Source organism: Aquarana catesbeiana, linkage group LG07, assembly GCF_042186555.1.
Source record: "Aquarana catesbeiana isolate 2022-GZ linkage group LG07, ASM4218655v1, whole genome shotgun sequence".
NCBI classification, from domain to species: domain Eukaryota; kingdom Metazoa; phylum Chordata; class Amphibia; order Anura; family Ranidae; genus Aquarana; species Aquarana catesbeiana.
The window spans coordinates 7,386,405-7,525,075 of NC_133330.1; the positions used below are offsets into that span (position 1 = coordinate 7,386,405).

The following is a 138,671-nucleotide window of genomic DNA, read 5'->3' on the forward strand; positions in this document are numbered from 1 at the left end:
GGCGCTATTGCGCACGCGCGAACGCTGGATGGCGCTTCTGAGCACAGGCACTCTTTTGAACTTCAGTCTGCTGGAATGTTTGCAAGAAGGCCTTTCCTGACACAGGGTTGGGAGATGTCATTTGGTGCAAGTAGGTGACAGGAGTGGATTGTGTCAGCATTTTTCTTTCAGTGGGTTGGAAGCCATTGTTCATTGTAATTAAAGTGTATCTGCATCTCTGGATGACAAGATTGACAATAAATTTACATAGTGGGATTTTTTTTTGAGGGGGGGGAGTTATTATCCAACTCCAGACTGTGATGGGAGGGCCTGTGGAACCCAGAATCCCTTGGAAAGGTTGGGAAACCCTTGTTTCAGCTCCCCATGCACCTCCTATGTCTAAGTCAGTTAAAATGGGACAGTAATATTTATCCACAATATCTCCCAGGATATATATAAAGACTATTGTTGGTTGGTTTGCTTGATTCTGAACTCAACATGTTAATTGAAAGAGCTGATCACATTGGCCTCTGTACGATGTAGGAGACGGGCTCCTACTGGAGCTCCTGATATAGTGAGAAGGTGTCCTGTGTTTATACCTATGATAATGTATAATGTACTGTGTGAAGCTCGGTGACAACAAGTCTGACCTGTAGTGAAATCCTGATTAATCACAACAATAGCCAGATGGGCACGAAATCACATCGGCTGCTTTAAGGGATTAGTTAATTAGCTCATGTTAATTTATGCTTCTGGTTACAGGTGTATTGTTAGAGTAATATGAGCAGGAGGGGGGAACCTCCTCTTCAAGTGTATATAAGACTGTATCCTTGTTCTAATAAACAGTTCATGGTGAGCAACCAAATGAGTATTGCCTTGGTTGTGGTTGTCAGCGGTTGGAATATCTGATATCTATATTCAGACTGGAAGGAAGCGGTATATGACAGAAGCACTCAAGCGGAGTGTGGGACCTTTCGTTTCTCATGTAACAATCAGCATTTTTTGTTAGAAAATTACTTAAAACCCCCAAACATTATATATATATATATATATATATATATATATATATATATATATATATATATATATATATATATATATATATATATATATAATATATATAAATATATATATATATTTTTTTTTTTAAAAGCAGAGGATAAATTGGGGGGTTTTGCCATTTTTTTCTATCACAGCGTTTTTTCAAATGCATTTTTTATTTTAATGCAAAAAAAAATATTACATAACCCGATTTTTTTTTTTTTAATAAAAGATGATGTTACGGCGAGGAGATAGATACCAAACATGTCACGCTTTAAAATGCAACCGGGACAAACGATGTAAATTTTACTATCCATAGGTGACGCTTTAAAAGCCTTTAACAGATGACGACTTTAAATAGACTTTAAACTACTTTAAAAGAATTACGGCTCTTGATCTGATGTTCATGGTGATAACTCACATGTGTGGGAGAATCATTGTTTGTATGTGTGCGGGACCGACGTGTGCGTTCACCTTTGCACACAAACACAGGAGGACGGGGGGCACTTTAATTTTTTTTAATTATACTTTTATTTTATTGTTGCCCTTAGGTCATTAATAAAATATCTGCTTCCTGCTAAACATAATATTTATTTATTTTGTTTTGGTAGATGTTCCCCAGGGCAATGCCCATTCCCCCCCCTTCCCCGTGCCATTTGTTTGACAATCCCTTGCCTTGCCTAGACCAGCGGTCTCCGAACTGTGGCCTGCAGGCCAGGTGTGGTTCTTTGCTTGCCCTTGGGGCACTATTCCTCCCAATGATACAAGGCGTTATTTCACCTACTAACACCAATATTTAGGCACCATTCTTTCCACTGACACCAACAGTGGCACATAATTCCTCCCACTTCCATTGACACCAAAAATGGGGCATAATTTCTCCCATTGACACCAATGATGGGGTACAGTTTTCCCCACTGATACCAACGATGAGGCAATAGTCCTCCAGTATATTACCAATGATGGGGCATTATTACTCACATTGACACCAATGATGGGGCACTATTGCTCCTACAGACACCATCAATATGGCTCTATTCCTTCAACTAATATCAATGATGGGGTACTATTCCTCCCATTGACACCAATGATGGAACAACAGCCCTCTAATTTATCATCAATGATGGAACATTATTTCTCCCATTGACATCAATGATGGGGCAATAGTTCTCCAACTTTTCACCAATGATGGGCAACTAATCCTCCCAATGACACCAATGATGGGGCATTATTCCTCCTATTGACACCAATGATGGGGCACTATTCCTCCGACAGACACCATCGATAGGGCACTATTCCTTCAACTAATATCAGTGATGGGATACTATTCCTCTCATTGACACCAGTGATGGGGCAATAGTCATCTAATTTATCATCAATGATGGGGCATTATTCATCCCACAGACACAATTGATAGGACACTATTCCTTCAACTTATTTTAATGATGGGGTACTATTCCTCCCCCTACTGACTACTGCTGTGTAATTTTCTTATTAACAAAAACAATTATGGGGCAATAGACCTCCAATTTATCACTAGGGATTAGGTGTTATTCCTCCTTTTTATCACCAATGATGGGGCACTATTCTTCCCATTGATACCAATGATGGGGCACTATTCTTCCCATTGATACCAATGATGTGGCACTATTCCTTCCACAGACACCAATGATGGGGCAATAATCCTCCCACAGACACCATTGATAGGACGCTATTCCTTCAACTTATTTTAATCATGGGGTACTATTCCTCCCCCTACTGACTACTGCTATGCAATTTTCTTACCTGAAGTATTGTTGCTCCCAGTGATTTTGGGGTATTTTATACTACCACTAGCCACAGTCTGACCCCCCCCTTCCTAAGTCTGAAGGACAATAAACTGTCCCTTTGTTTAAAGTTTGGAGACCCCTGGCCTAGACAATGGCTATGACTATTTGGCTTACATTGACTTCAATCTAATGCATGAATAATGTGTTACATAAATAGTTCTGGGTATGTCCGCCCTTTCTCTGGTTATTTAGTACAAAACAGATGTAGTCCCAAAGTATTTTTTGTTTCTGAATTGGTTGCTGTAAGTCGGGGGTAGGCAGGTGGATTGTGAGCACGGCTCTGCCTCCCCCAACCTCTGCCGCTCTCCTGTTAGCTGCAGAGTGGAGAGTGGGAGGCGAGAGCTGAATGGAGGGTGGGGGGTGGGAGCTGTTCAGTGATTGGTTGCTAAGCGGTCTTAGCAACCAATCACCAGCTTGCTATTATGAACGTCGTCAGCTCTCACCTTTCACCCAGCACTATGCTACCTACTGATCTCTGCCCAGATGAACACACACTGGCAGATACGTTTTACCTACACAGCGTTGTGTGTATGGGGGAGGGTACACTGTTGGAGGAGAACAGAGCACACAATGGGGGGCTTGATTTGAAGGGGATCAGATGACATTGTTTTTGAGGGGTACAGACACTACTGGGGGGTGAAAGGGGGGCAGAGGACACTACAGTGGGGGGTAATGTGAAGGGGGCAGAGGACACAGTATTAGGTGGTATAGGACACTACTGTGGGGGGCAGAGGACACTACGGGGGATGATGTGAAGGGGGCAGAGGACACAGTATTTGGTATTAGGTGGTATAGAACACTACTGTGGGGGGCAGAGGACACTACGGGGGGATGATGTGAAGGGGACAGAGGACACTGCATTGGGGGGGTTACAGAACACTAGTGTGGGCGGAGGGGGGCAGAGGACACTAAAATGAGGGGGTGATGTGAAGGGGCAGAGGACACAGCATTGGGGGGTACAGAACACTACTATGGGGGGAGGGGCAGAGGATACTACAGTAGAGGGGGTGATGTGAAGGGGCAGGGGACACTGCGTTGGGGAGTACAGAATACTACTGTAGTCAGAGGAGGGCAGAGGACACAGCATTGGGGGTACAGAACACTACTATGGGGGGAGGGGGCAGAGGACACTACAGTAGGGGGGTGATGTGAAGGGGGCAGGGGACACCGCGTTGGGGAGTACAGAATACTATTATGGGGGAGGGGGGCAGAGTACACTACAGTGGGGGGCGCTTGATGTGACGGGTGCAGAGGACAAAGCATTGGGGGGAGGGTGGGCATGGGACACTATAGTGGGGGGGGGAGATGATTTGAAGGGGCAAATGACACAGCCTTGGGGGGTACAAAACACTACCATGGGGGGAGGGGGGCAGAGAACACTACAGTAGGGGGGGTGATGTGAAGGGGCAGGGGACACTGTGTTGGGGATTACAGAATACTACTGTGGTTGAAGGGGGGCAGAGGATACAGCATTGGGGGTACAGAACACCACTATGGGGGGAGGGGGGCAGAGTACACTACAGTGGGGGGATGCTTGATGTGAAGGGGGCATAGGACAAAGCATTGGGTGGTACAGAACACTGCTATAGGGGTAGAGGGCAGGGGACACTACAGTGGGGGGGAGGGAGATGATTTGAAGGGACAAATGACAGCATTAGGGGGTACAGAACACTACTATGGGGGGAGGGGGGCAGAGGACACTACAGTGGGGGGCACTTGATGTGAAGGGGCAAATGACAGCATTGGGGGGTACAGAAAACTACTATGGGGGAGGGCGGCAGAGGACACTACAGTGGGGGGTGATTTTAAGGGGGCAGAGGACACTGAGTTGGGTGGGTACAGAGCACTACTGCGGGGGGAGGGGGGCAGAGGACACTAGAGTGATGCTGTCTTTTTATTGGTAGTTTTTTTAAAGCGTTGCTTAGTGGACATCCCCCCCTCCCCCGCTGTTTTCCAGGTAGATCTCAACTTCTGAAAGGTTGCCTCCCCCTGCTGTAAGTCATGTTAGGAGAGAGAGGGAGATATAATGGGAAAAGATCGAGATAGACAGAGAGAGAAATGATTTCTCAGAATGGTGAAATCCCGATATGTACATCACGCACACCTCATGTGCTAAAAGATGTTATTTATCTCCAAAAATAATTTTTATTTGCCCGTTCAACGTTCAAGGGGACAAGGGGAGTCCAAGCAAACAAATCTCTTTTACAAAGTTGACTTTGGCAAAGTCACAGCTTTTTGGAAAAGAACTGAAGAAGATCGAAACTGATCGAAACTGATCTTGACCAATCAGAAGTATTTTGTAGCAACTTTTATTAGATGTATTTTTGCCAAGAACATCTTATCAGCTGCACCAAAACCAACAACCTCTCTGATGAGGACAGAGACAGCGGAAAAAGCATTTGTGTGTAGTAGAGTGGGGAAGGGTTGGAACATCTGGAACATTTTATTGCCCTCTCTATGATCCTGTCCCGGTGACACCTGTGCCTTCTCATTTTGTACGTTAATGTCATTGAGACAGGAAACAAGGGAACATCTAAAAAAAAAAAAAAAAAACTTTTGCAGTGAATATTCGCTATTGTCACACTGATTCTCCTCCCGGCAAATCAGGAAGCGGGTCCTGAGACTAGATTGGCCTAGAGGAGAAGCGACCGTATTGGCCAACACCGGGGAGGATGTATGGGGAGATCCGGGAGATGGCCGTCCTCATCGGAGCGATCTCTCTGCTCTGCATCGCCACCAACACAGCCAGCTGACAACAAGCCAGAGCCCGACCGCGAGTACCACCCACCGACCGACCCACATGGAAAGCATGATAGGGGTCTGATCATCGGCAGGCCGACTGAAAGGGAAATATTTTCCTATAAATATTTGACCTATATTTGCACCATACGGAGCAGTCAGAAGAAGGAGTTGGCAGATGGTGGAGGAGGCCATGGTTGCGGAGCTCTTCCTACAGCTTATGGTGGATTGTATTCCACCCATGGAAAGGGCAAAAAAGCAATCCGTCAACAGAAATTCAGTTTGCACTCGTTGTGTCAGAAACCCTCTTTTTTTGTTTTTTTAGGCCATTCCTTCCAATATAGATCCATCATCATCTCTGAGGTCATTCAAGCTCACTGAAGTCTGTGGGAGCCAAGTGTTGCTTGCTGACTTTTTTCAAGACTTATGCCGCGTACACACGAGCGCACTTTACGGCAGACTTTGCCCGGCGGACTTTTCGACGGACTTTACGACGGACTTTCTGAATGAACGGACTTGCCTACACACAATCAACCAAAGTCCATCGAATTCGTACGTGATGACGTACGACCGGACTAAAATAAGAAAGTTCATAGCCAGTAGCCAATAGCTGCCCTAGCGTGGCTTTTTGTTCGTCGAACTAGCATACAGACGAGCGGACTTTTCGACCGGACTCGAGTCCGTCTGATAGATTTATATATACATATATATACACACACATATATATATATATATATATATATATATATATATATATATTTTTAGCAGAGAATCTAGAGAATAAAATGGCGATCGGCGCAATATTTTATGTCACACTGTATCTGGGCAGCGGTCTTTCACGCAATTTTTTTTTAGGAAAAAAGACACTTTCATGAATTAAAAAAAAACTAAACAGTAAACTTAGCCCAATTTTTTTTGTATAATGTTAAAGATTATTTTACACCGAGTAAATAGATACCTAACATGTCACGTTTTGCAATTGCGCACACTCGTGGAATGGTGGCAAACTACAGTACTTAAAAATCTCCATAGGCGGCACTTTAAAAGGTTAGCATTACAGAGGAGGTCTAGTCAGGGCTGGTGCAAGGATTTGTGACACCCTAGGCAAAACCTCATTTTGCCACCCCAGTCGCTCCACCCCTAACCCCACCCCCTTTGCCCTGCCCAGGTATACCCCAGCTTTTTAATGAAGCGCACAGCAAATGTAGCCTCACCATAAAAAAAAGGAGCATCCAGATCCCTCCCCCTGCAAGTCAGATTTTGGGCATCCCTTGCAACAAAAATGTCATCTTGTTTAAGGGGATGCAGACCCCGCCACTTTCCTCATTAGAGTCCTGCAAATGCAGCAGCTGATTGATAATTATAAAACCACTCCCACACACATTCACTTTGCACATGGACACTGAGAAACAAGCAGCTATTTCTTCAGAATTACAAAAGGTAGAAATACCTGATACAAAGTTTGTTACAATCCTTACAATGTACAGTGATCACCCAGAGGGGGAGAGGGTATTTCTTAACAAATGTAAGTTACTTTTTAAATATCAATTTCAAAATGTCAAAAATGTCCATATGGTTACGTTCTTCTTAGGAATCTGCAACAAAAATAAGACCAGTACAATGTCTCTAAATGTATCACTTTATTTTATTTACATTTATAATCAGACATTTGACTGTATTTAGTATCAGTATGATACGGGTTCATATGCAACAATCACAAAAGAATCAGCTTACAAAACAAAGCATATTACTTCCGTCACCAACTGTGTGAATGAACAAACTGAAATGCTTAATACAAAAGACCACTCAGATTGTCCATATCCTGACATGCCGGTGATGAACGTGGGACGTGGAAGTCAAGCTTCATGTATTATGACGGACAGCTAGGACATTAACCTTGGACTTTCACGGATATATTTGCTCTTACTTTACAACGACATTTCCATACAAAGTGTACTTAATAGATTTCCAGTTAATGATGTTCCCCAAAGACTTTGACTTTCCTTCATAGACCTCTTTGATGGCTTGGGGAAGTAAAACATAACTCCACAGTTGGACATCTGAAATTTCACCCACAAGACTTTGTTTGGCATCAAAACCGGATCCAAATTTGTCTTGATCTTGGCCCAGGATCACCCTTCCACCTGGAAGAACCTGATGACCTTTCCGGTAAGTTTTACTTGCAGAGCGCTTGCCATCAAACCAAAAGGCCGTCAAGCCTGATGAAGACTCCCAAGTCACGCAGATATGTGTCCCAAAGGTGCTGAGGCTGGGTAAAGAGAATTTTGCTGCAAGTTCACTGCTGCCAAGATACAGGGAAAGCTGACCGTCTACTTCTCTCCAAACGTTTAACTCATCTCGGTCATTGTAATAGGAGAATAAGATGATCTCCCGACGGCCGGACAACTCAGTGGAGACACGGAGACAAAGGGTGAATTCAGTTAAGTCTATTGGTACTCTTGGGTGTAAGATTGTGTAATCTTGAACACCTTCTTCCAGAAATACCAATGATTTTCTACTAAGACCTAAAAAAAAAATATACAAATTATAAAACAGCTCAACAAAATGTGGTGCCTATGGTGAACATGGAATACAAAGATTTAATACTTAGATGTAGAGCACACCAAGGAGGACCTGGTTGACCGCTAAAGGAATGCACCTAGGAGCACACCAAAAAGGCCTAGGCAGTCATCAAGAAGGTATGACTTTGTGCCTTGTTTTAAAGGAAACCTATACTGGGAGAAATGCAAAGAAGGTCATCACAGATCTCCTGAAAATTCAAGTTGTCTATCTGGCTTTGGTACTGTGACATCACCAATGTCAGAGGGAGGAGTCAGAAATGCAATGCTGTCTCAGTGAAAAATTGAACTGCTCAGCAGGTGGGCTCTGCTCCCTGTATGCATCTCCTTGTTTCATTTTCAATCATAACAGGAGAATACCTTTAACCCCTTCGCACCGACCGTGAACATATATGGGGCCTCCCAGAAGTGGGCTTTTTTCCGTGGGGCCGCATATATGCCTATCTCCCTTTGTGCTGGGAGCATTGTATCTTTTTCTTCTTGCAGGAGAGGAAATGTAAACAAACCAAAGCATGTAATAAAAAAAAATTAAATAAAAAAATAAAGAAAGGGTTAGTGTTAGGGTCAAGGTCTGGGTCAAAGGTCACAGTGTGCATTAGACCTGTGCACTGCCCAAAAACTTGTTTGTTTTGGCTTAATTCGTTTGTGTTTTTTTCTGTTTTTCGGTCATTCGTTATGATCGCAATTCGTAAATTAGTAAATTTGTAAATTCAAAAATTCGTAAATCAGTAAATTCAAAAATTCGAAAATTCGAAACTCCAAAAATAAGAAAGAAAATCCGAAAATTCGAAAGAGTAACTAAGTATTAAATTATAGGTATTGGAATTTCCTTTCAAATTTGGCTGTTAGTGAACGTAACCAATACGAATTTATCCGAAGTTACAAATGATCAAAAATAACGAATGTTGCATCTAAACAAATGGAACGGAACAAATTAATAATAAATAATAATAATACGTTTTTATTATTATTATTTATTATTATTAATTCGTTTAGATACGGCATTCCTTATTTCGGATAATTCGTAACTTCGGATAAATTCGTATTCATTACGTTCACTAACAGCCAAATTTTGAAAGGAAATTCCAATACCTATAATTTATTGATTAGTAACAGTTAAGTCATTATTAGTTAGTTATTATTTTACGTTTTCGAATTTTCGGGTTTTCAGATTTTCAAATTTCGAATTTAAAAGCTTACAAATTTAGGAGTTTTCGAATATTCAAATTTACAAATATTCAGAAAAAAAAGTTAAAAACGTGTTTTCTGTAAAGCGGATATTTTCAAATTTGTCGAAATTCCTTAAAAAACGAGTTCGGAACGAAACTAATTGTACATGTCTAGTCTGCATAACAACAACTAGCATACATAGCATACACATATGTGGTATCACTGCAATGGTCAGAAGGAGGAGAATTTATTTTGGGTTGTTCTTTGGTAGTAAATTATGATAATAGCAAGAAATATACAGCTAAATTAAAAAAAAAAGATTTTTCTTACTATTCTGGGCCAATTTCCTTTGATAATAAAAAAAATAAAAAATCAGAAGATATCCATAACCATTTACCACCAAAAGAAAGCCCAATTTGTCCTGAAAAGAACGCGGTATAATCCACAAGTAATTGTGATGATATGTACGGTTTTACGGACACATGTCAAAGTTACAAAATTGTGCAAAGGCATTTCGATTTGTTTTACCCTTAAAGGCGTAAAGGGGTTAAAATTTGAAATAATTTCACATTTATATTCACATACAGGGAACACAGGTGACAAGCAGTTGACTAAAATAAGTCCTGAATGCCGTGATTTACCTTCTCTTGTCACAACCTTCTCAATTATACCTGACGGGGGACTTTCTGAAAGCGAAAAAAAAAATAAATACAATAAGCATTTCTAAATATATAAACAAAATGGTTACACTTTTCTTAAAAATACTTCTACATAAATCGATTTTTTTTTTTCATCATAAAAATGTTCTGAAGAGAAATTAAGATTTTTTTAAAATTAGTAATTCAGCAATCAATTTACTTTTCAGGGAGTGCTCAAATGTTGTCCAATTGATTTCTCTTCTTTTGCCAATTATGTGACCCGAGACAAAGGCTACCCTGGTTAAAATATAATTAGAAAAGTCTAAAGCCCCGTACACACGATCGGACTTTCCGACAACAAAACCGTGGAATTTTGTTCGAAGGGTGTTGGCTCCAACTTGTCTTGCGTACACACGGTCACACAAATGTTGGCCAATAATTACTAACGTAGTGACGTACTAGGCGTACGTGATATCTCCATTATGAACGCTAGTTTTACAGGACCGAGCTCTTCCGGCTCATCCTCGATTCCGAGCATGCGTGTTTGTACTTTGGACTTTTGTCCGACGGACTTGTGTACACACGCTCGGGAAATCCGACAACACACATTTGTTGGCGGAAAATTTGAGAGCATGCTAGCCAGTTGGTGGAAAGTCCAACAAATGTCCGATGGAGCATACACACGGTCGGACTTACCGCCAACAAGCTCACATCCAACTTTTCCCCTCGGAAAATCCGATCGTGTGTACGTGGCATAAGGCTGTGTTAACACTGATCGGACACGAAAGTCGTACAACTTCCGATCCTGCCCTGTGACTTCATGTCCGACTTCCATGAAAAATTCAATGAAAGGGATCCGACTATACCAATACTTTTGAGTCTGGTATGAATCTTGAGGGAAGAACCCCACTCCAAAATAAAAAAAAATGGTGTGCACCCCCCTTCGGTCTGGTGTGGATTTTCAGGTGAAACTCCACAGCAGAAAAGAAACCGATTTGGGGTCCCCCCCAAAATCCATACAAGACCCTAATCCAAGTATGTAGCCTGGCAGGTTAGTAAAGGGGGGGAGGTGGCAAGCGAGTGCTTTTTTAAAATAATTACACTGTAATGTTGACCTCTTCATCACAAAGAGTACAATGTGTCTCCTTTTCACAATGTGGCCTAGTAAAAGTGCTTAAATACTGTGTATAGAGTCATTACAATATTTTTCTGGTTTATTTCTGTGAAATAATACACTCTAATATTGATTTCCTGATTTCAAGCTGCCTAATGTCTACCAGTAAATCTGCAGCCTAGTAAAAACTACATAGGAAGTAGAGACACTGATTCAATAAGATACATGGAGTACTGCTACTTTAACCACTGGCCCTCCGGAAGATATATCCCCCTTCCTGACCAGGCAATTTTTTTTTTTGCTATATGGCAATGCCTACGGCACGCCAAAGTTTAAAAAAAAAAACGGCGTGGGGTCCCCCCTCCAAAATCCATACCAGACCCTTATCTGAGCATGCAGGCAAGGGGGGGGCGAGCGAACGTCCCCTCCCCCCCTTCCTGAACTATACCAGGCCACATGTCCTCAACATGGAGAGGTGCTTTGGGGCGGGGGTCTCCCTCACTCCAATGCCCCTTGTCCCCAGGTTGATCATCATTAACCACTTCAGCCCCAGGAGGATTTACCCCTTAATGATGAGGCCATTTTTTGTGATACGGCACTGCGTCACTTTAACTGACAATTGCGCGGCCGTGCGACGTTGTACCCCAACAGAATTTATGTCCTTTTTTCCCCCCAAATAGAGCTTTCTTTTGGTGGTAATTGATCACCTCTGCATTTTTTTTTTGCTTTAAACAAAATAAGTCCGGCGTTGGAAAAAAAAATATATATATATTTTTTACTTTCTGCTATAAAACAGATCCAATAAAAAAATTGAAAAAAATCGAATTTATTCATAAATTTCAATATGTATTCTACTACAAATATTTGATAAAAAAATCCCAATAAACGTATATTGATTGGTATAGCGTCTACAAATGATGGGATATTTTTATTTATTTTTTACTAGTAATGGCGGTGACGAGCGACTCATAGCGGGGCTGTGATAATGCGGCGGACATTCTGACACTAACTGACACTTTTTTGGGGACCGGTAAAACTAATACAGTGGTCAGTGCTAAAAAAATGCACTGTCACTGTACTAATGACACTGACTGGGAAGGGGTTAACATCAGGGGCATTCAAAGGGTTAAATGTGTGCCCAGCCAGTGTTTTACTATACTGTGTGAGGTACTCTTACTAGGGGAAGAGATGGAATTTATTCCCTGCTTTGCAGAGACACAAACTCCATCCCTCCCCCCGCCCCGTCGGAACAGAGATCCGCCTTGTTTGCATAGGCAGATCGCAGTTCTGTCTCTTTGCTCAATGATCAGCGGGTATTGACAGACATTGACTATCCGGCACCTGCCAATCGGCTTCGGCTGTGTGTAATGACAGTGGAGGCAAGCCGCTGGCGGCGCACATCCGCGCCCCTACCTGGAAGTGTCGGATCATGCATATATCTACGTGAGCCGGTGTACAGCCGCTGCCCTGTAGCAGTAAAACTTCTATAGGGTGGTTGGCAAGCGGTTAATACCATTATTTATTGTATAATGTGAGAACTCACACCAAAAGGTAGAGTTTTAAGGACTCAGCCACTCACTTTCTTCTTCCTTTTAAGGGCTCTCCTTGCCCAATTTTATTAAAACAAGTTCAGAAAAAACACCAAAACATGAGTTTCGCTCGCAGAGGTGTTCAGCATTTGTCTTCCAACCAAAACAAACATTCAGCCCTTCTGCATTGCACTTACAGCACTGCCGCTTTGGCCGTACACTCCAGGCCCTTGTCTGTTTTCTATAGACTGTTTGCTTACCAACGTTTGGACCTACACTTAGCAGCCCCTTGGCTGCTCTGACTCCCACCTCTCTCTTAAGTGGCGCTCTCCTGACTCCTGGGCCAGACCTCCTGTCTGCCAGGGTGGAGCCCAGAACTATGGTCAGATCACTACTAAAAGACCCGCACACACCTGTGCAATCAGTGTGCTGGCTGCTCACAAAACCAGGATTGGAGAGTCCATCACACCCGGGTCACTTTGAAATCTCCAGGCTCCAGGTCCCAAAATGGAGGTTACCGAAACACTGAGGAAACAGAAAAGCCAGTTTTCTCTCTATTACACAAGCTCCCTGGAGCCCCTCAACCTGCCTGGTTGAGAATTCTGGGTCATTACCTCTTTCTAGACCCTGGCAGGGCAACACTCTGCCACAATAGGAAGAATAATTCTGTCTAGAAAAGAATGCTAATACAAGTCAGAACGTTAATGCCGTAAGAAGCTGTAGACATCTTACCTTTGGAGGGTAGACCAAACACTTGGACTTCACAGAGTGAAAGCTTCTCTTCCCGGTCTGGTATGATTACTGTCACATATTTCCCCTTCATTCCTTTACAGTTGAACATGGCGGTCTCCCCAGGGCCCAACGAATAGATGATTGCACACCTGTCCAAATGTAAAGAATCAAATTCTCAGGACATTTAATTATTGAGTCTGCTTTTTTTTTAGAACAATTGCAGCCAAATGTGGGCTTCGAGACCTGTTAGTTTATTATACGGCTAAATATTTGTGCACCCCAACCATCATATGTACAGTATATGACCTTGTTGGACATCCTATTCTAATACTATGGGAATTAACAGAGAGTTGGCCCCCCTTTGTGGTAATACCCCCCCCCACTGTGTTCTGGGAAGTCATTCTAGAAGATTTAGGAGTGTGTCTGTGGACATTTGTGAGGTTGGGTTCTGATGTTGGATGAAAAGATCTGTCTCACAAATCGGCCTTCAAAATCATCCCAGAAGTTTTTGAGTTAATTGAGGTCATGGCTCAGTGCAGGCCCAAAAGATGTAAAAAATAGCTTTTGTTTATTAACATAGCAGTTTGGAAAGCATTTTGATTATTTATTTCATACCAACCTGGGATTGTTCCCCCATTCTCTGGAGTCTCCTATCCTGATCTCAGCCTCGTTGATCCGCTCCCAACAACAATCCTCCCTGTTGGTTACAGCCACAGAGAAGACCGCATGGACTTCCTTCAGATCTACTGTCCACCAAGGACGTAATTCCCATATAGTTTGGCTGCACTGAATCTTGGAATAGTCGCTAGAAAGAGAGCCATCAATTGAGTTCCTAGAATCCCCAAAATTGTTGTAGAGGCTGGACTGGGATGATGCTCCTTTTAAGGCCACATTAGGTGCTGAAAAGGTAAAAAAAAATATTATAGTTATTAGGGCTGTTGAAATTAATCGTCGAATCGATGCATCGGGATTTGGCCGTCCACGATGCGGCATCGATTCTATAGCTTTAAATAATCGATTATTGAGGATGACGTCATCCTCGCGCCGTGCCGCCGCACCATGACCTGCCTCTGAGTGAAGCCGAAAGCAGCCGAAGCTTTTGCGCCGTTTTCTCCCGCCTCCCGCTGACGTCATCCTCCTGTGTCGCGGCTTAGAAAGAGGAGACACAGACAGCAGAGCAACACGTGTCCGACCTCCTCCAGCCTCCTCCGTGTCCCGGACTACCAGTCCCCCCAGAGCTTTCCTCCCAGTGGGCTCCCGCTAGCACTGTGTGCACTGCAGTGAGTGAACAACACAGCAGGCTGTCACAGGGGGAGAGGGAGAAGGTCCATCAGTGCCGTCACCCGACTCAGGGCACGGACGGAGAGACCCGAGCTAGGCTGCACTTGGTTGTCCTCAGACTCCAGTCCTCACCAGGGTGAGTGTCCTGTCAGTGTGTCCACTGAGTGCCCTCACTCCGAGTCCATCCACTCCCAGTCCTCACAGGCAGCAGCAGGAGAGGAGACCCGCTCCAGACCAGCAGCAGCAGTGAGTGACAGGCAGCCAGTCATCTCGTCAATGCCAGCCACTCTACCACTGCAGTGCTCAGCTCAGTACCACTACCACCACCACCATCATCTTAATCAGGTAGGTGACTGACTGTGTGTGTGTCACATCATCATGTTAGTGTCACCATATCACACAGACACACACACACAGTATGAATGAAGAAGTGACACTCAGTAAACTTGTCATTCTGTCCTGTCCTCAGACTCCAATCCTCATCCTCACTCACAGGCAGGCAGCAGCAGGAGAGGAGGAGAGACCTGCTCCACCAGCAGTGCCACTGCCCAGCTCAGCTGTAACACGTCACCGACTCGTCATCATCATCATCACAGGTAGGTAACTCACTGTCTGTGTCACACACAATAGTAGTAGTAGTAGTAGTACTAGACAAATAGTAGAGGACGGTGTTACACTTAAACTAAGATAATATATTATAAATAAAATATCATATATAATCTGTATCTCTGATGCATTATGGATGGAGTGGACTGTGTCTGTCATTGTAAAATGCAAATGCCAAATGTATTATTGTAAATAATAAATATTAATAATGATGATGGTGCTTGCCATGCCATTCTGAATCTGTATTCCTATTCCTAAACATTGACCCCTTTGCGCCGAGTGGACGCATTTGCGGCCTCGGCTTAGGGGGGTTATACCAGGATGATGCCCGCAGCTGCACTGCTGCAGGCATCATCCCGGTACCGTTTATTACAGCGGGCACCGGGGTTGTTATCCCGGAGGAGCGGACTGGACATCCCCTGCCTTCCGCCGCTCTAGCCTCTCTAAAGACATAAGAAAAAAAAAAATAATTATAAAAGCGGCCCGTAGCAAAGAAAACGCATATGGAAGTTGGCTCGGCAAGTCGCACCTGACCCGCATAGTGTTCAAATCTCATGTGAGGTATCACCGGGATCGTCAGAGCAAGAGCAATAATTATAATTCTAGCACTAGACCTCCTCTGTAACTCTAACCTGTGGTATCCGTTATTTTTTTTGGTCACCTTTGGAGATTTTTAGGTACCGTAGTTTTGTCACCATTCTACGTGTGCGCAATTTTAAAGCATGACATGTTTGGTATTTATTTACTCGGCGTAACACATCATATTTCATATTATACCAAAAAATTTAGGCTAACTAACTTTGCTGTTTCGGTTTTTTAAAGTTCATGAAAGTATTTTTTTTTTTTTTCCCCAAAAAGTTGCATTTAAAAGACCGCTGCACAATAAATTAAATACAATGAGACATAAAATATTGCAACAATCAATATATATAATGTATGTTTGGGGGTTTTCTAAGTAATGTTCTATCAAAAAAATATGGATTTTAACTTGTAAAAAACACCAAATGTCAATAGGCTCAGTCATGAAAGGGTTAAAGTGAGTTTAAGTGACCATGCCATTGCCATTTAATTAATTACGGTTTAGGTCAGTCTATTCTCTAATCTATTGAATGTCCAATGTTTGTCTTAGTGATTGATCACAACTTCATTGATACCTTTGTATGATTTATGGTTTTGCTCATCACTGCCCCACACGTGCTGCTGCGGTGAGTGCAGTGCATGTGTGGGGCAGTGATGAGCAAAACCATAATAATATCATACACAAACAAGATAACTATGAAGTTGTGATGTGAATCAATCACTAAGACATTGACAATGACAATGAATACATAAAAATATAAACAATGAAATGGCATATGTTGTCATTTGGGGGGGGGGGGGGCGGGAGGATGTTGTTGGCGCGACAGGGACCTGGAACAGGGACATATGATGTTGTTTGTAGCTGTTTGTGACGTGTTCAATGCCAGTGTTCCACGAAGATTGGAGAAGGAGAGATAGAGAGATCACGTGACCGTCTGTCGCTGAGTGACCAATGACCCCAGTGCAGTTGATGACCCACGGTGGCTAGCAGTAGCACAGATCACAGATAAGATGAGGGCACATTTTTAACACATAGCAACTAAGTGCGACTGCGAGTAGCTAGCGACGGCGTGTGGGGTAGAATAAGGATTTTGTGACAACTATTTGTTTAACATATCATACATACAATCATACTACACTTACACTAGTAGAGGAAACTTGTTACTTTTGTTTTCTGGTGATCTCGTGGCAGGCTTTAGGTTTAAACACTTAATTTTTTTTTTTCTTCTTTTTTTAATACTGACAGAGTTTGTAGACGACAACATTGTCATCATCACCCCTGTCACAATTACATGGCATGCTACACTAGTAAAAATGGCAGAAGGAGACCAAAAAGAACGAGAGATAAAAAAATGCACCTAGCTTTTTAAAAGCAAACATCTGGGCACATTTTGGCTTTCATGAACATGAACAAAGTGGGAAGCACGAATTGGACAAGTCATACGCTGTGTGTAAAGCCTGTCACACAAAAATTAAATATCTAGGGAATACTACTAATATGAGAAACCACGCTAGCCGTTTCCACTCAGAGATGCTAACACCTGCCACCACCACCACCAGTGCCGCCAAGTCAATAGACCCAGCTCAGCCAAGAATTGATGCAATACTCTCAACTTTGCCGCCCAACTCTGAAAAGGGGAAGAGAATAACAAAAGCTGTGGCAGCTTTCATAGCTAAGGACCTGCGCCCTTACTCTGTTTATCATAATAAATTTTGTCATTTTCATACTCTTGTTATTTTTCTGTGATCACCATGGACACTTCATTTAAAGTCCCACGGGCGAATTTTTGTATGTTTGCGCAATATAGGGATGGAGGTGTCTCATGTTAGGGAGCAGCTCTCAGACTTTTCCGTTTTCTTACTCTGTTGTGGAGAACACTGGGTTTCGCTACCTGTTGAAGACGATAGAGCCGCGTTACAAGATCCCATCACAGTCACTTTACAGAAAACGCTATAACTGCACTCTACCACAAAACCAAAGCTCAGATAATTGCGTCAATGAGCCAAGCAAGTCGAGTCGCAATAACGTGTGATTCATGGACTTCAGTCACGACGGAGTCTTATGTTACAATAACAGCACATTACGTTAGTAAGGAGTGGCAGATCTTGTCGCATGTGCTGCAAACGAGAGCCATTTATGAGTCTCACACAGGTGCTCATCTGGCAGAGCTACTGTCTCATGTGGAAGAATGGTAACTGTCCGATAAATCTGTAGTGCTTGTGACCGACAACGAGTCAAACATGATAGTTGCAGCTCAAGTTGGGAAATTCCCCCATGTGACATGCTTCGCCCGTACACTGAACCTTGCATCCCAGCGAGCGCTGAAAGTGGCCACACTCTCCAGGCTTCTTGGCAGAGTGCGACGGATATCCACATTCTTTCACCGCAGCACTAGAGCAAGCCACTGTCTAAAAGAGAAACAGAAATGTCTTGGCCTGAAGAATCATAAGCTGATAACTGATGTGCCAACAAGATGGAACAGCGCATATGACATGGTCGAGAGGTCCTTTTCCCTTTTCCCCCATCCCCTTTCCCTCCCCTACCAAATACCAATGCCATACCTCTCTCTTCCCCCCTCACCCCCCTTCTACAACCATCCCCCTCCGCAGTCCCTACCATTCCCCTTCATCTCTACATCCCACTTTCTTTTTTTTTCCCTCCCGAGTCCCTTCTATCTATTGCCTATGTCATTGTCAACAAGACCTTATAACGCCAGTTATGCCACTCTAGTCTAGCGTCAACTCAACGCAGTCACAGTCACACTGTTTTTGACTGACTGGTGGCAGCAAGCCTGCAGGTGGCCTTGGCACTGGCAATTGCAAACAATCAATGATCATCACAGTGAACTGAACCTGGAGTATATGTATGTCATATAAATATTATATTTGTTATAACTTTTCTAGCACTGAGGAGATGGAGAATGGTTTTCTATTGTTGTGTCCAACTGTCCATTTAGAATTTTTATACTAGTGTTGTCATGTCGTGTGACTGTGGCGTGTTCAATGTCACAGTGTGTCTGTCATGCTCTGTGACTGCCTGTCTGTTTCTAGGGGTTTAACCTTCAACAAAATCAATTCTGTATTTAATTCCAGACAACTGACGCCCGCCAAGCCACCAGAGGAAGGCAAATCCTTGAAAGAATAAATTGAATCTTAAAACTTGGAGTAAATCTTTATTGGATCACACAAATATAACATCACAAAAGAAAAATCACACACCGACCGGCGACCTGATGAGTGGCTGACTGTGCCACTTGCCTGCGTTGTTCACACAGTGGCCTGTCCTTTCTCATGATTCACAACTGACGTGACGTCACGTGTGTGTTTTTTGTTGGTATTGTGTGTGCATATTTCTGATCCCATAACGGCTAAACCCAAGGTTTTAAGCTTCAATTGATAATTTATTCTGTCAAGGATTTTTGGGCTTCCTCTAATGGTGACTTGGCTTGGCTTCAGTTACAGGTGTATCGTGGTAGAGTGCAGGTAACGTTTTCTGTAAAGTGACTGAGTGACGACTTGAGTGACAACAAGCTTTGCTAGCACTGGGGGGAGATGGAGAATAGTTTATTTTTGAAGATTGTGTCGGACACAATCTTCAAAAATGTGTCCATTGAATTTTCACACTTGATGTTATATTGTCAAATGTCATGTTTGGGGGGGGGGGGGTCAACTTAACCCTCAGCCAAATAAAATTCTAAAATTGTATTTAATTCCAGACAACTGACGCCCGCCAAGCCACCAGAGGAAGGCAAATCTTTGAAAGAATAAATTAAATCTTAAAAACTTGAAGTAAATCTTTATTGGATCACACAAATACACACACACAAACAAAAACACACACGTCACACACACCTGACCTCATGTCTGACTGTGACTGTGCCATTGCCCGGCGCCTGACCTATGGCCTGCCCTTTACCATTATGATTCAGTGATGTGTGTGTGTGTGTGTGTGTGTTTTTTTTGGTATTGTGGTGTGTAACTGTATATTTGTGATCCCATAAAGATTTGTCCAAGGTTTTTAGATTTAGTTGACAATTTATTCTGTCAAGGATTTTCAGACTTCCTCTAATGGTGGCTTGGCTTGGCTTCAGTTACAGGTGTATTGTGGTAGAGTGCAGGTAACGTTTTCTGTAAAGTGACTGGGTGACACAACTCCGAGAGCTTATAACGCCGATCTAGCCATCCATCTGTGTTGACTCACTGGCGCTGGTGGTGGTGGTGGTGGTGGTGGTATTGGCAAACAATCATCACTGTGAACCAGGAAGTTCTGCAACACACTGTGTGACTGTGCTACAGGTTCACTGTGATGTTTGCCAGTCAATAACTGGAAGTGCTCTGTTTTATATAGATGTAGGTGTTACTGTTTACAAGTTATATTTCATAAAAGAAAATATTAAAATGTAAACTACTGCACCAGGCCAGCACTGTATGTATGTATTATACACAACAGTTTGATGTCACAGTACTCTTTTAAATAAATACTGTTGTTTAAATAGCAGATACAAATAAATATATTTAATATTTCTTCAATTTCTGACTGCTTGAATTAATTTTTTGAGGAAAAGTTGAAAACCATGGGCACTTGGGTATTAATCGTGATGCATCGCAGAATCGAATCGAATCGTGGATGGGATAATCGTAATCGAATCGAATCGTGAGGTGAGTGAAGATGCGCAGCCCTAATAGTTATAAATGAAGTTATAAATGTTCTTGGCGGGACCTTAACCCCCAATGGTATGTCTATGGGTCTCAAATTTATACTCTCTTCTAAGATAAAGAAAAGTGACTTGTTCTGCTGAAGGGTGGCACTGAGTAGAAGCTTCTGCCCTTTACATGTGGTCCATATGGTATACAGAAGATATCCATTAGCACTTGTTACCTTTATTGTATTTAAAATAAGTAGAATTTAGTCCTAATGTGGCCAACAGTGGAGATAAGGCTTGGTTTGAAATAAATAGGCAACGATATTGCTCAACATAACGCCAAGTAAGAGATATTATGACCACAGAAAGTGACTAGAGCCTCAGTTCCCCTTAGAATTCAGAAAGTGTTAAGACTCCTGAAGTCTGAAACCAGCTGTTAATATTCTTTAAAGCAGAGGTCTCTAAACTTTTTAAACAAAGGGCCAGTTTACTGACCTTCAGGCTCTGGGAGGGTCAGTGGCCCACTATGTCAAGTTGGAGCAGAAAAAGCCTCAGGCTTGGTGGTCAGTGGGAGAAAAAAGCTACGTAGCAGCTGTGGTCAGTAGAAGGAGGAATAGTGCCCCTTCATTGGTATTAGTGGGAGGAATAGTGCCTCATCATTGGTGTCAGTAGGAGGAATAGTGCCCAATCATTGGTATCAGTGGGAGGAATAGTGTCCCATCATTGGTGTCAGTGGGAGGAATAGTGCCCCATCATTGGCATCAGTGGAAGAAATAATGCCCCATCATTGGTGTCGGTGGAAGGAATAGTGCCCCATCATTGGTGTCCGTGGAAGGAATAGTGCCCCGTCATTGGTGTCGGTGGAAAGAATAGGGACCCACTGTTGTCAATAAGAGGAATTTTTCCCCACTGTTGGTGTCGGTGGAAAGAATGGTGTGTTATCATTGGTGTCAGTAGGAGGAAATAATACCTTGAATTAATGAGAGGAATAGTGCCCCAGGGGCTGCATAAAGGTAAGCAAAGGGCTTCATTCTGCCCTTGGGCCACAGTTTGGAGACCACTGATGTAAAGGAATGTTACCTCCATTCGGAACTTCTGGTAGGTTTGCATCCATACTGATTACTTTTCCTGGAAAACAAAAGTGATGGGAAATAAGTTTCATATATAATGTAGTTCTAGTCTTCACTGCCATAAAAGTAGAACACTTTAATTTGGTAAAAGCTACATGCCGTGAGAACTGAAAAAATAGCTTCAGTGTAATATATATATTATTGTTTTTGTATTGCATGCTAATTTCTATTTTTCTCTACATTGGTGTTTCAATTTTGTGAAAGGTGTACCTATGTAATAATAAAAAAAAAAAAAAAAAAAAGAAGGGGGCATGTCCCTCGAAACACGTCAGCATGTATATTGACATTCTTTTGAACCAGAAGAATTTCAGTTCCTTGGTTTATGTACAACTCTGTTACTACTTTTACCTTTGTGAGTATGTACTCATTTTATCCTTCTGTAGCACTACCCCCCCATAGGAGTTGCAGGTGTCAAGGTTCCCCACTGCTATACAGCCAGTCACACAAAGCGTTTCCTTCTTGCATACAGACACAGAAAGCAATCCTGTAGCTTGTTTTTATTGTTTTTATTAAGGAGATAATAACTTGGATGGGCTTGGTGATTATAGGATCCCTAACTTGAAAGCCGACAAACAAAACCAGGGACAACTTCCTCCCTATATACAGCTTCCACTTCTTCCTCCCACACAAATTTGATCCTTTGCACAGCTCCGCCGGGTTCCCTCCTTTGGAACTAACAGTCTCTTTGGTTAGTTCAGCAACAGCCCATTACAGGCAGGAACTCTCAGTCCCTTGGCAAAGTAGCACATTTGGAGCGAACTGCTTCCTTCAACACCATCTGCTTTCCTGTAGACCCTGATCCCAGCTCTACTTCCTGCAGAAATGCTAGCCCACCTGGCTGCCACTACACCAGCCCACATGGCTGCTTCTTCTTCCCAGTCTACCCGACTGACACACACTGGAGACTTCCCAGGGCAAGGTTGGATGAAGACTTAAGCACACTGTGGTCTTCAAGAGAGACTTGCTACAGCTGGCAGTCTCTTCCCTTGTCTGTCCCTGCACCGTGCTGATCTGCTCACTCTGTCTCTGTTTGCTCTCTTCGCTGCCTCTCCGGAATGCTTTTCTCCAACTGCCTCCTGTGGTAGGATCCTTCCAGGCCAGCCTCCTGAGCTCTAGCCCAAGGTAAAACCCCTCCCCTGCAGGGGTCCCTCAAGGGCCACCGGCAGACTCCCTCAGCACTGCCTCTCCATCTTCCACCTGACTCCCTGGCTGGCATGGCTCATTTGTATTTAAGGGCTCCTTAGTACCCTGCCAGGCTCATTTCCTGGAAATTGGCTGAGGGCCCCTAAATATGCAAGTAAACTCTCCTGGCTTCCACCCACTAACTTCTAGAATATTCTCCAACATTCTAGAACCAGGGGGAGGCACCAGAGAGCTGCCAGGATGAGTCATCTAATAACCCTGACCTAGATTCCAAGAGTTAGGTTTATCCCTGGGCCAGAGTAAATTTGCCTGTACTATCAGTATCAGCACACTAGAGGGTGCTACAATACAATAAAACAATGTTGATAATGCACTAGGTGCTCTCTTTGTTTTATTTTGTTTGTACATTGTAAATGCCAAATGAATGAGAAATGGCTTCAGCTAGCTCCTCAACACATAGAAGAACCCCCTCAACACATTTTATCCATGTGGGGCCAATGTGACCTCTACGATTGAGCCAAACATGAGCAAAATGCATTGGGGGAGGTTCATCTATGGGGGAGAACCTAGCTGAGGTAATTTCTCATTTATTTTACATTCACAATGTGCTGAGTCGGTGTGCGGTCGGTCGCCATTTTTCTGTAGCTTTAGTAGTTTGACCGACAAATACCAAATCTTACCATTAGATGTTTCAGGCAATCCAAAGACCTGAACTTCACACAGGATGAGATGTTCGGTCCGCCCCGGGATTGTCACCGTCACATAACGGCCAACCATTCCTTTACAGGAGAAGAAGACTGACTCTCCGGATTCCATTGAAGTAATCACCCCACACCTGATGAACACCAGGGCAAAAAATAAAGTAACACAATTTATACAAAAAATATTTCTTAATGCTACACAAACCATTAATGTCATTAAAATAGAAACATAGAAACATGACTAAGTGGTCCATCCAGTCTTTGTACATTTTTTTCTTGCTTTTTGTTTTGGGTTGTATAGATCAGCCTTTTTGATCCTTTTTAACATGGAAGAATCCTTGAAATACATTTCTGGTTCCAGGGAAATCCTTCTAATAAATAATATATCTATGGTTCACAATACATTGGAGTATTGGTCACTGGGAAAAATCCTTCTTACACTTTTGGCTATTGGGGAGAACTCCATCTTTATTTATAACGATTGTTGTCAGTGGTTACCTATCTGAGAGGCAGAAATTGCTATCTGCTCAAGAAATAAAAAGTAAGACATTTCTAATTCTTTTGTCTTTTGAAAAACTGTTGCTTTCAAAGTAAACCTGACCTTGGATTTAACACTCCTCCATTTTCTTCAGAGCTCCCAATACGAATTTCTGCTCCAATAATTCTGTCTTTGCAACATTCCAGCACCCGATTGGTGATGACTACAGAGAAGATCTGGTAGGGTGACTCCAGGTCCACCATCCACCAAGGCGACAGCTCTCTTTGGGTAATTGAACATTGCCCCATGATGTGATTATTGGCCAGGGAACCGTCATTGGCATTACCAGCTTCTCCAGAAGAAGAAAATGTGCTGGACTGGGAGGCCGTGCCATTCAGGGCTACATTTCGAACTGGAGAAACAAAGTTGAGATATTGATTTGTAAAAGTTAACATGAATAACCAAAACTTTCGACAAAGATCATACAAGAACCAAAGACACAAATGTATCATCTGCAAACAGTAACTGGGATAAAACATTTAGTCTATTTGAAGGTTTCCAATATTTATTTTCAAGGATCATACATTATTATATTTAGCCTGCTAATGACTCAAAGTATTTCACTTGCATATCAAAAAAGCTTCAAAATCTATGTCAATACTCCTCTGACATCTCCCAGAGTCTGCGATCACAACACCCCCCCCCCCCCCTCCCGGCATTGTTTGAGAAACGTAAAATTGTTAACAGTTGAGGGAAGACTTTTATACATAGTATACAGATCTGGATATTGGATAGGAGAGGGATTTTAAAGGTGCTACATCAATTAGCCAGTAGAGTTGGGTGAACATTTTGGGCCGAGCAAAAGTTCAACCTGACTAATTTTCTTGTTCAGCAAACACCCAAATTTGCAGGGCGCTGCACAGTGCATTCTAAGCCCTGATTGGGCAAAGCTTTGCCCAATCACGGCACAGTGAATAGCTTGTTGTTAAGGAGTGGGGCTGGGAAGCGACCCGTTGCTTCCTTAACCACTTGCCGCCCGCCCTATTACCAAATGACGGCGGCAAAGTGGTTTGATATTCCTGACTGGACGTCATATGACGTGATCAGAATATCGAGCCGCTACGCGCCCCCGGGGGCGCGCATCGCGGTGATCGTTGTTGCGGGTGTCGGTCTGACACCCCGCAACACTGATCTAGGTAAAGAGTCTCTGACGAGTGTCCAATCACGGCTGATCACGATGTAAATAGGAAGAGCCTGTGATCGGCTTTTCCTCACTCGCGTCTGACAGACGCGAGTAGAGGAGAGCCGATCGGCTGCTCTCCTGACAGGGGGGTCTGTGCTGATTGTTTATCAGCACAGCCCCCCTCGGATCCCACCCAGGACCACCAGGGAAGCTGCCCAGGACCACCAGGGAAGCCATCCACACTGGACCACCAGGTATGCCCCTAGACCCCCAGGGAAATACCACTATGTGCCCAGGCAGCTGCCAATCAGTGCCCACTCCAATGCCTACCACTGCCAGTGCCACCAGGGATGCCTATCAGTGCCTCATATCAGTGCCACGTATCAGTGCCCATCAGTGCCCAGCAGTGCTGCCCATCAGTGCTGCCTATCAGTGCCCATCAGTGCCCAGCAGTGCCGCCTATCAGTGCCCAGCAGTGCCCAGCAGTGCCGCCTTTCAGTGCCCATCAGTGTCACCTATCAGTGCCATCAGTGCCAACCAGTACCACCCAGTGCCACCCATGAGTGCCCATCAGTGCCGCCTATCAATGCCCATCAGTGCTGCATATCAGTGCCACCCATCAGTGCCGCCTACCAGTGCCCATCAGTGCTGCATATCAGTGCCCATCGTCAGTGCCCGCTCATTGGTGCCACCTCATCGGTGCCACGTATCAGTGCCTGTCAGTGCCGCCTTATCAGTGCCCATCAGTGAAAGAGAAAACTTACTTATTTACAAATTTTTTTAACAGAAACAAAAACAAAACTTTTATTTTTTTCAAAATTTTCGGTCTTTTTTTATTTGTTTAGCAAAAAATAAAAACTGCAGAGGTGATCAAATAACACCAAAAGAAAGCTCTATTTGTGGGAACAAAATGATAAAAATTTAGTTTGGGTACAGTGTAGCATGTCCGCTGAATTGTCATTCAAACTGCGACAGCACTGAAAGCTGGGCAGGAAGGTGTCTAAGTGCCCTGTATCGAAGTGGTTAACAATGGATGAGTCATCAGCTGTCAATGGGCTTCCCCGCTGACAGCTGAATGAAAAAAACAAAACATTGCCGGCAATTGAAAAAGGTGAAAAAAAAACACGCCACAATTGAAAAAAAAACACATGGCTTGGGGTGCCCAACAAAATCCATACCAGACCCTTATCTAAGCACACAGCCTGGCAGGCCAGTAAAAGGAGGGGGGGACGAGCGAGTGCCCCCTTCCCCCTCCTGAACCATACCAGGCCACATGCCCTCAACATGGGGGGGGTGTAAGAGTCCAGGGCTTACTACGCATGCACCAATGGCGCGTTGCCGCAAGAGGAAAACCATGCCAATTGAGCATGAGCCAAAGACGCCTTAGTGCGCTAACCCGCAACTGCGCAGAAGACTTGATGGAAAAAGGCAGGAAAATGCCCAGGACGCACACAGGAAGTGACTTCAACCTGATGGAAAAAGGCGGGAAAACGCCCAGGAGGCACACAGGAAGTGACCTCAAGCTTCCCTACATAAGCCCAGCCCAGACACTGCCAAATTGCTGGATTATCTTTGGTCCCGCCTTGTTCCTGTGCTAGAGTGCGATCTGTCTGAACTTGTTGTGACCTGGAAACCTATTTGACTACTCTTGATTGCTGCTTGCCATTGACCTCAAATTTGTACGTTGACTATTCTATTTCTTTGCCCCTTTTGTACTCAGCTGCCAGATTGGAACCGACCCCAGCTTGGATCTTGACCACTCTTCTGATTAACCCTTTGATAGTTTGTTGCCCAACTGGACTTGACCTCAGCTCGGATCTCTGAATAAGGCTTGCATGGTGCTCCGCACCCCTGGCATCCGTGCCACTCGGTGTCCTCCAAGTCTCTGTCTCCATCTCAGAGGCTTCAAGGACCCGAGGTGCAAGGGAGGCCTCCCCACTACTTCGGTCTCACAATAGATACATGGCCCTCATGACAGGGGTTGCTTTGGGGCCGGGGGTCTCTGCCCCCTCACCCAAATGCACCTTGTCCCCATGTTGATCATCATTAAAATCACTGCTCCTTTAAAAATCATTGTTTTTGATGAAAAATTTTGTATTGCTACATGTCCCCCAGGGAAGTACTTGTGCCTCCATACCCTTTTTATGGCCAAACACTTGCATATAAGCCTTCAAAATGGGGACTTTTGATTTTTCATGTTTGGGTCCCATAGACTTTAATGGAGTTTGCGGCTCGGGGCCAAACTTTCTCTCTGTTCGGGAGCTCTGGTGCAAACTAAACAGGAGGTGTTCGGCCCATCTCTTTTAGCCAGACATATCAGTGAAAATTCAGTAAAATTTATTACAAATCCATAATGAGTTTTACAAAACTATTTGATAACATCCTCTATAATTATTATGATGGCATTAACAAGGTCATCTATGCATTCTCTTCTACATGTTTCGCCACATGGCCTCTTCAAGCAGTATGCATACAGGATATTACCTTCCTGAAAAAGCCATGCGTCAAAACATGTAGAAGAGAATGCATAGAATACCTTTTTTTACCACTTAGCGCAAATCGCCATCATTGCACGTTGGTACTTTGACACTAAATACCGTTGTTATGGCAGCAGATAGTTGCTATAACCTCGGTATTTTCAACAGCAGCGAGTGGCTGGCTTTCTGATAAAAGTGGTCTCTGCGGCGGACTCGCCACAAGATAACTTTTATCGGGGGCGGGTGAGGGGCCCTCCCGCCACATTACGGTCATCTCCACCACTTACCGGAGCCATCGGTAGCGGCGGAGACAATCGTGTCCTTCCCCTTGACAGGCCTGGAGCCGACTGAGGAAAAGATGGCCCCCGCTCAGCTCCATAACATTAAATGGAAGGAAGTGACGTCAAACGTTACTTCTGCCCAATGGTCTTAAAGGGAACTTTTTTTTTTTAATTACATTTCATTTTTTTTTTTTTATTGCATTTTAGTGTAAATGTTAGATGTGAGGACTTTTTGACCCCAGATCTCACATTTAAGAGGTCCTGTCATGCTTTTTTTCTATTACAAGGGATGTTTACATTCCTTTTAATAGGAAAAAAGTGATCCAAAAATTTAAAAGGACAGTGCAAAAATAAAAAGTAAAATAAATAAGAAAAAAAATAAAAATACTTTTAAAGTGCCCCCCGTCCCGCCGAGGTCGTGCGCAGAACCGAACGCATACGTAAGTCATGCCCGCATATGAAAACGATGTTCAAATCACACATGTGACGTATCGCCGTGATCATTAGAGCGAGAGCAATAATTCTAGTACTAGACCTTCTCTGAAACTCTAAACATGTAACCTGTAGAAATTTTTAAACGTCGTCTATGGAGATTTTTAAGGGTCAAAGTTTGTCGCCATTCCATGAGCGGTGCAGTTTTTTAGCGTAAAATGTTGGGTTACAATTTACTCAACGTAACATTATCTTTCACAATATAAAAAAAAAAATTGGGCTAACTTTACTGTTGTCTTATTTTTTAAGTCAAAAAATGTATTTTTTCCCAAAAAAATGCTCTTGTAAGACCGCTGCGCAAATACGGTGTGACATAAAGTATTGCAACAACCACAATTTTATTCTCTAGGGTGTCTGAAAAAATATATATAATGATTGGGGGTTCTAGCAGAAAAAACCCTGATTTTAACTTGTAAACAAGTGTCAAAAAGAGGCTCGGTCCTTAAGTGGTTAATGCCATCATAATAATTACAGAGGATGTTATCAAATACAGTTTTGTGAAAATCAATATGGATTTTGATATGGATTTGTTATAAATGTTATTGAATTTTTAACGGTTAAGTCTGGCTAATTGATGTAGCACCTTTAAAATTTGTCTCCTATCCAATATCTACTTTTGTATCACTTTAGAGGATGTGGTGCTGTTAAAAATCTTTTTCCTTTCATCCGCATAAATCTTGAACATTTTATACATAGTATACATAGTAGCCAACATTTTTTTTTTATCTAGAAGATACCCCACCTCGTGCTCATGTTCATGTGCCAGCACACAGATGGATGATGACAAGTAACTAGCATGCACTAACATGTTGGTGCATCCATGTGCACCAGTGCGCATGTCCATGCACGACCAGTCCTGGGAATGGTGCCAAGCTGCCTTGATGTGTGCCAATAGCTGGATGTTCTTCAGCTACCCGTGACCCGTGTTTCTGTGTTTTTGCTGTTGTTATCTGACCTCTCATTGCTGACCCGGCCTACTCTGAGCTTGTTTTGTGGATTCTAGACTTTGACCCTGGCTTGCCCCTGACCACACTCTGCTGTCTTCTGGGTAACAACCTTGGCCTGCTACCTGACTATGCTTCCCCTTCTCTTCGTGTATGACTCTGGCTTGGCTACTAACATCCTTGCTGCTCATCTGTGCTGACCCTGGCTCGCCATCTGACCATGTTCTTGATCCCATTGAGTACCTTCGTCTACCTCTGACTGTGTGTCCTCACAGTCTCTCTACCAAGCTTCCAAGGTCCAGTTCCCAAGTGCCTTCCTGTGGGTCGCCATCCTTGGTCCTCCTCTGGTGCGCCTGCACTGCTGCTGACTGCAGTCCTGAAACAACCGCTACCTGCTACCTGGTTCACGGCATCCATGATTCTTTGTGTCCTGTGTCCCTGATCCCGTATTCAGGGGTACTCGGACCAAAGCCACAAGGGGAAGCCTTCTTGTCACTTCGGCCTCCAGCCCAAGTACGTGACACCATGACTCCCAGCAAAAAAAACCTTTTCGTTTTCCTCTTATATAAATCTTTTTAATCTTTTTTAAATAAATAATAATTCATTTTAATAATTAGTATTAGGAAGGCATCTTTATCTGCTCATATAGAGTTGGAGATATTTCTGTCTCTAAAGCCAATAAATGGAGAGCCCTGGCTAACACATACAGTAAGCTAGAGTCTAAGACACAATCCCTACTTTACATACACATTTCTTCTCTTCGCTCTTCAACTTGCTCAGCAAACACTTGAACTTCACAAAAATTCAAATTTTCTTTTTTTTTGGGTATAACAATAGTGACAAAACGTCCTTCCATCCCATTACAGTCATAGATGAAGGTCTGTCCATTGGGGATGGAGACAATTTTAGCACACCTGGAAAAGAAAAGAACATTGTACCGTGCATCATGAGGGATTAGCATCAGTAGTAAGGGGTACAGAAAAAAAATAATGCCAATACAATACATGTACTACAATAACGGACTTTCTGATCACAAACACTTATGAGAGCATCTCAGAATGGGGAAAGAAATTGTAATTTTTTTCATTCTTAAGCACAGATTTCTGCTTTACAAACACAATGTTGTCTAGTCCCAGATGAATGGACTTCTACATGGCACCAGAAATGTGTAAGCCACTAATTTTCTTTTTGGATCCATTCATTAATTGAAGAATTTAGTTTTGGATATATTCGTTAATTGATCCGATTCATTTTTGGAATTTGCTTTGTATCTTCGGCATGCCTTTAGTTTAGTTCGGAATAGTTGGTTGTTAAGGAGCAGGCAGCCACCGGGTCCTTAACAACCATGACTTATCTGCAGCTGTGGCGGCTGGTGCTGGAGGATATTTGGCGGGGGGGGGTGGCTGCGGGTGGGCCCTCCAGGTCCGCTCTTACCTTACGGGCGGAGCCCTCAATTGGTCACGGTTTGCCTGGTCCCCTGGTGCCATTGCTTCTTTGTTGCCTTGGTCTTCTTTCCGGGCTCTAAGTCTTTGGCCTTCTGTCCTGATTGGCCGGGGCAGGAAGCAGGAAGCCGAGTGTTGATTCGCTGGTATCGCAGGGTGGGAGGGTTTGGGGCGCAGACCACAGAGGACATCATGAAACAGGCCAATTGGGGCCTCAGGCTCTGGTCACGTGCTTGTGAGGGGGTGATGGACCTGGTAGAGACCTGTTGGTCCAGCACCCCACACAGTGCATGGCCACAGACATGTTGTTTGATTCTGCAGGCTAGGGAGGCGATTGTGACGGCTGAGGGAGGGGGGGGGTTGGCACCCCTGCGCTCCTTGTGGACCGGCTGCCACTGATCTGCATGTAGCGCTGGTAGATTTTCAATCTACCACTGATAGGCAAATCTTGTGGGCAGGGGCAGACTGACCATTGAGCCACTCAGGCACTGCCAGAGGGCCCTGGGCCACTAGGGGGCCCCATCAGGGTTGCCAGCCTCAGTAAAACCAGGGACAATATGTAAAAATCTGTGTTTTTTTTACATCTGTCTCTGAAATGTCCCTTATCGACATCCTTTTGGTCTAAAAATCCTGAGATTATAGCTGCCCCACCTCTCCAATACCTTCTCAGCCAATAGAAACATGTCTGTGTATACTGTGTGTACATGTATGTGTATACTGTGTGATTGTATACTGTGTGTGTGTATACTGTGTGGCCCCATAATCTCTGATTGCCTGGGGGGCCCATAATCTCCTATTGCCCGGGAGCCCCATGAGTTGTCAGTCCGCACCTGCTTGTGGGTTACTTGTTAGAGGAAGTTAGATTTGCCTCTGTTCCAGCTTGACTGAGTTGCGGGTAGTTCCACACTGTGCCGGTGGGTGTCGTTGTCACCATCGGCTGGTGTTGGGAAGGCAACGTGTTGAAGCGTATGAGTGCTCCTCTGTCCCGGAGACAACTCCCTGGAGGTGGTCCTCCGAGTTGCATTCTGGGAGAGGGTATTTATGGGACAGACGCCATGTTTAGGGGTTCGTTTTCAGCCACCTGCTGGCCCTCCTGGCTGACAGGCATGCGTTAAGAGTACCACCTCGTGGTCCTCCGTTCCGGAGGCCCACGTCGCTGCGGCGTGTGGGTGGGCCCAGAAGCCTGTCTGGGGCCTACCACAGCAGCAGAGGAATGGTCCTGAGCTGTCTACCCTGAGTGAAGAAGCTGGACAACTGAGGAGATCCCAGGGGAGGATCATGCAGAGTGCTGGTCTGGAGAGGGGCCTGGTGACTCGGTTGGAGGACGTATCCTGAAGTAGTCTTACTGCATAGTACTGCCGGGTTGGCTTAAAGGTTCAAGTACTGTGTCTGACATTCATCTCAAACCAATACATCCTGTGGCAGAGGATCGTACGGGTTTTGTTCCAAACAAGTCTGTGGCAGAGACTTTTGTTCGTGCTACATACTGGCTGCTAGGCAAGTGAGAGAGGCCTATCCAGGCGGGCAAAGATTGAATCCCACAAGGGGAGTGCATTCAATTACAAGTGTTCAATTCCAAAGAATGTTCTAAAGAATACTAGGGAAAGGGATTTGAGCTTCCCTGCACCTTTCCTTCTGCCTCTTTCCTGCTACTTCCTTTATTACTTGTTCATTAAAGCATTGGAAAATATACTCAAGTGTTTGGTGTCTACATCGTCCAGAGGTAAACTCAACAGGACCCTAGACCCGGTTCCGGTGAAACAGAGGTATCGAGAGTGAAGGTAACAGCCCGCTTTAAACCAGCAGCTAGACCGAGAGTTATTGCTACAGGCAGTTAGTGTGATTTCCCCGCTGAAAGCAGAATGTAAACAAACAAGTGTCAGCATTAAAAAATAAAGAAAAAAAAACTGCGTGGAGGTCCCCCCTCCATCAATACCAGGCCCTTTGCGTCAGGCATAGATTTTAGGAGGACATAAATGAAAGACTCATGTAGCTAGGTGTGTAATTGCCATCATCCCTTGATTATAAGAAATTGTTAGACCTTTAAATTAGGATTTTTAAGGCAATCTAAAGAAAAAATTGATTTTTAATTTATTAAAAAAGTTTATTTAACAATATCAATCGATTAAAGACTTATAGAAAATATTCAACATATATACAAATACCACAATAATTAAAAACATTGCATGATATAGTATGGATTGATGGTCCTGAAGTGGTATTTCCCAACTACTAGCTGTTCTGCCATCGGTATGTAATGCAGATGGTAATAGGTAGAGGGGATATCCGAAATAATTAAGCATGCGCAAAATCTTCTTCAGGGATTTATACCACTTCTGAAATATAAAATATTTTTTTATTTTAGAATCCATACATATGAATTCATGAACGCTTACATTCTATATATCATTGGTAGAGGGCGGCATTCCTTCAACCAAAACATAAATTATCTGCATATCTCGCCCTTCACATTGTACAGGACCGCCGGATACTATCCAAAAGGTATGGCACCAAAGAAAAGGAATTAGAGGTATTCAGACTGCAAAAATAAAACAAAAAAGAGGTGATAAATCCACTGGATGATATACATATCAACCCAGTTGAATACTTGATCCATGCAGATAGCCTTTATCCAGATGGAAAACAAGCAGCCCAAAATATTTGCACATGAAATGGGAAAAAATACTTTCTGAAAAGAACCTCCCAAAACATGCTGTCCAAGTGCAGAACAATCCTCATAGACGTCTGACCTCCTGCCGCCTACAGAGAGCGCGGCTCCGCTGACATTCATCCACCAGAACTGTGTGGAAGAAAGGAATGGCGCCAGCTGCCATCCCCGGCGTCTCCCTATATTGCGCATGCGCGCCGTACTGACGCCACGTGTGACGCACCGTACTGGCGTCATGCGTTGCCACGTCATATCCGGTCTGTTTTACCTGAATTGAAACCATCCAGAAAGGGTCTGAAGCTCTCAGCCTCATTGAGACCTGGAGGGGTTGTGGCATTAAGATCCTATCTGCATGGATCAAGTATTCAACTGGGTTGATATGTATATCACCCAGTGGATTCAACGCCTCTTTTTTTTGTTTTATTTTTGCAGTCTGAATACCTCTAATTCCTTGGGTGTCATACCTTTTGAATAGTATCCAGCGGTCCTGTACAATGTGAAGGGCAAGTTATGCAGATAATTTATGTTTTGGTTGAAGGAATGCCTCTATCAATGAGATATATATATATATATATAGAATGTAAGTGTTCATGCAATGTCATTTCAATATACTGGATATATGTGTTATATATGGAATTCATATGTATGGATTCTAAAGTGAAAATATTTTATATTTCAGAAGTGGTATAAATCCCTGAAGAAGATTTTGCGTATGCTTAATTATTTTGGATATCCCCTCTACCGATTACCATCTGCATTACATACCGATGGCAGAACAGCTAGTAGTTGGGAAATAACACTTCAGGACCATCAATCCATACTATATCATGCAATGTTTTTAATTATTGTGGTATTTGTATATATGTTGAATATTTTCTATAATTCTTCAATCAATTGATATTGTTAAATAAACTTTTTTATTAAATTAAAAATACATTTTTTCTTCAAATTGCCTTAAAAATCTAAATTTAGAGTTCTAACAATTTCTTATGCCGCGTACACACGGTCTGACTTTTCGTCTACAAAAGTCCGACGGACGCCGACGGACTAAAGCCGGCTGACAATCCGATCATGTGTGGGCTTCCCCGGACTTTTCCAGCCTCAAATCTGACGGACTTTAGATTTGAAACATGCTTCAAATCTTTACGTCGTAACTACGCCGGACCCAGAAATCTGCTTGTCTGTGTGCTAGTCCGACGGACAAAAACCCATGCTAGGGCAGCTATTGGCTACCGGCTATCAACTTCCTTATTTTAGTCCAGTGTACATCATCACGTACGAATCCGTCAGACTTTTGTGTGATCGTATGTAGGCAAGTCCGTTCGTAAGAAAGTCTGCCGCAAGTCCGCCGCAAATCCGCCAAAAGTCCGTCAAAAGTCTGTTGGACAGGCTGTCAGACTTTTGTAGACGAAAAGTCCGACCGTGTGTAAGCGGCATGAAATTTTAAGAGGAACCTCACACCAAAATAAAAAAAAAATGGTGTGGGGTCCCCCCCAAAATCCATATCAGGCCCTTATGTCTGCATGCAGCCTGGGAGGCCAGGGAACGGTGGGGGGGGGGGATCCTGAGGACCACAACCTGTTACTAACAGACAGCAAAACCCATTTCCACCATGAGGAGCTCTGGTGAATACTATTTAGTGTTTAGACCCGCACCTCAAGTGTGCCCCCACCAGGGGTGACCTGCTTGTGTACTTATCCTGCTGGCAGGGCTGCATTTAGAAATCATGGGGCCCCCCTAGCCCCGGCTACACCCCACTCAACCCCTAGGGTGCAGCAAAACTGACTTTATCCACCTACAGCGCAAAAATGAAAATGAAAGTCCTCCTCTGCTCCTACCTCCTGGGCCTCTATTTTGCCTTGACGGGGCTGACGGAAATTTAATTTAAGCCCTGGTAAGCAAGTAGGAACGGAGATTTGGTCTAGTAAAATCCATTTATAGATTTACATAAAAATGAACAATAAAGCTGCCCCGGGCCCCCCCTGCTTAACTGATGAGGCCCTGGGGCCAATACAACAGGACTAGTTATACTGCCTTATCAGTGGCCCTGCCTGCTGGTCAGTGGGAGTCTCTCTACCGCTATAGCTACTGGTTTCTGAGTCTGACCCTTGACCGTGACAGAACCATAAACAGCCTAATGCAATGTCACGCTCATTACAGGTATAGGGAATTAACTTAGTAGACAGTATTAAAATACTACAAATGTCAATGCCTCCATCTTACATGGGGTTCTTTACACCACCTCGCTCTTCAGAATCTCCGATAAGGATCTCAGCTCCATTCAAGCGGTTTCCACAGCAGTCTCCGCGGTTGGTGATGGCAACAGAAAAGACTTGCATTTTGCTTAGTAGGTCCACACGCCACCAAGGACCAAAATCAATATGTGTGTGGATGCAGCTTCTGTCATAATAACTTGCAGATTTGTCCCCATCCACGGCTATTTTAGCAGATCGGGTGTGATCATAATAGCTGGACTGGGAGCAGAGGCCACGTGGAGCAACATTGACAGCTGGAATTAAAGTTTGGAAACCAATTACTAATATTTCAGGTCCTTCATCAGCTTGGTGCATGCACTTGGTCTTTATTAGGGTGGTTAGGGTTAGGGCTGGGGTTGGGGTTGGGGGGTTAGGGGTAAGGGATAGGGTTAGGGTTAGGGCTGGGGTTTGGGTTGGGGTTGGTGGTTAGGGTTAGGGTTGGGGTTGGGGGGTTAGGGCTGGGGTTTGGGTTGGGGTTGGTGGTTAGGGGTAAGGGTTAGGGTTAGGGCTGGGGTTTGGGTTGGTGGTTAGGGTTAGGGCTGGGGTTGGGGTTGGGGGGTTAGGGGTAAGGGTTAGGGCTGGGGTTTGGGTTGGGGTTGGTGGTTAGGGTTAGGGCTGGGGTTGGGGTTAGGGGTAAGGGTTAGGGCTGGGGTTTGGGTTGGGGTTGGGGCTGGAGTTAGAGGTAGGGGTAGAGTTAGGGGTTAGGGTTAGGGCCTTTATTATAATTTTATCATTTCTTCTGTACTAAACCATCAAATTGTTTTTCTACTGTTAGAAGACGATTTAAATTAATACTAAGGCACTTACCCAAAGGCATACCAAACCACTAGAGCTGAACGCCCAAGGTGCATCGAAAAAGTGTGCAACGTCTTAGGCTTGGTTCACACTGCCGCGACCTGAAAGTCGCGTGACTTACAGCGTGACTTTGCCAGGCGGCTTCAGTGTAACTTCAGTGTGACTTAAATGCAACTTGAAGAAACTTCAGGGAATCCCCAGGTATTCTGCTTGTAATGTCGGATCCAAATCACATCAACATAGACGAGGATTCGACTTGGAGGCGACTTTCATTAAAGGCTATGGGGACAAGTCGGATAGAAGTCGCCTTGCGGTAGTACGGGAACCTATTCTAAAGTCGGAGCGGCTTCAGTAGCGCAAATTAAGACCGCTCCCATTGACTAAAATTGGACTTGGGGTAGACATGTGCAGAACGAAAAAAAATTTGTTTTGTTTCGTTATTTACATAAATTAGTTTTGTTAAATTTGTTTAATGCATTTAATTTGTTTTCTGAATTAATTTTGTTTATTTTTTTATGTGAATCAATTCAAATGACCCGAATTCGAATTAAAATCGATTTGAATAGTTTTCAATTCAAATTAGAAAAGTTTTTGAATTAGAATAGTTTGCGAATTCGAAAAGTTTTCTAATTTGAATAGTTTTTGATTTGTTTTCCAATTTCCAAAGAGAATAAAATAGAACAGAAAATGAAGGAATAGAATAAAAAAAAAAAAAATGTAGTAGAATTGAAAAGAATATAACAGAAAATAAAAGAATATAATAGAGTGAAACAGAATTCAATAGAATAGAAAATAAAAGAACAGAATAGACTAGAATAGAACAGAATTAAAAAAAAAAACAATAGTATAGAAAGAATATAACTATTTCCCAAAATTCAAATAGAATCAATTCAAATTTGAATAGAATAGAAAAGAATAGATTAGACTAGAACAGAAAATAACAGTATAGAAAAAAATGAATAAAATAGAATAGAAAGACTATAACCATCTTCCTATTCCAATCTATTATTTTCTATTCTATTCAAATTCAAATTGATTCTATTTGAATTACGGGAAATGGTTATATTCTTTCGATTCTATTGTTTTTTTAATTCTTTTCTTTTTCTATTCATCTGTTCTATTCTTTTCTATTCTATTATTTTATTTTCTATTGTATTCTTTTCTTTTCTATTCTTTTCTATTCAAATTTGAATTTATTCCATTCGAATTAGAGTAGTTTGCCAATTTGAAAAGTTTTCTAATTCAAATAGTTTTCGATTTGTTTTCCAATTTCCAAAGAGAATAAAATAGAAAAAAATATAATAGAGTAGAAAAGAATATAACAGAAAATAAAAGAATATAATAGAGTGAAACAGAATTAAATAGAATAGAAAATAAAACACAGAATAAAAAAAAACAATAGAATAGAAAGAATATAACTATTTCCCAAAATTCAAATAGAATCAATTCGAATTTGAATAGAATAGAAAAGAATAGATTAGAACAGAACAGAAAATAACAGAATAGTATAGAAAAAAACAGAATAAATTAGAATATCTTCCTATTCTAATCTATAATTTTCTATTATATTCAAATTCGAATTGATTCTATTTGAATTTTGGGAAATGCTTATATTCTTTCTATTCTGTTTTTTTTAATTATTTTCTTTTTCTATTTGTCTGTTCTATTATTTTCTATTATTTTATTTTCTATTGTATTCTTTTCTTTTCTATTCTATTCTTTTCTATTCAAATTTGAATTTATTCCAAATGCAAATGCAAATGTTGGAAGATGGATATATTCTTTCTATTCTATTCTATTGTTTTTTTAATTCTATTTTTTACTATTATATTACAATCTACTCTATTCTTTTTCTTTTCTATTCTATTCTTTTCTTATGTATGTGAATTCAAATTTATTCCATTTGAAATTCGAATTTCAGAAGATGGTTATGTTCTTTCTATTTTATTCTATTCTCTTTTTTTATTATTCTATTCTATCCGTTGTGGCTACTCCAATAAGCGTGCGAGAGGCTGTGAGAGCTCTGAGAGTCAGAGTGCCGAGGAGCCGAAGTTGTGAGTGGGACAAGCCTGAAACTGAAGCCTGTGAGAGTGAGACAGGCAGCGTGCTGGAGCTGTGTAAGGCTCGGTTTCCATGAGTATGTCTTGTCATGTGACTCGGGACTGCAAAATCACATGACAAGTCGTACCCCCCATGATTTCCAATGGGTACCGTTCATATCTGACTTCAAAGTAGTCCCTGCACTACTTTGGTCCCACTTTGATGCAACTTGAAGTCCATAGACCTCAAGAATACACAGGCATTGCTTCGAGTCGCATCAAAATCTCAGGAAACAATCCCGGCAAAATGGCGGCAAAAAATTGCAGCAAAATCAAGTGACTTTCAAGTGGCAATAGTGGAAACCTAGCCTTAAGCCTACTCCTTTGATCTAGTGTAGTGCCGACGCCTGTGTTCAGCCTGTCTCCTAATATCATCAAGCGGTAAACGGTATGTAGTGTGCCTGGAGCCCGGATTGTCTGGAGAGGTCGCAGAGGTCGGAGAAGGAGAAACAAGGGGCGTGGTAGAACCAGCTGGAGTGTGTAAATATGTCATGAACCATCTTCAGAGGATAAGGAAACATTACACAGAGTGGGAGATTTGTAGTGACCACCTATAGAAGGTAGGAATCGGTGATCATTGCTGCTGATTGCTGGGAGATCGAACCTAAAGCCTCGTACACACGATCCGATTGTTGGCCAACAAAGCGTCAGACTTTTGTCTGAATGGCGTGTGCCAGGAACTTGTCTTACATACAAACTGCACACATTTATCGGCCAACAAACACGTACGTAGTGACGTACTACGTGGAATTTCAGCTCTTGAACGCCACCCTTTGGGCACCTTCTGCTAATGTCATCTTTGGTGAGCATTGACTCCGAGCATGCGTGTTTGTACTTTGGACTTTTGTGTGAAGGACTTGTCTACTGATAATACGAAAATCTGAAAACAGACCGTTGTCCGCCGAAAATTTACTAGCCTGCCATCCAACATTTGTTGGCCGAAATTTGGACAACAATTGTCTGAAGGAGCGTCAGATCGGTCAGATTTTAGGCCAACAGTCTGTCATCACACAATCCTTGCCAACAATCGGATTGTGTGTACGAGGCTTAATGTAAAGGTTCACGTTTGTTTTTTTATATGACAAGCATATCATACTTTCCTCCACTGTGCAGCTTGTTTTGCACAGAGTGGCCCCGATCCTCATCTTCTGGGGTCCCTCGGCAGCTGTCTCGGCTCCTCCCCACTTCTGATAACCCCCCTAGGAGAAGCGCTCTCCCAAGGGGGTTACCTTGTGGGCGCGCTCCCGAGTCCAGCATTCGGCGGCCATAGCCGCTGAATGTATAACTCGGCCCCGCCCCCCCGACGCCCGCGTCATTGGATTTGATTGACAGCAGCGGGAGCAAATGGCTGTGCTGCTATCAATCTATCCAATCAAGAGCCGAGAACCCCGGGCAGAGAGACAGCGTGTCCCCGCCGGGTCAAGTTCCAGGGTTCAGGTAAGTAAAACGGGGAGGGGGCTGGGGGGGGCGGTCACTGCCAGGTGTTTTTTCAACTTAATGCATGATGCATTAAGCTGATAAAACATGAAGGTTTACAACCCCTTTAAAGTGGAGTTCCACCCACTTTTACAACTCTTCAGCATCCCTCACTAAACTGTGCACTGTAAACAAATTGGATATTTTTAAATTATTTTTCTCAGCACCTACTGTATATCTGCTGTATTCATTTTTCACTTCCTCCTCCCTGGCCGTGGCCCATCGCATCATTTCCTGTTTGCAATGCCTTCTGGGAAGGGGCGGCAACTTCCTCTGACACTGCCGTTGCTATGGAAACCTGACCTGAAACCTATTACACTGCTTGTGTTGCACTGAGCATGTGCGAGATCTGCAAGGATGAGATCCAGGAAGAAATACAGTCTGGCTTCAGATGCCCACACTTAAGATGGCCACGGCCTGCTGTAAGTTTATAAAATAACAAACTACTGCTATAAACTAACAAAACAGACCTTAGTTTACAGACTAACTTTACTAGAATACATTAAGCTTGTGTATTATAGTGGTATTTTTTATTTAAAAAGTATAATTTCGGCCGGAACACCACTTTAAGTCCCCTTTCTCTATGCGCTGTACACATATGACTGCACCCCCTATTATGAGACCAATAGTATAGTTACGTTTGCCGATGGCACTACTGTAATCGGTTGTATCACTGGAGACGATGAGGAGCAATACAGGATAGGATAGGATAGTGGAATGGTGTACGGCGGATAACCTGATCCTGAACACGAGGAACACAAAGGAACTGATTGTAGATTTCAGAAGGAACAGGCCTGAACCAGCACCGCTTTTTATTAAAGGCGTGTGCGTGGAGTGTTTTTGGGAACATGCATTTCTGAAAACTTATCGTGGACAATCAACGTTGAAGCCATTATTAAGAAATCGCAACAGCTATTATATTTTTTGCGACTCCTTAGGAAGAATGGCTTGGGAAGGTACTAGAGACCTTCTATGGCTCTGCCATTGAGAGTACATTAATGTATTGTATTCTAGTTTGCTATCCTAGTTGTACGCAGGCAGATAAAAATGCTCTAAAGAGAGTGGTTGGAACAGCGCAGAAAATTGTAGGTTGGGAACTTGTTTCTCTAGAAGGAATATATGAGACTCGTTGCCTTTGTAGAGCAGGAAAAATAGTGAGAGACTCGTCCCGGGTGTCATTTCTTTGAATTATTACCATCTGGGAGATGTTTTAGGGTGATTAAAACAAGTGGGAGAGCTGCTGAGCGACTGTCTGGAGCAGACCGGCTGAAAATCATCACAGTGTATGGTTGATACAAGGCGAGTTTGACCCTTATAACTTGGGGTCCATCAGATTCGGTAAGAGGCCATCTGGCTCCGTTTCTGTACATCTCCCCTCCAGATCTGAAGCATCTGATCCAGATTTGCAGAGTGTGAAAGGCGTCATCATTAGCTTTTTCCCCTTGCTAGTTTTTTCACCTTGTTACTTTGTTTCAGTTTGGACATTTTTTGACACATTAATGTAAATAATTTTGTGAACACTTCCTTTTATTTATGTTCCTTTCACCTGGGATGTTTATACGCCATCACCTAATAATTTCTTAGTGATTCGGTTATTTTTGATATATTCATCGTACCATAATATAATATTGTGTTCATATAGTTTGCGCATCTCTTTTGTGTTTACAAATCTAGATTAAAACAAGGACAAATCGATTTAAAGAGCTTCTTTCCCAAGGCTATTAAAGCCATCAATACGGGAATGAAATAAAAGAGGTCACAAAGTCTTATTTTATTGTCTTGTTTAGTTTTTTTTTTATATGAGGACCATTTTTATACTTTTATAATACGGGGACACTTTTATATATAGATTTTTTTGGTATAATTAAATCCTGTGTGGTAAATGCATGGTTGATATTTGTGATGTATGAATAATGTGTTTAGTAGAAATGTAATTAAATTGTGAATTTGTTTTCTACAATGACAATAAATTTTATCTTATCTTTGTTTCTATTATATTCTATTCTTTTATTTTCTATTCTATTTTGTTCTGTTTTACTCTATTATATTCTATTATTTTTTTTGTTATTCTATTTTGTTTTCTATTCTATTCCTTCATTTTCTATTCTATTTTATTATCTTTTGGAAATTGGAAAACAAATCGGAAACTATTTGAATTTCATCCCAAAAAAAAAATTCCCATTATTTCAGATTTGTTTAAATTCGGTACCATTGTAATTCGGTAATTTCCGATGTATGAAAAATCCCCAAAAATTAGTCCGAATTTAAGTTCGGAACAAAACGAACTGCACATGTCTAACTTGGGGTTGGATCCCAAGTCGCGGCAGCGTGAACCGAGCCTAATGCCCCGTACACACGGTTGGATTTTCCAATGGAAAATGTGCGATCGGACCTTGTTGTCGGAAATTCCGACCGTGTGTGGGCTCCATCTGACTTTTTCCATCGGAATTACCGACATACAAAGTTTGAGAGCAGGATTTAAAATTTTCCGACAACGAAGTCCGATGTCGGTAATTCCGATCGTGTGTATACAAATCCGACGGACAAAGCGCCATGCATGCTCGGAATCAAGCAGAAGAGCAGCACTGGCTATTGAACTTCATTTTTCTCGGCATGTCGTACGTGTTGTACGTCACCACATTCTTGACGTTCGAAATTTCCGACCAACTTTGTGTGACCGTGGTGTATGCAAGACAAGTTTGAGCCAACATCCGTCAGAAAAAATCCGATGGATTTTGTTGTCGGAATGTCCGATCGTGTGTACGGGGCATAACAGGTTTTTTTTTTTTTTTTTTAGAAAGCAGCCACAGCTTGAGTATAAAAGCCTGTGTTCTGTGTGGAAGCAGTGGTCTGTCTGCAGAGGTCCAATGTTACTAGTGTGTCCTGATTAGTTAGGGTGTGTTTTGAAGCAAAAGATCAGCCAATGGTGACCGGTCCTTTATGTGTACAATGCAAGCCATTACCTCCATGACTTGGCTGCTGGGACTCGTTGTCTCCAACCGAACCTGAGCCGTCATCTAAGAAGTTGAAACACAATGAGATATTGAGATAAACTTAAAGTACAGGTCTTCACTGCTTAGATTACTTCAACTAAAGCTAAATGAAAAATAATAATCAGCAACAAATGACAACATATCGCCTAATGGCACACTAATAATACATTTTATGTTGCAGAAACTTTCCCATAGAAGTGGGGGAAGAGGGGGGTTTCAGGAGACGGTCATTATAATAAAAAACTAATTTCCAGGCTTAACATTTAATCTGTAAATATTTAAAGTTTATGATATATATATATATATATATATATATATATATATATATATATATATATATATATATATATATATGTATATATAAAAATCTGGGCAGGTAAGTATATCAGAGACACTTTGTTGTCTGCTTAAATGGGAAGTTAGAAGCCCAGTGGATTTCTGGAACACATCTGAATAGGAATATAGGAATAGACCTGGCAGATGTGCCAAACTTCAATATGGCCACCCAAGAATGTTTGGCTAATGTTCGTGTGTGATGGGGCACTCAGCATGCGCTAGTAGCTGGAGCCCAATGGCCTTTATAAGGACTGCCTTCTTGCTCAGAATTTGCTAGATTTTTCATCTGCTTCCCGTGTTCCCGTGTGCTCTATATTCTTGGATGACCAACCCGGCTTGTTCCCTGGACTTGTCTTCAGCTTCTCTCCTGACTCTGACCTCAGCTTGCTCTCTCAGACTCTGCTTCTGCTTGCTCCCAGTGTATGGCCCCAGCTTATTCCTCACTTTTGCTTCTGATCCTCTGTGTATGACCCTGGCACCAGTGGCGGCCCGTAATGCAGGATTTCAATAGGGGTTTTTTTTTTTTTTTTTAGAAGCACTTGATTAGAACCTGGGGCTCCATTTAACTTCAAAAATGGGTGGGCTTGGGGGGCGCAGAAACTGTGTCCCGAGTCCACCCACTTGTGTGACATTAGAGAATTAATATTCACTGTCTTCCTGTTTCTCCTCCAGGGCCAATCAGGAAGCGGTTCCTGAGACTCCATTGGCTGGGAGTCCTAAGACCTCATTGGCCAGTAGGAGAAGTCCCGATTAGCTGGGAGGAGAAGACGGAGGGGGGACAGAGAGGAGACGGACTTGGGGGAAGCCGCCGCCGATGGATGCAAAAACAGGGGAGAGCCGCTCCCTGCTGTGACCTGCACAGCAGGGTAAGTGAGCCGGCGACCGGGGGGGTGGGTATGGTGTGCGGTGGTGGGCTGGAGCAACGGGGGGGGTCCAAGGTCAGGTCTGTCTGTCCTGGAGCACCAACCGACTCCCTATTAAGCCATCTGCTCTAGCCTGCTGCTCAGACCCGCCTATAAGGGTCATCTAGCCTACCGTCGTCCTGGTCCGGCTCTGCATTCAGAAGGAGTCCCTTCAAGATTGTTGGCAGCCCGTGCTTCTTTGGGCACAGCACCTACTGTCACCACCTTCAGGGGTGCTCTGTACTCAGCCATAGGGGGAGCCCTCTCATCACGTCGGCCAGGTACATGACACATAATAAATAACTTGCGATACTTGACTCTTGACTGTATTTGGGGTGACCCAAAGTTACCTGATGCTCCAGCTTTTTGAACAAACACCTGGACTTCACACAGGGCAAGAGACGCCGTCTTGTCTGGGATAACTAGGGTGATGAATTTTCCCTCCAGCAAGTTACATGTAAATAAGTTGGTTTCACCAAATCCAATGGAGGAGACCACACTGCAGCTGGATAGGGGAGATAATTGAAATGATCTATACTATATATGCAATAGCAATAAGCATATATTGATTGACTTGCGCAAAAGTTATAATGTCTTCAAAATAGAGGATAGATTTATGGCATTTTTTTTTTTTTACTATTAATGGCAGTGATCAGCAATCTTTAGCAGGACTGCGGCATTGCGGCGGACAGATCGGACACTTTTGACACATTTTTGGGACCATTGACATTTATACAGCGATCAGTGTTATAAAAATGCACTGATTACTGTATAAATGACACTGGCAGGGAGGGGGTTAACACTAGGGGGCAATTAAGGGGTTAAATGTGTTCCCTGGGAGGCGTTTCTAACTGTGTGGGAGAGGGGACTGACTGAAGGAGGAGAGAGATCGCTGTTCCTAATAACTAGGAACAGCAGATCTCTCTCTACTCCCCTGTCAGACAGGAATTTGTCAGTTTACATTGACAGATCCCCGTTCTGGCTCCCTGTGGAGCGATCATGGGTGGCCGGAGGACATCACTCTGGCATCGCGCCCTAGGCTTGCCCACGCGCTCCCTATCGCTCTTAAAGTGGCGGACGTACACAGACTGCGATTCGCACAGGAGAGCCAACCTGCCTCCGTATAATGATGGCGGCTGGTCCTTAAACAGTTAAGGAAGCCCTAACACTTTATGTATTCTGGTCAATGAATGTAATAAACCAAGCAAAAAAAAAACCAGGTTCTTACATGCTGCTATTCCTCCAGTCCGAGTCATTGTGTCCGACACGAATCTCGGCCCCGCTGAGATCAGAACCACCTCTATTGGTCAGTGCCACGGAGTGAATTTTATAGGTTTTACGCAGGTCTGCCCTCCACCATGGCTCATACTCCTCTTCGGTTATGGCACACTTGGTTGGATCTTGTGGTGGCTTCACCTCAGTGTTGTTCTTTGTACTGGACAGAGATATGTTGGACAGTATAATTTCTTTTGCAAAAACTGAAAAATAATCAGAAGATCGATTATTGTAGGGAGACATCGGATTGTCTCAGGAGATCAGGAAGGAATTGTTTATTTTCTTGGGCATTTTGGACCATTCTTTATAAGAGTTTCTACCTTCTTCTTGGTCACCTGCAGGTTTAGGATGGATCCCCTTTACCAGGACAACTAGGATCAGCAAAGATGCTCATGAACCCTCTGCCCATATTTTTACCTCACTTCTTGTGGAAATTGGGCTGCAGAAGAGACCAGAGCTGGTATCAACATTATCAATGATATCTCTTCTCAGCTTATTAGAAGTGCCCTCAGACCGACTTTTATTAACCACTTCAGCCCCCGGAAGGATTTACCCCCCCTTCCTGACCAGATCACTTTTTGCGATTCGGCACTGCGTCACTTTAACTGACAATTGCGCGGTCGTGCGACATTGCACCCAAACAAAATTGATGTCCTTTTTTCCCCCCACAAATAGAGCTTTCTTTTGGTGGTATTTGATCACCTCTGCGGTTTTTATTTTTTGCGCTATAAACCAAAAAAGAGCAACAAACTAATTTTTTCCTCAGTTTAGGCTGATACGTATTCTTCTACATATTTTTGGTGAAAAAAAAAAATTGCAATAAGCGTATATTGATTGGTTTGTGTAAAAGTTATCTCGTCTACAAAATAGAGGAAAGTTTTGTGGCATTTTTATTATCAATTTTTTTTATTAGTAATGGCGGCGATCTGAGATTTTAATTGTGACTGCGACATTATGGCAGACAGATTGGACACTTTTGACACTATTTTGGGACCATTGTCATTTATACAGCGATCGGTGCTATAAAAATGAATTGATTACTGTGTAAAGGACACTGGTAGGGAAGGGGTTAACACTAGGGGGCGATCAAGGGGTTAAGTGTGTCCTAGGGAGTGATTCTAACTGTGGGGGGGGTGGGCTACCTAGGACATGACAGCGATCACTACTCCCAATGACAGGGAGCAGTAGATCTCTGTCATGTCACTAGGCAGAACGGGGAAATGCCTCATTTACATAGGCATCTCCCTGTTCTGTCGCCACGTGACACAATCGCGAGACACCGGCGGATATCATCCTCTTCTGAGGTCCCCCCACCAGCCCTCCTGGGCCTTCCATAGCACAAACAATATATAACATTTTTTAAGTATGAAAGATGTTTCGCCGAGTAAATAGATACCTAACATGTCATGCTTTAAAATTGTGCACACTCGTGGAATGGCGACAAACTAAGATACTTAACCACTTCCCGCCCGGCCTGTAGCAAAATGACGGCCGGGCGGTGGTTCGGTTATCCTGACTGGGCGTCATATGACGTCCTTCAGGATAACAGCCGCCGCGCTGCCGTGGGGGTGAGCCTCAATGGAGGCTCTTTACCACGTGATCAGCTGTGTCCAATCACGGCTGATCATGATGTAAACAGGAAGAACCATCGATCGGCTTTTCCTCACTCGCGTCTGACAGACACGAGTAGAGGAGAGCCGATCAGTGGCTCTCCTGACAGGAGGGGTCTGCGCTGATTGTTTATCAGCGCAGCCCCCCTGTGGATGCCCACACTGGACCACCAGGGAAGCCCCCAACATGTAGATGGCCAGGTACATCCCCCATGGCCATCCACATGTGCCCAATGTGCCCAATCTGTGCCAATCAGTGTCCACAAATGGACACTGACTGGCACCATAGAGTAATAAATGAACTGAGTAATGCCCAGCAATGCCACCCATCAGTGTCCATCAGTGCCACCTATAAGTGCCATCTGTTCCCATCAGTGCCCACCTATCAGTGCCCATCAGTGCCCATCCGTGCCACCTATCAGTGCCACCCATAAGTACCCACCAGTGCCGCCTACAAGTGCCCATCAGTGCCACATACCAGTGCCCATCATCAGTGCCCATCAGTGCCACCTCATCAGTGCCACCTCATTGGTGCCACCTCATCAGTGCCCATCAGTGCTGCCTTATCAGTGCCCGTCAGTGCCACCATATCAGTGCCCCTCATTGAAGAAGAAAAAGTACTTATTTACAAAAAATTTTACAGAAACAAAGAAAAACTTGTTTTTTTTTTTTCAAAATTTTCTGTCTTTTTTTATTTGTTGCGCAAAAAATAAAAATCGCAGAGGTGATCAAATACCACCAAAAGAAAGCTCTAATTGTGGGAACAAACTGATAAAAATTTGTATTTGTAATAGTGTTCTATGACCGTGCAATTGTCATTCAAATTGTGACAGCGCTGAAAGCTGAAAATTGGCCTGGGCAGGAAGGTGTCTAAGTGCCTGTTATTGAAGTGGTTAAAGATCTCCTTTGGCAATGCTTTACATTTTTGTCCAGGTTACCAGTTTAGAGTTACAGAGGAGATCTAGTGCTAGAATTATTGCTCTAGCGATGATACCTCATGTCTCGTGCAAACACCGACTTGCGTAGGCTTTCATTTCTGCGCACGAGCACGGAAGTATGGGGGCACATTAAATGTGTGTTTTTTTCACTTTTAGTCCTATTACAAGGAATGGAACTTCTCTTGTAATAGAAATAAGAGATTACAGGTCCTCTTTATGGAGATCTCATGTAATAGAAATAAGGGATGACAGGTCCTCTTTATGGAGAGATCTCATGTAATAGAAATAAGAGATGACAGGTCCTCTTTATGGAGATCTCATGTAATAGAAATAAGGGATGACAGGTCCTCTTTATGGAGAGATCATGTAATAGAAATAAGAGATGACAGGTCCTCTTTATGGAGATCTCATGTAATAGAAATAAGAGATGACAGGTCCTCTTTATGGAGATCTCATGTAATAGAAATAAGGGATGACAGGTCCTCTTTATGGAGAGATCTCATGTAATAGAAATAAGAGATGACAGGTCCTCTTTATGAAGATCTCATGTATAGAAATAAGAGATGACAGGTCCTCTTTATGGAGATCTCATGTAATAGAAATAAGAGATGACAGGTCCTCTTTATGGAGAGTTCTGGGGTCTATAAAGCTTGCTATGGGGGTCACCCAAGCAGGCTCACTCCCGAGTTGCTGCTCTATGTGTCCATTCACACACACAGAGCACGGCTCAGCCCCACTCTCTCTTCATTGGCTCACTGGCTGTGATCGGCAGTAGAGGAAGCCAATGCTGCTGTCTCTGGCAGTGAGGAGGAAGAGACCCGGGAGAGCCGCTGCTCTCATGCACATTGCTGGATCAGGATGGGGCTCAGGTAAGTATAAGGGGGGCTTCTGCAAACAGAAGGTTTTTTTTTACCTTCGTGCATAGAATGTGCAGGCCTTTACATCCACTTTAAATTATATGTAAATGTTTCTGTCTACTGAAGCCATTCAGTAATTAATAGATTTGTAGCTGTAGATTAGGGATGAACTTCAAGTTCGAGTCGAACACATGTTCAACTCGAACATTGGCTGTTCGCAAGTTCGCCGAACAGCGAACAATTTGGGGTGTTCGCGGCAAATTCGAATGCCACGGAACACCCTTTAAAAGTCTATGGGAGAAATCAAAAGTGCTAATTTTAAAGGCTTATATGCAAGTTATTGTCATAAAAAGTGTTTGGGGACCTGGATCCTGCCCCCGGGGACATGGATCAATGCAAAAAAAAGTTTTAAAAATGGCCGTTTTTTTCAGGAGCAGTGATTTTAATAATGCTTAAAGTCAAACAATAAAAGTGTAATATTCCTTTAAATTTCGTAGCTGGGGAGTGTCTATAGTATGCCTGTAAAGGGGCGCATGTTTCCCGTGTTTAGAACAGTCTGACAGCAAAATGACATTTGAAAGGAAAAAAGCCATTTAAAACTACCCGCGGCTATTGCATTGCCGGTCCGACAACACACATAGAAGTTCATTGATAAAAACGGCATGGGAATTCCCCACAGGGGAACCCCGAACCATAATTTTAAAAAAAATTACGTGGGGGTCCCCCTAAATTCCATACCAGGCCCTTCAGGTCTGGTATGGATATTTAGGAGAACCCCGGCCAAAATTTTTTAAAAAAATGACGTGGGGGTCCCCCTAAATTCCATACCAGACCCTTCAGGTCTGGTATGGATTTTAAGGGGAACCCCGCGCCAAAAAACCCAAAAAAACGGCGTGGGGTCCCCCCAAAAATCCATACCAGACCCTTATCCGAGCACGCAACCTGGCAGGCCGCAGGAAAAGAGGGGGGGACGAGAGAGTGCCCCCCCTCCTGAACCGTACCAGGCCACATGCCCTTAACATTGGGAGGGTGCTTTGGGGTAGCCCCCAAAACACCTTGTCCCCATGTTGATGAGGACAAGGGCCTCATCCCCACAACCCTGGCCGGTGGTTGTGGGGGTCTGCGGGCGGGGGGCTTATCGGAATCTGGAAGCCCCCTTTAACAAGGGGACCCCCAGATCCCGGCCCTCCCCCCTGTGTGAAATGGTAAGGGATTTCACTAAAAAACTGTCAAGAATGTTAAAAATAACAAGAGACAGTTTTTGACAATTCCTTTATTTAAATGCTTCTTCTTTCTTCTATCTTCCTTCATCTTCTTCTTCTGGCTCTTCTGGTTCTCTATATCTCATCTGTCCCTGCAGAGGGTTATATCTGCAAGTTCGTATGACCTCGCCACAGAGGAGGTCCAACAAATGGGGTAAGGGCACATCCATTACTCCTCTCCCGCAACTAATGGTGGCTCGGAAGTATTTCTGCACCCTTTTCACCTTTCTACCCTGATGTGACACATCAAAGGAACGGCATTTCTTCCTCACATATTTTGTTTTTGCTATCTGGTTATTCATGGACTGAATGTGGTGTCTTTTAAACGATTGAGCGTTCAAACGCATCTTCAGAACTTTCATTTCTTTTTCTATTAACTTTTTATGGAGATATGTTATAATTTACAACCCTAATTTGTTGTTTTGTTATTTCCTTACATTGGGATTTAAACATATTGTAGCTCCGGATATTACCTCAAGGAGCCTTCTAATCGTAAAACCTCATTACATGTTATGCTAGCGCACAATGTTTTAGTTTATATATGTTTTTTACTTTATGGATATTTGAAGTATTTTGTTGCAGCTGCATTTTGTGAATTTAAGCATTTTGTCTTGCTCATTAGCGCAGGTTTTTCCAATATATCTTCTGGTTCTTCCTCCGGCATTCTCGTCCAGCATCTCCTCCGCGGCGTCTTCTATCCTCTTTTCCTCGGGCCGCTCCGCACCCATGGCATGGGGGGAGGCTCCCGCTCTCCTCTTCATCCTCTTCTCTTCTTCTTTTCTTCTCCTCTTCTTCATTTTCTTCTCCGGGCCGCTCCGCATCCATGCTGGCGTGGAGGGAGGCTCCTGCTGTGTGACGGCGTCTCCTCTTCTGACAGTTCTTAAATAACGGGGGGCGGGGCCACCCGGTGACCCCGCCCCCGTCTGACGCATGGGACATGACGGGACTTCTCTGTGGCAATCCCCGTGACGTCACAGGGAAGTCCCGCCAAGTCACCGTGCATCAGAGGGGCCCTGCCCCCAGTTATTTAAGAACCGTCAGACGAGGAGACGCGTCACACAGCGGGAGCCTCCCTCCATGCCAGCATGGATGCGGAGCGGCCCGGAGAAGAAAATGAAGAAGAGAAGAAGAGAAGAAGAGAAGAAAAGAAGAAGAAGATGAAGAAGATGAAGAGAAGAGCGGGAGCCTCCCCCCATGCCAGGGGTGCGGAGCGGCCCGAGGAGAAGAAGATAGAAGACGCCGTGGAGGAGATGCTGGACGAGAACGCCGGAGGAAGAACCAGAAGAGCCAGAAGAACCAGAAGAAGAAGAAGAAGAAGAAGATGAAGGAAGATAGAAGAAAGAAGAAAGAAGAAGCATTTAAATAAAGGAATTGTCAAAAACTGTCTCTTGTCATTTTTAACATTTTTGACAGTTTTTTAGTGAAATGCTAGGGGTACTTGTACCCCCTTACCATTTCACACAGGGGGGGGCCAGGATCTGGGGGTAACCTTGTTAAAGAGGGCTTCCAGATTCCGATAAGCCCCCACCCGCAGACCCCCACAACCACCGGCCAGGGTTGTGGGGATGAGGCCCTTGTCCTTATCAACATGGGGACAAGGTGTTTTGGGGGCTACCCCAAAGCACCCTCCCAATGTTGAGGGCATGTGGCCTGGTACGGTTCAGGAGGGGGGGCGCTCTCTCGCCCCCCCTCTTTTCCTGCGGCCTGCCAGGTTGCGTGCTTTGATAAGGGTCTGGTATGGATTTTTGGGGGGACCCCATGCTGTTTTTTTTTTTCATTTTGGTGCGGGGTTCCCCTTAAAATCCATACCAGACCTGAAGGGCCTGGTATGGAATTTAGGGGGACCCCCACATCATTTTTTTTTAAATTTTGGCCGGAGTTCCCCTTAATATCCATACCAGACCTGAAGGGCCTGGTATGGAATTTAGGGGGACCCCCCACGTCATTTTTTTTAAAATTTTGGTTTGGGGTTCCCCTGTGGGGAATTCCCATGCCGTTTTTATCAATAAACTTTTATGTGTATTGTCGGACCGGCAATGCAATAGCCGCGGGTAGTTTTAAATGGCTTTTTTCCTTTCAAATGTCATTTTGCTGTCAGACTGTTCTAAACACGGGAAACATGCGCCCCTTTACAGGCATACTATAGACACCCCCAAGCTATGAAATTTAAAGGGATATTACACTTTTATTGTTTGACTTTAAGCATTATTAAAATCACTGCTCCTGAAAAAAGGCAGTTTTTAAAACTTTTTTTTGCATTGATCCATGTCCCCTGGGGCAGGACCCGGGTCCCCAAACACTTTTTATGACAATAACTTGCATATAAGCCTTTAAAATTAGCACTTTTGATTATTCATGTTCGTGTCCCATAGACTTTAACGGTGTTTGCGTGATCGAACAAACTTTTTTCCTGTTCGCATGTTCTGGTGCGAACCGAACAGGGGGGTGTTCGGCTCACCCCTACTGTAGATACATGCCGAATGGATATATGCTATATTACCAAGAGTATTGGGACGCCTGCCTTTACACACACATGACATTTAATGACATCCCAGTCTTAGTCTGTAGTGTTCAATATTGAGTTGGCTCCGCCCTTTGCAGCTATAACAGCTTCAACTCTTCTGGGAAGGCCACCCAGAAGGTATAGGAGTGTGTCTATGGGAATGTTTGACCATTCTTCCAGAAGCGCATCTGTGAGGTCAGGCGCTGATGTTGGATGAGAAGGTCTGGCTCACAGTCTCCACTCTAATTCATCCCAAAGGTCTTCTATCGGGTTGAGGTCAGGACTCTGTGCAGGCCATTCAATTTCCTCCGCCCCAAACTCGCTCATCCATGTCTTTATGGACCTTGCTTTGTGCACTGGTGGGCAGTAATGTTGGAACAGGAAGGGGCCATCGCCAAACTGTTCCCCCAAAGTTGGGAGAATGAAATTGTCCAAAATGTCTTGGTATGCCGACGCCTTAAGAGTTCCCTTCACTGAAAATAAGGGAACAACCCCCACACACCATAATCACCCCTCCACCAAATGATTTAGACCAGTGCACAAAGCAAGGTCCATAAAGACATGGAGGAGCAAGTTTGGTGTGGAGGAACTTGACTGGCCTGACCTCAACCCGATGGAACACCTTTGGGATGAATTAGAGTGGAGACTGCAAGCCAGGCCTTCTCATCCAACATCAGTGCCTGACCTCACAAATGTTCTTCAAGGGCCTCTTACCCACAACCTGTTACCTAAAAGGATTCTTTTACAGTAAGGGCCCCCAAGATATCCTGCCCCCCTCAGGGGAATGAATACAAGGGTACGTAAGCACCCATTGTTATTCACTATAAAAAAAGTGAAAAGTAAATAAAATGGTTCCAACACCACGGCAAAGTCTCTTAACAACAAAAAAAGTAAACAGCATTCCCTGATGTAAATAAATCATCAATCGTCCATCAATGTAGATCCATTGTCAAACTTGATCATCAGCCGCTCGAAGATGTTTCCCTGGCACAACGACCCATTGGCTGATGATGATTCTGCCCCGCCACGCTAATGATGCTAAATTATAGAATACCTGGAGCTGCTGGAATGTACGCAACATTACCGGGAATTCTGGGTGACGTCACTAACCAAATTATAGCAGCCGGGCATTCAGGTGGATGAAATGGCCAAATACGAAGGTTCTACCCCAACCCAAAGCCCATCCATCATTTTTTGCTCTCAGTTTTAGTTACACTTTGAGAACCAAGCAGACACATGACTCGCAGGTAACAATTACCCAGAAGGCCTTTCTCCTAGAAAGTCTTATTTGCAGGACTGGAACCAGAAACTTACCCGTTTCTACGTTTGGCTTAGATACTTTAGATACTTTGTTTCCATCTTCATCTTTTGGTTTCACTGAGGAAATGTAACAATAAAAGATACATTTTGTAATATGCTTTATTCAGAGCTGTATATTTAAATGTCCCTGATGATCATATGTATGCCTTTCAACACCACAATAAAACACTAATGAAAATGTGTAATAGCGCCTACACACCAGGACAACCACTTTTTTCATATTACCAGAGGTTATCTGATGCAGGAATCCCCCAAAATGTCATTAGAAGGCACATGGAGAGACTTCTGGAGGATGTCGCTGTCCCACCGTGGCACTATCTAAAGCTGCTTCCTCCTCCAGAGCTCTCCCTATGTCTTCCATGAGGAACTCACTGCCAATTGATACATTGTAACGAAAGCTTTCTACACACCTACTGGTTGCCACTGTGACCAGGGCTTGTGTCCGTGGCATCGATGACATCAGTTTGAGACACTTCTGTGATCATTCAAAATTCATAGACAGGTGCACTTAAACTTTGGTTGACCTCCTTCTGACCTGTGGCTGATCTCCTTCTGACCTGTGGTTGACTTCCTTCTGACCTGTGGTGGACCTCTTTTTGACCTGTGATTGACCCCCTTCTGACCTGTGGTTGACCCCCTTCTGACCTGTGGTTGACCCCCTTCTGACCTGTGGTTGACCTTCTTCTAACCAGTGGTTTACCCCCTCCTGACCTGTGGTTGGCCCCCTTCTGACCTGTGGTTGACCCCCTTCTGACTTGTGGTTGACCCCCTTCTGACATGTGATTGACCCCCTTCTGAACTGAGGTTGACCCCCTTCTGACCTATGGTTGACCCTCTTCTGACCTGTGGTTGACCTCCTTCTGACCTGTGGTTGACCTCCTTCTGACCTGTGGTTAACCTGCTCCAAGTGGGTATGCGCAGTCCTGAAGACTTGTATTATTTGTGGGTGTATATAATGAGGTTTATTTACTGGAGACAGATAGACTGTGCACTTTGCAAGTGCAGTTGCTCCAGAACTTAGTAAATGAATGGGGGGGGGGGGGGGCTGTCTGACTTCCATCATCCAATCATGTGCAAGAAAAAATTCTGTCTTTTAATTTTCCTTGCACGTATTCTTTACAAACTGAAACTTAAAAAGTATAGCTAAAGGCAAAACTTTTTTTTTAGCTTTGGATAGGGTGGAGAAGGATTAGACCCCTTGTCAGTTTTTATTGCTATCTGTGCCTCCATTAGGGAGATCCACCCTCTCTATCTCTCCTGTTTACCATTATCATTGAGGGTGAAAGTAAAAGAAAATCCCAAATTTTGGGTCCCTAGAAATGTAACAGAGGGGAAATCTTCCAAAGGGGACACTAGTTCTGGTGACCCGGGGGTCCCCAAGGAATTCCCTTTATTTGCAGGAATTTCCTCTCAATTCCTGTTTAGCTATGGGACGGGAAGTGAAGGGAAATCTCTCCAATGGCACACAGATGGCGAAAAACAAAATCTTACCCTACCCAAATGAAAACAAAAAAAGTTTTGCCTATAGTTTTACCTTAACTAATTTATTAAGATCTGGAGCAACTGTACTTGCAAAGTGCATCAACCCCAATATCTGACGGAGCCCTACTATAGCAAGGCAACACAATGCACCCCATCCCCCCAACTCTCTAATCTTTATTTTGATAGCATTTTCTCCAACGATAACAAATTGTTTTTCAGTGCAATCACTGTATATACAAACATATAATCACCTTTTATGTGCCATCCTCACTTGTATTAATTACTGTTTAGCAAGACAGGGCCCCCCCTGTGCTTCAGGGCCCCATAGCAGTAGCAATAGTTACGCACTTAATTTTATTTACCCAATTTACCCATTTATACCCACCCTGCAGATATTACTGCAGATAATACAAAATGTTCTCTCAGTCCAACATCCCTTTCATAGGGAGCAGTTACTGACCTTCTCTGTCCTCTGATTGGCTCTCGGTGGATTTGGCAAACACCTGAACTTCACAGATATGCAGCCACTCCTGACGGTTTGGGATAACAATGGACACATAGCGCCCCTCCATTCCTTCACAGTCAAAGTAGAAGGTGTCTCCAGGATCAAGGAGGGATGGAATCTGAGCACATCTGAAGACAAACACGACATATCATCGTATCTTTTACCAGAATTCTCCACAATCCGTTCAGCTCTCACACCTGTATAACTCTTATGCACCAGGGCAATTTTTACATTTCTGGTACAGGCTTGTTTATTTTACAATAACTTTGTCATTAATTGGGGGGGTCTATTTTTTTAAAATTTGATTGAAGAATATCACAAGCATTTTTGCCAGCTGGAGTAAATGTACCCGTATTTTCTGTAATAGATTAACTTCTTTGATCATCAGCTTCATCTAGTGGCCAAAACACAGTATATTTTCTCACTTTTGGCCACTAGATGGAGCTGACGATCTAGGAATGAATTTTATTAGGCTATTTCTGCACTTGCAGTGGGGAGGGTGGGGTGGTTGAGCCATGTTTTTACTGACCCCACCCCCACCCCCCCCACCGCTCCTTCTTAAGATGGAACTGTAGCAGATGGGGGTGTACACCTGCCATGGTGGCAATGCTTTTCATTGTGGTATGGCAAAAATAATCCCCTCTGTCACGTTCAGTGGGCAGTACTGCCTGAAATACATGACCTATTTCGACGGCCTGCATTGTGGCACAGTGGTGCGGGTTTTTAAGGGGTTAAAACAGGCAATGAGTAGACCACACCGCCTGTCAAATGCCCTCTGAAAAACAATCCACTACAGACTGTTCTTCAGAGGGCAATGATCCCTTATGAAAAATTATGGGGACATTTCATTCAGCCTGCATGAAAGCTTGCGACATTCGTCCAAATAATTTTTATAAATAGTATGACAAACCCCCTTAATATAACAAAGTAATACCTAGATATGGATTTTGCTCTGAGACACACAAGGCTTTCATTTAGTAATATTGTCTTGCAAAAACTATTTCATTTTCTATGAAATCTGTAAAGAAAAATGTGTAACAAAACAAAAAACCAAAGGTCTTGCTTTCTATTTTAATCATTGTTAGTTTAAAAAAATGTTAATGCAGATAAAAAGTATAAATGTAACGCTATCATTGGGCCTGTATAAAATGGAGGATATTGGATGGAAGAGATGGGACTGGAGGAGGACGTGGGATGGACGAGATTGGACTGGAGGAGGAGGAGGACATGGGATGGAGGAGATGGGACTGGAGGAGGATATGGGATAGAGGAGCTGGGACTGGAGGAGGACATGGGATGGAGGAGATAGGACTGGACGAGGACATGGGGTGGAGGAGATGGGACTGGAGGAGGACATGGGGTGGAGGAGATGGGACTGGAGGAGGACATGGGGTGGAGGAGATGGGACTGGAGGAGGAAGAGGACATGGGATGGACGAGATGGGACTGGAGGAGGAGCAGGACATGGGAAGGAGGAGATGGGAGTGGAGAAGAAAGAGGACATGGGATAGGGACTGGAGGTGGAAGAGGACATGGCATGGAGGATATGGGACTGGAGGAGGAAGAGAACATGGGATGCAGGAGATGGGACTGGAGGTGGAAGAGGACATGGCATGGAGGAGATGGGACTGGAGGAGGAAGAGGACATGGGATGCAGGAGATGGGACTGGAGGTGGAAGAGGACATGGTATGGAGGAGATGGGACTGGAGAAGGAAGAGGATATGGGATGCAGGAGATAGGACTGGAGTTGAAAGAGGACATGGCATGGAGGATATGGTAGAGGAGGCATGGGATGGGGGAGACTGGATAAGGACATGAGATGTGGGGGTGGGAGTGGAGGAGGAGGACATGGGATGGAAAAGGTGGAGGACATGGGATGGGAATCAGTGGAATGGCAAGTGGAGGAATTTGGTGGGATACCCAGTGGGCAGGCCCTGGGGAATGTTCGCGGTCAGGCCTGGGGGGGGGCCTAGGCCTAAAGCTGTGTAAGTGGCCCCAACATTTCTGATGACTGCCCTGTCTGTAGCAGCTGAGAGATTCATGAGTCGTTCAAGTAGTTGGATTACTACACAAACAGATCTGCTAGCAGATGACCCAGGCTCACCCAAGGTGCAGGGTCTAAGCACTAGCTGGTCTTCACCAGAGCTCCTGATGGTGGATATGAGTTTCACTGAGTGCTAATGTCAGGTGGCTGCCCTCAGGATTGCCCCAGCAGGAAGAGAGCAAGCGAGAGTCAGGTAGCGGGTAAAGCAGATAAGGAACAAGCAGAAGTGTAGTTGATGAACAAGGCAAGGGTGAGTAATGAGTAATAGCTGGATGGGATCAAGCGAAATGTAGTCATGAACAAGGTCAATAACGAGTAATAGCACTGAGAAGTACATCTGCCGGTATGCAAAGGAGCAAGATATCAGCTGGAGAGAGGACAATAATCTGGCAAACAGGAAGTGCTAAGGCATGGCTTAAATAGGAAGTTCATGGGAGGAGCAAAGAGTTCAAGGTTCATCAGAAACTAGTCCAGCATCTTAGGAGGCCCATCAAGAAGAGCTACAGCCAGACACTGCAGAAGTCCCAGGTTCAGATCTAGAGCCCAACAGCAGAGCTTGTCGTCAACCATGGTAGCAGTTCACCCACATGGCTGTCTCTTTTACGCATGATTTTATTATCTATTTGTTACAACTATTATTTTCCTTTATTTCCCAGATTTAGAAAGCCCAGCAAATGTAGCTCTTCTTTATGGTGGACACAGGCACACCAGCCCCTGTTTCCTTAAATTCCTAGTAAATACACTTACCTGGGATTGGCTCGATCTTTGGAGACCCCTATGCGGATCTCGGCCCCAAGGAACCTCTGCTTGCAGCAATCACTTCGAATGGTTAGGGCGACGGATGAAACATTCATTCTGGATTTTAAATCCACTGTCCACCAAGGTTCCCATTTCTCACTGGTGTGGGTACAGCTGCCACCGTAGTAATTGCTATTGAGATTTTCATCAATGGCCCACCTGGCTTCTTTGCCATGCTTGTAGTCGCCGTATGATGGCTGAGATGCTAATCCTTGCGGAGCCATATTTGTAGCTGGAAGAGACCAATTTGGCTGTTGTATTTACATAAAGCATATCTAATATCACCTCATTTATTACAATAAAATGTCTTTATTCACAGCATGCTCTTTAAAAGCGATTGCTTATAACAGTGATCATTATTCTTATAAGCAATCATAGTGTGTAAAAAAAATAAATAAATCCTGATCACTTCCCCAGAGTAGTACAGTATCGCCATGGTAACACTGTACTGCTCTTTTCCCAGTATGTAAAAAAAAAAAATAATCATAAAAAAGAAAAGCAATTTTTTTTTACATACTGTCAGCAGTCATTGCCCCTGATCACCACCACAGCAGTCACATGGTGACGCTATACTGCTCTGGTGACAATATGTGAAAAGAGAAAAAAAAATATTATGTGACTTTATTTTCCAAAAAATTGTGACAAAAAAATTATGACTTCAAAAAAACTCTCCATGCCTCTTATTAAATACCTTGGACTGTCTACTTTCCAAAAAGGAGTTATTTGGGGGGATTTGTACTGTTCTGGCATTTTAGGGCCTCGTGAAACGAGAACGGCCATTAGTACAGTGCCCTGAAAAAGTATTCATACCCCTTGAAATGTTCCACATTTTGTCATGTTACAACCAAAAACGTAAATGTATTTTATTGAGATTTTATGTGATAGACCAACACAAAGTGGCACATAATTGTGAAGTGGAAGGAAAATGATAAATGGTTTTCAATATTTTTTACAAATAAATATGTGAAAAGTGTGGGGGGGGCATTTGTATTCAGCCCACTTTACTCTGATACCCCTAAGTAAAATCTAGGGGAACCAATTGTCTTCAGAAGTCACCTTACTAAGAAATAGAGTCCACCTGTGTGTAATGTAATCTCAGTATAAATACAGCTGTTCTATGAAGCCCTCAGAGGTTTGTTAGAGAACCTTAGTGAACAAACAGCATCATGAAGGCCAAGGAACATACCAGACAGGTCAGGGATAAAGTTGCAGAGAAGTTTAAAGCAGAGTTAGATTAGAAAAAAAATTTCCCAAGCTTTGAACATCTCACAGAGCTATGTTCAATCCATCATCAGAAAGAGTATGGCACAACTGCAAACCTACCAAGACATGGCCGTCCACCTAAACTGACCGGCCGGGCAAGGAGAGCATTCATCAGAGAAGAGCCAAGAGGTCCATGGTAACTCTGGAGGAGCTGCAGAGATCCACAGCTCAGGTGGGAGAATCTGTCCACAGGACAACTATTAGTCGTGTTCTCCACAAATCTGCCCTTTATGGAAGAGTGACAAGAAGAAAGACATTGGTGAAAGAAAGTCATAAGAAGTCCTGTTTGTAGTTTTTGAGAAGCCATGTGGAGGTGCTCTGGTCAGATGAGACCAAAATTCAACTTTTTGGCCTAAAAGCAAAACTATGTGTGGCGGAAAACTAACACTGCACATCACCCTGAACACACCATCCCCACCGTGAAACATGGTGGTGGCAGCATCACGTTATGGGGATGATTTTCTTCAGGGACAGGGACAGGGAAGCTGGTCAGAGTTGATGGGAAGATGGATGGAGACAAATACAGGACAATATTAGAAGAAACCCTGTTAGAGTCTGCAAAAGACTTGAGCAGGTCAACGACCCGAAACATACAGCCAGAGCTACAATGGAATGGTTTAGATCAAAGCATATTCATGTGTTAGAATGGCCCAGTCACAGTCCAGACCTAAATCCCCTTGAGAATCTGTGGCAAGACATGAAAACAGACGCTCTCCATCCAATCTGACAGAGCTTGAGATATTTTGCAAAGAAGAATGGGCAGAAATGTCCTCTCTAGATGTGCAAAGCTGGTAGAGACATCCCCAAAAAGACTTGCAGCTGTAATTGCAGATAAAGGGGGTTCTACAAAATATTGATGCCATACAAATGTCCCCCCCAAACTTTTCACATATTTATTTGTATCATTTATCATTTTTCTTCCACTTCACAATTATGTGCCACTTTGTGTTGCTCTATCTCATAAAATCCCAATAAAATTGTAAAGTGCTGCGTAAACTGTTGGCGCTATATAAATCCTGTATAATAATAATAATAATAATAAAATACATTTACGTTTTTGGTTGTAACATGACAAAATGTGAAAAACTTTAAGGGGTATGAATACTTTTTCAAGGCACTGTACATCAGGATTGATCAATTTTCAGATATATATCCCATGGTTTGTGGATAGATTTCACACAGGCTAAATAACATGCACTGATTTTGTTATTTTTACCAAAGAAATGTAGCAGAAGACATGTTGACCCAAATTGATGAAGAAGAATTATTTATTTGCAAAATTTTATAACAGAAATAAAGAAAAAAATATTTTTTTTGCATTATTTTTTTTTATTTGTAAAAAATAAAAAACCTCATGATTGGGGATTAAATACCACCAAAAGAAAACTGTATCTGTCTAAAAAAAAAAAATTATACAAATTTTCCAAATGAAAATTGGCCTGGGCAAGAAGGTGGTGAAAATGTCTGGCATTGAAGTGGTTAATAATATTTTTTAATGATTCTTACCACCGTGGTTTTTCTCCCTCGGTTCAACATCTTCATCCCAGGAACAATAGGAAACTGTAAAGAATGTACAAATTTAATTATAAAGTCTCCTTCTGACTGCCCTCCTAATAATGTAATGTACTGAAATGAAACACTTCAGCACTAGAAAATCTGCTTTCAGATAAAAATATGTGCTGTAAAATAACTTCAACCCCCCCCCCCCCCCCCGAACATTATATATTTTTCTGAAAGCAGATTTTATTTACCACAATTATTTTTGTATTTAATTGTTTATTTAACTATTTTTTTAATTATTTATTTTTAAATATTAACATTATATATTTTTCTGAAAGCAGAGGACCTGTAGAATAAAAAGATAGTTGTTGCAATTTTATTTTACATCTCACAATGTTTGCGCAACTGTTTAATAATTTTTCGGGGAAAAAAATGTTTTATATGTAGCACGACCGCTCAATATAATAACTGATTTTTTGGTAAAATATAAAACTGGAGGTTGTGTCGAGTAAATAAATACAGTGAGGGAAAAAAGTATTTGCTCCCCTGCTGATTTTGTACATTTGCCCACTGATAAAGAAATCATCAATAATATAATATAATATAATTTTAATGGTAGGTTTATTTTAACAGTGAGAGACAGAATATCCAAAACGCATTTTTCAAAAGTTATACATTTATTTGCATTTTAATGAGTGAAATAAGTATTTGATCCCCTATCAATAATAAAACAATGGACCCCCTAATGGTGGACTTTTAAGGCACTTATTACAGAATATTAATACCAATATAATTTATTAAATTTCAAAAACAGTAGTAATATAACAAATACTATACAGAATGCATAACAGACATTTTTACCTGTATGTACACAGTTTCAGAAGTATTCTTGCACCCAACGCATTTCAGAGTAAATATACCTCCTTTCTCAGGGGTGGGTGTAAGTTAGAGACATTTTTATTATTATTGTGGTGTGTTACTGACTTGGCATTCCATATAATTGAAAATTAAAAACAACAGCAGGGACACAGTCTGTCAACCATAGAAATTCTTGGTTACAAGGGGAAGCAGTGGTTTTCAATTGTTAGAAATTTGTTTGGCATCCGTATTGGGAAAAAATTGAGATGAAAAAATTCATTCAAAAATATCTTTGGTAAGGGAGGGGGGTTAGATCCTCCCTTGGCCTTCCAACAAAAAGAGGAAGGGAGGCCAGTAGGGGGCGTAAGGATATAGTATTTCTGAGAATACACTGAGGCCGAAAGGCAAATCCTGAGAGTTATTAAGCGGCCCGGCTACTGATGTTGCTAGTGTATAGGGAGTAACTGAATGTTCCAAAGATAAGCAAACTTCTAACAGCACAGACCGGTGTCATACAGCAGAGTGTGATAGAACATCCCCTATCAGCAAGATTTCTGGCTCCCAGGTGTCTTCTATACAGGTAATGAGCTGAGATTAGGAGCACTCTCCTAAAGGGAGTGCTCCTAATCTCAGCTTGTTACCTGTATAAAAGACACCTGTCCTAAGAAGCAATCAATCAGATTCCAATCTCCCCACCATGGCCAAGACCAAAGAGCTGTCCAAGAACGTCAGGGACAAGATTGTAGACCTACACAAGGCTGGGATGGGCTATAAGATCGTCGCCAAGCAGCTTGGTGAGAGGGTGACAACAGTTGGTGCAGCTATTCACAAATGGAAGAAACACAAAATAACTCTTAATCTCCCTCTTTCTGAGGCTCCATGGAAGGTCTCACCTCATGGAGTTTCAATGATCATGATAACGGTGCAGAATCAGCCCAGAACTACACGGGAGAATCTTGTCAATGATCTCAAGGCAGCTGGGACCATAGCCACCAAGAAAACAATTGGTTTACGCCTCAATACACTACACCTTGAAGGACTGAAATCCTGCAGCGCCCGCAAGGTCCCCCTGCTCAAGAAAGCACATGTACAGACCCATCTGAACTTTGCTAATGAACATCTGAATGATTCTGAGGAGAACTGGGTGAAAGTGTTGTGACCAGATGAGACCAAAATCGAGCTTGTTGGCATCAACTCAACTCACCATGTTTGGAGGATAAGGAATGCTGCCTATGACCCCCGAGAACACCATCCGTAAAACATGGTGGTGGAAACATTATGCTTTGGGAGTAATTTTCTTCTAAGGGGACAGGACAACTTCATGGCATCTAAGGGACAATGGACGGGGCCATGCACCATCAAATCTTGGGTGAGAACCTCCTTCCCTCAGCCAGAATACTGAAAATGGGTAGCGGATGGGTATTCCAGCATGACAATGACCCACAACACACAGTCTCCAGATCTTAATCCCATAGAAAATACCATATTTTTCGCTCCATAAGACACACTTTTCCCCCTCCCAAAAAATGGGGAGAAATGTCTGTGCGTCTTATGGAGCGAATATTGACCAGGCTTCCCCGCCCGTTGCCCCTGCCACCGCCGTGTTACAATACCATGCCACCGTTTGGCTCCTCTGTGGCAGAAGAGAGGAGGAAATAGACATCCAGCGTTCCAATAGCTGTATAACGGTACGCATGGAAGTCGGAACATGGTCTGCCTGACGTGTCTTGCCTGACGTTCAAGGCGTGGGATCATTCCCCCCTGTGAAGACCGTACCTGTTGGTGAAGCCCAGGTGAATTGGTGATTGGTGAGATACATGAGAACTATCATCCCCTGCTGGAGAATACTTTCATTGTGCTTTCCGTGTTACCTTAACAAATATGCCCCATTGCACCCAGCTGCGGCTACTGCGGGATTGAGTCCATCATAGCGCTCAGCACAGTGTTTCATGTGCTGGGATCGGGACTTCTCCCCACAGTCTCTGCTTCATATGGCAATACCATATTGGAGGCTACGTTAACATAGCGGAATGGCGGCAAACTTCGGTACTTAAAAATCTCCATAGGTGACGCTTCTAATAATTTTTGCAGGTTACCAGTTTAGAGTTACAGAGGAGGTCTAGTGCTAGAATTATTGCTCTCACCAGGGGCGGACTGACAACTCATGGGGCCCCCAGCCAATAGGAGATTATGGGGCCCCCGGTAAATAGGAGAAGATTATGGGGCCCCCGGGCATTAGGAGATTATGGGGCCCCCGGGCAATAGGAGATTATGGGACCCCTGGGAAATAGGAGAAGATTATGGGGCCCCCGGGCATTAGGAGATTATGGGGCCCCCCGGCAATAGGAGATTATGGGGCCCCCAGGCAATAGATTATGGGGCCACACAGTATACACACACATACAGTATACACACACAGACACACAATATACACACACAGTATACACACACAGAATACACACACTGAAAAGGTACTGGAGAGGCGGGGCAACTATAATCTTGGGATTTAAAAAAAAAACAGATTTTTACATACTGTCCCTGGTTTTATTGAGGCTGGCAACCCTGATGGGGCCCCTTAGTGGCATGGGGCCCTCGGGCAGTGCCCCAGCGCCCGAATGGTCAGTCCGCCCCGGCTCTCACTGTAACGCTCACAGTGATACCTTGCATGTGTTGTTTAAACAGCGTTTACATATGCGGGCGCCACGTACGCATGTGTTCGATTCTGCGCGTGAACATGCGGGCGCTTTGAATTTTTTTTTTGTTGTTTGTTTTATTTTTTATAATATACACTGATATGGGTTATTTTTTTTACCAAAGAAATGTTGCAGAATACGTTTTGGCCAACATTTATGAAGAAAGAGACACATTTTTAACAGAAAGAAAGAAAAACACATCTTTTTTTCAAAAGTTTTGGTCTTTTTTAGCTTTTTACATAGTTACATAGTAGGTGAGGTTGAAAAAAGACACAAGTTCATCAAGTCCAACCTATGTGTGTGATTATGTGTCAGTAGTTTATTTAGCAATAAAAAAAAAAAAAAAAACAGCTGAAAGCTGAAAATTGGCCTGGGCAGGAATGGGGTGAAAGTGCCAGGTAATGAATCGGTTAAACGCTTACCAGGTTTGTCCACCTTGGCTCCAAACACCTGCACCTCGCACAGGGAAAGAGATGTGTTCTTGTCCGGTATAACGATGGTCACAAATTTCCCTCCCATTCCTTCACATTTAAACAATTGTGTCTTTCCAAGTCCAATAGATGACACTGTGCCGCAGCTGTGTGGAGGACACAAGATATTTAAAAGTTAGAATAATATGTATCATACTATACACCTAATAAATGTTATATAAATAAATAATTATATATAATAAAATAAATAAATGTTAGAATAACATATACACTATAATACATAAATATTTATAAATAAATATAAATACATATAAGCAGTGGTGGCCCGTCCATTAGGGGCGCAAGGGCGCTGCCCCCCATCCATGCATACGGCCCCTCTGATCTACATACAGGGCCATGGATTCCAATGGGGGGGGGGTTTAATCACGTGATTAGAGCCAGAGGCTCTAAAAGGCTTCAAAAAAGGGTGGTCTCGGGGCTCTGCGCTCCAAGCCCACCCAGTTGTGTGATAATAGCCAATAAACATTCACTATTCTCACACTGATTTCTCCTCCCAGCCAATCAGGAAGCGGGCCATGAGACCCCTTTCCCGGTTGGCTGAAAAGAAGCGATCTTATTAGCCAAGAGGGTGGCGGAGGAGGGAGGAGATGCATGGAGAAGCAGGGGAAGACCGACGGACCCATCATCCAGTATACACCTCAGCCATAAAGCACTCTCCGGCTCGGACAGGGGAGGAAGGAGGAGGGGAGATCGGAGTCTGGGAAGGATAGAGGTAAGGAGGCCGTCCGTCTCCCACCAAGGGGGGAGGAGGGGTGGCGCGTTGGTTTGCCGCCCCCCCCCTGAATTATCGAGCACCAGATGCCACTGCATATAAGCATAAATAAATATTAATAAATAATATAATAAATAAAAGTTAGAATAATATGTATCATTCTATACACCTAAAAAATTAATAATTCCAGAGAGGAAAGTTCTCCTGATGATAACGGTTCTGTGTGATATAAAGTTCTGTACAGGTATAAGGAAAAAAACATCTTACATGGGATTCCTCCTCCAGTCTGTGTCATGATATCCTACACGAATCTCGGCTCTGTCCAGATCAGATGCACAGCAGTCCCCTCTGTTGGTGATAGCGATGGCGGAGACGATGTAGTTGGATTCCATTGAGACGGTCCACCACGGTTCATATTGGACCTCGGTCACCGCGCAGCCTGTCTCAGGTGCTTTGTTGTCTAAGTTATTATCAATGGCATTTCTGGGTGAGCTGACTCCATAAGTGCTGGACTGAGAGGCTTTCTGCAAAGCAATTTTTGGCACCGGAACTGGAAAAAAAAATGATATTATATTGAAAAAAAAATAGAATAATTGCAGTTGCTTTAAAAAAAAAAAAATCACAGCTGATTTAAAAAAAAAATACAGTTGTTTTGAAAAAAATGGCAGTTGCTATTTTAAAAAAAATGGCAGTTGCTTAAAAAAATGGCAGTTGCTTTAAAATAATGGCAGTTTCGTTAAAAACAATAACAGATGCTTTAAAAAAATGACAGTTGCTTTTAGATAACTATCAAAAAATTATATAATAATACATTTTTTAATTCTATTTACATTTTTCAGCCATTGTTGATAAAATTCACAACTGCCAAAACATTGTAAAAGTAGAAAGAAAACCCCCAAACTAAGAAAATTATGGTGATAAAATTAACACAATTAAAAACTCAGGATAACGCTATGCAACAGTGAAAACTGTAAAAAAAAAAATATTGTGGATCCCTTTCGCTCTGTTAAATATACAAATGATAGTGCTTTATTATATCTCTTTGATAAGTTGAAAAAATACCTGTATATCCTGACAGAAATCGAGTGAGTTTCTAACATGCAAGGAGCGTTCTCCAGGGCGGAGAATGCCTCTGCTGCCTATGATTGGCTGTCAGCTTTGAAGGCTTCCTGGCGCCCCCCCTAATCATTTTATCCCTGAAGAAAATGCCTCTGTGGCCCACCCACGCTATGCCACCTGGAGGTACCAGGTGTGCCACTTTTATTTGTTAGGCTGTTAGTGGCAAGAGAACTGATGGACGGTGAGACTAAGCAGGAGTGATGGGGGGGTGACTGGGGCAATTTAGTCAAATCTTATTAAAGGCTCTTTAATTAGCTCATTTTCAGGCTGAGACTATTGTGGAAATAATAAACATTTCAGACTTATGATAATAATAATAATAATAATAATGATTATTATTATTATTATTGTTTTGCAGAATTAAGTCTAACTTCTTACCATACACAGCTTGCAAATCCTACCTGCATTCAGATTTTTTGCCTTCTTTTCAGGTAGTTATAAAATTATTTTATAACTATTAATTATTATCACAACAACAACAACACTAAAAATAACAATAAGTAAAAATATAATAATAATAATAATAGTAAAAAAGTATACAAAGTTTATATAAAAATATAAATGTTATTACACAAAAAATAATCTTATTATTAGAGCTATACGAAAACTGGTGGTATGTAGAAATCCCCTGAAGAAGCCAATGTTGGCGAAACATGTTGGGATAGGACTTCAAGCATTGATCACTTCCTATATATGAATACCAGTGCCCAAGAGTACTAACTGTATTATGCTTTACCATTAGTTTTCATCCTATATCTTATTGAACCCCTTTATTTTTTGTGTTTGTGTAATAAAATTTATATTTTTATATAAACTTTGTATATAGTTTTTGTATAGGCACCGCTATAATCCCAATCATCCCACCAATGTTTATATTGCGAATTACCAGGGATGAGGTGCTGGATACCATAGTGTCACCCAATTTACCTTTTAAATAATAATGATAGTAATAATAATAATCATCATCTTAATGCTTAATACTACAGACTATCAGCATTTTATTTATTTTTTACTGTAAAATGTAAGAATTATTTTGCACAAATAAGTTCTTACCATACACAGCTTTCAAATCCTACCTGCATTCAGATGTTTTGCCTCCTTTTCAGGTTTGAGAAGATCCCGTTCCTCTGTTAAAATAATTACAAGTAGTTATAAAATTATTTTATAACTTTGATTTATTTTAGAATTACCCATTAAAACAAGAAAGTACATTATTTTACTGTTACATTTTAATCTTGAATAAATATTTTATTTATTTAATATTCCTTTAATTTCAGTAGAAAGGTCAAAAGCTAAAAGGTTTGCAAAAAAAAAGAAGTTAATCAGAGATGTTCCGAAGTTCTGAAGTTCCAAGAATGGAGAAATCTAAAGACGATTTCTCAGCGTGTAATAACATACATACGTTTAGGTTGCTCGGACTTCGGAGGTTGGGTGGGAACTTCCATACCTGGAACTGCAAAAATATTTGTAAGTTTCTGAAAAATGATAATTCATTAGAAATTCTTGTCCTTGATTTGTGGATATTTACCGCTTTCTGGCTCATCAGATGGCAGAGCAAAGACCTGAACCTCACAGAGGGTGAGGAACTCTCTACGATGCGGAATGAAAACAGACACGTAGCGCCCCTCCATGCCACGGCAGTTGACGGCGAGAGTTCCTCCTTGGTCCACGCTGGTAAGGATAGCACACCTGGAACATAGAGGAAGAGCAATCATCAATCATTTATTGTATTTTATACAGTACATTTAATTTCTACATTAAATTACTATTACCTTATTGCATATACAGTATACTTGCTAGTTCTAAAAAAAAAAAATTAATACAAATAGCTCACAATATTTTAAAATTCCTTCCAGAAACATTTTCCTGCCTGCTACCTTACAACTCTCAGGAGACCACAAAACTCAACATTGATACAAGAAATATGTGTAAATGTGAAAATGTAATTACAGACAATAGTACGTGTAGTTCACCATAATTACACCCGGCTGTATCCTCACCTCGCGTTTTTTCTTACGTCATCTTTAGAGAATCCTATGCGAATTTCGACTCCGTTGAGTCTGTATCCGCAACATTCTTTTCGGTTAGTGATGGCGATGGAGAAGATCCTCATTCTGGTGTTCAGATCCAAATTCCACCAAGGCTCAAGGTCATACTGTGTGTGACTGCAGTGCGGGTGAAAATTTACCAGCGAGCCGTCATTGGCCCCTTTGGCTTGGACCTTATGATCGCTGGATTGGGTGGCTGTTCCTTTTGGGGCCACATTGGGAGCTGGAAAATGTATCACAAGCAGTCTCAGAGGTCTTTGATTCTTACAACAGAGTCACAGGTAACACATAAAGAGTAACATCTTCCCGCTTTGCATTTTTTCATTTTTTTATACCCCCCCACCTGTTATGTAGCATGGTCCTCGATTCATATAGTCATCTACCCAGCAGATCCAGTGTTGTCACATTGTGATCGGCTGCTCAGATGTCACAGCCCGGGTCCTGTGCTGCTATTCAGTCCCATGTGTGATACGATTTTGCTGTGGCAGGTTCTCTTTAATGAGACATCGGGTGGGGTTTTTAGACCCCTGATGTCTCACCTGCCCTCTATTGAAGCTATTGAAGTATAGATCACAGCCAGACAAACTGACAGCAAAAACCAGAAGTGACATTTTACAGAGTTCTTAAAGCGGAGCTCCACCCAAAAGGGGAAGCTCCACTTGTCTGCCTCCACCCCCCTCCGCTCCCACATTTGACACCTTTTGGGGGTAAGGGGGGAGTGGGTACCTGGTTTTGACCATGCCAAACTGAGCCAGAAGTTCAGCCCCCCTCCTTCCCCCATAGCCTTCTGGGACACTTCACAGGTCCCAGAAGACTGTGGCCCATTCTCAAAGTGCAGCGTGCATGCGCAGTAGAAGACCGGCTGTGAAGCTGCAAGGCTTCATTGCCAGTTTCCCTTAGTAAAAATGGCGGTGCCAGCTCCCTATAGCCGATTGAATTATCAGCTCAGGTGAGGACACTGTTGAATGTCTGAGAGGTAAGTGTCCTAATATTAAAAATCCTTACATTTTTTTTCTGAAGGAGCCTGGAGCTCCGCTTTGAAAGGTAGAGGAGATCAGCAAACAAACATTCACTGGTCATCCTCCCCTCTACCTGGCAGCACCCCTGAATCTTAGTTCTGGATCTGCCAATGGGAGTGCAAAGCTAAGAAAACATGGCAGGGGTGTATGTAGGAGAGGCGCTTAATGTTACAGGGGTGCATGGAAGCAATTGGGTGGCCTGACACCCACCCAATCACTTCATCTGTTGGCCAACAGTAATATACCATACATCAGTGACAAAAAAGGGTTAGGAGTCAAGCAAAATCTCTGCTGCTCTGTAAAAATGACATGGACACACTTTAATAATTACAGTATAATATGACATACTATCCTCACACATAATCTTTAACATTGAGCTTTTTTTTAGCAAATTAGCATGATGCCAATTTAACACGGGCATTCAGTCACATGACATCTCAGAGCTGCCAAGGAACATTGCTGGAAGATTTCCCTCTGGCAGACATTGTGATTCAAGGTCTGAAGTGGGAGCAGGTGGCTATACAATGCCAAGCATGTGCCTATGACTGTGGGCTCCGGCACAATGTACAGCACTTGTATTTGCCCATGGGGCACATGCCCTCTGCCCAGTCCTCCCCTGGTCATCCCATGTAAGCTTGTTCCCACATTACAATTATATGCTTGGTCAGGTTAGGGAATCACAGCAGGGGGGTTCTTTGGTCATCACGCTGGATGTATGCCTACTGGCTCCTTTAATGGAAATCCAGACTGGGTTAAAGGTATTGCCAAAAGGAACGTTTATTTTAGCACTATGGGAACAATGAATGAATGAATGAGTAACTTGTATAGCGCTACATATGCAAACTAAATCGCCTCAGGGCGCTTTGCCACCAGTGTCCATCTGGGTCTTCAGAAGAGATGGGTCTTGGGCTTCTTCCTGAAGGCCAGATGGTTTTTGTTCCGAGCGGATGTCCGCGGGTAGAGCATTCCATAGCTCTACCCGCGGACATGGGCTCCAACAAAGGATGAACTGATTTGAACTGATGAACTGATCTCTGTACACCACCATGATGCAACGCTCAACTTGTATACACACTTACCTCCATGGTGCTGACTCTCCCACATCTGACTTATAGTCCAACTTTCATCAACTAGAACAATTGAAGAACAAAGTTTACATTTTCCATTGGATTCCACCAGATTCTACATCAGAGAGAAATGTATACTAAATGCTGAAATGCCGATCTATTACACATGAAGAGATAAGGAGCAATTCCAAACTGGAACCTGACTTGTAAACCTCAAATTAACCAAGACCAGACATTCAACCTTACTGGTAGCCCTAATGCTCTAAACCAGGGGGTTGGCAAGCTGCCGATCATGATCTACCAGTCGTCTGCGGGCAGCCGGTAGGTAGATCATGAATATGGCTATGCTTCCCCCCAGCCTCCACCGCTCTCATATGCACTACAGAGCAGAGAGCAGGAGACAGCATGGTGCTGGGTGGAGGGTGGGTATGGGAGCTGCCTTTTGACTTAACCAGCAGGTGATTGGTTGCTAGGACACCGTGTGGTCCTAGCAACCAATCACCAGCTTGTTATTAAAAGTTAACTCCGGCAGCTATCAATCCTGCGGACACTATTGTGGGGGGGAGGGGAGCATATGATATTGTTATGGGGGGCAGAGGACACACTGGGAGGGTGATGTGGAGGAGGCAGAAGACACTGCAATGGGTGGGGGGTGCAGAGGACACTACTATGGAGGGGGGTGTGAAGGGGGTAGAGGATACTACTGTGGGGAGGGGGGGAGTGATGTGACGTTCCTCCCCTAGGATCTTTTGTTTTCTCCATGTTATGCATGTAGATCTCAACTTTTGAAAGGTTGCCTACCCCTGCTCAAAACTGTAATCTAACCCAAAAACCTTGAAGGAATTTAGACCAGACCCTTAACTTTAACCTTTACTAGCAAGCCTGATGCTCCAAACTGTAACCTAACTGGTTTTAATCTCATATTAACCTATACCAGACCTTTGACCTCAACTGCACTGGTACCAGTAGAGCTCTAAACTGTAACCTAACATTTAAACTTCAATTGAACTTAGACCAGACCCTTAACTTCAACCTAACCAGTAACCCTAACACTGTAAACTGGAACCTAACTTGTAAACCTCAAAATAACCTAGACCAGATATTTAAACTCAACCATTCTGGTGACCCTAATGCTCTAAACTGGTACCTAATATCTATATATATATATATATATATACATATATAAGTATGTAAACAGTAAAAAAAGGAGGACAGACTATATTGGCCCCATAAAGAATGAGGAAGGACATCTGGTTACAAAGGATGAGGAGATGGCGAAGGTATTGAATTTATTCTTCTCCTCAGTCTTCACGAGTGAATCGGGGGGCTTCAGTAACCAAAACTGCAGTGTTTATCCTCATGACACAACACAGGAAGCACCTCCATGGCTAACAGAGGACAGAATTAAAATTAAACTTGGGAAACTTAACATTAATAAATCACCAGGACCAGATGGCTTGCATCTGAGGGTACTTAGGTACTTAGGGTACTTAGTCAAGTAATTGCAAGACCATTGTTCCTAATTTTTACTGACGGTCTACTGACTGGAATGGTACCAGCTGATTGGAGGAAAGCTAATGTAGTACCAATGTTTAAAAAGGGCCCAAAATACCTCCCTGGGAATTACAGATCAGTTATCCTAACATCAATAGTATGTAAACTCTTGGAGGGGATGATAAGGGACTATATACAAGTTTTTAGTAATAAGAATGATATCATTAGCAGTAATCAGCATGGATTCATGAAGAATCGTTCTTGCCAAACCAATCTATTAACCTTCTATGAGGAGGTGAGTTGCCATCTAGATAAAGGAAGACCCGTAGACGTGGTGTATCTGGATTTTGCAAAAGCATTTGACACAGTTCCCCATAAACATTTACTGTACAAAATAAGTTCCGTTGGCATGGACCATAGGGTGAGTACATGGATTGAAAACTGGCTACAAGGGCGAGTTCAGAGGGTGGTGATAAATGGGGAGTACTCGGAATGGTCAGGGGTGGGTAGTGGGGTCCCCCAGGGTTCTGTGCTGGGACCAATCCTATTTAATTTGTTCATAAACGACCTGGAGGATGGGATAAACAGTTCAATCTCTGTATTTGTGGACGACACTAAGCTAAGCAGGGCAATAACTTCTCCACAGGATGTGGAAACCTTGCAAAAAGATCTGAACAAATTAATGGGGAGGGCAACTGCATGGCAAATGAGGTTCAATTTAGAAAAATATAAAATAATGCATTTGGGTGGCGAAAATATGAAATACCGTACTGGTGACCCCACAATAGGGATAAAACTTTTTCGCAGAAGGGAGTTTAACAAGACTTGTGGCCACTCATTAAAATTAGAAGAAAAGAGGTTTAACCTTAAACTACGTAGAGGGTTCTTTACTGTAAGAGCGGCAAGGATGTGGAATTCCCTTCCACAGGCTGTGGTCTCAGTGGGGGGCATCAATAGCTTCAAGAAACTATTAGATAAACACCTGAATGACCGTAACATACAGGGATATACAATGTAATACTGACATATAATCACACACATAGGATGGACTTGATGGACTTGTGTCTTTTTTCAACCTCACCTACTATGTAACTATATAATATCTAACCTCAAATGAACCTAGATTGGACCATTAATCTCAACCTTAAAGTAACCCTAATGCTCTAAACTTTAACTTAACCCCTAAATCTCAAATGAATCTAGACCAGACCCTTAACCCCAGCCTTAATGGTAACTCTACCATGAGTCCAACCCATAAACTTCAATCTGACTGCTACTGTAAGTTCAAAGTCCATTAGTTACAAATATTGTATGCAATTGATACAAGCAATGACATGTTTTCAATATAATGAATGACTTTGTTTTATTTCACTTAGCTTTACAGTGGAACCTTGGCTAATGAGTAATGCGGTTAACGAGCTTTTTGAAAGACGAGCAACTTTAAAAAAAAATCCTGACTCGGTTTGCGAGTGTTGTCTCGCAAAACGAGCAGAATTCAAGTTAATGTGGTGTGCAGTACTGCATTTGGCCAGAGGTGCGGGGGCGCCGGCGACACTCGGAACGGTTCGGAGCCGTTCGAAAATACTTGGAAACATTCGGAAATACTCAGTTCCTGAGTGTTTCCGAGCCTTTCCGAGGGTTTCCGAGTTCAGCCGAGCTGTTCCCGAGTATTTCCAAGGCTCTCTGGCACCCCCCCACCTCTGGCCACATGCGGTATTGCATACAATAGAAGTCAATGCGGAACGAATTATCTTGGTTTCCATTGACTTCTATGGGGAAACTCGCTTTGATATGCGAGTGCTTTGGATTACAAGCATTCTCCTGGAACGGATTATGCTCATAATTCAAGGTTCCACTGTATTTATCATTTTCTTCACATATACTGACAGGCCGAGATGCCCAGCCAAAGTGACCGTACCAAACTATACCATGGTCAAGGGTACTTACAGTGGTCATTATGGGTAAAATCTTCTCTAAGCCCCAAATGCCCGCTATCAGGATTTAACATTCTCAGGCACAGTTTCCCATTCCCATGCTGATAACTAGCTGCGCATACCTGTGCACGCTGTTATTTCTGTTACCATGCTGTCAATAACTGCTGCAGATCCTATGGTGGGCATACACGCTTTGATAAATGAACATTTTCTTTTCCAATAGGTCTCTTCCAATAGGAATAATCAATCTATATTCAACAACCCATTATATTGATATGCCACACAGTTGAAAAGTGGATTTCAGTTGTAAATGATTGATCGCTTCTTTGTTTTCACCATGTAATCTCATAAGCTGATCGATCAAAATACAAAGTATCTCAGTTTTGCTGATTGATGCGAAACAGTCAATAATATTCTGCCCTGTTTGAATGAATCCATTTGAAATTCAATCTACATCAATCAGAAGGGAAGTCATGGTTATTCAACTGTTTGCTAATTCTAGCATTTTGACTGAATTGCATATTGATCCGAATAAAAAAAAAAAAAAACATTTGGGATCCCCATTTTATCAATCGGGAACCAATCAGTCAATCATGGTGATCAAAGGAATTTTGCTTAGATGCTAACTTTGTGGCAGAAGATGTCAATGTGTCCTTCTCTCTTCCCATAGATGAGAGATATTGATACTTTATAAATGTTACAATGTTTAAAAAAAATACAAAATGAACAAATAGTTTCCTCGGCATTCCAAGTTTTCTTTAGATTTTCAACTAGGCAGGTGGATTTAGATTAACCTTTATTAAACCATTTAAGTTATTTTTTTTTGTTCTTTTTTTGTTAAACGGCTTAATCAAGGTTAATCTAAATCCACCTGCCTAGTTGAAAACCTAAAGAAAACTTGGAATGCCGAGGAAACTATTTGTTCATTTTGTATTTTTTTAAACATTGTAACATTTACAAAGTATCAATATCTCTCATGTATGGGAAGAGAGAAGGACACATTGACATCTTCAGAAAGTTAGCTTCCAAGAAAACTTCCTTTGATCACCATGATTGACTGATTGGTTCCCGGTTGATAGAATGGTGATCCCAAATGCTTTTTTTTTATTTTTAAATCTTTAATGTATATAGTAAATGAATATTTTAGGTTCTAACCATAATGCATATTATAGTTGAAAATATTTTAGTATTTTAATATTTCATATTTTAGCTACTAGATTAAAGGTCTGTTTATTAGCAATTTTATTGTTTAATTCTTTTATATTCATTTTTTTAATAACAAATAATAATGCATTTTCTCCTATTTTCAGCTTATAATAAAATAAGACATTATATAAATAGTTTACTAATCTACAGAATATCACCAAGAACTAAATAACATTTTGTGCTGAGAAGTATTCGGAAATCTCTCCTTACCTGACTGATTTTTGGGCCATCCAAACACCTGGACTTCACACAAGGTCAGAGATACGTTCTTCCCCCGTATTGCAATGGTGACAAACTGGCCCTCCATTCCATGGCAGGTAAAGGAGTAGGTTTCTCCGAGACCGATTGAAGACACAGTGCCACAGCTGAAAGAGATATCAGGTTTATCTATAGCCAAAACCTTTTATTTTTTTGGAAAGAGTAAGGAAGGATTAGAACCCCCTTCTGGTTTATATTGATGTGTCTCCCTGTTGGGTAAAATCACTATCCCTCCACATCGAGACACAAAAAATAAACTGACAGGTATTCTAACCCCTTCCCTGCTCTGTTCAGAGCGGATATATAACCTTTCCTTTCTCTTGATGTCCCCTGAGACCATGAACGGAGCCTGAGGGGTCGCATAGGTCACAATAACGACCCCACTCATGCTCCAGGGGGCCTGTGCAGCCACTTTGTCACAATAAGTTTTACACCGGGGGGGTCTGCAACCTGTCGATTGTGATCTACCTTCCTTGACAACCCCCAGAATCTAGACAGCAACAGTGGCGGCATTTACAGGAACCGATCCCCTTTCCTCCTGCAGCAGCTGAAAGCCAGCTTCTCCACCTCTCCTTCCCGCTGGTATTCAGCTGATGCAGGAGGAAAGGGGATCGGTTTAAGTAAATGACACCCCCGCCACTCCTACTGTCCAGGTTCCCTGTCCTTTTGCTGTCTGGCCCCCCTATGTGCTCCCCTGGTCTCCCCCACCCCCAACACAGAGCCTCCCCACAGCGCTCCTGTCTTCCTCTCCCACTGGCTGATGCGGCGGATGTATCTGAATTAACACAGTGAGTAATCGGTACTGATAACTCACTGTGTTCATTTATAACTGAAGCATAGTAAACTTGCTTCAGTTTGTGAATGAGCAGGAAGCTCTATACAGACGCAGAGCTATTCCTGTTCATTCATTCTGTGCAGCTAAAGCTGCAGACCGTGTCCTCAATCTCCCTTCTTTGTCTCAACTGTTGAGACCCCTGATACTTCACCTAAGGGATCTCTGATTTCTGGGATCTCTGAGTTTCCGGTTTCATCTCCACATGGTGATGGGGCAAGCCATTTTCCCCAGTGGCACACTCTTTGCTCAGCACACCGCCCAGCCCAGTACAGCCCCTCCCTCCCTGTGGCAGAATCTAAAAGTCAGATGGCCCACCCCTCTGAGCTTTCTCTTTTTTTACATACGCACCTTCATTTTAAGAGGGAAGTTTCAGGGAAAAAACTTTTTTTTTTTTTAAATAAACAACTTTGAAGCAAATTAAGGGTCAGTGCCCATAAATGCAACCTGATTAGTGCCCATCTGCAGCCTCCCCATCTCCTATCAATACAGCCTGATTAATGTCCATCTGCAGACTGATCAATGTCCATCTGCTGCCTGATCAATGCCCATCTGCAGCCTGATCAATGTCCATCTGCAGCCTGATCAATGCCCATCTGCAGCCTGATCAATACCCATCTGCAGCCTGATCAATGCCCATCTGCACCCTGATCAATGTCCATCTGCAGCCTGATCAATGCCCATCTGCACCCTGATCAATGTCCATCTGCAGCCTGATCAATGTCCATCTGCACCCTGATCAATGTCCATCTGCAGCCTGATCAATGTCCATCTGCACCCTGATCAATGTCCATCTGCAGCTTGATCAATATCCATCCGCAGCCTGATCAATGCCCATCTGCAGCCTCAATGCAGCCTGATCAATGTCCATTTGCAGCCCATCTTCCGTGTGAGAGCCACGTGAGAGCCGCGTGAGAGCCGAGTGAGAGCCGAGTGAGAGCCGTGTGAGACCCGAGTGAGAGCCGTGTGAGACCCGAGTGAGACCCGAGTGAGAGCCGAGTGAGAGCCGTGTGAGAGAGTAAGCAGGAGGTGACAGCTCAGTGAATTCTGGTGGCGCTCATCCCCCTCCTTTCCATTCGAGGTACACTATCTGCGTATAACACGCACCTGCGATTTGCCCCCTATTTTCAGGGGAAAAAAGTGCGTGTTATAAGTCGATAAATATTTTTGTTAAGCGCAACACTTTTGCTATACATTCATTATTTATGTAATCATATCTCACATTAGTGGTACTGCTATACACAAGTTTAATACATTTACACAAGCGCAGTTTACTTTCGCTTTCACATTTTAGGTCATATAAATGATTAATTTACAAGATATAAAATATCAGTACAAAATACATTCAAACAAAATATAGTGTAGCGCAACCAAAAAAACAATAATCAATAATCTATAAATCAAGTCCACATAGTATCAAAATTCCTCCGTTGTGCAACTTTCAGTGACAGTTCATTAATATCCAGTGACTTCAGTGACTACCACCTCTAGCTGGAATGCCTGCTCACCTCCGAAAGTTGACCCCACTGCAGAGTCACTCACGCCTGGTATACCTCTCCGGATACCTCGGGGGAAACGACTCCTCCTCCTGGTGTTCCTGGACAAGTCAGACCTCCTCCCGGGTTCTCACTATGTAGACCCCAATGCAGAATCACTCACACCTGGTAAAATATCTTTCATGATACCTCGGTAACACGTCTCCTCATCCCAATGTACCTAGACAGCTAAGACCTCCTCCTGGGATCTCATTCAGTCATGTGTGGCCATATAAAGACAAAGACAAACCATAGTGCTCTCTGCTAGTACCATTTATTTAAAACTTAACGTAGGAATTAAAAATACTCACATAAAAATGTGAAAAAACATGCATATCATCATCTATGAAGTAAACTGAGAAAAGATGTCCTGAACGGCGGCACCTCACACCTGCAGCCTTTGTCTTTATATGGCCATACATGACTGAATGAGATCCCAGGAGGAGGTCTGAGCTGTCTTGGTACACTGGGATGAGGAGTTGTGTTCCCGAGATATCCTGAGAGATATTACACTAGGCGTGTGTGACTCTGCAGTGGGGTCTACTTAATAAGAACCCAGGAGAAGGTCTGACTTGTCCAGGAACATCAGAAGGAGGAGTTGTTTCCCCCAAGGTATCCTGAGAGATATTATTCCAGGTGTGTGTCACTCTGCAGTGGGGCAGTGGTGTCGGCGGGGGGGGGGGTGACCATGGCTGAAGCCCCAAGTGGGTCCCCAAAAAGCCCTGGGTCTCGAGTGAGCAAGGTACTATCAATAGCTCAGAGCGGGGACTGATCTGATGCCGAGCACCGCCGAGTGACGCCGAGTGTGGCCGAGTCACATAGCAGGTCCCACCTTCTGAAGCCTGCAGTGCCTATGATGGACGTCCCACTGGTCCAATGGTGGGACTGCGGGATGTGTGACGTCCATCATAGGTGCTGCAGGCTCCAGAAGGCGGGAATTACAATGCGGCACCACTGTGAGATTCCTGCTTGGTGCTCGGCTCTCCTCTCCCTGCCTGCTGTGATGATGCTTGCGCACCACACACCATGGCTGAGCTGCTGCTGCAGTGTGTGTCAGGTCAGAGTAGGTCAGTGTAGGTCAGTGCATGTCAGTGTATGTATGTCAGGTAGGTCAGTGTGTGTCAGGTAGGTCAGACATCAGGCAGGTAGGTCAGTGCATGTCAGGTAGGTAAGTGCATGTCAGTGTATGTATGTTAGGTAGGTCAGTGTGTGTCAGGTAGGTCAGTGTGTGTCAGGCAGGTAGGTCAGTGTGTCAGGCAGGTGAGTTTAGTGGTCAGCATTGATGGGCACTGGTAAGCCAGGCAGCAATCAGCAAGTGAGCTCACCCCCCTCCACACAACCACACAGCCCAGCCAAAAAACCCTGCGCCACTACCGCAGACCTACCAACACATGGCCGTCCACCTAAACTGACAGGCCGGTCAAGGAGAGCATTCATCAGAGAAGAAGCCAAGAGGCCCATGGTAACTCTGGAGGAGCTGCACAGAATTCTTGCTCTCGCTATAATGTTCGCACAGGAGGATGGTGCGCTTTAAAAACATTGTATTTTTTTTTTATTTTTTACACTGTCTATTTTTTTCATCACTTTTATTCCTAGAAATGTAAACATCATTTGTGATAACAATAAAGCACAACAGATCCTCTTTATGGAGACATCTGGGGTCTATAAGACCCCAGATCTCTCCTTTAACCTTGAAAGCATGAGATAAAAAAAAAAACTTTGATGTCACGCTTTCCAGAGAAAAAAATGGCTGTGTGTAGATCTGGAAGTGACTAAATGCTCGTCATTTCTGGTCTCTTAGACCATAGAGATGTATAGGGACCTTTCGGCACATTCACTAAAATTACTAGATAGGGTTTCTTGTTGTCTTGCTGTATGGATTACACTGTGATTCATTTATTAATCAATATATGATGTAAGTGCTAGTTATCTCTAGTTATCTCTAGCTATCTTTAGCCTAGATAAACATGTTACAAATTCATAACCAATCATGAAAGTTCCCCCCCCTCCCAATGTAGAGCTGCAGTCGGATATAGGCTGGTCAGAGAAGGTGAAATGGTTTGTGAAGACAAAGAGAACAATAGATTTTACAACACTTGCAGAGGTACCTCTATTTGGTAGCCAAGGTTATACCACAGATATAGTTATATCATCAACGTACATGGGGTTCTCCCTCCAGTCCACGCTGTTTCCTATTCGGATTTTAGCTCCGCTCAGGTCCTCAGCACAGCAGTCTCTCTTGTTCGTAATGGCCACAGAGAAGATAACATGGTTTGATTTTAGATCCAGATTCCACCAGGGCCTATATTGCACTTTAGTTGAAGCACATCGAGAGAGCAGGCCATCGGTTGCATATCTGGAAGCTGCTCCCTGTTTAGTGCTGGACTGAGATGTTTTTCCTTTGGGAGCCACATTGTACGCTAAAAATAATATATCATGTGTTATCTTCATGATGTAATAACTTAGAAATGAGGTGCATTCAAAAAGATTCGAAATATATCTAGCCTTGAAATGTCACCATTTGCTGATCGTTTCTGAAGTTCAGATCTCTGCAGTGCACACCTGGTCTAATCAAGAAAGCATTATTGTAGACTGCTGGACATTTAAAGACTGCCCAATTAACAGGTTACAGTGTCTTCTGGTGTCTTAAATTCAGCTCTATGTGACTTATGCCTTGTACACATGATCGGACATTCCAACAACAAAATCCATGTATTTTTTCCGACGGATATTGGCTCAAACTTGTCTTGCATACACACGGTCGCACAAAGTTGGTCGGAAATTCCGAACGTCAAGACATACAACACATATGACGATCCAAGAAAAATGAAGTTCAATAGCCAGTGCGGCTCTTCTGCTTGATTCTGAGCATGTGTGGAACTTTGTGTGTCGGAATTGTGTACACACGATCGGAATTTCCGACAACGGATTTTGTTGTCGGAAAATTTGAGATCCAGATCTCAAATTTTGTGTGACGGAAATTTTTATGGAAAATGTGTGATGGAGCCTACATATGGTCGGAATGTCCGACAACAAGGTCCCATCGAACATTTTCCATTGGATAATCCGACCGTGTGTACGGGGCATAAGGCTACCAGACTTAGTGTGACCCTAATAAGAGAAGTCATACTATGCTTGTGGGAAGAATCAAAAGACCGCTGTACATGACTTTGACGGACCGCCTGGCACCCAGCCTGGGTGCTTCCACCAAGATACAGCTTCCTACACTCACAAGGAACCGGGTATTATAGCTGAATATTGCACCCAAAAACTAGACGGCACTAGCTTAGGTGCAAACTGGAACTGACTTTTATTGTAAATTCACACAGAATATATACCACACAAAACATGATAAGAGCTTGATCACATTATCCTAAACAATGCGGTCTGTAAACAGTAATGTCAGTATATCTAATGAACAGCTAACATGAACATAAGCAGTGAGCTAATTAACAACTAGTCACCTAGACAAGACTAGGTGACTCAGGTCAGTGCCCACCCAGACAATTCGGCACCAGTATTCAAGAAGACCCAGGGCTTTCCAAATCTCATTAGCAAGCTTTCTTTTCACATCCATCTTCTCATTGAGTTTCAAGTTGGCAGAGATCATCATGGCTTCCTTGATTGTATTTTTTTTTTTTGCTGTCCCATTGAATAAGTGTAAAGATTGCTTTTGTTGCCCTGACTCTTCACTGAGAGCCACATATTTAGAATAAACATGTATTTACATAGATAGTCAGGTTGAAAAAAGAAGCAAGTACATCTAGTTCAACCAGTCATGTAATGAGATTATTATGAGAGGAAGGAAGGGGACTATAGACAATGGAGAAAAAAGTAAAAAATTGGTTTTATTCTTACATGAGGGCCAGTACATTAAAAGTTACCTGCAGTGGAATGTTTTTTGATGTCTTCTTCTTCAGACTCCCAGAGACCTGGAATAGATTGAAGGTAAAGACATGGATGAGCGAATTTGGGGTGTAGGAACTTGACTGGCCAGCACTGACCTCAACCCGATAGAACACCTTTGGGATGAATTCGTGCAGAGACTGTGAGCCAGGCCTTCTCATCCAACATCAGTGCCTGACCTCACAAATGAGCTTCTGGAAGAATGGTCAAACATTCCCATAGATACACTCCTAAACCTTGTGGACAGCCTTCCCAGAAGAGTTGAAGCTGTTATCAGGGCCGGTGCTACCACTAGGCAGACTAGGCAACCACCTAGGGCGCACGGCCACCAAGGGTGCCCGGCCAATGGTTAATCTACTCCTGCACATGTGTCAAGCAGCGCTGCCCCCTCCCCTCCCCCCCACGCGACTCTCCGCTCTGACATCATGTAGTCATATCAGCTACACACTTCTCCCGAGTCCCGCCTCTCCTGTGCGCTCCGTCCTATCCACCTCCAGCATGTCTGCCCTGAACAGCTACACACTTTTCCAAGTTCCGCCTCTCCAGTGCGCTCCGTCTGTGAAGAGGAGGAGGGCGGGAAGATTAAAAACAAGCAGCCAAAAGCCACACCGAAAAACTGCTGAATGAACCAGTGAGCCCCTGGGGACCATTCCAAGTGAGTGAGCTCTTTCACTGACCAGACTGCTCCCTTCTCTCTCTCTCCCTGACCCCTCCCCTCTCTCTCTGACCCCCCTCTCTCTCCCTGATCCCCCTCTCTCTCCCTGATCCCCCCTCTCTCTCTGACCCCCCTCTCTCTCCCTGATCCCCCTCTCTCTCCCTGATCCCCCCCCTCTCTCTCTGACCCCCCTCTCTCTCCCTGACCCCCCCCCCTCTCTCTCTCCCTGAGGGTGGCAAGGAAGAAAAAGGCCATATAGTGTAAATCCGTTTAAGAAAAAATTTATTAAACAAAAGGATATACATTCACTTGTAAAATAATGTAAAAACAGCGCTGAAGATAAAATGTGGTGACAGTGGGGGTCATTATTTTACAAGTGAGTGTATATCCTTTTGTTTAATAAATTTTTTCTTAAACGGATTTACACTATATGGCCTTTTTCTTCCTTGCCACCCTATATCTGCCTTCTTCAACATCAATTTGAGCGAAACCACAATGTGCGTTCCGGTCCACGCATCCTCCTGGATTCCAGCATCACCTAGAGTGACAGAGTAACGTGTGGGTCCACCCACCAACATCGCCTTCCGGGGCCATCTCCAGCCACCCATCACCTAAGCGCATCCGACCCAGTCCGGCGTATGCCCCATTGGGTCCACTCCATCCGGTAAGCCTTCTCACAATTGGTGGTGGTGTGTTTGTTTTTCATCTCAAGATTTTATACAGCCTTGGTTGGAATGTTTTCCTAAAAGACTTTTTCCTTCATACACCTATCGATGTTCCCTCTGCATTATTCATACTTGGAACTGTGATTTTGACGTTTTCCATATTGGACATTTTTTCCATTTCTACTAGCGCTACACTTATTGTGTGTTTTCTATCTGTTTTGCTTTGTTGGTTGTGTTAGCTGCTTTTTGTCGTTACGGCAGCGCAGAATTGTTTTGTTTATATCATGATCCCCCTCTCTCCCTGATCCCCCCTCTCTCTCTCCCTGATCCCCCTCTCTCTCTCCCTGATCCCCCTCTCTCTCTCCCTGATCCCCCTCTCTCCCTGATCCCCCTCTCTCCCTGATCCCCCCTCTCTCTCTCCCTGATCCCCTCTCTCTCTCCCTGATGCCCCTCTCTCCCTGATCCCCCCTCTCTCTCCCTGATCCACCTCTCTCTCCCTGATCCCCCCTCTCTCCCTGATCCCCCTTCTCTCTCCCTGATCCCCCCTCTCTCTCCCTGATCCCTCCTCTCTCTCTCCCTGATCCCCCCCTTTCTCACTGATCCCCCTCTCTCTCCCTGATCCCCCTCTCTCTCTCCCTGATCCCTCCTCTCTCTCTCCCTGATCCCCCCTCTCTCCCTGATCCCCCCTCTCTCCCTGATCCCCCCTCTCTCCCTGATCCCCCTCTCTCCCTGATCCCCCTCTCTCTCCCTGATCCCCCTCTCTCTCTCCCTGATCCCCCTCTCTCTCTCCCTGATCCCCCTCTCTTTCCCTGACCCCTTCTCTCTCCCTGATCCCCCTCTCTCTCCCTGATCCCTCCTCTCTCTTTCCCTGACCCCCCTCTCTCTCTCCCTGATCCCCCCTCTCTCCCTGACCCCCCTCTCTCTCCCTGACCCATCTCTCTCCCTGATCCCCCTCTCTCTCCCTGATCCCTCCTCTCTCTTTCCCTGACCCCCCTCTCTCTCTCCCTGATCCCCCCTCTCTCCCTGACCCCCCTCTCTCTCCCTGACCCATCTCTCTCCCTGATCCCCCCTCTCTCTCCCTGATCCCCCCTCTCTCTCCCTGATCCCCCCTCTCTCCCTGACCCCCCTCTCTCCCTGACCCATCTCTCTCCCTGATCCCCCCTCTCTCTCCCTGATCCCCCCTCTCTCCCTGACCCCCCTCTCTCCCTGACCCCCCTCTCTCCCTGATTCCCCCTCTTTCTCTTCCTGATCCCCCTCTCTCTCTTCCCTCTCTTTCCCTGACCCCCCTCTCTCTCCCCCTGATCCCCCCTCTCTCTACCTGATCCCCCCCTCTCTCTCCCTGATTCCCCCTCTCTCTCCCTGACCCCCTCTCTCTACCTGATCCCTACTCTCTCTCTTTACTTGCCAGCACTGGAAGTAGCTTAACTCCAGTCTGTTTATCTCCTGTTTTAACTCCTCCCTTACCATCATCTGCCTATACATTGATGTATAACAGAATTACTTGAATAACTTTATCCTCTTAAAGTGGTATTAAAGCAAAGCAAAATATTTATTATACTGCAGTTTACCAATTCTTAGATGGGTGGCTGCATTAGTTTTTTTTGTTTTTAATTTTTCTCTTTTATATTCACTTGGTGATCCTGCTAGTAAGTCTGTTGTTTTTCAAAAGAATGTGCTCTCTTGCAGATGTAGCAGTTAGAGGTTTGAATCAAACCATTTAACACTGGCAAAGGGGGTGAAGTCAGGGGCAGACCCATAGGGGGCGGCAAAAGGAGGTTTCGCCTAGGGAGTCAAAAATCCTTGCACTAGCCCTGGCTGTTATAGCTGCAAAGGGCGGAGCCAACTCAATATTGAACTCTACGGACTAAGACTGGGATGTCATTAAAGGTCATGTGTGTGTAAAGGCAGGCGTCCCAATACTTTTGGTGATATAGTGTATAAATCAGAGGCTCTGGATGGACAGTTGGATAAATGGTTCTATATTTAGGATGTATCCGGTCTATAAACCAGAGGCTCTGGATGGACAGTTGGATAGATGGGTTTTATATTTAGCACTAAATTAAATATAGGGTAGAATAATAGAAAAATTTTCTAACACTCACTTTCAATATCAGGGCTTGTTTCCACTTGAGTAGGAGGGTCTACAACAAATAAGAGCAACAGTATTAGTGTCAATGGTGATGTCAGTTAGTGTCAGCTTACAGATCACAGTCCCACAATAAGTCGCAGATTACCGCCATTAGTTGAATAAAAAATAAATAAAAATTCAGTATTCAGACCTACCTTAAACTCTTTGTTATATTGCAGCCATTTGCTAAAATCATTTAAGTTCATTTTTTTCCTCATTAATGTACACACAGCACCTCATATTGTACACACAGCACCCCATATTGTACACACAGCACCCCATATTGTACACACAGCACCTCATATTGTACACACAGCACCCCATATTGTACACACAGCCCCCCATATTGTACACACAGCCCCCCATATTGTACACACAGCACTCCATATTGTACACACAGCACCCCATATTGTACACACAGCACCCCATATTGTACACACAGCACCCCATATTGTACACACAGCCCCCCATATTGTACACACAGCACCCCATATTGTACACACAGCCCCCCATATTGTACACACAGCACCTCATATTATACACACAGCACCCCATATTGTACACACAGCACCCCATATTGTACACACAGCCCCCCATATTGTACACACAGCACCCCATATTGTACACACAGCCCCCCATATTGTACACACAGCACCTCATATTGTACACACAGCACCCCATATTGTACACACAGCCCCCCATATTGTACACACAGCCCCCCATATTGTACACACAGCACCTCATTTGTACACACAGCACCCCATATTGTACACACAGCACCCCATATTGTACACACAGCCCCCCATATTGTACACACAGCCCCCCATATTGTACACACAGCACCTCATATTGTACACACAGCACCCCATATTGTACACACAGCCCCCCATATTGTACACACAGCACCCCATATTGTACACACAGCCCCCCATATTGTACACACAGCACCCCATATTGTACACACAGCACCCCCATATTGTACACACAGCACCCCATATTGTACACACAGCTCCCCATATTGTACACACAGCCCCCCATATTGTACACACAGCCCCCCATATTGTACACACAGCACTCCATATTGTACACACAGCCCCCCATATTGTACACACAGCACCTCATATTGTACACACAGCACCCCATATTGTACACACAGCACCTCATATTGTACACACAGCACCCCATATTGTACACACAGCCCCCCATATTGTACACACAGCACTCCATATTGACAGAAAAACACAGAATTGTTGACATTTTTGCAGATTTATTAAAAAAGAAAAACTGAAATATCACATGGTCCTAAGTATTCAGACCCTTTGCTGTGACACTCATATATTTAACTCAGGTGCTGTCCATTTCTTCTGATCATCCTTGAGATGGTTCTACACCTTCATTTGAGTCCAGCTGTGTTTGATTATACTGATTGGACTTGATTAGGAAAGCCACACACCTGTCTATATAAGACCTTACAGCTCACAGTGCATGTCAGAGCAAATGAGAATCATGAGGTCAAAGGAACTGCCTGAAGAGCTCAGAGACAGAATTGTGACAAGGCCCAGATCTGGCCAAGGTTACAAAAAAATTCTGCTGCACTTAGGGTTCCTAAGAGCACAGTGGCCTCCATAATGAATGAATGAATGAATGAATGAATGAATGAATGAAAGATTTATAGAGCGCTGCAAATGCAAACTGAATCGCCTCAAGGCGCTAATGCATTTGGTGTTGTCAGCTTCTAAAAGAGGAAGGTCTTGAGTTTTTTCCTGAAAACCAGATGGTTTTCTTCCATGCGGATGTGGGGCGGAAGTGCGTAGTTCCATAGTCGAGGTCCTTGGACTGCGAACCTTCGTTCTCCCTTTGCTTTGTAGCGGTATTTGGGAATGAGAAGGAGGTTTTGGTTAGATGATCGAAAACTGCGATTGGGTGTGTAGTGTTTTATTTTCTCTCTAAGGTATTGTGGGTGAGGCAGAGGGTCTTGAATGTGATCCAATTCTTTACAGTTAGCCAATGTAGGCTCCTCAGGGATGGGGAGATTGACTCCCAGGGTTTTTTCCTGTTAACAGTCTTGCCGCCGCATTTTGAATGAGTTGTAAGCGCGCAAGCTGATATTAGGGTAATCCTATATAGAGTGAGTTAGCGTAATCGAGTTGGGAATTGATGATTGTTCCAACTACTGCTGCTTTGTCCTCCTCTGGGATGAAGGGGATAAGTCTACGTAACAGGCGGAGGAGATGGTGGGATCCACTGACTACCGATCCTATTTGTGCATCCATTGTCATTTCTGAGTCAAAGATAACTCCGAGACTCTTGACTTTGGTGCTTGGGGAGATGGTCTGTCCTAAGATGGTGGGAGGTGTCCACAGAGTCTTGGTTTTGGCATTATGGTTAGCGTGTAGGAGAAGAAGTTCTGTTTTTGAACCGTTGAGTTTGAGGGAGCTACTGGTCATCCAGTCATCTATCATAGTGAGGCATTTTTCTAGTTGTTGAAGGTGGTCTTTTTGTCCAGTGATGCGAAAGTGCAGTTGGGTGTCATCAGCATATGAGTGGAAGGAGAGGTCTGATTTTCTGATGATTTTGAGGAGTGGACGGATGTAGATGTTGAATAGGACTGGTGATAGGGGTGAACCCTGTGGGACTCCACAGGAGATTGTGCGGGTTTCAGAGGTGAATGCTCCCAGTTTCACTATCTGAATCCTTAAATGGAAGACGTTTGGGACGACCAGAACCCTTCCTAGAGCTGGCCGTCCAACCAAACTGAGCTATCGGGGGAGAAGAGCCTTGGTGAGAGAGGTAAAGAAGAACCCAAAGATCACTGTGGCTGAGCTCCAGAGATGCAGTCGGGAGATGGGAGAAAGTTGTAGAAAGTCAACCATCAGTGCAGCCCTCCACAGTCGGGACTTTATGGCAGAGTGGCCCGACGGAAGCCTCTTCTCAGTGCAAGAAACATGAAAGCCTGCGTGGAGTTTGCTAAAAAACACCTGAAGGACTCCAAGATGGTGAGAAATAAGATTCTCTGGTCTGATGAGACCAATATAGAACTTTGTGTCCTTAATTCTAAGCGGTATGTGTGGAGAAAACCAGGCACTGCTCATCACCTGTCCAATACAGTCCCAACAGTGAAGCATGGTGGTGGCAGCATCATGCTGTGGGGGTGTTTTTCAGCTTCAGGGACAGGACGACTGGTTGCAATCAAGGGAAAGATGAATGCGGCCAAGTACAGGGATATCCTGGACGAAATCCTTCTCCAGAGTGCTCAGGACCTCAGACTGGGCCAAAGGTTTACCTTCCAACAAGACAATGACTAAGTACACAGCTAAAATAACAAAGGAGTGGCTTCACAACTCCGTGACTGTTCTTAAATGGCCCAGGCAGAGCCCTGACTTAAACCCAATTGAGTAGCCCTGGAGAGACCTAAAAATGGCCGTCCACCAATGTTTACCATCCAACCTGACAGAACTGGAGAGGATCTGCAAGGAGGAATGGCAGAGGATCCCCAAATCCAGGTGTGAAAAACTTGTTGCATCTTTCCCAAAAAGACTCATGGCTGTATTAGATCAAAAGGGCGCTTCTACTAAATACTGAGCAAAGGGTCTGAATACTTAGGACCATGTGATATCTCAGTTTTTCTTTTTTTAATAAATCTGCAAAAATGTCAACAATTCTGTGTTTTTCTGTCAATATGAGGTGCTGTGTGTACAATATGGGGTGCTGTGTGTACAATATGAGGTGCTGTGTGTACAATATGAGGTGCTGTGTGTACAATATGGGGTGTTGTGTGTACAATATGAGGGGCTGTGTGTACAATATGGGGTGCTGTGTGTACAATATGGGGTGTTGTGTGTACAATATGGGGTGCTGTGTGTACAATATGAGGTGCTGTGTGTACAATATGGGGTGCTGTGTGTACAATATGGGGGGCTGTGTGTACAATATGGGGTGCTGTGTGTACAATATGGGGTGCTGTGTGTACATTAATGAGGAAAAAAATGAACTTAAATGATTTTAGCTAATGGCTGCAATATAACAAAGAGTGAAAAATTTAAGGGGGTCTGAATACTTTCCCTTCCCACTGTATATTATAGATTGAAGATGCTATAACTTTCACTTAAACCAATCAATATATACTTATTGGGATTTCGTTTTTTTACTAAAGACATGTAGCAGAAAACATCTTGCCCTTAAAGCGTTTGTAAAGGTGTTTTTTTTTTTTTTTTAAAATAACAAACATGTTATACTTACCTTCACTGTGCAGCTCGTTCTGCACAGAGTGGCCCCGAACCTCGTCTTCTGGGGTCCCTCGGCGGCTGTTTCAGCTCCTCCCCGCAAGCATTCACCACCTTAATGCGAGCTCCCTCGCACGGTGGTGAGTGCTTGCGGGCGCGCTCCCGTGATACAGCCGGCGGCTATAGCCGCTCGCTGTATCACTCGGCCCCACCCCCCGGCGCGCCGCGTCATCGGATGTGATTGACAGCAGCGCGAGCCAATGGCTGCGCTGCTTTCAATCCATCCACTGCAGCCAATCAGCGGCCAGGGTGAGCGGAGGAACAGATGTCGGGAACGCGAAGCTGACTTTCGAGGCGTCAGGTAAGTAAAACGGGGGGGCTGGGGGCGGCGGTTCTGTCAGAAGTTTTTTCACCTTAATGCATAGAATGCATTAAGGTGAAAAAATTTTTACCTTTACAACCCCTTTAATTTTTTTTTTTAAATGGGATATGTTTTATTGCAGAAAGTAAAAAATGTTTTTTTGTTCAAAACTTTTAGTCTTTTTTTTTTGTTTGTTTATATAACAAAAAAATCATAGGGATGATCAAATACCAGTAAATGAAAGTTCTATTTGTAAAAAAAAAAAATGACATTTCATTTTCATTTGGGTACAGCGTTGCATAACCGCGCAATTACCATATAAAGTAGTGCAGTGCTGAATAGCAAAACATGTCCTGGTCATGAAGGGAGTAGAACTTTCCGGAGCTGAAGTGGTTAAACTAAATAGATCAAAAACAATTCTACTTATAACAGATGGAATTAAACAGCAATATAAATAATTCATAGGCTTACTTCCAATTTTAGGACCCGGATCCAACCAATACTGAGGTCCTGCAAAATATATAAACAAATAAGCAAGACAAAGTTAAAAAGTTTTATGTTACCATTTGGGTAGAATTGGTGTGATAAACTTTTAAAACCCATTCTGCTAGGGAAAGGACAACACAAGGAAAAGCTGCCAAGGGGAGGGATAACTACTGTTGGCCGAACGGTTCGGCTTGAGCATGAGTTTGGGTCGAACATTTTCCTGTTTGAAAGTTCACCGAACACCCGAATTTGCAGTGTATTCGCCGGGTGTCTTGGCCCGCCAAACACACTGCAATGCACTGCACGCTGCACAGTGCATTCTGCACCCCGATTGCCCAAGGGGGCTTCCAAATCCCAATAATCCCCTTGCCTGCAGACCCCCACAACCACAGCCCAGGGTTGTCAGGAAGAGACCCTTGTCCCTATCAACATGTTGGGGGCATGTGGCCTGGTATGGTTCAGGAGGGGGAGCGTTTACTCGTCCCCCCCTTTCCTGACCTGCTGGGCTGCATGCTCGGATAAGGGTCTGGTATGGACTTTGGGGGGGCCCCATGCCATTTTTTTTATTATTTTGATGTGGGGTTCCCCTTACAATCTGGGGGGGCACTGTATTTTTTTCTTTAATTTCTTAATAGCCGGGTGCCGGCGTTCTGTCGAGAAGTGCCCCCCACCGAATAGTACACGTGCATGCGCAGGACGGAGCCGCACTTCAGCTGATTTGCCAATCAGCTGGAGTGACGTGACCAGGGCGCAAGCGCACATTGTAGGAGGCATCTCTTGATGGGAGATACCATTTCACGGCCACAATTGAAACCTATACAAACAGCGGGGGGGAGGACAGTAGTTCTCACATTGTGCCTTGCTGTTGAGGGGGGTTTTACAGTGTGCTGATGGTCCAGTTTTGTCTGTGTTGCAGGGCGGGTTTGCTGTGTTGAATGGCCAGTTTTTCCTGTGTGAAAGGCCGGGTTGCAACACAGACAAAACCAGCCCTTCAACACAGCCACTAGCCGCCCTCCAGCAGCAGCGATGAACAATGAGAAAACTACGGTCTCCCCCACTGTTTGTATAGGTTTAAATTGTGAAATGGTATCTCCCATCGAGAGATACCTCCTATGATGTGCGCATGCGCCCTGGTTACGACAGCCCAGCTGATCGGCAAATCAGCTGTTGTGCTGTTCCGTACGGCGCATGCGCAGTACATACCAGACACTTCGTGATAGCGGGCATTTCTCGACAGAACACCTGTAATTGCAACTGTGAGTCAATTTAAATGTGATTTGACTTGTTTTTTTTTCTTTAGAAATGCCAGTTTTGCTGCAGCAGGTTCTACACATGCTACAGATGCGCCACTTTACAGGCAGACTAAGAGGACCCCCCCCCCCGGCACTATATTTAAAGGAATTTTTAATTTTTATTGTTGCACTTCAAGCATCATTAAAATCACTGCTCCTGAAAAAGAAAGATTGTTATTTAAAAAAAAAAATTGCATTGATACATATCCCCCGGGGCAGTACCCAAACTCCCAAACCCCTTTTAGGGCCAATTACTTGCATATAAGCCTTCAAAATGGGCACTTTTGATTTCTCCTGTTCTTCTCCCATAGGCTACAATGGGGTTCGCCATTCGGGTTAGAAAATTTCCCCTGTTCGGGAGTTCTGCTGCGAACCCAACAGGGGGGTTTGGCCCATCTTTATTAGAGAGGCAGGGTTACTATGTAGCCATACATGATGAGCGCATACATCAATACACCAAGCAGTAAATAGAAAACCTGCTCCTGGCTCTCCAACACGGAGGCCAAAAAAAATGATCTACGTAAACATGACAGAGATACAAGACACAACTCACTTCTTAGCTGCGGTGTAAAACCCTGGAAAAATTCGTCATACTCATACTCATACCTAGACAGCGACAAAAACAATATATTAATCTGATCTGAAAAAAGAACTAAAGGCTAAACTTTTTCTTTATTTTGGAAAGAGTAATGGCGGGTTATAACCCCTGTCATCTGTGTCCCATTGGGGAGATTTCCCTTCACTTCCTGTCCCATAGTTAAAACAGGAAGTGAGAGGAAGTCTCTCCAAGGTAAGGGCATCTTTGGTTGTCACTGGATCTAGTGTCCCCATTGGAAGATTTCTCCTCTATTCCTGTTCTGGTAACAACCTGAAATTTGTTTTTTTTTTCATTTTCCCTTTTGGTGATGTCGGTCACCAGCATAGCTCCCAACTGTCCCTGATTTTTAGGGACTGTCCCTCATTTGGAACAAAGTCCCTCTGTCCCTCTTTCCCTCTCATGTGTCCCTCATTTTGGTCTGATCTATATAGTTGTATCAGTGGCGGCCGCTCCATTAGGGGCGCAGGGGCGCCGCCCCCCTATCCATGCGTCCGGCCCCTTAATCTACATGCAGGGCGCCGGACGCATGGATTTCAACAGGGTTTTTTTTTAAGCACTTGATTAGAGCCAAAGGCTCTAATAGGTTTAAAAAAAAAGGTGGGCTTGTGCCCACCCAGTTTTGTGACAATACCGAATGAATATTTGCCATAGTCACACTGATTTTCCTTCCGGCTAATCAGGAAGCGTGTCGTGAGATCTTATTGGCGAAGAGGGCGGATGAGGAGGGAGGAGACACATGGCCTGGGGAGAAGCAAGGAAGACCGAAGGACCCACCAGCCGCCACTCCATGGAATCTTGTGAGACCCGTTTCCTGATTGGCCAAAAGGAGAAGCGATCCTTTTGGCCTAGGAGGAGGAGGGAGGAGACACACAGCCTCCATCAGAGCTGGACTGGGACAAAAATTTGGCCCTGGACTTCATCCAGACTGGCCCACTTTGACAGGTCTCTCCCATGCCGGCTTGCCACCCAAGCCCCCCCCCCCACTAGCCATTAGCCGTTCTACATTATTTCTCTTATAGGCAGTACCAGTGGGGAAGCTAGACATTATTTCACCTGGGGCAAAGAATCAGTTTGGCGCCCCCCCCAATGGGACAAGATTAGGCAGGAAAGTGAGGCCGCCCTCCTTCCAAATCGTATGATGAGCTTCTCAGTGTTGACTCCTGAGCATCATGTCTGTATTCAGGCGCGCTGCATAACTAGCCAGGGAGAGGAGGTGAGCACTGCGGGGGGGGGGACAGAGGACCGGAGGGAGGCAGCGGTCCACTGTCACTGAAATCGGCCCACTGAGCCATCGGCCCACCGGGAAACTCCCTGTAGTCCCAATGGCCAGTACATGCCTGGCCTCCATGAGGAGATGCAGGAAAAGCCGCCGCCCATCGCCCGGAGGGAAGTGCTGCCCGTGCCCCGGGGGGGGGTTGTGATTGACCCGACCGACCCACGGGGGGGTGGATGACACGACTTAGCCGCCACTGAGTTGTATATAAAATGCACTTTTTTTTTCTTCCAAAAATGTTTCCCAGAGCTAAACCTTTCATCTAATTTCTAAATTGCTGCATTTGTAAATTCCAAAGTCCAATATGAAGGAACAGTGGTGGTAAGAAAAACAGTTGTGGGTTTAACTAATCTTTTTTTTAATTTTATTTTTTAGTATAATTCTCCATTAAGGGGGCGTGTCAGGGGTGTGTCCTACATACTTTTGCTAATAGGTGTCCTTCGTTCCCATCTCATAAGGTTGGGAGATATGTAGTAGGAGTCTCCACGATCTGCATGTATGGGGCGATCGCTGTTTGCATGCAAACGGTCCGGCGCGCGCATTTGACTTTGCATGCTAGTGGGGGGGGGGTGTTATTTAGGGGCACTTTAATTTTTTTTTAATTATTAATTTATTTTACAGGTACTCATGAGGGGGATTTTAAACTAGGTGTGGTGGTGGGGGGCGGAGGGTTCTAAGGAAGTGATAGCCAGCAGTGAGCAAAGAACAGAGGGTAATAGTTGGGCCAGTAGTAATGATATAGCCGTGACGTCTGAACCAGGGCTGAATAAGTGATCAAATCAAAAACAAAGCCCGTGAAAACTTAAAGGGGTTGTAAACCCTCGTGCATCCTATGCATTAAGGTGAAAAAACACCTGGCAGTCACCGGCCCCTCCAGCCCCTCTGCTTTACTTACCTGAGCCCCTTCATCTCCTCGGCGGGGACGCGCTGTCCCTCTCTCCACGGGGTCCCGGCTCTTGATTGGATAGATTAATAGCAGCGCAGCCATTGGCTCCCACTGCTGTCAATCAAATCCAATGACGCGGGCACCGGGGGGGCAGGGCCAAGTCCGGCATTCGTGTCTATGCACGCAAATGATGGACTCGGGAGAGCGCCCGCAAGGTGACCCCCCAAGGAGAGCGCTTCTCCTAGGGGGTTATCTGATGTGGGGGGAGCAACGAGAGCCATCGGGGGAACCCAAAAGAGGATGTTGGGGGCCACTCTGTGCAAAACGAGCTGCACAGTGGAGGTAAGTATGATGTGTTTGTTATTTAAGAAAAATAAAAAACGATCCTTTACAATCACTTTAAGGAGAAATGAATATGCACTCATACAACACTGAGAGGCGTATACACAAATGCGAGGAGCCTAGCTAACAAAATGGACTAACTGGAGCCACTATTACACGAGGAGGACGTAGACTTTGTGGGAATAACAGAAACTTGGTTTGACAGCTCACATGACTGGTTGGCAAATATTCAGGGGCGTTGCTACCCTGTTTCCCCGAAAATAAGACCTAGTGTGATGGTCTGTGATGGCTGCAATATAAGCCCTACCCCCCAAATAAGCCCTACCCTGTTTCCCCGAAAATAAGCCCTACCCTGAAAATAAGACCTACAAGGACTTTAACTAGGGCTTATTTGGGGGGTAGGGCTTATATTGCAGCCATCACCGACAATCACGCTAGGTCTTATTTTCGGGGAAAGAGGGGATGTCTGCAAAAGATCTGGGGCTAGAGCCCATAGCAGTGGTCACCAACCTTTTTGCAGGCGGGGGGGGGGTTTGGTAAGTAATGTTTCATGGGCAATTTATCGGGGAAATGGCTGGTGTTGGTGCTTCAATCATCATGGCACCATGGTTGAACTTGTGTCAGGGTGATTGAAGCGCATTATTTATATTGTTACATTGTAATATATAATGAAGTGCTTCAACAGCGCAGTACAGTTCTGGGAGAGTGCCTATTGGCTTCCTCCCAAAACCGTGCTCACTGCGGTGCACACCCAGCTCACTCTATGACACAGCTGATCACAGATTGGGGTAAAGAGCCAATCACAGCAGCGCTTTACCACGTGACGTGATCAGCTGTGTCCAATCACAACTGATCGTGATGTAAACACACTTGCCGGTTATCGGCATTCCTTTCCTCACACTGTCACAGTGCGAGAAGAGGAGAGAGCTGGTGTCTTGCAGAGAAAGTTCCCCCGGCGGATAAGGACCCCCCTGTACTGCGCAGGTGCAACGCTTGCGCAGTACGAAGGACTAGCAGCCACCGAAAATAGCCAAAGCTGAAAAACTTTAATCAGCTGTACACGGCGCCTGCTCTCTGGGTCCAGGTTGAAGCCCCACCATCCAAGTGGACCTAGAGGGAGAATAAAAAAGTGCCGAGCGAAGCAAGGCCATGCCCGAAGTGTGGCGAGCGAAGTGAGCCCGCGAGGGGCCCTCTTACAGGCGCCGTATACAGCTGATTCAAGGCGCCGTGTACAGCTGATACAAGGGTATTCCCTGTATCGAAGGACAAGGAAAGTAGAAGAGGGGGAGGGGTATGTCTATAAATAAAAAAACAATGTAAGAGTGGTAGAGAGGAGTGATGTAAATGGGACGGGGGGGTGGGAGGTGGAGTCCCTGTGGGTAGAACTCCAAAGAGTAGAAGTGGTAAATTAATAGTGGGGGTATGTTACAGGCTTCCCAACCTGAAGGAGGAGGAGCTGGACCTCCTATCACAGTTATAAATGGCAGCGAGGAAACTAAATGTCATCATAATGGGGGGCTTTAATGATCCCGATATCGACTGGGCAGAGGGGACAGCTCACTCATTAAAGGCCTGTCATTTCATGAATGTCTTGCAGGACAACTTCATGTCTCAATTGGCAGATTCTCCAACTAGAAAGAATCCATTGCTAGATTTATTGATTACGAACGATCCAAGTCTGATCTCAGATGTGGCAGTACAGGACAAATTGCGATCTAGCAATCAGTGGATAATCATATTTAGCGTAAATCATAGGAAAAGGAGGCAAGAGGGTAGCACAAGAACTTTAAAAGAGCCAACTTTTCTGAACTGCACTCAATACTATAAGACATCAATTGGGACCTAATCCTAGAAACATTGAACACCAAGGAAAAATGGGAATATTCTTGGAACATATTAAACAAAGGTATCACACAGTGCATTCCATTCCAATGGGAAATAAATATAGAAGAGCGAAGATTAAACCCGGGTGGCTAAACTGTAATGTAAAAAATCTTGTTATAGAGAAAGTAATTGCCTTTAAAAAATATAAAGCGGAGAGGGCATTATCAGCATTCCAACACCACAAGGAATGCAATAAGAAGTATAATGCCTTGTACACTTGATAGGATTTTCTGACAACAAATGTTGGATGTGAGCTTGTTGTCAGAAAGTCAGACCGTGTGTATGCTCCATAGAATATTTGTTGCAGGAATTTCCGCCAAGAAATGTTTGAGAGCAGGTTCTCAAATTTTCTGGCAACAAAACTTGGTAAGTGGGTTATCACAAGGTTCTGTCTTGGGACCAATTACATTTAATTTATTCATAAATGACACAGAGGAAGGGACACATAGCTCAATCTCAGTGTTTGCGGACAATACAAAAATAAGCAGGGCAATAACTTGTTCAGTTCATCATAATCATAACTCTGGATAACAATGGCTGCATATTAGACCTGTGGATCTGCATTCTTGATGGAAACCGAACCCAAGTCTGGAATCTGTGTTCCCTACATAACAGAAATATCAGAAAGGAATGATATTGATTTCAACTTCTTATCAACTTTGCTTTGCTATGCAGCAAATGATTAGCAAAAAAGATTTGTAATCTGCTACTGCTTGTAAAACATGGCAGGCTGGAATAGGTTATCCCGAATCCTTGTGTGTACTCTGTATCCTGTACATTGTTTCTGCATCCCGTGTCCAATACCCCCCCCCCAAAGCTACGCATTATAAAAAAATATATGATGGGGACATCCAATGTAAAGGAGAACTCTGTTGGGGACATTTCACCTGACACCTCCCATACCTCTGTACTCACCTGACACCTCCCATACCTCTGTACTCACCTAATACCTCCCATACCTCTGTACTCAACTGACACCTCTCTTACCTCTGTACTCACCTGACACCTCCCATACCTCTGTACTCACCTGACACCTCCCATACCTCTGTACTCACCTGACACCTCCCATACCTCTGTACTCACCTGACACCTCCCATACCTCTGTACTCACCTAATACCTCCCATACCTCTGTACTCACCTGACACCTCTCATACCTCTGTACTCACCTGACACCTTCCATATCTCTGTACTCACCTGACACCCCCCATACCTCGGTACTTACCTGACACCTCCCATACCTTTGTACTCACCGGAAACACCCCCCATACCTCTGTACTCACCTGACACCTTCCATACCTCTGTACTCACCTGACACCCCCAATACCTTTCTACTCACCTGACACCTCTCATATCTCTGTACTCACCTGATACCTCCCATACCTTTGTACTCACCTGACACATCCCATACCTCTGTACTCACTTGACACCTCTCTTACCTCTGTACTCACCTGATACCTTCCATACCTCTGTACTCACCTGACACCTCCCATACATCTGTACTCACCTGACACCTCTCTTACCTCTGTACTCACCTGATACCTTCCATACCTCTGTACTCACCTGATACCTTCCATACCTCTGTACTCACCTGACACCTCCCATACCTCTGTACTCACTTGACACCTCTCTTACCTCTGTACTCACCTAACACCTCCCATACCTCTGTACTCACCTAACACCTCCCATACCTCTGTACTCACCTGACACCTCCCATACCTCTGTACTCACCTGACACCTCCCATACCTCTGTACTCACCTGACACCTCCCATACCTCTGTACTCACCTAATACCTCCTATACCTCTGTACTCACCTGACACCTCTCATACCTCTGTACTCACTTGACACCTCTCTTACCTCTGTACTCACCTGACACCTCCCATATCTCTGTACTCACCTGACACCTCCCATACCTCTGTACTCACCTAACACCTCCCATACCTTTGTACTCACCTGACACCTCCCATACCTCTGTACTCACCTGACACCTCCCATACCTCTGTACTCACCTGACACCCCCCATATCTCTGTACTCACCTGACACCTCCCATACCTCTGTACTCACTTAACACCTCTCTTACCTCTGTACTCACCTAACACCTCCCATACCTTTGTACTCACCTGACACCTCCCATACCTCTGTACTCACCTGACACCTCCCATACCTCTGTACTCACCTGACACCTCTCATATCTCTGTACTCACCTGACACCTCCCATACCTCTGTACTCACTTAACACCTCTCTTACCTCTGTACTCACCTAACACCTCCCATACCTCTGTACTCACCTAACACCTCCCATACCTCTGTACTCACCTGATACCTCTCATACCTCTGTACTCACCTGACACCTCCCTTACCTCTGTACTCACCTGACACCTCCCATACCTCTGTACTCACCTGATACCTTCCATACCTCTGTACTCACCTGACACCTCCCATACCTCTGTACTCACCTGACACCTCTCATATCTCTGTACTCACCTGATACCTCCCATACCTTTGTACTCACCTGACACATCCCATACCTCTGTACTCACATGACACATCCCATACCTCTGTACTTACCTGACACCTCCCATACCTCTGTACTCACTTGACACCACTCTTACCTCTGTACTCACCTGACACCCCCATACCTCTGTACTCACCTGACACCTCCCATACCTCTGTACTCACCTGACACCTCTCATATCTCTGTACTCACCTGATACCTCCCATACCTCTGTACTCACCTGATACCTCCCATACCTCTGTACTCACCTGACACCTCTCATATCTCTGTACTCACCTGATACCTCCCATACCTTTGTACTCACCTGACACATCCCATACCTCTGTATTCACTTGACACCTCTCTTACCTCTGTACTCACCTGACACCCCCCATACCTCTGTACTCACCTGACACCTCCCATACCTCTGTACTCACCTGACACCTCTCATATCTCTGTACTCACCTGATACCTCCCATACCTCTGTACTCACCTGTTACCTCCCATACCTCTGTACTCACCTGACACCTCTCTTACCTTTGTACTCACCTGACACCTTCTATACCTCTGTACTCACTTGACACCTCTCTTACCTCTGTACTCACCTGATACCTTCCATACCTCTGTACTCACCTGACACCTCCCATATCTCTGTACTCACCTGACACCTCCCATACCTCTGTACTCACCTGACACCTCTCATATCTCTGTACTCACCTGATACCTCCCATACCTCTGTACTCACCTGATACCTCCCATACCTCTGTACTCACCTGACACCTCTCATATCTCTGTACTCACCTGATACCTCCCATACCCTTGTACTCACCTGACACATCCCATACCTCTGTATTCACTTGACACCTCTCTTACCTCTGTACTCACCTGACACCCCCCATACCTCTGTACTCACCTGACACCTCTCATATCTCTGTACTCACCTGATACCTCCCATACCTTTGTACTCACCTCACACATCCCATACCTCTGTACTCACCTGACACATCCCATACCTCTGTACTCATTTGACACCTCTCTTACCTCTGTACCCACCTGATACCTCCCATACCTCTGTACTCACCTGACACCTCCCATACCTCTGTACTCACCTGACACCTCCCATACCTCTGTACTCACCTGACACCTCTCTTACCTCTGTACTCACCTGATACCTGCCATACCTCTGTACTCACCTTACACCTCCCATACCTCTGTACTCACTTGACACCTCTCTTACCTCTGTACTCATCTGATACCTTCCATACCTCTGTACTCACCTGACACCTCCCATACCTCTGTACTTACCTGACACCTCTCATATCTCTGTACTCACCTGATACCTCCCATACCTTTGTACTCACCTGACACATCCCATACCTCTGTACTCACTTGACACCTCTCTTACCTCTGTACTCACCTGATACCTTCCATACCTCTGTACTCACCTGATACCTCCCATACCTCTGTACTCACCTGACACCTCCCATACCTCTGTTCTCACCTGACACCTCCCATACCTCTGTACTCACCTGACACCTCCCATACCTCTGTTCTCATCTGACACCTCCCATACCTCTGTACTCACCGGAAACACCCCCCATACCTCTGTACTCACCTGATACCTCCCATACCTTTGTACTCACCTGACACCTCCCATACCTCTGTTCTCACCTGACACCTCCCATACCTCTGTACTCACTTGACACCACTCTTACCTCTGTACTCACCTGACACCCCCCATACCTCTGTACTTACCTGACACCTCCCATACCTTTGTACTCACCGGAAACACCCCCCATACCTCTGTACTCACCTGACACCCCCAATACCTTTGTACTCACCTGACACCTCTCATATCTCTGTACTCACCTGATACCTCCCATACCTTTGTACTCACCTGACACATCCCATACCTTGGTACTTACCTGACACCTCCCATACCTTTGTACTTACCGGAAACACCCAGGTACCTCTGTATTCACCTGACACCCCCCATACCTCTGTACTCACCTGACACCTTCCATACCTCTGTACTCACCTGACACCCCCAATACCTTTGTACTCACCTGACACTTCTCATATCTCTATACTCACCTGATACCTCCCATACCTTTGTACTCACCTGACACATCCCATACCTCTGTACTCACTTGACACCTCTCTTACCTCTGCACTCACCTGATACCTTCCATACCTATCTACCCACCTGATACCTACCATAACTCTGTACTCACCTGACACCACCCATACCTCTGTACTCACCTGACACCTCCCATACCTCTGTACTCACCTGACACCTCTCTTACCTCTGTACTAACCTTACACCTCCCATACCTCTGTACTCACCTGACACCTCTCATATCTCTGTACTCACCTGATACCTCCCATACCTTTGTACTCACCTGACACATCCCATATCTCTGTACTCACCTGACACCTCCCATACCTCTGTACTCACCTGACACATCCAATATCTCTTTACTCACTTGACACCTCTCTTACCTCTGTACTCACCTGATACCTTCCATACCTCTGTACTCACCTGATACCCCCATACCTCTGTACTCACTTGACACCTATCTTACCTCTGTACTCACCTGACACCTCTCATATCGCTTTACTCACCTGATACCTCCCATACCTCTCTACTCACCTGATACCTCCCATACCTCTGTACTCACCTGACACCTCCCATACCTCTGTACTCACCTGACGCCTCCCATACCTCTGTACTCACCTGACACCTCTCATATCTCTGTACTCACCTGATACCTCCCATACCTCTGTACTCTCCTGATACCTCCCATACCTCTGTACTCACCTGACACCTCCCATACCTCTGTACTCACCTGACACCTCCCATACCTCTGTACTCATCTGACACCTTCCATACCTCTGTACTTACCTGATACCTCCCATATCTCTGTACTCACCTGATACCTTCCATATCTCTGTTCTCACCTGATACTTCCCATACCTCTTACCAATACAATGGTATGTGCAGTCTACCCATTGTTTTAAGTGCGCCCCCATTGAATCCTATAAGACCATTTAGGTTTGCTACCATTGATTTCTATAAGTTCATACATTATCTGAAAGCTCACCAAAGATGCATCATGCAAAACTTTAGTGTGCTTTAACCACTTAAGGACCAAGCCTCTTTTTGAGATGTGTTGTTCACAAGTTAAAACAGTTTTTTTTGCTAGAAAATTACTTAGAACCCCAAACATTATACATTGTTTTTCTAACACCCTAGAGAATAAAATGGCAGTCGTTGCAATACTTTCCGTCTCACCGTATTTGCGCAGCGGTCTTACAAGCGCACTTTTTTTTGGAAAGAATACACTTTTTTCAGTTAAAAAATAAGACAATGGTAATGTTAGCCCAATTTTTTTAATATTGTTTAAGATAATGTTATGCCGAGTAAATTGATAACCAACATGTCATGCTTCAAAATTGCGCCCGCTCGTGGAATGGCGACAAACTTTCACCCTTAAAAATCTCCATAGGCGACATTTAAAAAACTCTACAGGTTGCATGTTTTGAGTTATAGAGGAGGTCTGGGGCTATAATTATTGCTCTTGCTCTGCCGATCGCGGCGATACCTCACATGTGTGCTTTAAACACCGTTTTCTACGTGCGTATGCGTTCGCTTCTGCACGCAAGCTCGGCGGGACGGGGCGCGTTTAAAAATGTATTTTTTTTTCTTATTTATTTTACCTTTTATTTTTTATATTTACACTGTTCTTTAAAATAAAAAATTCTGTCACTTTTATTTCTATTACAAGGAATGTAATAGAAAAAAAACATGACAGGATCTCTTAAATATGAGATCCGGGGTCAAAAAAACCTCACAACTCATATTTACACTAAAATGCAATAAAAAAAAAGAATTTTTTTTTGTCATTTAAAAAAATATTTAAAAAAAAGTCCCTTTAAGAGCTATGGGTGGTATAGAGATGTATGGGGGCCATCTTCCCCTCACTTGTCTCCATACCAAGGAAGGAGCAACATCCGATCGCCTCTGCCGTTGCGGATGGCTCCAGTAAGCGGCGGGGGGGCACCGGAGCGCCACAGGAGGGGGGGCACTGGAGCGTGGCGGGAGGGGGGAGGCCCCTCTCCCCCGCCGCCGATAAAAGTGATCTCACTGAAAATCCATCGCAGAGACCACTCTTATTGGAAAGTGGACCGCTGGCCGAAGAAGGGGATACCGGGGTTATGGCAGCTAGCTGCTGCCAGAACGATATTCCTCTTCAAAGTTGGGACGTATATCGGCGTATGGCGGTCCATAAGTGGTTAATGAAACACACTGTCTAATAGAATTCAATGGTAGAAAACCTAAAACTGAGGCTACACGGCACATATAATGGTGCTGCAGCCAAACCACAGCGCACCGATGTGAAGCCGCTCATACAATTGCTGTGGGTCAGAAAGACTTTCAAACATAGCTTCTATGTGTGCAGATATTATTCACTATATACAATGTACACAACTAAATGTAAATGTTCTAGATAAATATACAGAGCTTCCATTACCAGTCCAAAGGCCATGGACCTGAAAATAAGAAAACACATTTTAGGTTTTACTGTGATAGACTTTCAATCTATCCACCTATCTTCTAGTATTTATCTACCTCTATAAGAATGTAATAAGTAAAGTGTACTCACTGCCTTCAGCACATAGTAGTAAGGAATTTGCTGCGGCAAGAAGTGCCGGAATCCAGAGGAGCCCCATAGTGAGGGATCTGGGTGATATCCCGGGATTTGTGATCCTGATAGATGCTGCAGCTGCCTCTTATAACCTCAATAGGTTGCAACATATTATGTGTGGGCGATGTTCCTGTATGAAGCCTGATAAGTGTGCCAAAAAGTCAAGGTATATGTGAATGTTTTACAAATTCAATTTCCAGAGAAACAGTGTTTAAAGTTCAATCCACCCCAAAACAGGTTTTGGGAATTTTTTTTTTTTGTACAGCAAATACACAATAAATTGAACAAATAAAGAGCAGTTCCAAATCGAGCATAAATAATTATCAGGGAGAAGCAGAAGCTGTTAAAAAGTGAAACTTTTCTATATGTATATAGCCCTGATACTGTATATAGCCCTGATACTGTATGTAGCACATGATATAGTATTGTATATAGCACTAATACTGTATATAGCACAGGATATAGTATTGTATATAGCACTAATACTGTATATAGTACAGGATACAGTATAGTATCTAGCCCTGGTACTGTATATAGTCCTGATACTGTATATAGCACAGGATATAGTACTGTATATAGCCCTGGTACTGTGTATAGTCCTGATACTGTATATAGCACGGGATATAGTACTGTATATAGCCCTGATACTGTATATAGTCCTGATACTGTATATAGCATGGGATATAGTACTGTATATAGTCCTGATACTGTATATAGCACAGGATATAGTACTGTATATAGCACTAATACTGTATATAGCACATGATATAGTATTGTATATAGCACTAATACTGTATATAGTACAGGATATAGTATTGTATATAGCCCTGGTACTGTATATAGTCCTGATACTGTATATAACACGGGATATAGTACTGTATATAGCACTGATACTGTATATAGCACAGGATATAGTACTGTATATAGCACTTATACTGTATATAGCACAGGATATAGTACTGTATATAGCCCTGGTACTGTGTATAGTCCTGATACTGTATATAGCAGGGGATATAGTACTGTATATAGCCCTGATACTGTATATAGCACAGGATATAGTACTGTATATAGCCCTGACACTGTATATAGTCCTGATACTGTATATAGCACGGGATATAGTACTGTATATAGCCCTGACACTGTATATAGTCCTGATACTGTATATAGCATGGGATATAGTACTGTATATAGCACTTATACTGTATATAGCACAGGATATAGTACTGTGTATAGCCCTGATACTGTATATAGTCCTGATACTGTATATAGCACGGGATATAATACTGTATATAGCACTGATACTGTATATAGTCCTGATACTGTATATAGCACAGGATATAGTACTGTATATATCCCTGGTACTGTATATAGCACAGGATATAGTACTATATATATAGCCCTAATACTGTATATAGCACAGGCTATATTATTGTATATAGCACTAATACTGTATATAGCACAGAAGTTATAGAAAGAAGGGGTTGGGGGGAGAAACTAATGGGGACTACTCCAATCTAGTCCCACCTCACCACCCACAGCTAACTGGACTATCCCGATACCTCATAAAGGCATACAATTATAAGTAAAAATTGAATTTATTCAAAAACGTCAGCTTAAAAACATCTATACACACAAAATATAGATTTCACAAGTATCTATTACAATACAAGAATTACAGTAGCGTTTAAAAGCGCCCACAAGGGTAGTTGAAGGCTGTTATTAGAGTACTTGGGAACGTAACCTCAACAGTTTTGCGGATTGACCGATTCTTCAGGAGGCATCCAAGTAATTCTCTATAAATCAAATAACCTCAGTTATACATACAATATATAGAAATAATATGATAACAATAAATAACATTGGAGTAATAGTTGATCTCAGATAAGAGTATGCACTCACCAACCACTGCCCAATCCGGGCTTAGATGGCACTGTGAGATGCCCAGAAATGGGCGCTCCCCCGGGGGCGAGCACAGGGTTTTTTTTTATGGCAGAGTACACTGGTATGTAAAGAAGATAAGGTGTACATTCGGTAATGGAAATTAGGATCAAATTTGGATACGTGGCAGCCACCCAAGTGAACTGAAATGAAGGATTGAGTGAGATGACCAAAGAAGGAAGGAGAGACAGAAGAAAAGGAAAGAAAAAAGGATGAGGAAGCCTGGGAGTGGATGAAAAGGAAGCCAAGGGATCAGAGAGAAAGAAAAGGAAAAAGAGAGAAGAAAGGAAAAAGGAGCAGGCCCAGGGAAGGGGAATGGGGGGAGGGGGAGGCGGAGGGTAAAAAGGGGAGAAAAAAGGGGGGGAAGGAAAGGGAGAGGAGGGGGAGGGGAGAAGGGGGGAAGGAAAAGGGGGGGGGGGAATAGAGGGGGAAGAGGAAAAAGGGAAGGAAGGGAGAAGATAAACAAGGAAGGGAGAAACAACTAAGATAGTGGGAGGAATAAGAGATGAGTAAGAGAAAAAAAGAGGCGTTAAAAAGACAATCCTCCACCCATAGTGCACCTAGTTAAATATTGGTAAAGGAGTAACAAAATAACACCCACCATTACTTTAATAATGATGACTCAGTAACTGGCACCCAGGGCAGGAAATGGGGTGCTTAATGACCGTTTGATTTAGCAATTGTTGCTAGAAAGAATATAGCAGCTTCTGGAGCAGAGGAGGTTAATGTTATAAGTACTGCTTGTATCAATAATGTTGTCCAGACGGTCCTGTCAGAGAGGGGAGGGGGAGGGGGAGAGGGAATGCCGTCATGATGTTGGTAACATTGGCAACTTCAAACAGACAGAGGATAAAAAGGGGAGTGAAGGGAAACAATAATCTAGCTATTGGGTTACTTACTTAAGGTCCGCCAGTATAAGTATCGCCTGCCGGGTGTCTGCCATCCACAAAAGGCCGCCATGCCGGCTGCCTTAAATACCCCCAACCCGGAAGACATACAGCGCTGAGAGCGTCAGCATCATTGTCCCGGGTCAGGCTTTCAACTAGTGCGCATGCGCGGGGGTTCATTCCGCGCACGCGCCTAGCCCACTATATTGGCCGCGCATTGCGCTGCCCAGGGAGGCAGAGGAAAGAGGCCAAATCCACAGCGGGGGGCCTCTCCTCTGCCTAGAAAGCCACATGCCCGCCACTAGGGGAGAATAAACTCCTCACGCCGCAGAATGGTGGTGAAAGACTTTGCTGTAAAACCAAGTATACACACTTTTACAAGAATTCTATACATGAGCCGGGGCAATGAAGCATCTGATTGACCATTCCGGATGCCTATGTCACCAGCCTTCAATACTATCAATTAAAACAACAATATAGTGCTATTTCAATATCACAAAATAGTACACTGAATTGCAAATACAAATACAGAACCAGTCATTTTTCTTCTTTTATTTTCTTGGCATTAAATTGGAAAGCCTGCTGTTTTGACACGTTAGAAATAAGACAAGAGGGAACATACAATAAATGGGGGAAGAAAAAAACAAATAACCAGGGGAAAGGAGGGCAGGGAAAGAGGGGGAAGGAAAGGGAGGGGGAGGAAAAAATAGGGAAACAAGGGGAGGAAGAATGGGTAAAGGGAGGGGGTAGGAGAGTGGGAGGGTGGAGGGGGAAAGGGGGGGAGGAAAGGGGGGAAGGGAAAAGGGAAAGCATGGGGAAAGGGGAAAGGGGAAGGGAAAGAAGGGGTGGAAAAAAAGGGGGGGAGAGGAAAAAGGGGAGGGAGAATTATAACAAGTGTAATTGGTAACCACAGGAATTGAAAATCATGAGGGACCACGAGGGAGCGAAGGCAGGACTGGGCAAATCATAAGCATCATGGTTTCCATTATAAGAAATGCTTATATGTATGTGCCTCATTTAGGCCAGGAGGGGTAAGCGCGTTCAATCGTTCTATCCAGAATGATTCCCGTTTAAGAATTTGTCGATCCCAATCACCCCCTCTAGGGTCCTCTGGGATAACCTCCAGTACAGGAAATTTAATAGAGTCTGGGTTAAATCTGTGGTGGACCCCAATATGGCGGCCCACCGTGGTGAGTTTACCATTAGTTGATGCATATAAATGATCTCCCAGTTGTTGCCTTAGCTTCCTAATGGTCTTCCCTAGGGATGAGCCGAACACCCCCCGGTTCGGTTCGCACCAGAACCTGCGAACGGACCGAAAGTTCGCACGAACGTTAGAACCCCATTGACGTCTATGGGACTCGAACGTTCGAAATCAAAAGTGCTAATTTTAAAGGCTAATTTGCATGGTATTGTCCTAAAAAGGGTTTGGGGACCCGGGTCCTACCCCAGGGGACATGTATCAATGCAAAAAAAACTTTTAAAAACGGCCGTTTTTTCGGGAGCAGTGATTTTAATGATGCTTAAAGTAAAAAAAAAAAAAGTGAAATATTCCTTTAAATATCGTACCTGGGGGGTGTCTATAGTATGCCTGTAAAGTGACGCGTGTTTCCCGTGTTTAGAACAGTCCCTGCACCAAATGTCATTTTTAAAGGAAAAAATCTCATTTAAAACTGCTTGCGGGTTTAATGTAATGTCGGGTCCTGGCAATATGGATGAAAATCAGTGAGACAAACGGCATGGGTACCCCCCAGTCCATTACCAGGCCCTTTGGGTCTTGTATGGGTATTAAGGGGAACCCCGCACACAAATTAAAATAAGGAAAGGTGTGGGGCCACCAGGCCCTATATACTTTGAACAGCAGTATACAGGCGGTGCAAACAAGACAGGGACTGTAGGTTTGTTGTTAAGTAGAATCTGTTTGTCATTTTGAACGGGTAAATTTTTAACGTGTTTAGCTCCAGCCAAAAAATCTTTTTTAAGCTTTTTGGAAAACATAGGGAAGGGTTATCACCCCTGTGACATTTGTTTTGCTGTCTTTCCTCCTCTTCAGAAGATTTCACCTCACTTTTTGTCCCAATGAAAAATGTTTTTTGAAAATTTGGTTTTTTTTGTGGAACAAGGATTGGAAAGCATCAGTGGAAAGGAGAATTTTTTTTCCCATATTAACTCTTACAGGAGAGAATTTCCCTTCCTAGGGGTAGATTTCATCTCACTTAATGTTGTCTCCTTCCGTTTGCAAGTAGGAGTCGTTTGTAAGTTAGATGTTTGAAAGTAGGGTCCTGCCCTATATACTCAGCAGAAATTTGGGCCTTAGGTGTTGCTGTGGCCACAACACTGTAAGCCCTCACAGGGCCCTGCTGTGAAATATTAGATCAAGAATTGTAATTACATGCCCCTGTTGAACAGGAGCTGAAAAATTAGGCCTTAGGCACTGGTGCTGGTGCCACAACACTGCAACCCCTTACAGACACTCTAGTTGGAACGCAGGAACGAGCCCTGCTGCAAAGTATTGCATCAAAAAAATTGTAATTACACGCCCCTGTTAGACAGGAGCAGAAAAATTGGGCCTTGGGCACTGGTGCTGGTGCCACAACACTGCAACCCCTCACAGACACTCTAGTTGGAATGCAGGAACGAGCCCTGCTGCAAAGTATTGCATCAAAAATTGTAATTACACGCCCCTGTTAGTCAGGAGAAGAAAAATTGGGCTTTGGGCACTGGTGCTGGTGCCACAACACTGCAACCCCTCACAGACACTCTAGTTGGAATGCAGGAACGAGCCCTGCTGCAAAGTATTGCATCAAAAATTGTAATTACATGCCCCTGTTAGACAGGAGAAGAAAAATTGGGCCTTGGGCACTGGTGCTGGTGCCACAACACTGCAACCCCTCACAGACACTCTAGTTGGAATGCAGGAACGAGCCCTGCTGCAAAGTATTACATCAAAAATTGTAATTACACGCCCCTGTTAAACAGGGGCTGAAAAATTGTGCCTTAGGCACTGGTGGTGGCGCCCAGAACCAAAAATGTTCTTACAAGCTATCAGCGTGATGATTGAGGAGGAAGAGGATAATTACTCAGGGATAGTCACTCAGCATCAGCATAGGCAGTCTTTGAAGGGATCTGAGATTTCAAAAAAAATTATTTGGTTACATCAGCATCAGGTGCTTGGTAGCTGGTGGTGATCCAAGACTGATTCATTTTTATGAAGGTCAGTCGATCGACCGAGTCGGTGGACAGACGCACCCTGTGATCGGTTACCACGCCTCCAGCAGCACTGAATGTGCATTCCGAAAGAATGCTGGATGCAGGACAGGCCAGTAGCTCAATTGCATACTGTGCAAGCTCTGGCCAGTGATCCATCCTCAAGACCCAGTAACCCAGAGGATTTTCGGTGGGAAAGGTGTCCAAGTCTGATCTTGCCCCTAGGTATTCCTGCACCATGTAAAACAGACGCTGGCGATGGTTGCTGGAACCGATCATACCTTGGGGCTGCGGACCAAAAAATTGTCTGAACGCATCGGTCAGACGGCCACCTTCTCCACCGCTCCTTCTTTGACTGACCGAAGCCTCAGCAACACGTTGTCCAGAAACAGGAGTTTGTAACCTCCCAGTCTCTGGGAACGCGTTGCACAGACCTTTCTGCAAGGCCTCCCGAAGATGTTTCATCCTCTGCTCCCTCTGCGATGGCAAGATAAGGTCCGCAACCTTACCCTTGTAACGTGGATCAAGGAGGGTTGCCAGCCAGTATTGGTCCTTCTCCTTGATACCACGAATACGAGGATCCTTACGCAGGCTTTGCAGGATCAGGGAGGCCATGCAGCGTAGGTTTGCTGAGGCATTCGGTCCGGAGTCCTCTGGGTCACTAAGGACGACATGGTCCGCAGCCACCTCCTCCCAGCCACGTACAAGTCCATGTGTTTCTTGGGACTGATCCCTTAAAGACTGCTGCTGATGCTGAGTGCCAGGCTCCACCTCCATACTGACACAATCTTCCTCCTCCTCCTCGTCCTCTTCCTGTGTGATCGGTGGGCACGCAGGAACACTGTCTGGATAAAGGGGGCCTTGAGAGCTAAGAAAGTCCTCCTCTTCCCGCCTCTGTTCTGCCTCAAGTGCCCTGTCCATTATTCCACGCAGCGTGTGCTCCAACAGGTGGACAAGGGGGACAGTGTCACTGATGCATGCACTGTCACTGCTCACCATCCTCGTGGCCTCCTTGAATGGTGACAGGACAGTGCATGCATCCCTGATCATGGCCCACTGGCGTGGGGAAAAAAAACCAAGCTCCCCTGACCCTGTCCTGGTGCCATAGTCGCACAGGTACTCATTGATGGCCCTCTGCTGCGTGTGCAGCCGCTGCAGCATGGCCAACGTTGAGTTCCACCTGGTGGGCATGTCACAGATTAGGCGGTTCTTGGGCAGGTTAAACTCCTTTTGGAGGTCCGTCAGCCGAGCACTGGCATTATATGACCGGCGGAAATGCACACAGACTTTCCTGGCCTGCCTCAGGACATCCTGTAAGCCCGGGTACCTGCCCAAGAACCGCTGCACCACCAAGTTAAGGACGTGAGCCAAACAGGGCACATGGGTCATTTGTCCCTGTCGGAGGGCAGAGAGGAGGTTGGTGCCATTGTCGCAAACCACCATTCCTGCCTTAAGTTGGCGTGGCGTCAACCACCTCTGAACCTGCCCCTGCAGAGCTGACAGAACCTCTGCCCCAGTGTGGCTCCTGTCCCCCAAGCACACCAGCTCAAGCACCGCATGGCATCTTTTGGCCTGCGTACTTGCGTAGCCCCTTGAACGACTACGGAGCACCGCTGGTTCCGAGGAAGAGGCCATGGAGGAAGAAGAAGAGGAGGGGGTGGAGGAGAGAGGTGTGTCACAATCATTAGCATTTTGGAGGCGTGGTGGCGGAACAACCTCCAACACTACTGCACCTTGTCCTGCATCCTTCCCAGCTGCCAGCAGAGTCACCCAATGCGCCGTGAAACTTAGGTAACGTCCCTGTCCATGCCTGCTGGACCATGAGTCAGCGGTAATATGCACCTTACCGCTGACCGCCCTGTCCAGCGAGGCATGGACATTGCCTTCCACATGCCGGTAGAGAGCCGGAATCGCCTTCCGTGAGAAAAAGTGGCGTTTGGGTACCTACCACTGAGGAACCGCACATTCCACAAACTCACGGAAGGGGGCAGAGTCTACCAACTGAAAAGGCAGCAGTTGAAGTGCCAGCAATTTTGCCAAGCTAGCATTCAACCGCTGGGCATGTGGATGGCTGGGAGCAAACTTCTTTCGGCGGTGCAGCAGCTGGGGCAGGGAAATTTGCCTGGTACAATCTGACGTTGGTGTACCAAAAGCAGATTGCCCACAAGTACTTGGCTGTGACACACCTAATTCTACACCTTCATTCCTCTCAGTGCAGGTCTCAGAGAGGACTGAAGGTCTAGTGGGGTTGGAAATCTCAGCTGATGAGGAGCAAGGAGAGGTCCTCTTTGTTCTTTGGTGTGGGTCTTTTAGATGCGCTTGCCAACGAACTGCATGGCAGGTCAACATATGTCTGGTCAAGCATGTGGTACCCAAGCGGGAGATGTTTTGGCCACGTGAGATACGCTTGAGACATATGTTGCAAATAGCAGCGGTGCGATCTGATGCACTCGTCTCAAAAAAGGCCCACACCAAAGAACTTTTTGAATAACGCGCAGAGACTGCAGCGCCCTGCACATGTGATGCAGTCAATGTGCTGCCCTTAGGCTGGCCCCTGGAGGGCATCCTGCCTCGTTGGTGATGTGCCGCCTCCTCCTCCTCCTCTCTCCTATCAGGCACCCACGTTGAGTCAGTGACCTCATCATCCCCTCCCTCCTCATCACTGGAGCAAACCTGGCAGTATGCTGCAGCAGGGGGAGCATGACTGCCAGATTGCTGTCCTTCTTGGGCACCCCCTCTGTCCGTGCTCATGTTACTGCCTTCATCGAGCTCAGTATCATCATCAGAGCCTTCCAAACGCTGGGCATCTTCCTGGAGCATATACCCAACACTGTGGTCAAACAGTTCCAGGGACTCCTCAGGAGGACATGGTGGAGCTAGGGAAGGAGTCACTGATGACATTGAGCCGAGGGAAGAGGCCGCTGCTTTGCCAGACAAAGCACCCTGGGCATGGGTGAGAGAGGATGAGGATGAGGACGGCTTGGTCATCCACTCGACCAAGTCTTCCGCATGTTGCGGCTCAACACGGCCAGCTGCCGAAAAAAAGGCCAAGCGTGTCCCATGGCCACGTGCTGATGAGGATGCACCGTCTCCACGACCAGCACTAGACACAGAGCCTGCTTGCCCTCTCTTATTGGCTTGTGACTGTCTGCCTCTCCTTCTTGGCCTTCCAGACATACTAATGGCCTGTAGCTGCACTAAGCTGGGATATATAGATATATATATATACTGCAGCTAGCAAAATCAACTGCCTGCCTGTAGTATGAGAACACCACCAACCTTCTACAGGTAGCTTTAGCTGAACACTGTGAGGTGGACGCACCCCACTAATTTGTAGGTTTAGCTGAACACTGTGAGCAGGACGCACTGCACTAAATGTAAATAGTCTAGCTGCCTGACCGTGGTACTAATAGGATCAAAAGAACACCAGTAATTCTCTTCAGGTAGCTTTATATACTGTAACAAGACAAGCCTGCCTGTCAGTAGGAAGATAACAGGAACGGATCTAGCTGAACACTGTGAGCAGGACGCACTGCACTAACTGTAAATAGTCTAGCTGCCTGAGCGTGGTACTAATAGGATCAAAAGAACACCAGTAATTTTCTTTAGGTAGCTGTTAATACTGTAACAAGACAAGCCTGCCTGTCAGTAGGAAGATAACAGGAACGGATCTAGCTGAACACTGTGAGCAGGACGCACTGCACTAAATGTAAATAGTCTAGAAGATAACAGGAACGGATCTAGCTGAACACTGTGAGCAGGACGCACTGCACTAACTGTAAATAGTCTAGCTGCCTGACCGTGGTACTAATAGGATCAAAAGAACACCAGTAATTTTCTTCAGGTAGCTTTATATACTGTAACAAGACAAGCCTGCCTGTCAGTAGGAAGATAACAGGAACGGATCTAGCTGAACACTGTGAGCAGGACGCACTTTACTAAATGTAAATAGTCTAGCTGCCTGACCGTGGTACTAATAGGATCAAAAGAACACCAGTAATTTTCTTTAGGTAGCTGTTAATACTGTAACAAGACAAGCCTGCCTGTCAGTAGGAAGATAACAAGAACGGATCTAGCTGAACACTGTGAGCAGGACGCACTGCACTAAATGTAAATAGTCTAGAAGATAACAGGAACGGATCTAGCTGAACACTGTGAGCAGGACGCACTGCACTAAATGTAAATAGTCTAGAAGATAACAGGAACGGATCTAGCTGAACACTGTAAGCAGGACGCACTGCACTAAATGTAAATAGTCTAGAAGATAACAGGAACGGATCTAGCTGAACACTGTGAGCAGGACGCACTGCACTAAATGTAAATAGTCTAGAATTTAACAGGAACGGATCTAGCTGAACACTGTGAGCAGGACGCACTGCACTAAATGTAAATAGTCTAGAAGATAACAGGAACGGATCTAACTGAACACTGTGAGCAGGACGCACTGCACTAAATGTAAATAGTCTAGAAGATAACAGGAATGGATCTAGCTAAACTGAATACAGTGTATATATATATATATGCAACACCTGGGATGCATATATATACACAATACACTGTAAGTGCAGCTAACTGACTGACTGTTCTGCCTAATCTATCTAACTCAAATCAAATGACACTGTCTCTCTGTCTATCTCTTTCAACGCCGGAACACACACTACACAGGGCTGCCGTGCAGGCGGCCTTATATAGTGTGGGGCGTGTACTAAATCCCCTGAGCCATAATTGGCCAAAGCCTCCTTGGCTTTGGCCAATTACGGCTCTCTGTTCAGGCGGCGCTGTGATTGGCCAAGCATGCGGGTCATAGTGCATGCTTGGCCAATCATCAGAAAGCAATGCACTGCGATGCCGCAGTGAATTATGGGCCGTGACGCGCCACACGAATTTGGCGCGAACGGCCCATATCGTTCGCAATTCGGCGAACGACCGAACAGCCGATGTTCGAGTCGAACATGGGTTCGACTCGAACACGAAGCTCATCCCTAGTCTTCCCCAAGTAAAAAGCCCCACAGTCACAGGTCATCAAATAAACAATGCCTCTTGTGCCACAATTGGCAGAGTGTCTCGGGGATAACAGCTCTCCATTAGGGAGCAACAATTGATGCCCTTCTTGAACCCAGGGGCAGTGTGGGCAATTACCACATTTGTAGGTACCTCGGAAGTCGTTAGGGGTAGTGCTGGGGATTCTGTAGTGGCTATGGGTAAATTTGTCTCTCAATGAAGTAGCCCTTCTAAATATTAGTTCTGTGGTAGATTTGATATATTTTTTAACAATGTGATGATCAGTGAGTAAGTGCCAATGTTTAGAAAGTATATTGCGCAACTGGTGATGATGGTGATGATGTTTCATCCTCTGCTCCCTCTGCGATGGCAAGATAAGGTCCGCAACCTTACCCTTGTAACGTGGATCAAGGAGGGCTGCCAGCCGGTATTGGTACTTCTCCTTGATACCACGAATACGAGGATCCTTACGCAGGATTTGCAGGATCAGGGAGGCCATGCAGTGTAGGTTTGCTGAGGCATTCGGTCCGGAGTCCTCTGGGTCACTAAGGACGACATGGTCCGCAATCACCTCCTCCCAGCCACGTACAAGTCCATGTGTTTCTTGGGACTGATCCCTTAAAGACTGCTGCTGATGCTGAGTGCCAGGCTCCACCTTCATACTGACACAATCCTCCTCCTCCTCCTCGTCCTCTTCCTGTGTGATTGGTGGGCACGCAGGAACACTGTCTGGATAAAGGGGGCCTTGAGAGCTAAGGAAGTCCTCCTCTTCCTGCCTCCGTTCTGCCTCAAGTGCCATGTCCATTATTCCACGGAGCATGTGCTCCAACAGGTGGACAAGGGGGACAGTGTCACTGATGCATGCAGTGTCACTGCTCACCATCCTCGTGGCCTCCTCAAATGGTGACAGGACAGTGCATGCATCCCTGATCACGGCCCACTGGCGTGGGGAAAAAAAAACAAGCTCCCCTGACCCTGTCCTGGTGCCATAGTCGCACAGGTACTCATTGATGGCCCTCTGCTGCATGTGCAGTCGCTGCAGCATGGTCAACATTGAGTTCCACCTGGTGGGCATGTCACAGATTAGGTGGTTCTTGGGCAGGTCCGCCAGCTGAGCACTGGCATTATATGACCGGCGGAAATGCACACAGACTTTCCTGGCCTGCCTCAGGACATCCTGTAAGCCCGGGTACCTGCCCAAGAACCGCTGCACCACCATGGGTCATTTGTCCCTGTTGGAGGGCAGAGAGGAGGTTGGTGCCATTGTCACAAACCACCATTCCTGCCTTAAAGTAGAGCGCCGCCGAAAAAAACTTTTTTAAAAGTCAGCAGCTACAAATACTGCAGCGACATAAAAAGAGAGAGGGGCGCACCGGCCATGTGCATTATCTTTTGTAAAACATTTATTGAATAAAATAATAAAAGAAATTACTCACAAGCAGTAGTACAATCAAGTGCCATAAAACTCGAGCAGCAACAGGCAGCAAGTAGTTATAGTGATGAGCGAAACTTTCCAAAGGTCTTAGAGGAACATACAGGCATCACTACTAGCTAAAATACAAATACTGCAGCTGCTGACTTTTAAAACATGGACACTTACCTGTCCAGGGCGCCCGCGATGTCGGCACCCGAGGCCGAAGCGTCTCTCCGTCCTCGGGTGCTGCCGCCTCCATCTTCGGTAAGGGAATCAGGAAGTGAAGCCATGCGGCTTCACTTCCCGGTTCCCTACTGCGCATGCGCGAGTCACGCAGCGCAATACGGATGGTCCCTGCTGCCTCTGGGACCCGTGTGTTTCCCAGCAGGCAGCGGGGAGGGAGCAGGAAGTGGCGTAAATAACCGCAGATTCTGCGGCTATCTATGCCGGAAGTGGGTACAGATACCTGTAATATACAGGTATCTGTACCCCCCTCCCCCCTGAAAGGTGCCAACTGTGTCACCGGAGGGGGGGAGGAATCTGATGAGTGGAAGTTCCACTTTTGGGTGGAACGCCACTTTAAGTTGGCGTGGCGTCAACCACCTCTGAACCTGCCCCTGCAGAGCTGACAGAACCTCTGCCCCAGTGTGGCTCGTGTCCCCCAAGCACACCAGCTCAAGCACCGCATGGCATCTTTTGGCCTGCATACTTGCGTAGCCCCTTGAACGCCTACGGAGCACCACTGGTTCCGAGGACAAAGCACAGGAAGAGGCCATGGAGGAAGAAGAAGAGGAGGGGGTGGAGGAGAGAGGTGTGTCACAATCATTAGTAGTGGCATTTTGGAGGCGTGGTGGCGGAACAACCTCCAACACTACTGCACATTGTCCTGCATCCTTCCCAGTTGCCAGCAGAGTCACCCAATGCGCCGTGAAACTTAGGTAATGTCCCTGTCCATGCCATGAGTCAGCGGTAATATGCACCTTACCGCTGACCGCCCTGTCCAGCGAGGCATGGACATTGCCTTCCACATGCCGGTAGAGAGCCGGAATCGCCTTCCGTGAGAAAAAGTGGCGTTTGGGTACCTGCCACTGAGGAACCGCACATTCCACAAACTCACAGAAGGGGATAGAGTCTACCAACTGAAAAGGCAGCAGTTGAAGTGCTAGCAATTTTGCCAAGCTAGCATTCAACCGCTGGGCATGTGGATGGCTGGGAGCAAACTTCTTTCGGCAGTGCAGCAGCTGGGGCAGGGAAATTTGCCTGGTACAATCTGACGTCGGTGTACCGAAAGCAGATTGCACACAAGTACTTGGCTGTGACACACCTAATTCTACACCTTCATTCCTCTCAGTGCAGGACACAGAGAGGACTGAAGGTATAGTGGGGTTGGGGATCTCAGCTGATGAAGAGTAAGGAGAGGTCCTCTTTGTTCTTTGGTGTGGGTCTTTTAGATACGCTTGCCAACGAACTGCATGGCAGGTCAACATATGTCTGGTCAAGCATGTGGTACCCAAGCGGGAGATGTTTTGGCCACGCGAGATACGCTTGAGACATATGTTGCAAATAGCAGCGGTGCGATCTGATGCACTCATCTCAAAAAAGGCCCACACCAAAGAACTTTTTGAATAACGCGCAGAGACTGCAGCGCCCTGCACATGTGGAACTTTGGGGTGTGATGCAGTCAGTGTGCTGCCCTTAGGCTGGCCCCTGGAGGGCATCCTGCCTCGTTGGTGATGTGCCGCCTCCTCCTCCTCTCTCCTATCAGGCACCCACGTTGAGTCAGTGACCTCATCATCCCCTCCCTCCTCATCACTGGAGCAAACCTGGCAGTATGCTGCACAGGGGTTGCATGACTGTTAGATTGCTGTCCTTCTTGGACACCCCCTCTGTCCGTGCTCACGTTACTGCCTTCATCTAGCTCAGTATCATCATCAGAGCCTTCCAAACGCTGAGCATCCTCCTGCAGCATGTACCCAACACTGTGGTCAAACAGTTCGAGGGACTCCTCAGGAAGACATGGTGGGGCTAGGGAAGAAGTCACTGATGACATTGAGCCGAGGGAAGAGGCCGCTGCTTTGCCAGACATAGTACCCTGAGCATGGGTGAGAGAGGATGAGGAGGATGAGGACGGCATGGTCATCCACTCGACCAAGTCTTCCGCATGTTGTGGCTCAACACGGCCAGCTGTCGAAAAAAAGGCCAAGCGTGTCCAACGGCCATGTGCTGATGAGGATGCACCGTCTCCATGACCAGCACTAGACACAGAGCCTGCTTGCCCTCTCTTATTGGCTTGTGACTGTCTGCCTCTCCTTCTTGGCCTTCCAGACATACTAATGGCCTGTAGCTGCACTAAGCTGGGATATATATATATGTACTGATTCTGCAGCTAGCAAAATCAACTGCCTGCCTGTAGTGTAAGAACACCACCAACCTTCTACAGGTAGCTTTAGCTGAACACTGTGCAGAGCTCGCAAAAAAATAACTTATAGGTTTAACTGAGCACTGTGAGCAGGACGCACCACACTAACTTATAGTTTTAGCTGAACACCGTGAGCAGGACGCACTACACTAACTTGTAGTTTTAGCTGAACACTGTGAGCAGGACGCACTACACTAACTTGTAGCTTTAGATGAACACTGTGCAGAGGTCTCACTATACTAACTTGTAGTTTTAGCTGAACACTGTGAGCAGGACGCACTACACTAACTTGTAGCTTTAGATGAATACTCTGCAGAGGTCTCACTATACTAACTTGTAGTTTTAGCTGAACAATGTGAGCAGGACGCACTACGCTAACTTGTAGCTTTAGATGAACACTGTACAGAGGTCTCAATACACTAACTTGTAGTTTTAGCTGAACACTGTGAGCAGGATGCACTACACTAACTTGTAGCTTTAGATGAACACTGTGCAGAGGTCTCACTATACTAACTTGTAGTTTTAGCTGAACACTGTGAGCAGGACGCACTACACTAACTTGTAGCTTTAGATGAACACTGTGCAGAGGTCTCACTACACTAACTTGTAGTTTTAGCTGAACACTGTGAGCAGGACGCACTACACTAACTTGTAGCTTTAGATGAACACTGTGCAGAGGTCTCACTATACTAACTTGTAGTTTTAGCTGAACACTGTGAGCAGGATGCACTACACTAACTTGTAGCTTTAGATGAATACTGTGCAGAGGTCTCACTACACTAACTTGTAGTTTTAGCTGAACACTGTGAGCAGGACGCACTACACTAACTTGTAGCTTTAGATGAACACTGTGCAGAGGTCTCACTACACAAACTTGTAGTTTTAGCTAAACACTGTGAGCAGGACGCACTACACTAACTTGTAGCTTTAGATGAACACTGTGCAGAGGTCTCACTACACTAACTTGTAGTTGTAGCTGAACACTGTGAGCAGGAGGCACTACACTAACTTGTAGCTTTAGATGAACACTGTGCAGAGGTCTCACTATACTAACTTGTAGTTTTAGCTGAACACTGTGAGCAGGACGCACTACACTAACTTGTAGCTTTAGATGAACACTGTGCAGAGGTCTCACTACACTAACTTGTAGTTTTAGCTGAACACTGTGAGCAGGACGCACTACACTAACTTGTAGCTTTAGATGAACACTGTGCAGAGGTCTCACTACACTAACTTGTAGTTTTAGCAGAACACCGTGAGCAGGACGCACTACACTAACTTGTAGCTTTAGATGAACATTGTGCAGAGGTCTCACTATACTAACTTGTAGTTTTAGCTGAACACCGTGAGCAGGACGCACTACACTAACTTGTAGCTTTAGATGAACACTGTGCAGAGGTCTCACTACACTAACTTGTAGTTTTAGCTGAACACTGTGAGCAGGATGCACTACACTAACTTGTAGCTTTAGATGAACACTGTGCAGAGGTCTCACTACACTAACTTGTAGTTTTAGCTGAACACTGTGAGCAGGACGCACTACACTAACTTGTAGCTTTAGATGAACACTGTGCAAAGGTCTCACTATACTAACTTGTAGTTTTAGCTGAACACTGTGAGCAGGACGCACTACACTAACTTGTAGCTTTAGATGAACACTGTGCAGAGGTCTCACTATACTAACTTGTATTTTTAGCTGAACACTGTGAGCAGGACGCACTACACTAACTTGTAGCTTTAGATGAACACTGTACAGAGGTCTCACTACACTAACTTGTAGTTTTAGCTGAACACTGTGAGCAGGACGCACTACACTAACTTGTAGCTTTAGATGAACACTGTGTAGAGGTCTCACTACACTAACTTGTAGCTTTAGATGAACACTGTGCAAAGGTCTCTCTATACTAACTTGTAGGTTTAGCTGAACACTGTGAGCAGGACGCACTACACTAACTTGTAGCTTTAGATGAACACTGTGCAGAGGTCTCACTATACTAACTTGTAGTTTTAGCTGAACACTGTGAGCAGGACGCACTACACTAACTTGTAGCTTTAGATGAATACTGTGCAGAGGTCTCACTATACTAACTTGTAGTTTTAGCTGAACAATGTGAGCAGGACGCACTACGCTAACTTGTAGCTTTAGATGAACACTGTACAGAGGTCTCACTACACTAACTTGTAGTTTTAGCTGAACACTATGAGCAGGACGCACTACACTAACTTGTAGCTTTAGATGAACACTGTGCAGAGGTCTCACTACACTAACTTGTAGTTTTAGCTGAACACTGTGAGCAGGACGCACTACACTAACTTGTAGCTTTAGCTGAACACTGTGAGGAGGACGCACCACACTAACTTGTAGCTTTAGATAAACACTGTGCAGAGGTCTAACTACACTAACTTGTAGTTTTAGATGAACACTGTGAGTAGGACGCACTACACTAACTTGTAGCTTTAGATGAATACTGTGCAGAGGTCTCACTACACTAACTTGTAGTTTTAAATGAACACTGTGAGCAGGATGCACTACATTAACTTGTAGCTTTAGATGAACACTGTGCAGAGGTCTCACTACACTCACTTGCAGTTTTCGCTGAACACTGTGAGCAGGACGCACTACACTAACTTGTAGCTTTAGATGAACACTGTGCAGAGGTCTCACTATACTAACTTGTAGTTTTAGCTGAATACTGTGAGCAGGACGCACTACACTAACTTGTAGCTTTAGATGGACACTGTGCAGAGGTCTCACTATACTAACTTGTAGTTTTAGCTGAACACTGTGAGCAGACCGCACTACACTAACTTGTAGCTTTAGATGAACACTGTGCAGAGGTCTCACTATACTAACTTGTAGTTTTAGCTGAACACTGTGAGCAGGACGCACTACACTAACTTGTAGCTTTAGATGAACACTCTGCAGAGGTCTCACTACACTAACTTGTAGTTTTAGCTGAACACTGTGAGCCGGACGCACTACACTAACTTGTAGCTTTAGATGAACACTGTGCAGAGGTCTCACTATACTAACTTGTAGTTTTAGCTGAACACTGTGAGCAGGACGCACTACACTAACTTGTAGCTTTAGATGAACACTGTGCAGAGGTCTCACTACACTAACTTGTAGTTTTAGCTGAACACTGTGAGCAGGACGCACTACACTAAGTTGTAGCTTTAGATGAACACTGTGCAGAGGTCTCGCTACACTAACTTGTAGTTTTAGCAGAACACCGTGAGCAGGACGCACTACACTAACTTGTAGCTTTAGATGAACACTGTGCAGAGGTCTCACTATACTAACTTGTAGTTTTAGCTGAACACCGTGAGCAGGACGCACTACACTAACTTGTAGCTTTAGATGAACACTGTGCAGAGGTCTCACTACACTAACTTGTAGTTTTAGCTGAACACTGTGAGCAGGATGCACTACACTAACTTGTAGCTTTAGATGAACACTGTGCAGAGGTCTCACTACACTAACTTGTAGTTTTAGCTGAACACTGTGAGCAGGACGCACTACACTAACTTGTAGCTTTAGATGAACACTGTGCAAAGGTCTCACTATACTAACTTGTAGTTTTAGCTGAACACTGTGAGCAGGACGCACTACACTAACTTGTAGCTTTAGATGAACACTGTGCAGAGGTCTCACTATACTAACTTGTATTTTTAGCTGAACACTGTGAGCAGGACGCACTACACTAACTTGTAGCTTTAGATAAACACTGTACAGAGGTCTCACTACACTAACTTGTAGTTTTAGCTGAACACTGTGAGCAGGACGCACTACACTAACTTGTAGCTTTAGATGAACACTGTGTAGAGGTCTCACTACACTAACTTGTAGCTTTAGATGAACACTGTGCAAAGGTCTCTCTATACTAACTTGTAGTTTTAGCTGAACACTGTGAGCAGGACGCACTACACTAACTTGTAGCTTTAGATGAACACTGTGCAGAGGTCTCACTACACTAATTTGTAGTTTTAGCTGAACACTGTGAGCAGGACGCACTACACTAACTTGTAGCTTTAGATGAGCACCGTGCAGAGGTCTCACTACACTAACTTGTAGTTTTAGCTGAACACTGTGAACAGGATGCACTACACTAACATGTAGCTTTAGATGAACACTGTGCAGAGGTCTCACTACACGAACTTGTAGTTTTAGCTGAACACTGTGAGCAGGACGCACTACACTAACTTGTAGCTTTAGATGGACACTGTGCAGAGGTCTCACTATACTAACTTGAAGTTTTAGCTGAACACTGTGAGCAGACCGCACTACACTAACTTGTAGCTTTAGATGAACACTGTGCAGAGGTCTCACTATACTAACTTGTAGTTTTAGCTGAACACTGTGAGCAGGACGCACTACACTAACTTGTAGCTTTAGATGAACACTGTGCAGAGTTCTCACTACACTAACTTGTAGTTTTAGCTGAACACTGTGAGCCGGACGCACTACACTAACTTGTAGCTTTAGATGAACACTGTGCAGAGGTCTCACTATACTAACTTGTAGTTTTAGCTGAACACTGTGAGCAGGACGCACTACACTAACTTGTAGCTTTAGATGAACACTGTGCAGAGGTCTCACTACACTAACTTGTAGTTTTAGCTGAACACTGTGAGCAGGACGCACTACACTAACTTGTAGCTTTAAATGAACACTGTGCAGAGGTCTCACTATACTAACTTGTAGTTTTAGCTGAACACTGTGAGCAGGACGCACTACACTAACTTGTAGCTTTAGATGAACACTGTGCAGAGGTCTCACTACACTAACTTGTAGTTTTAGCTGAACACTGTGAGCAGGACGCACTACACTAACTTGTAGCTTTAGATGAATACTGTGCAGAGGTCTCACTATACTAACTTGTAGTTTTAGCTGAACACTGTGAGCAGGATGCACTACACTAACTTGTAGCTTTAGATGAACACTGTGCAGAGGTCTCACTACACTAACTTGTAGTTTTAGCTGAACACTGTGAGCAGGACGCACTACACTAAGTTGTAGCTTTAGATGAACACTGTGCAGAGGTCTCACTACACAAACTTGTAGTTTTAGCTAAACACTGTGAGCAGGACGCACTACACTAACTTGTAGCTTTAGATGAACACTGTGCAGAGGTCTCACTACACTAACTTGTAGTTGTAGCTGAACACTGTGAGCAGGAGTCACTACACTAACTTGTAGCTTTAGATGAACACTGTGCAGAGGTCTCACTATACTAACTTGTAGTTTTAGCTGAACACTGTGAGCAGGACGCACAGCACTAACTTGTAGCTTTAGATGAACACTGTGCAGAGGTCTCACTACACTAACTTGTAGTTTTAGCTGAACACTGTGAGCAGGACGCACTACACTAACTTGTAGCTTTAGATGAACACTGTGCAGAGGTCTCACTACACTAACTTGTAGTTTTAGCAGAACACCGTGAGCAGGACGCACTACACTAACTTGTAGCTTTAGATGAACACTGTGCAGAGGTCTCACTATACTAACTTGTAGTTTTAGCTGAAAACCGTGAGCAGGACGCACTACACTAACTTGTAGCTTTAGATGAACACTATGCAGAGGTCTCACTACACTAACTTGTAGTTTTAGCTGAACACTGTGAGCAGGACGCACTACACTAACTTGTAGCTTTAGATGAACACTGTGCAAAGGTCTCACTATACTAACTTGTAGTTTTAGCTGAACACTGTGAGCAGGACGCACTACACTAACTTGTAGCTTTAGATGAACACTGTGCAGAGGTCTCACTATACTAACTTGTATTTTTAGCTGAACACTGTGAGCAGGACGCACTACACTAACTTGTAGCTTTAGATGAACACTGTACAGAGGTCTCACTACACTAAATTGTAGTTTTAGCTGAACACTGTGAGCAGGACGCACTACACTAACTTGTAGCTTTAGATGAACACTGTGTAGAGGTCTCACTACACTAACTTGTAGCTTTAGATGAACACTGTGCAAAGGTCTCTCTATACTAACTTGTAGTTTTAGCTGAACACTGTGAGCAGGACGCACTACACTAACTTGTAGCTTTAGATGAACACTGTGCAGAGGTCTCACTATACTAACTTGTAGTTTTAGCTGAACACTGTGAGCAGGACGCACTACACTAACTTGTAGCTTTAGATGAACACTGTGTAGAGGTCTCACTACACTAACTTGTAGTTTTAGCTGAACACTGTGAGCAGGACGCACTACACGAACTTGTAGCTTTAGCTGAACACTGTGAGGAGGACACACTACACTAACTTGTAGCTTTAGATGAACACTGTGCAGAGGTCTCACTACACTAATTTGTAGTTTTAGCTGAACACTGTGAGCAGGACGCACTACACTAACTTGTAGCTTTAGATGAACACCGTGCAGAGGTCTCACTACACTAACTTGTAGTTTTAGCTGAACACTGTGAACAGGATGCACTACACTAACTTGTAGCTTTAGATGAACACTGTGCAGAGGTCTCACTACACGAACTTGTAGTTTTAGTTGAACACTGTGAGCAGGACGCACTACACTAACTTGTAGCTTTAGATGAACACTGTGCAGGGTCTCACTATACTAACTTGTAGTTTTAGCTGAACACTGTGAGCAGGACGCACTACACTAACTTGTAGCTTTAGATGAACACTGTGCAGAGGTCTCACTACACTAACTTGTAGTTTTAGCTGAACACTGTGAGCAGGACGCACTACACTAACTTGTAGCTTTAGATGAACACTGTGCAGAGGTCTCACTATACTAACTTGTAGTTTTAGCTGAACACTGTGAGCAGGACGCACTACACTAACTGTAAATAGTCTAGCTGCCTGACTGTGGTACTAATAGGATCAGAAGAACACCAGCAATTTTCTTCAGGTAGCTGTAAATACTGTAACAAGACAAGCCTGCCTGTCAGTAGGAAGATAACAGGAACGGATCTAGCTAAACTGAATACAATATATATATATATATATATATATATATATATATATATACAACACTTGGGATGCATATATATACACAATACACTATAAGTGCAGCTAACTCACTGACTGTCCTGCCTAATCTATCTAACTCAAATGAAATGACACTGTCTCTCTCTCTCTCTATCTAAGCACGCCGGAACACACTACACAGGGCCACCGTGCAGGCGGCCTTATATAGTGTGGGGCGTGTTCTAAACCCCCTGAGCCATAATTGGCCAAAGCCACCCTGGCTTTGGCCAATTACAGCTCTCTCTACCGACGACGCTGTGATTGGCCAAGCATGCGGGTCATAGTGCATGCTTGGCCAATCATCAGCCAGCAATGCACTGCGATGCCGCAGTGAATTATGGGCCGTGACGTGCCACACGAATTTGGCGCGAACAGCCCATAACGTTCGGAATTCGGCGAACGAACGAACAGCCGATGTTCGAGTCGAACATGGGTTCGACTCGAACACGAAGCTCATCCCTATTCCTGACATGTAGATCAGAGGGGGTAGTTTACGTCTTAGAATGTCCTTGTTCACTTCAATATGTGGGAAGAACGAAAAGACCGATGTTGAAACGTATCAGGGAACACATACAAAATATTATCAATGGCTATCCTAAACATAGTGTGTCACGGCATTTTTTATCACATCATGAAAAAACCCTGCGCTATTAAAATTCTGGGCAATAGATAAGTTTAAACCCCACTGGAGAGGCAGCAATAAAATAAGGCAATTAAGTAAGCAAGAATCAAAATGGATATATAATATGGGGGTATCTGCCCCAAAGTGGTTAAACATTGAATTTGATCTTAACTGCTTCATTGCTGACTCATGATTGATAATATTCACATTTTTAGAGGGCTGTTTAGAGTATTTTATGAATTGGTTTTAATTCTATGTCCTATGTTTTTTTTTTATTCAGAATCATTAAACAATATTGAGGAAACAATAGATGATAATATTTTAATCGATTTGAGGTCATCTCTATATATTTTTTTGGATAATTTTATTCTTTGGATTTTACATTTTTACATTTTTATATGTTATATTTTATATATTTTTATTTTTGTTCGTATTTTGTATTTTATCTTGACTCCATAAAGGTAGGGTATTTACACATATGGCAAATAGTGTACTAGTGGGGATGTTCTTAACCACTTCAGCCCCGGAAGGATTTACCCCCTTCCTGACCAGAGCACTTTTTACAATTCGGCACTGCGTCGCTTTAACTGCTAATTGCGCGGTCATGCAATGCTGTACCCAAACGAAATTTGCGTCCTTTTCTTCCCACAAATAGAGCTTTCTTTTGATGGTATTTGATCACCTCTGCCGTTTTTATTTTTTTGCGCTATAAACGGAAAAAGACTGAAAATTTTGAAAAAAATGATATTTTCTACTTTTTGTTATAAAAAAAATCCAATAAACTAAATTTTAGTCATACATTTAGGCCAAAATGTATTCGGCCACATGTCTTTGGTAAAAAAAATGTCAATAAGCGTATATTTATTGGTTTGTGCAAAAGTTATAGCGTCTATAAACTAGGGTACATTTTCTGGAATTTACACAGCTTTTAGTTTATGACTGCCTATGTCATTTCTTGAGGTGCTAAAATGGCAGGGCAGTACAAACCCCCCCAAATGACCCCATTTTGGAAAGTAGACACCCCAAGGAAATTGCTGAGAGGCATGTTGAGCCCACTGAATATTTATTTTTTTGTCCCAAGTGATTGAATAATGACAAAAAAAAAAAAAAAATTACAAAAAGTTGTCACTAAATGATATATTGCTCACACAGGCCATGGGCATATGTGGAATTGCACCCCAAAATCATTCAGCTGCTTCTCCTGAGTACGGGGATACCACATGTGTGGGACTTTTTGGGAGTCTAGCCGCGTACGGGGCCCCGAAAACCCAGCACCACCTTCAGGATTTCTAAGGGCATACATTTTTGATTTCACTCCTCACTACCTATCACAGTTTTGAAGGCCATAAAATGCCAAGATGGCACAACCCCCCCCAAATGACCCCATTTTGGAAAGTAGACACCCCAAGCTAATTGCTGAGAGGCATGGTGAGTATTTTGCAGCTCTCATTTGTTTTTGAAAATAAAGAAAGACCAGAAAAAAAAATTTTTTTTTTCTTTTTTCAATTTTCAAAACTTTGTGACAAAAAGTGAGGTCTGCAAAATACTCACTATACCTCTCAGCAAATAGCTTGGGATGTCTACTTTCCAAAATTGGGTCATTTGGGGGGTTTTGTGCCACCTGGGCATTCTATGGCCTCCGAAACTGTGATAGGCAGTGAAGAGTGAAATCAAAAATTTACGGCCTTAGAAAGCCTGAAGGCGGTGCTTGGTTTTCGGGGTCCCGTGCGTGGCTAGGCTCCCAAAAAGTCCCACACATGTGGTATCCCCGTACTCAGGAGAAGCAACAGAATTTATTTTGGGGTGTAATTTCACAAATCCCCACGGCATGTTTGAGCAATATATAATTTAGTGACAACTTTGTGCAAAAAAAAAAAAAAAAATGTGTCTCTTTCCCGCAACTTGTGTCACAATATAAAATATTCCATGGACTCGACATGACTCTCAGCAAATAGCTTGGGGTGTCTACTTTCCAAAATGGGGTCATTTGGGGGGGTTTGAACTGTCCTGGCATTTTATGCACAACATTTAGAAGCTTATGTCACACATCACCCACTCTTCTAACCACTTGAAGACAAAGCCCTTTCTGACACTTTTTGATTACATGAAAAAATTATTTTTTTTTTGCAAGAAAATTACTTTGAACCCCCAAACATTATATATTATTTTAAAGCAAATGCCCTACAGATTAAAATGGTGGGTGTTTCATTTTTTTTTTTTCACACAGTAATTGCGCAGCAATTTTTCAAACGCATTTTTTTGTGGAAAAAACACACTTTTTTAAATTTTAATGCACTAAAACACACTATATTGCCCAAATGTTTGATGAAATAAAAAAGATGATCTTAGGCCAAGTACATGGATACCAAACATGACATGCTTTAAAATTGCGCACAAACGTGCAGTGGCAACAAAATTAATACATTTTTAAAAGCCTTTAAAAGCCTTTACAGGTTATCACTTTAGATTTACAGAGGAGGTCTACTGCAAAAATTACTGCCCTCGATCTGACCTTCGCGGTGATACCTCACATGCATGGTGCAATTGCTGTTTACATTTGACGCCAGACCGATGCTTGCGTTCGCCTTAGCGCGAGAGCAGGGGGGACAGGGGTGCTTTTTTTTTTTTTTTTTTTTTCTTTATTATTTTTTTGCTTTTTTATCTTATTTTTAAACTGTTCCTTTCATTTTTTTTTTTAAAATCATTTTTATTGTTATCTCAGGGAATGTAAATATCCCCTATGATAACAATAGGTAGTGACAGGTACTCTTTTTTGAAAAAATTGGGGTCTATTAGACCCTAGATCTCTCCTCTGCCCTCAAAGCATCTGACCACACCAAGATCGGTGTGATAAAATGCTTCCCCAATTTCCCAATGGCGCTGTTTACATCCGGCGAAATCTAAGTCATAAAATGCTCGTAGGTTCCGGTTTCTTAGGCCATAGAGATGTTTGGAGCCACTCTGGTCTCTGATCAGCTCTATGGTCAGCTGGCTGAATCACCGGCTGCATTCTCAGGTTCCCTGTTGAAACAGGAGAGCCAGAGAAAACGGAAGACGATGGGGGGGCATTCCCTCCCACTGCTTGTAAAAGCAGTCTAGAGGCTAATTAGCCGCTAGGATTGCTTTTACATGAAAGCTGACCGCTGGCTAAAAAGAATGATACCAAGATGATGCCTAAACCTGCAGGCATCATTCTGGTATAACCACTCAAAGTCGTGAATGGCGTACCTGAAGACAAAAAAATGGTTAACAATAAAGCACAGTAAACGGTAAAGTATAAAAAATTGCATACCTGAAAAACAAACATGATAAAACATAATAACAATAAAACATTGCAGAATATAATACAATAAAAAAGAGCAGAACAATAGAGAGAGAATAGAGAGAGAGAGAACAATGAAACGACAACTATTTTTTTTTATTTTTGTTTGTGTTTTTTTTTTTTTTTTACACTTTTTTTTGTAACTGTAACTTTTATAACTGTAACCGGTTCCAGGTTCGGGTCTCTCAAAATGCGATGGCATCTTGGGAGACCCTGTGAAAGTGTGCCTAGTCTGTGCAATGCTGTACCCTACGCTAATACTAAACTAGTGCATGGTAGTGTTCAAAACATTCACCAATGCAAAAACCAGGATTGTCAGGACAGGAGGGACAATAATAGCGGGTGTCATGCCTATATCCGCGCTTGCTGCAGACACAACATCTTTTTTGGGGGGGTTCGTTGGGTAGGGGTACTCGGGAGGACATATAAATGCCTCTCATGCAGCCGACTGCATTTGGTTGGGGATGTGAATGGGGGAAGTATGGGCACTGCAGAAGTGGTGGGTTCCCAATTAGGATTGGCGAATGCAGCAGGAAGGGCATTATGGGCACGACAGGCCTATGTTTGTCTTTTTGGTGGCAGCGGGACACTACTTGTGCTTGCCACCTCACCAGCTTGAACTGCACTTATGGGACTCGCCACGTCACCAAGTGTTACTGCAGTGCTGGTATGACTACGACTGGGGTGTACTAGGCCGCTGGTGCTTGCCAGTTCACCAAAACGCTACAAAAAAAAGTGACAGTGATCGATACTGCACTTGGGTGGGCTGGGCTGGGCCGGGCGGAGGGGCAAAACGCAGGTGCTAGCAGGTATCTGGGCTGATCCCACTAACACTGCGTTTTTGGGAACCCTAAACTGCTGGGGACACTAGTATAGATCTGATCGGATCAGATATTGATCCAATCAGATACTATACCACTAAGGGAGGTGTACGGTGCGTGCGTGGGTGTTAGTGGTACTGGCGCTAATCTGACGCTGCCTGGGGCTGGTGCTTGCCAGTTCACCAAAATGCTACCAAAAAAACTGTTAGCGATCGCAGGGATCAGGCCTGACTCTGCGAACGCTGCAGTTATGCGTTTAGTGTTTTGTAAGTGACAGTGATTGATCGATACTGCACTTGCGTGGGCTGGGCTGGGCTGGGCCGGGCGGAGGGGAAAAACGCAGGTGCTAGCAGGTATCTGGGCTGATCCCGCTAACACTGCGTTTTTGGGAACCCTAAACTGCTGGGGACGCTAGTATAGATCTGATCGGAACAGATATTGATGCGTTCAGATACTATACCACTAAGGGAGGTGTACGGTGCGTGTACGGTGCGTGCGTGGGTGTTCGCGGTACTGGCGCTAATCTGACGCTGCCTGGGGCGACGCATATCACCGCCGGGCGATCAGGGGGCTAAACCTTTATTCGGTAATAAACGGCGGGTGCCCTGACACTATGAAAAATAAACGAACTAACCAGCATCACCTGTAACAGTTATACGGTGATCAGTGGTGAAAGGGTTAACTAGGGGGCAATCAAGGGGTTAAAACATTTATTAGATAGTATATGGGGGTCCCTGTCGCTATAAAACGCTGACAGCGAACCTAAATATTTACGTTCCTAACTAGCGTCACCAGTGACACTAATACAGCGATCAGAAAAATGATCGCTTAGCGACACTGGCGACAGGGGGTGATCAAGGGGTTAAAACTTTATTAGGAGTGGTTAGGGGGGTACCCTAGACCTACAGGGGGCTAACACTCACTGTCCTACCACTGCTAACTGTCACAAACTGACACTATGCAGTAATCAGGAAAAAAAAAAAAAAACCTGCTTGGTGTCAGTTTGTGACTGGGGGGGGTGATTGGGGGGGGGGGATCGGGGGGGGATAGTGTGCCTGGCATGTTCTACTGTGTTGTGTGTGAGTGTTTGTGCACTTACATGTCTTCTCTCCTCGGCGCTGGAACGGAAACTGCCGAGCCGAGGAGAGATGACATCACATCCTCTGCCTCTGTATACTATACAGAGGCAGGGGATGTTTCTCATTGGCTGGCAGCAATCGCGAGGGGGGGGCCACGATCTGATGGTCTCCCCCTCGTCTCTCATCGCTCCCAACCAAATGCCGACCGCCGATGGCACCGGGGGGGGTCCGATCGGACCCCCCGCCCGCGGGAAGGCAATCACGTACCAGGTACGTGATTTTGCCTGCCCGTGCCGCTCTGCTCACGTATATAGGCGTGAGGCAGTCGGCAAGTGGTTAAAGAGGAGTTCCACCCAGGGGGTCCAGTAAAAAAAAAAAAAAAGTCAGCAGCTACAAATACTGCAGCTGCTGACTTTTAATTGGACACTTACCTGTCCCTGGGTCCAGCGATGTGGGGGATCAAAGCCCCGCTCGTCTCCCCCTCCGTTCAGCGGTGCCGGCATTGCAACTGTGGGCGCCGGGCTGTGGCTTCACAGCCTGGCACCCACTGCGCATGCGCGAGCTCCACCTGTAATGGGTCCCGGATGATTGACAGGAGGGAGGGAGCAGAGCGGAGCCCTTCCTGTGCCGAGGGGGAAGTGATGTCATCCACGATGAGTGTAACGAGCCCCTTGCTCGCTTGGTTCCACTCTCCCGACACTCCTCTGCAGCTATAGAATCAGATTGCAACGTCTGATAGTTCGGTCATCCAATGCTCTGGGATTAGAACTTCAGCTATGTGCCGTTCTAACCCAGTTGTGATAGCCCAGAACAAACACCAGGCAGGCTGTATGTAAGTTCAAACAGGAATCTATATTTATTGACAAAATACAGGCTTTTATACACTCAAAGTGGAAGTGCAGACCTCCTGCTCATATTACTCTAACAATACAGCTGTAACCTAATTAACCTAATTAACATGAGCTAATTAACTAATCCCTTTAGACAGCCTAGATGACTCAGACATGACCTTTAGGCCAGACTGGCCGTCTTGTAGTTCAGAAAGTCCAATCAACATTATCACAATCAACATAGACTCTTCTTCACACAATAGCAGAGTTAATTAACACAAATAACAATGGGGATCTAATGACTCTTAGATCCCATAGTAGACTTATTTACAATATACATTTTAGCAGACAATAGACAGACAGGTGTTGGAATTTACATCAGCATCTCCTAACAGTATCTGTCCCAGCATTATGAATCAGCCACTATTCCAATATGGCAAATCCAGGGTCCCCAGGCATACAGCTCACAAAGAGCACCGTTCCCCCAAATGCAAGGGCCCCCGATCGATCGGCAAGAGGCTAGCATACAGTCCCCTCCAAAAGTCTCTTTCCCGGCTAGGTCTGTCACAATGAGTATCATCTATGTATAATTAACCCATACTAGATATTATGTGCTAACAGAATACGAATGTGTTGTCTAATTTTTAGAGAAGTTTAATTTTTAGTGTGGTTTTATGTAAATAAATGGTATCTAAAGTTGTGTATTAAATAAACAGCATATGTTCCCAAAATCGCAGTATGGTATGATGACACATTTACTCCTCAGGTTGCTATAGAAACCGGTATGGAAACTATATATACTGGTGAGAGCGGCTACACTAGCACCCTTGAAAAAGTCACGTGTCAGTGATGATACGCGTGGGGAGAACTAGCCTGTGACGCTCTGTTTGGAGTGTGATCTGTCTGTGAGTGTGTGAGCAGCAGCACTGAGCAGCACGGAGCTGGATGTGACTGACCATTATCCTGTATAAATGCGATCTATATCCTAGGGAGCATGTGAGTGGCAATAAGTGGCTTTTTATGGTATGTAAAATTTGGCTGATATCTGCGCAATGGTGTTTTCTTCTTAATTTTATCCTGTATATGGTGGATGATCACAGACAAGCCAATCCACCACTCACAGAGTCTCATTGAGCCTGGGCTTATCAGAGGAGGAGAAGGAGCTGAGCAAACGACTCTTCTATGCCGGCGGCTGATTATAGACAAGCCGCTCCACCGCTGACAGAGTCTCACTGAACCCGGGCTTATCAGAGGAGGAAGTATCGTTCCAATATAATTTGGTGGATTATTAATTATGTTTTGACTTTGATCATAAAATTATATGCTTTATATATTAGAAATTCTCATTATTATTCAATGGCTGAAAGTTTTTGGGAGTGTTTAATAGAAAAAGGCTCGGAACACGTTTTCTCCTGAACATATCTTTTTATATGTGTCTATGTAATGGAGTTGCTATGGTTTATTTAAACACAAGTTACTATTTAACAAAAGTTTTACACAATGTTGCACTTATTTTAGAAGTATCAAATAGGCACAAGAGGCAGCACATTAACAAATAGATAATACAAGCGCATCACTTTATCTATTTATATTAACTCTTTCATGCCTAAGAGCCCATTCACACAGGGGCAACACGACTTCCAGCGCGACTTTGGGAGGCAACTTGGACACGACTTGAGTATGAATCACAGCACGACTTGGGGCAACTTACAACACAACTTGAAGTCGCCTGCAGGACAGGGAACTTTACAAGTGGCCAATCAGAGCTTATCAGCTGAGTGTGAGAAGGAGGGGGCTGGCTGTTTAGTGGAGGAAATTACTTTCTGTTTCCTTTCTGCTTCCTGTAAAGTTGCCTCAGTATGAACAGTGATCAGGCTTGGAGGCAACTTCCATTGAAATCAATGGGTACAAGTTGCTTTCAAGTCGGATTAAAGTAGTACAGGAACCTTTTCTGAAGTCGGAGCGACTGCAGTAGTGTCCATTAAGACAGATCCATTCACTTACATTGATTTTTTCATGTAGCGCGACTTGAGGCGACTAGGGGCGACTTGGGGCAACTTGAAGTCGGATCCAAAGTTGCCCCTGTGTGAATGGGCTCTAAACCTATTTCTGACATTTGTTGCTTACGAGTTAAAATCTGTATTTTTGCTAGAAAATTACTTAGAACCCCCAAACCAGGATGCCAGGATGATTGAAGCGCCAACACCAGGTGTTTGGAGTATCTTTATTTGCTGATGGTTAAACTCTGAAATACACATTGCTATTGTGGTGTAGGATCTGGGTCTGCTATCCCTCCATCCCTCTCCCTCTACCCCCTTTCCCCCTTTCCCTCTGCATCCCTCATTCATCTCAGACTCTAATCACACCCCATTTTAGCCACGCCCATGTAAGCCACGCCCAATATTTCACATAAACCACGCCCACATTTTTCCTTTTCCCTATGCCATGCCTACTAACGTGTCTACTATGCCCCACCCCCTAATTATAGGCTGACTCCGCCTACAGCCAGAAAAGTGTCCCGAAGTGTTTTTTTTCCAATGTTGGCAACTATGCTTTTATTAGTTGCATTTTTGCCAAGAATATCCTCTCAGCTGCACCAAAACCAACAACCTCTCTGATGAGGACAGAGGCAGCGGAAAAAGCATTTGTGTGTAGTAGAGTGGGGAGGGGTTGGAACATCTGGAACATTTTATTGCCCTCTCTATGATCCTGTCCAGGTGACACCTAGGCCTTCTCATTTTGTACGTTGGTGTCATTGAGACAGGAAATGAGCGAACATCTAAAAAAAAAAAAAAAAAACTTTTGCAGTGAATATTCGCTATTGTCACACTGATTCTCCTCCCGGTGAATCAGAAAGCGGGTCCTGAGACCAGATTGGCCTAGAGGAGAAGCGACCGTATTGGCGAGCACCGAGGAGGATGTACGGGGAGATCCTGGGAGATGGCCGTCCTCACCGGAGCGATCTCTCTGCTCTGCATCGCCACCAACACAGCCAGCTGACAACAAGCCAGAGCCCGACCGCGAGTACCACCCACCGACCGACCCACATGGAGAGCATGATAGGAACATAGGGATGTGATAATCAGCAGACCAACTGAAAGGGAAATATTTTCCTATAAATATTTGACCTATATTTGCACCATACGAAGCAGTCAGAAGAAGGAGTTTGCAGATAGTGGAGGAGGCCATGGTTGCGGAGCTCTACCTACAGCTTATGATGGATTTTATTCCACCCTTGGAAAGGGCAAAGTAGCAATCCATCTGTAGAAATTCAGTTTGCACTCGTTTTTTTGTTATTTTAGGCCATTCCTTCCAATATAGATCCATCATTATCTCTAAGGTCATTCAAGCTCACTGAAGTCTATGGGAGCCAAATGTTGCTTGCTGACTTTTTTCAAGTTGCAAGCTTTAATTTTAAAAAAAGATGGGGGTAGCCGGGTGCTGCCATGGAAGGTACCAATGCAAAAAAAAAAAAAAAAACAAACAAAAAAAATAATTCTTGCTTTTCTAGGAAAAAAGACTCTTTCATGAATAAAAAAAAATAAACAGTAAACTTAGCCCAATTTTTTGTATAATGTTAAAGATTATTTTACGCCAAAGAAATAGATACCTAACATGTCACGCTTTGAAATTGCGCACACTCGTGGAATTGCGACAAATGACAGTACTTAAAAATCTCCATAGGCGGCGCTTTAAAAGGTTAGAGTTACAGAGGAGCTCTAGTCAGGGCTGATGCAAGGATTTTTGACACCCTAGGCAAAACCTAATTTTGCCGCCCCAGTGGCTCCACCCCTAACTCCACCCCCTTTGCCCTGCCCATGTATACCCCAGCTTTTTAATGAAGCATCCAGCAAATGCAGCCTCACCAGCGCCCATCAATGCAGCCTCACCAGCGCCCATCAGTGAATGTTTGCTTGCTTCCATTCATTGGGGACACAGACAGTCCTCCACCACCGCTGTGCCTCTGACACTATGTGCGAACAGAGCGGTGGCGGCCTGCTGATGCTGAGACTTAGTTCCTTGCTGCAGAGAGAAGAGAGTAGGAACACCAGAGGCCGGGTGCCCTAGGCAGCAGTTCTAGAACCGGCCCTGCGTCTAGTGCTAGAATTATTGCACTCGCTCTAACGATTGCGGCGATACCTCACATGTGTGATTTGAACACCGTTTACATATGCGGGCACAACTTACGTGTGCGTTTTCTTTGCTGCGCGAGTTTGTGGGGATGGAGGGCGCGTTATATTTTTTTTTCCTTATTTATTTTTTTATTTTTCATTTTTTTACATTGTCACTTTAAAAAAATATATATATTTGATCACTTTTATTGCTGTCACAAGGAATGTAAACATCCCATGTGATAGTAATAGGAGGTGACAGGTCCTCTTTATGGAGAGATCTGGGGTCTATAATGAATGTAAACATCCCATGTGACAGTAATAGGTGGTGACAGGTCCTCTTTATGGAGAGATCTGGGGTCTATAATGAATGTAAACATCCCATGTGACAGTAATAGGCGGTGACAGGTCCTCTTTATGGAGAGATCTGGGGTCTATAATGAATGTAAACATCCCATGTGACAGTAGTAGGGGGTGACAGGTCCTCTTTATGGAGAGATCTGGGGTCTATAATGAATGTAAACATCCCATGTGACAGTAATAGGTGGTGACAGGTCCTCTTTATGGAGAGATCTGGGGTCTATAATGAATGTAAACATCCCATGTGACAGTAATAGGTGGTGACAGGTCCTCTTTATGGAGAGATCTGGGGTCTATAATGAATGTAAACATCCCATGTGACAGTAATAGGAGGTGACAGGTCCTCTTTATGGAGAGATCTGGGGTCTATAATGAATGTAAACATCCCATGTGACAGTAATAGGAGGTGACAGGTCCTCTTTATGGAGAGATCTGGGGTCTATAATGAATGTAAACATCCCATGTGACAGTAATAGGTGGTGACAGGTCCTCTTTATGGAGAGATCTGGGGTCTATAATGAATGTAAACATCCCATGTGACAGTAATAGGTGGTGACAGGTCCTCTTTATGGAGAGATCTGGGGTCTATAATGAATGTAAACATCCCATGTGACAGTAGTAGGGGGTGACAGGTCCCCCCAAATCCCTCCTTTTCACTTCAAAGTATTCAGATTGCCAAAACAGCGATTCTGAACACTGTCATTTTTTTTTTAAACGTCGCCATTGGCAGCTGAGTAAACCGAAAGTGACGTTGTGACGTCACTTCCGTGTTTACACAAAGAAGACTGGAAGGAAGCTGTTTCCGGCTTCCTTCCAGTCTCACTCTAGCCGGTGGAAGTGGCGGATCATGTATCGGGTCTCCCAGTGGGACGGGAGGCCC

The 138,671-nt window shown here is 44.2% G+C and overlaps 1 protein-coding gene across 1 annotated transcript; it reads right to left on the minus strand.

Moving 5' to 3' along the window:
* Window positions 1-7,209: 7,209 nt before the first annotated feature.
* LOC141102649 (uncharacterized) lies at window positions 7,210-104,865 on the minus strand. Its single transcript, XM_073591556.1, has 32 exons — window positions 104,739-104,865; window positions 104,607-104,625; window positions 98,127-98,180; window positions 93,147-93,199; window positions 91,287-91,325; window positions 86,206-86,244; window positions 82,762-82,809; window positions 81,039-81,297; window positions 76,463-76,617; window positions 71,631-71,681; window positions 69,485-69,755; window positions 69,013-69,173; window positions 68,887-68,937; window positions 68,561-68,611; window positions 66,633-66,915; window positions 65,585-65,739; window positions 61,618-61,671; window positions 58,798-59,080; window positions 55,962-56,134; window positions 54,014-54,076; window positions 45,483-45,732; window positions 44,605-44,759; window positions 42,987-43,040; window positions 35,622-35,907; window positions 30,036-30,202; window positions 24,035-24,323; window positions 23,413-23,567; window positions 21,540-21,587; window positions 13,970-14,249; window positions 13,351-13,499; window positions 9,979-10,023; window positions 7,210-8,113 (listed from the first exon to the last, which is right to left on the minus strand). The coding sequence occupies exons 1-32, from the start codon at window positions 104,803-104,805 to the stop codon at window positions 7,512-7,514; spliced, it is 4,809 nt and encodes a 1,602-aa protein (XP_073447657.1). The 5' UTR covers window positions 104,806-104,865; the 3' UTR covers window positions 7,210-7,511.
* Window positions 104,866-138,671: the final 33,806 nt, after the last annotated feature.

Coding starts and splice junctions, on each gene's coding strand:
- LOC141102649 (XM_073591556.1), bottom strand. CDS start 104,805: ATGGGGCTCCTCTGGATTCCGGCACTTCTTGCCGCAGCAAATTCCTTA. Junction 82,810..86,205: donor AACAAGCCCTGATATTGAAA/GTGAGTGTTAGA, acceptor AATCTATTCCAG/GTCTCTGGGAGTCTGAAGAA. Junction 8,114..9,978: donor GAAGGTTGTGACAAGAGAAG/GTAAATCACGGC, acceptor TTTTTTTTTTAG/GTCTTAGTAGAAAATCATTG.